This window comes from Aplidium turbinatum, chromosome 7, assembly GCF_918807975.1.
Source record: "Aplidium turbinatum chromosome 7, kaAplTurb1.1, whole genome shotgun sequence".
NCBI lineage: Eukaryota > Metazoa > Chordata > Ascidiacea > Aplousobranchia > Polyclinidae > Aplidium > Aplidium turbinatum.
Window position 1 is genome coordinate 7382902 of NC_137478.1, and position 144179 is coordinate 7527080.

At 37.9% G+C, this 144179-nt stretch overlaps 9 protein-coding genes, 1 non-coding gene and 1 pseudogene across 10 annotated transcripts in view; 3 read left to right on the forward strand and 8 right to left on the reverse strand.

The window, feature by feature from the left end:
* Window positions 1-4128: 4128 nt before the first annotated feature.
* On the reverse strand, window positions 4129-6323 carry LOC145773707 (uncharacterized). Its single transcript, XM_082584842.1, has 2 exons — window positions 5813-6323; window positions 4129-4868 (listed from the first exon to the last, which is right to left on the reverse strand). The coding sequence occupies exons 1-2, from the start codon at window positions 6321-6323 to the stop codon at window positions 4129-4131; spliced, it is 1251 nt and encodes a 416-aa protein (XP_082440968.1).
* A 12508-nt stretch (window positions 6324-18831) lies between these two features.
* On the forward strand, window positions 18832-20925 carry LOC145773708 (uncharacterized). Its single transcript, XM_082584843.1, has 2 exons — window positions 18832-19144; window positions 19563-20925. The coding sequence occupies exons 1-2, from the start codon at window positions 18832-18834 to the stop codon at window positions 20381-20383; spliced, it is 1134 nt and encodes a 377-aa protein (XP_082440969.1). The 3' UTR covers window positions 20384-20925.
* A 7817-nt stretch (window positions 20926-28742) lies between these two features.
* Window positions 28743-31626, reverse strand: LOC145774316 (choline/ethanolamine transporter flvcr2a-like). The gene has a single exon (XM_082585531.1). The coding sequence runs from the start codon at window positions 31318-31320 to the stop codon at window positions 29851-29853; it is 1470 nt and encodes a 489-aa protein (XP_082441657.1). The 5' UTR covers window positions 31321-31626; the 3' UTR covers window positions 28743-29850.
* A 10123-nt stretch (window positions 31627-41749) lies between these two features.
* Window positions 41750-44219, reverse strand: LOC145773709 (52 kDa repressor of the inhibitor of the protein kinase-like; annotated as a pseudogene).
* A 5323-nt stretch (window positions 44220-49542) lies between these two features.
* Window positions 49543-49649, reverse strand: LOC145774920 (U6 spliceosomal RNA). The gene has a single exon (XR_014290093.1). It is a non-coding gene; the product is annotated as a U6 spliceosomal RNA (small nuclear RNA).
* An 8361-nt stretch (window positions 49650-58010) lies between these two features.
* Window positions 58011-61635, forward strand: LOC145773710 (uncharacterized). The gene is made up of 2 exons (XM_082584845.1): window positions 58011-58313; window positions 59328-61635. Exons 1-2 carry the CDS (start codon window positions 58011-58013, stop codon window positions 60732-60734), a joined length of 1710 nt encoding a protein of 569 aa, XP_082440971.1. The 3' UTR covers window positions 60735-61635.
* A 6432-nt stretch (window positions 61636-68067) lies between these two features.
* Window positions 68068-92069, reverse strand: LOC145774381 (BTB/POZ domain-containing protein 8-like). Its single transcript, XM_082585619.1, has 12 exons — window positions 91742-92069; window positions 91253-91350; window positions 90909-91051; window positions 88736-88856; window positions 77021-77218; window positions 76213-76394; window positions 75554-75736; window positions 72074-72211; window positions 71582-71776; window positions 71201-71265; window positions 69578-69737; window positions 68068-68810 (listed from the first exon to the last, which is right to left on the reverse strand). Exons 1-12 carry the CDS (start codon window positions 91855-91857, stop codon window positions 68637-68639), a joined length of 1773 nt encoding a protein of 590 aa, XP_082441745.1. The 5' UTR covers window positions 91858-92069; the 3' UTR covers window positions 68068-68636.
* Window positions 92070-94066: 1997 nt separating this feature from the next.
* LOC145774102 (DNA-directed RNA polymerases I, II, and III subunit RPABC2-like) lies at window positions 94067-106679 on the reverse strand. The gene is made up of 2 exons (XM_082585252.1): window positions 106659-106679; window positions 94067-95020 (listed from the first exon to the last, which is right to left on the reverse strand). The coding sequence occupies exon 2, from the start codon at window positions 94945-94947 to the stop codon at window positions 94561-94563; it is 387 nt and encodes a 128-aa protein (XP_082441378.1). The 5' UTR covers window positions 94948-95020; window positions 106659-106679; the 3' UTR covers window positions 94067-94560.
* On the reverse strand, window positions 95019-100174 carry LOC145774101 (large ribosomal subunit protein mL40-like). The gene has a single exon (XM_082585251.1). The coding sequence runs from the start codon at window positions 98849-98851 to the stop codon at window positions 98258-98260; it is 594 nt and encodes a 197-aa protein (XP_082441377.1). The 5' UTR covers window positions 98852-100174; the 3' UTR covers window positions 95019-98257.
* On the reverse strand, window positions 103850-105334 carry LOC145773711 (peptide chain release factor 1-like). Its single transcript, XM_082584846.1, has one exon. The coding sequence runs from the start codon at window positions 105332-105334 to the stop codon at window positions 104207-104209; it is 1128 nt and encodes a 375-aa protein (XP_082440972.1). The 3' UTR covers window positions 103850-104206.
* Window positions 106680-123121: 16442 nt separating the features above from the next.
* Window positions 123122-144179, forward strand: part of LOC145774435 (uncharacterized) — a 22566-nt gene continuing 1508 nt past the window's right edge. Inside the window, exons 1-14 of the mRNA XM_082585685.1 lie at window positions 123122-123291; window positions 124125-124205; window positions 125364-125456; window positions 126210-126312; window positions 127822-127931; window positions 130700-130845; window positions 136930-137050; window positions 139777-139911; window positions 140223-140398; window positions 141442-141546; window positions 141878-142046; window positions 142719-142869; window positions 143129-143242; window positions 143910-144179. The exon at window positions 143910-144179 is cut by the window's right edge and continues 1508 nt beyond it. Coding sequence (XP_082441811.1) covers window positions 123160-123291; window positions 124125-124205; window positions 125364-125456; window positions 126210-126312; window positions 127822-127931; window positions 130700-130845; window positions 136930-137050; window positions 139777-139911; window positions 140223-140398; window positions 141442-141546; window positions 141878-142046; window positions 142719-142869; window positions 143129-143242; window positions 143910-143995 — 1722 coding nt within the window. The 5' untranslated portion in view covers window positions 123122-123159 and the 3' untranslated portion in view covers window positions 143996-144179. The remainder of the gene's footprint in view (window positions 123292-124124; window positions 124206-125363; window positions 125457-126209; window positions 126313-127821; window positions 127932-130699; window positions 130846-136929; window positions 137051-139776; window positions 139912-140222; window positions 140399-141441; window positions 141547-141877; window positions 142047-142718; window positions 142870-143128; window positions 143243-143909) is intronic.

The following is a 144179-nucleotide window of genomic DNA, read 5'->3' on the forward strand; positions in this document are numbered from 1 at the left end:
AACGATATAATTTACAATATGAGCTGTTGAGGAGGTGAGCAATTTATTAGCGGGTTGCTTTACAATTAACTTACTATAAGCGAATGTGAGATGAAGTGACTAATCTGCACAAACCAATCAAACAACTTCAGTAAATCAAAGTTGTAAAAGTTGTATTCTCTGAAGATAAAGCGATCAGGAGATTAACGATGTGACAGTTTTTATGGAAATAGCAAATATGTTGATTCTTTTTTCTTCAACAGATTAATCATGTTTGATCAGCTGTGGCCTCCCATATGCAGGGCCTTTGAGAGAAATTTTAACTAGGGGTACGAAAAGTTACTCTGGGCCCCCCCTCTCACTCCGGGCCCCCTTTGTCTTGGGCAAAACGATTGACTTTTGCTTAGGCGTACTACACATCATACAACATTTTACTGTTGATATCTGTGCGCAATAATAGTATCAGGCGGCAAAAAACTATTATTTAGTGTTTTGTGTTGTGCATATCATGTGATCTGTTCTTCGCCAACTTGTGTATCCTGCATTGAATTCGTGTGTCAGTTGTTGATGGTGCTGTGGAGAGGTGTTGCTTGTACAGCTTAAATGTAAAATTTTCAAATTCATTTATTTATTACTCTTAGATGTAGTCTAACCTATAATTATTTCTGATGAGGACACTATGTGGTGTCGAAAACGTTGGATTTAGGCTTAGCAGTTTTTTATCTTGTTTTTTTTTTGTGTGTTTGATCAAAAATGTTAAATCCGTTAACGTTACTGAGTGTTACATTTATCTGGTACAAGTCAAGCTCTCTACCAAGGCTCAAACATAACATCTTGTTAAAACATAAACAAATTAATCATCTGACCAATCAGGCCCGGATTTAGGGGGGCAGAGGGTGCAGGTGCCCCGGGCCCCTGACTTTTAAAGGGCCCCCTACGTGGAAAAAATGTGATTTTGTGTTCTTTTTTTTGTTTCAGTTTTTGAAGTTTCTGCAAAATGCTGTGCAGTGCTTGATTAATGCTACTGAAGACATAGAGGTTTATTTTCGCGCCTACGGCGCGAAAAATTTTTTTGCACGGGGGCCCCCCGATTTAAAAGTGCCCCAGGACCCCATCAGCTAAATCCAGCCCTGTGACCAATAACCTTTTTTCATTAATTTTTGCATTCACCACATGCCTAGCAGAGGTGAACGAAGTCAGTTTTTTTACTCCGCTCCGCTTTTGCTTCGAAACTATTGACTCCGGCACCTGCTTCAACTCCGAAGTTTATTTGAAATGAAATAAGTGTGAAACTACCCCCTTTCAAACAGTTTTTCAAAAAACACAAAACTCCCGGGCTTTTCTCAAAACTGCTTTTGCTACACTATACCCCCCTCCCCCCCAGACAGGAAAATAACCAACTTTTATGATTTCATTTAGGGTGCTTTTAACAGGACATTTTTGCACGTAAAGCATTGAATCACCACTTTGGGTTCATAATTTGCTCGCAATGCACTCAATTACCTTTCCGGGCCCTTTCGCTACATTACGGGCCTCCTAGGACTAAAGAATAACAACTTTTATGCTTTAATTTAGTCGTTTAGGATGGTTTTAACCAAACATTTTTGCGTGTAAACTATAAAATCACGATTTCGGGCCCCCCCAACAAACACAGGCCAGGGCCTTCAAGGGTACGCCGTACTCTCCGTACCCCCCTCTCATAGGTCTTGCCCATTTGAACTCCCTCCTTTTTGATCTGTTTTATGTTTTTGCTAGTGCTTCTGGCATATTTTTTATTCCCATCATTATTTGATATTGTCAAAAATTGTCATTGTTTATCGTCCTTCTGTTCGTTTGGCTTGCACCATCCCAATCAACATAAACTTTTCCGAGTTTTTTTTTCGAGCAACCGAGTTGCTTCTTGCTATATGTCCGAAATATCTTAATTTTCTAATTTTCTTTTCTATTTGAATAAGAACTGAAGATGCTCATTACTATGTAGCGAAATATATATTCTTTTTAAACATGAGGCTGGTTGAACCTTATTTTAATTCTTAACTTATTTTCTGAGGTTAATATTGTTAATCAGACTCCAGTCATTGTCTATTTGTTGGGTAACAAATTCATTTGTTTTTCTTTCCATCCAGCTGATACGGATACGTAACGGCCTCCTGTAGCACCACATTTCAAAACTTCTTAAATTTTTAATGTCACGTTTTTTGCACGTTGAAATCTCACATCCGTAATTGGCATTGTGTATTATCGTATTTAAAAGATGAGCGAGGAAAAAAGTAAGTTATGACCAGTAGGTGTCTAAAGATCAGGTCAGATCAGGGTAACTTCGTCCAGTGCTGCTACCATACACCTCATTTACTGTTTAGTAACTTTGGCACTTGGTGAAATCACAAAGCATCGCTTTGAGGTTGTTTATTGTAAAGAAATCAATGGAAGTTAATTTATTTGCAGAGTGTTTTATTTAAATTCAAAGAAAATGAAGGGGTGTACCAGCAAACATCTATAGGATTTGCCCATGATACCATAGAAGGATCCACAGAGGATACAAACTGATATGAATGAATCAACAAGTGAATAAAAAAATAACAGTTAACCTCTCAAGTACATGTAGCTCCACACATAGTGAAATTTACATGCCTTTTGACTCTTTTTTATTTCTTTAAAAGTAATGTCTAAAAAGACATTATTGACCCAAAAAGAATGTCTAAAAAGACATTATGAAAAGTAACTACGGACAAAGGCCAGTTTTTGATCGAAACACTTCTTGTTTGCCCTCTGGCAAGCCGAGGGCAAACAAGAAGGTGGTCCGCTGTTTGGGGCTCGGTGCCACAGATACATGCAACAGGACCCGGGTCGTAGCCCCACTCCACCATTGCAGACTTAGTGCGTCCAACACCGGTTCGGAGTCGATTTAATGTTTTCCACTTTGCCCAAGGAGCGTTTGCTCCTGGGGGGAGGGACTCTGATGGTGGGATCTTCATTTCAGTGTATGATAGGTCATTTTCGAATAGTTGTTTCCATTGCTTAAGTCTTGTTTCTTCTTTTGTTGAGGGTAGTGGCTGGACGTATGTTAGGAAGCTTTTTCTTGATTTCAACCGGGTTTGTGCAGCAGTTTTTCCATATAGAGGATGTTTTTCATCACATGTTTGTTTTAGCCTTTCAGCTTGACTGTTAACGTCTCTTCTTATGTGTGGTGGTGCAATACCAGCGAGCAGATAAAGTTTGTTGGTATTTGTGGGCTTCAGACACACAGTAATAAGACGACAAGAATGATTGAGTACCAAGTTAAGCTTCGATGAGTGACAGGACCTGTTCCAAACAAGGCATGCATATTCTGCTGTGGAGTAGCACAAAGCCAATGCGGTCATTCTGAGGGTTTGTGGATTAGTGTCCCACCCAGAATTGGTAAGCTTCCTCAGGATATTGTTTCTGGTGTTAACCTTAGCCTTTGTGTTTTCAATGTGGTTTTTGTAGCTGAGAATACGGTCCAGTGTTACTTCAAGGTAGACGGGGTTGGGGTAATGTTCTAGCTCTGCTCCCGACCAGGAGATTTTGAGGGTCCTTGTAGCTTCTTTGTTTTTTAGGTAGAAAGAACATACTTGTGTCTTTGAAGGGTTAGCTTTGAGGTGATTGTTGGTGTGATATTGTGTTAACTCCTCGAGCGACTTTGTGAGGTTTTGTTCTATAGCAACAAAGGTCTTTTCTTGTGATGTTATGCAAAATCATCGGCGTATATAAACCGCTTAGTCACTTTAGTGTGTTGATCTATCGGCTGATCATTGGTGTATATGTTATACAGTAACGGTGCTAGAACACTTCCTTGAGGAAGTCCATTCCGTTGATGATGCCAGCGGCTTGTTTTTGAATTCAGGACAACTTGGAATCGTCTGTTGTGGAGTAACGTTGCTATAAGCTTTGTTAATGCAGCATCTTTGGACATCTGCAAGATCTTTTTCAGCAGGAGACGATGGTTAACTGTGTCATAAGCCGAAGATAGGTCAACAAATGCAGCACCAGTAGTCATACCTTTCTGGAATCCGTCTTCAATATGTTGCGTTAGACACAGCAATTGACCTGTTGTTGACTTTCCAGGTCAAAAGCCAGCTTGTTGGGGAATTAGGTGTGGTTCAACAAAAGGTGATAGTCGGCCAAGAATTAACCTCTCGAACAATTTGTAAAGGTGACACAGTAAAGAAATTGGTCTGAAATTTTTGCTAGAGATAGATCTTTTCCAGGTTTCAGAAGAGCAATGATCCGTGCTTTCGACCAGATCTTTGGGATGTGTTTCTTTGCCATGCAACAATTGAACAGTTTTAGAAGCCACTTTCTAGCCAAAGGACCAAAATGTTTTAATTCTTCAGTGAAAATGCCGTCTAGTCCAATACCTTTGCCGTTTTTGAGAGTATCAATACCTGCCTTAAGTTCGTTTGGTGAGAAGGGTAATGTTAAACCAGTATTTTCAGTATATTCCACATTCTTGATTTTTGGTCTGGGGATTTTCTTTGTTGGTTTACCATTTTCTAGCAGCTGGTGAGCAACTTTATTAGCCGTGATTGGATGGTGTTGCTGTTTTGATTTTGATGGATTGTTACTTAATTTTCGTATTAGAATCCATGCCTTCTTGCTATTTCTCGACATATCCGTTGTTTCGATGGTGTTTTGCCATTTTCGTTGCCGTTCTTCAGAGATGGAGATCATCAGGAGTTCGCCGGTAAGGATGGTAGCTTCCGCAAAAGGGTCTTCTTCAAACAGTTGTTGGTACTTTTGCAACAGCTTGGCACTTTCACAGTTTAGACCGGGAATATATTTTGAGCTGCATCCGCGTGGGATGTTTCTCTTGGCTATCTGGCGCACAAGATTGGCAAAGGATTCATAATTTCCTGGCGCTGGGTCAACTGATTTTATTTTGTTTCAAGTTCTTCTGTGAAGCATGCCCAGTTTGCCTTTTGAAAGTTGAAACGTCGTTGAAAAGGAACACTTGATGGCAGTGGCGTACGCAGGATTTTCTCAAAGGGGGGGGAGCGATTGAAAGTAGCATAGCCAAGAATTTTGAAAGGGAAGGTTGACGACCGGCGGGCGAAGCCCGACGGCGTTTTCGCTTAAGACGACAACCAGCGGCGGGGGGTCTGGGGGGCCTCCCCCAGAAAATTTTGAAAAATTACTTTGAATTTGGTGCATTCTGAGAGCATTTTCAACAAAAATGTGGGTATGAATATTCCTGTAAAATGGTGCTGTCAGGTGGCATAGCAAAAGGATAAGATCATGTTTTCTTCCGCATTTTTCGAAAATAAAGCTAAGTCTCCATGTTTTCTTGTTGTTAATTTCTGGCTGAGATGTTTGGTATTGGCAAAACACGCTCTTTTAATGCAGTTTTGTTTAAAATTAGGCAAGTTTTTTTTAGACTGAAACCATCATTCTCAAGCATAAAGAAACTGAAAGCATCATTCTCAATATCGTGACGTCACACGCGTGCCAAAGTGGGGTTGTAACCCCCAAGGCCCAACCTCCCCCTTTTGGCTATGCCACTGGCCATTGATATCTCAGACGTCTTCATGATATCCAGTATGGTTTTAGTTTAGACTTTATCCATTTCTCTCTCACTAATCACTATAATAGGCTTACAGAACACTATGCTACATTGGCATACCTGGGGTGGGGTAGGTGGATTGGGCCATGTATTTCGTATTGGCTTAGCCTATAAAACAACATTGTTACAGTAATTGCTTTGACAGAGCAATGCAAAACATATTAAATGCCTTAATCTACGTCGTTAACTACTAAAACATTTTAAGGGGGGGGGGGGGGCATGGCCCAATGGCCCCCCCCCTCCCCTGCGTACGCCACTGCTTGATGGTGAGATTGCGGCAGAGATGCTTATGCTGATTGGACGGTGTTCGTGTTCTTGGGATAGCATTTAAGACTGTTTTCTTACACATTCCTGCGATTCTATGAGTTGAAAATGCAATATCGGGGTTGTAACCAGATTTCCATCTTCTGCTATTGAATGAGTGGGGCTGTTTAGCGTCATGTATTAGGCTGAGTTGGTAATTTTCAGCCCATAATTCAACAGCTTCACCATCAAGGTTTGTTTCACTGTATCCCCACTGGGTGCTATGGCTATTAAAACCACCAATCACAACTTGTGGTTTCTCTGTAGTTAAGAAAGGAGGAAGTTCAAATTGGGTAGGTGGCGGGTTGTAAATGGAGGTGATGTTGACATGAGTGAGCTCAACAGACAGCGCTTCGATGTCCTTCAGATTGAGCTTTGATGTTGATTGCACAACCAGTCCTTTTCTGACAAGCATGGCGCTGCCATGTTTTTCATGCGGCCTTTCAATGACATTTTTCATGCCATGCCAGTACTTTTGTGCTAGTGATGAAACTCATAACTACAGTATAATACCAGAGGTGCTAAGAAAGATTTACTTTTTAAACCAAGAATGCGTACAAAGCTTGGCCAACGCTCAATTAAATTTATTGGAACAAACACATTGAACAAATTACCGGAACAGCTAAGAAAAGTCCAAACCATAAGTATGTTTTCTAAAAAATTAAAACTGCACTTAATGTCTGGGTATAAGTAACTGGTATAGTACCATCAAACTGATTTTACTTATGCTCACCGTTTCTCGCAAATTCTGTATTTTCGCTTTTTCTTACCAGAATGCTGTGTTGTGTATTATAATTATGTAGGCTATATGCCATTTTGTATCACTGCATCTTTTCTTGTATTCCTGTTTTTATATTGTACTGTTAAATTTTATATGTGTATTGTTTTTTTTTATGTTGTAATATATATTTGCGTTCTTTGGCACCGTTCTATGTCAAATAGGCTATGACATCACACGGGTGTGGCAGACTTGATGACCAGATCGGTCCTTCTGCCACTCCCATCATCATCAGCAAACAACTTAGTTCACATTGTAATCTTGTGTTGTTTGTTTTTTTCACATGTGCTGATGATGCGAAATAAAAGAACTTGAACTTGATGCAAATGCAAAGATTCGGATATATCTTCTGAAGGCTGTTCTTGTAGCTTATCTGTACGTTAAAAAATTACTTGCCGTGACAAATCCTCTCCCTTTCTCGATGACATAAATAAAACGATTCAATTCCATTGTTAGTTCGTTGGCATCAATGTCCTCAGTGCTGCCGTGCTGCCGAAGTAACCCCCCAATATTTTGGCATCATCTCCCCAATAATTTAGAAGAAAAAAAATCTGAAGTTGTACTTCGATTTAGTTGTTTGTAAGCATCTCGAATTGCTGTTGTTTTTCGTTTATTGATGATTGATCACAGTTCTAAATTGTCTTGGATTTGACGCTAAACAATGAAGGACCTTCATTGAAGGTATTAAGGACGGGTTGGACCAGGCCACGCACTGCAGTAATGCATATGAGGGGACTCATTGTATTAATCTCCTGTGCAGGCCTTGTGTCTCTGGTATAGGCTACAATGGATTAATATCCTGCGTTTAATCGCAGCTCGTAACTATAGTGTCTGCTGTTCAATGCTAAAAGTGCTTACCTGGCATTGTCCGAGTTGGAAAAACCTGTCTATTCTCAAATACTCCAGCTGATTAGGTACCCGGACATTTTGCCGAAAGACATTTTTCCGAAAGGACTAATTGCCGAAAGGACTAAATGCCGATTGGACAAATTGCCGAAATTATACAAATGCATTATAATGTATTATCATAACCTAATAACACGTAAATATCATTCACAAACAGATTTCACTCACACATTATGTGCGACAGCGCGTAAGTATCTGACAGAAGGGTTATATGTATCGATATTCTCCACAATGTGTTTTAGTCTATCGTTCAAAACCTTATATTTTTTATTTGGGTGGCGCCAATTGAACGCCAGCTGATAACTGCTCCAGGATTAGTTCGTTGTGCGATTGTTCCTTTATCAACTTTACTGTCAGTCGACGTGTCGTGGGGTGTGTGATAGAGACTCGTTGATCGAAAGCATGGTGCCATCCATCGATGAAATTGTTAGTACGAGGAAGATCATCAACAACTCGATCGTGTATATTCCAAAGCGATGGAACGAAGGCAGGACGACGTCGACGACCACGCTGCAAGATACCAATCCAGGTAGTTTCAAAATATACAACAAAGTCATGAAATCAAATTGTTTCGGTAATTTGTCCTTTCGGCAATTAGTCCTTTCGGCAATTTTTCCATTCGGCAAAATGTCCTTCGGCAAAATGTCCTTTTGGAAAAATGTCTTTCGGCACAATGGGTTTCGGCAAAATGTCCGCGCACGAGCTGATTAAGATCCTCTTAATTTACCCTGTAAGCTCTGCTGCTTGTGAGAGGTTGTTTTCCAATCTTCGTAGATTGAAAACCTGGCTGAGAAATACTTTGGGACAGGAAAGGTTGAATGCTAGCATTGTTTGCAACATTCACCAAAATAATCTTAATGACATCAGCATAAATGACATTGCTAATGAGTTTTCAATGCGCACTACCGTAAGACGGAATATGTTTGGTTGTAACAAGTTCTTGTGATGTGTTTGAAAGTTAGTATTTTTGTCATAAATTTGAAGATGTTCTTCTGTAGCTTCGATTGTCTTCAGTCTCCTGACTAGTGACTTTGTCCTATAGTGCACTTAGGGTTGAATGTAGAAACTAAACTTAAGCTGTTCTTAGCCATAAGAACTACTTAAGTACTAATCATGTCTTAAAACTGTATGCAGAAACTGAACTTTTGACTAAGCAATACTTAAGTTCTTATCAAAATGTTCAAAAATGAAGACTGCTACTGACCAGTCTTAAGTTGTGATTATTTCTGGCAATGCCTAAAGTTATGGTAGCCTACACGTTAGGCTGATACGAGGGGATGGGGGGATTGCTTTTATACTGGTAGAGTTGCTCCGTTCGCTTTTGGTTGATTTTCTTTGAAATTTTTATGGTTTTGAGAAAACGAGGAAACCCTTTCCTTTTATATCAAATTGACACTGATTAGCTGGTGTGAAATAACTATTCATGGTGCTACTGAGTAGGCTACTGTTTGGTGAGTGCTTGTAAAGTTTTCAACAAAAACGTTATATACTTGCACAGTTTACAAGGTTTTACAAAGGTACCGTAGCAAGATAATTGGAAAATGGTTCTGTGAATGAGAATCAGGTGATTGTTTATTTCTGTGTGACTTCTGTTAGCTTTTGGATACATAAAACGCATTAATTGAATAGGTAATCAGTTTATAACACCATTTGTAATTTTGTTAGGAGACAGTGGGTATGCATGTAAGCATTACATAATGACGCCAGTGCTGAACCCAGCTAACAATAGGGAACTTAGATACAACAGGAGTCACATTAACACACGTGTTCGAATCGAACAGTCATTTGGTGTCCTGAAGCAACGCTTCAGGTGTCTTTGCGTTCCACTGCAGACACATTTCAGTAACTCCTTGGTACGGTAATAATAATAGCAGTATTCTGTCTGCACAATTATGCAGTTAAACCTGGACAACCACTTCCAGAAGATGTTGTTGAACAAGATGACCACAATCAAGGACCAGAAGTAGATGATGCTGCTCCTTTATCTTCCTCAGCAACAAGCTTACAAGGACATGCGGTTCGCTTGCAGTTAATAAACCAATACTTCCAATAAACCAATACTTTTAGTTAATAGACCCTTTGGCAAGAGTTTACGCGACTATGCATGCTTGAAAAAACTCAGATTCATGGTAATAAAAAACTGGTATCAGGGAATTGAAGTGGTTTATTATCATCGTTACCTTTAGTTAGAGGTTACAATGATGGTTCAGCAAAGTTGACCACATTTAATAATGAGGCATGTAAATTCACTGCAGGGGTAACTACAATTTGCAAAAATGCACAAGTATTGTAGACTTCAATTATGTAAATACAAGAGGAAAATACTTCACCGCAGTAAATTTTAGCGCGATAGTCAAATTGGTGGGGGCCTCGAAAGCGCGTAAATCAAAGTGAGAGGGGGGGCCTGAGCAACTGCCCAATTTGCCCATTCTTATATCCACCACTGCAACGAAAAGAATACTTTCTGCAACAGGAAATCGACCAGGACTTAAACAATGCTTAGCTAGGTTCTTCTTAGCGTTAAGCAGTTCTTTAGTTAAGTTTAGTTTCTACATTCAACCCTTAATCTCTTCTTAGTTAAGTTCTGTTTAAGTTTTCAGTCAATGACTTAAGTCTACGTACGTGACGCATTGCGTAAGAATTTCTTACGTCGTCGCTGATACATCACCGACACTAGACTTGCAAAGCAGCACCTGCGCATACGAAACTTCTAATTCTGGTCATTTGTATGCTGTAATAACCCTTTCTAATAACAAGAATTAAAAATAATGTATAAAGCGATCCAGTTTTGACATAGTACCGGTACTGCAAATTACATACTGGTCACTGGGAGCGACAGCCGTTTGCAGTGGTGGATATAAGAATGAGCAAATTGGGCAGTTGCTCAGCCCCCCCCCCCCCAATTTGATTATCGCGCTAAAATTTACTGCGGTGAAGTATTTTCCTCTTGTATTTACATAACTAAAGTCTACAATACTTGTGCATTTTTGCAAATTGTAGTTACCCCCTGCAGTGAATTCACATGCCTCATTATTAAATGTGGTCAACTTTGCTGAACCATCATTGTAACCTCTAAAGGTAACGATGATAATAAACCACTTCAATTCCCTGATACCAGTTTTTTATTACCATGAATCTGAGTTTTTTCAAGCATGCATATTGCATAGTCGCATAAACTCTTGCCAAAGGGTCTATTAACTAAAAGTATTGGTTTATTGGAAGTATTGGTTTATTAACTGCAAGCGAACCGCACGTCCTTGTAAGCTTGTTGCTGAAGAAGATAAAGGAGCAGCATCATCTACTTCTGGTCCTTGATTGTGGTCATCTTGCTCAACAACATCTTCTGGAAGTGGTTGTCCAGGTTTAACTGCATAATTGTGCAGACAGAATACTGCTATTATTGTTACCATACCAAGGAGTTACTGAAATGTGTCTGCAGTGGAACGCAAAGACACCTGAAGCGTTGCTTCAGGACACCAAATGACTGTTCGATTCGAACACGTGTGTTAATGTGACTCCTGAAAGGATTCCCTCGTTTTCTCAAAACCATATAAAAATCCCAAAGAAAATCAACCAAAAGCGAACGGAGCAACTCTACCAGTATAAAAGCAATCCCCCCATCACCTCGTATCGGCCTAACGTGTACCATAACTTTAGGCATTGCCAGAAATAATCACAATTTAAGACTGGTCAGTAGCAGTCTTAACTTTTGAACATTTTGATAAGAACTTAAGTATTGCTTAGTCAAAAGCTTAGTTTCTGCATACAGTTTTAAGACATGATTAGTACTTAAGTAGTTCTTATGGTTAAGGACAGCTTAAGTTTAGTTTCTACATTCAACCCTTAGGGTTGAATGTAGAAACTAAACTTAACTAAAGAACTGCTTAACGCTAAGAAGAACTTAGCTAAGCATTGTTTAAGTCCTGGTCGATTTCCTGTTGCAGAAAGTATTCTTAATCTCTTCTTAGTTAAGTTCTGTTTAAGTTTTCAGTCAATGACTTAAGTCTACGTACGTGTCGCATTGCGTAAGAATTTCTTACGTCGTCGCTGATACATCACCGACACTAGACTTGCAAAGCAGCACCTGCGCATACGAAACTTCTAATTCTGGTCATTTGTATGCTGTAATAACCCTTTCTAATAACAAGAATTAAAAATAATGTATAAAGCGATCCAGTTTTGACATAGTACTGCAAATTACATACTGGTCACTGGGAGCGACAGCCGTTTGCAGTGGTGGATATAAGAATGGGCAAATTGGGCAGTTGCTCAGGGCCCCCCCACTTTGATTTGCGCGCTTTCGAGCCCCCCCAATTTGATTAGCGCGCTAAAATTTACTGCGGTGAAGTATTTTCCTCTTGTATTTACATAACTGAAGTCTACAATACTTGTGCATTTTTGCAAATTGTAGTTACCCCTGCAGTGAATTTACATGCTTCATTATTAAATGTGGTCAACTTTGCTGAACCATCATTGTAACCTCTAAAGGTAACGATGATAATAAATCACTTCAATTCCCTGATACCAGTTTTTTATTACTATGAATCTGAGTTTTTTCAAGCATGCATAGTCGCATAAACTCTTGCCAAAGGGTCTATTAACTAAAAGTATTGGTTTATTGGAAGTATTGGTTTATTAACTGCAAGCGAACCGCACGTCCTTGTAAGCTTGTTGCTGAGGAAGATAAAGGAGCAGCATCATCTACTTCGGGTCCTTGATTGTGGTCATCTTTTTCAACAACATCTTCTGGAAGTGGTTGTCCAGGTTTAACTGCATAATTGTGCAGACAGAATACTGCTATTATTGTTACCATACCAAGGAGTTACTGAAATGTGTCTGCAGTGGAACGCAAAGACACCTGAAGCGTTGCTTCAGGACACCAAATGACTGTTCGATTCGAACACGTGTGTTAATGTGACTCCTGTCGTATCTTCGTTCCCTATCGTTAGCTGGGTTCAGCACTGGCGTCATTATGTAATGCTTACATGCATACCCACTGTCTCCTAACAAGAGACCGTTTATTTCATTGGTTTCGAGTCTGTCCCGTATGACGCTGTTTTCAAAAATTCTGGAGTCATGAGTTGACCCAGGCCATCGCGCAACAACATTCGTAAAAATGCGATCTGCTGTGCAGATTGCCTGCACATTTATAGAAAAGTAACCTTTGCGGTTTCTGAAAACTTCGGCGGTGTCTCCACCTGGTGACTTTATGGGTATGTGCGTGCAATCGATTGCACCCACAACTAAAGGAAACCCAGCAATAGCAAAAAAAGCTTGCTTGACTTCCGCCAAGTTGGTAGGAAACTTCATAAAATTAGATTTTCTTTTAGCAATACACTTTGAAATCTTGTGAACTGCTCTGCAAACTGTGCTTTGGTGCAATCCCATGAGGTCGCCGTCGGTAGTTTGGAAATTTCCTGTAGTTTTCTCAAAACCATAAAAATTCCAAAGAAAATCAACCAAAAGCGAACGGAGCAACTCTACCAGTATAAAAGCAATCCCCCCATCCCCTCGTATCAGCCTAACGTGTAGGCTACCATAACTTTAGGCACTGCCAGAAATAATCACAACTTAAGACTGGTCAGTAGCAGTCTTAACTTTTAAACATTTTGATAAGAACTTAAGTATTGCTTAGTCAAAAGTTTAGTTTCTGCATACAGTTTTAAGACATGATTAGTACTTAAGTAGTTCTTATGGCTAAGGACAGCTTAAGTTTAGTTTCTACATTCAACCCTAAGTGTAGTGATTCTAGTAAAGGAGAGACAAGAAGAAAAGTATAACTTCTGTGTTTTTGGAAAAACTAAGTATTCATTAGAAGGTCATAGGTTCGAATCCCGCTGGAGGTATCCATTTTTCTTTGCTTGTTTCTTAATCTTGCAGCAGTCATACACAAGAGCACTGGTAGCACTTTTATCTCCATGATTTCTTATCTGTATATTGTACTGTTAGCAGCTAATTTACTGAGGTCCGGTGATTGTTTAATAAACTCAATACCGGTAGCATACCACTAAAATTGTGTATAAAAATATGCATCTCCTCCAATGTTCAAAATCGTCTAAAATTTGATAAAATGTTGATCTATCCCCCCCAATACAGTTGTTGCCCAACTAACTTCGGCATCACTGAATGTCTCCCATTTTTCTTTTAAGATTTTTGCAGTGATTCTCCAGTTCATTTTCTCTGAGACACTTATTCAGGCTGCTAGCGTTGTAGGCTATGGAAATCCAACAACTTGTACCACTCGACGAGTTGGTCAAAGCGTGAATAATAATAATGTTATGGTTTTTGTTTATTGTCGCTCTACAACAGCTAAGGTCTTTTAGCGACAGGGCTCATTTTTAATTTATTTCAGGTTTACGATGTTATCACATTATCACCCGACTCATTCTCACTGCGCTATGCAGGATAGAACACAATCGGTACCGTTTTTAAAGTCTTCGGTTTGACCCGACCTGGAATCGATCTCAGATCTACCAGCACCAGAGCCGAAGGCGAAACCACTCGGCCACTGAGCTGGTTGGTCAAAGCGTGAAGAAACAGACGATATGGCCTGACCAGTGAGAACAAGACAAAATTGCGATTTGAATTTTTCTTCAGCAGAAAGACGACTCGAATCATCAACACATTCGCAATCAAACGTTTTTTTTTTTTTCTACGTCGCACCGTGTTTTTTGGAAACACTTGCTCAATACCAACAAGCTCTGCTATTTCGCGTGCATTTGTAACCACGCAGTTACATCCTGTGTTTCGATAGTCTTCCAAAAACTTAGGCAGAGGGGCCCTCATTCCTTGCGGGGGGCCCTCTGGTCGTAGGGTACGGAGGGCGGTTGCTACGCCTCTGGGTAAGGCGGGTTTGAATGTCAGACATTTTGTAAAATTCATAAAAGTTGCTGCAAATTAAAGGTTTGTTTCTTCGACTCTTTTGAAATTGTTGATGGTCCACGATTATTCGGGAGAGGTTGCATAGTGCAGAATCCTAGATTAATAGTGCACTGTAAGTTTGCAAAAGTTAGGCCTCACAGCGAAGACTAAAAACACTTACCTTATGCTAATTTCTATTTACCTTTGATGCTCACCTCGTCTGTTATTAACGTAAATCTGCGATGGTCAATTTTTTATCATTATGCATTTTTTGCTTGTGTAATTAGTAGCTGCGTTTTGATTTATTTCGCATGTTATTGCACATTTAATGCTTGAATGCAATTCATTGGGTTTACTTTATTACAAAACCGCCTTGTTATCCAGCTGTAGCAAAAAGAGGCAACAAAAATAGTTTTATCCTTAACTTCCGCTCCTCTTGCTTTTTTCGCACGGAATCTTAGACTTGGTAAAACTTGATCAGCAACCTTTTATGATCAAAGAGGACGATGTTTGATTTTGTTGCACAAAACTTTAGCATATCATCGGAGGGATGTGTGTGGACCGTAGGTTAGCATGTAGCTTTCCTATTGGAAAAAGTAGGAGGTTTTGATATCTAAATAGTTATCTTGATGTTTAAGCGAGAAATCCTTACGAATGTAAAGCGTGCATCTGCTAGGCAAGATTTCAGATTAGGAGATGCGCCTGGAGATGCGAAACAACTTTCTTTCCCACGCTTGCTTCCGCAGCACTGGGAGAATCAATTTTTCTGAGTTAAAAAATGTTATACTTTTTACAGAAATAGGAGTAGTAAAGTTACGTTTAAAGCAATTTCAATCTTTTAATGACGCATAAGATATAGGTCGAATTGAGAATTGACTCTTCAGCAGTAGCATGAGCGGTAAATCGGACTTTCAGAAAGCAAATTGCCGTAAAAGCGACTGCCGATCAAGACCGTAGTGAAAACAAGCAAACTGGTGAGTAGGCTGAAACTTACAGGCTGAAACAGCACTGCCTGCCGCTGTACATTTTCATTGTCTGTTGATAACATGTATATCAACTTTTCATATTGTCACAACTCACAAGATATTTTAGCCAACGCATCCCAGTTAAAAAATCCAATCAACGTCTGCAGAGGTTGAATTTAGGTAGAGGTTGAACAAGGGCGAATTTTCTTTATTAGATTTTAAATCATTTCATCACAGCTGACCTTTCACAAATCGTGAGACGTTTTATGGCAAAAAACAGCCATTCCAGCCAACACAATGATGTTAAAGGGTGACTTTTTGCAAGCTAAAATGCCACGCAAGCATAAAATTGCTCTGCCGTAATGCCGACGTAGCATCTGGACGTTTTATAGCTTTACATTGTGCTGACAACTGCTGGAATTGCCAACTTGATAAACTATTTCATTATTCACCTCATAAACAACAAACGTTTATTGCTGAAACAAACCAATAGATCAAATCAGTTTATTGAAAAGAATTAATGTCCGTATACGTTGAATGAATGCAATAAAAAGAAGTTTTGCTGAGGTGGAGCGCCTATCAGCTTTCCAAGTTTATTTTCGTCACAATGCAACGACTGGCAATGTTTTAAATACGTTGATAGCATTTTTTCATTTTAGGTAAATCTCATCAAAGCATGTTAGTGGGAACCTAGATGTCAGTGAACCATAGTTTTTACTACTCCAATAAACATTGATCGCACGTAAAGTTAGTTTTTATGACCAACTTGCTAAATAGCTGCAAAGCGACTTTTTCTTTTGCATAATTTTTTTTCATACCGCCGTCTTTATAAAGGATGCGACAAACTAAAAAAGAACAAGTGTTCTTTTGCTTCTTCCCCGTTGCAGCCTATACATTAAACCTGCAGGCCCATAAATCTGCTCATTGGTTTAGGTGTAGCCAAATAAAAATCTTTCTTTTGCATTGTTGCTGTGGCAATGGACTTTGATTGTTTTACTTCGGAAAAATAAAAAACGAAACACTCGGTTGCTAGCAGTTGTGCTGATCATTGTTTAAATAGAAGAGTAACGAAGCTCATGAGGTAGAAGCAACTGTCTACTTCATGCTGCTGCCTGTGGACAATGGCAAGAAGACAAAATGCTTTCAGATAATTTCCAAACTCTTTTGCTTTTCTACTCACAATGAATAACTAGAAGACCTGCAAATAGTAGCGTTAGCAAAGGGTACATTTGGATTCAAGCCAGCAATAATTTTAGATCTCTAAAACATTACAGAAATTGCGGCATATTGTTTCTATACCGCATTTGCATCAAGCTACTTTATTTCGAAGAAAAAATGCATTTTTCTCGTTGAAGATTGTTCTGACTTCAAATTGTTCAGGTATTTCTTAAAGAGTTCTTTTGGTTTGTACCTTGTCCAACTTTCTCTACCAACAGCTTTGCGTGCAGAATATTGAATGATTTAAATGGGAATCTTATGGAGCGCACGAATCACTTACTTTTTTAATATTAATCTTTTAGTTTTTTGAAAAATTTCAAACACTTTTCTGGTATACGTCATAACGTTTAACAGGTTTTGTAATAATTTCAGCTTTTTGGAACGAAAAAAAAGAGATTTAATCGACTAATAAGCCAACGGTCCCTAACCTTTTTTTTATATCACGGACCGTTTTTAAAATAAAAATAGCCTCAAAAAACAATATTTGACATCTACTTGTAGAGCTAATTTTTATAGCAGTTTAAACATCTTACTTCAAGTTATCCGTATTGCAATTTTTGAAGGGTCCTTAATAACTTCGCAGGTTGGCTACTAATCCTTCAATCAATTGCCGAAAATATACATTGTCAGTGCCACCAGTAGCGAGGTTAAACAAGTGATGGAGCTATTAAAGTGAGAAAATTTTGCAAAAATGTATTAAATTTACTTGTTTTTTATTGTTCTATGGAGCATGTGACTTAATGCCTTCTCCCTGGATCCGTCACTGCTTTGATAAACATACAGCAGGTCATGGGTAAGATTCGTTAATATTAAGTGCATGATTGCAATTGCTTTCTCTGCAAGAAATTTATTTTATGACTGAAGACATATTTTCAACCAACTCGCAATCTTGACCGTCATTTTGATCGAGTGTTCTCGCGACTCGGTAAAAACCTTTTCGCGACCCGGCACTGGGCCGCGATCCGTTGGTTCGGGACCCCTGGTATAAGCAGCTGTCAAAGCATGCGATGCCACACAGGCGTGACCGTTGAGTCATCAGAATACGAGCGTCATTAAATCATTTAACATAGAATTTTACAAATGCTGCAATCGTAATCTTTTTCAACTTACAGTAGAAAGCTGAAATTTAAAGTAAAAATGATTAACATTAATATAATTAGAAAACAAAACCAGTCAGGTCCGGAAACCTGTGTACAATTTATATCTAGAGCTGTCACTGCCCCAAAGGTGACTTTTTCAGTATTTTATTCAAATAAAATCGAATTGTTTGTATCAAATAAACTGTATTCAAATAAAATCGAATTGTTTGTATCGAAAACGTAAGTGACAAAACATAAATGTTTAGAAAAAATTTTAAAATCAAAGGGTATGACCGCCCTTGTCCGGCTACTTGTTGGATCATAAAAACGAAGAAATCGTAAAGATTGTAAGTACGTAATTCAATTTCAGAAAAAAACAAATTATGTAAGCAGTAGCCCACTTATGACCCCACAATGGAACAGTATGACATGTGAATGTGAGGTGACAAATAGCAGGTTACGGATATTTTAGTTAACGAATTCAGCAATAAGAAGATACGAAAGATTGTATTGTGAAAACAGCACAAATTTGTCAAAGAAAAAGTACAATCTTGCTCAGTTGGTGAATCGAATGTGCTTGCACACTGTCTATAAATTTCAGAACTTTTAGAGTTACGTTATTCAATATAACCGCATCTTTTCACACAACAGTCGGTTTTAAGTTTTTATTACACTCATCGCACTGAATCCTGCTGCGTGCTACCACAGCCAGCTAGAACTTAGAGTCGTGTCATTGCAGAAGGAATTGTCTTTGCAGCACTCATTGTAAAAGTGACTCTTGATAGTGGATCTCATTAATCTGGTAAATCCGGTAAATTATGAACTTATAAAGTGAGCAATGATAACGTTACAGAAAGGAAATTATGGGCAATTTTGGAGAAGTGCAGGTGGTCCCAGAAATGTTGAGACACCAGGAGTTGCGATCTAGCTACTTTTGGCTGGCCATTGTCTGCTGCTCTACATTGTTTACATACATGGTTTGTCATTTGGAGAGACACAATAAAACCGCTTTTTATTTTGGTTTCCAAATGCCATAGGCCGTAAAACTTTATGTGAAATCAAGCTCATAAAAGGATAAGAATGTTTCAACAATTTTCATGTTTACAGAATCTTAGGACCTTTTGTAGAAATTTAATTAAATTTTATTTTGTAAAATTAAAAATGTCTGATAAAACGCAAATAAGCGTTGTTCCTACAAAAACTTCTAGAAACTTAATCAAATTGGATGTCAGCTCCAAAGGAGAGGTTTCTCGTTACGCCCATATTTGCTTTTTTGCTTTGATTGGCTGTTCCTTACGATTGGGCATTGATCACGTGATGGGAAGTAACGTATCAGGAATCGAAGATCCCGGATCAGTGATATTCAAAGCATTCTTTTCCAACATGTTTGGGTGCTTCTGTTTGGGTTTCCTTGCGGCTTCTAACTTATCAAAGACAGGAAACTACGCCGCTATTTATACTGGAATCTCAACAGGTAAGTTAAATTTTTAAACGTTAAAAAAAAAACTAACAAATTTTGGGTAGCAAACAAAATTGAAATCAACTCTCAAATTATCTGTACAACAGCTGGACACAAGCTATGCTTAACTTCGACAATGGAATGTATAGGTAGGCTATTAGGATTTTTGTTTCGAATTTTTAAAGTGTTTATCAAGAAAATAGAGTACTTTACTTAAAAAAGAATAATTAACATTTATTAATTTCATTTTGATATAATATTTATAATATATTCTATGATTCTGACATCATAACTATGGTTTATTAATTCCTATTTTTTGTGAAAATGTTTTTACCTTGATCAAAAACGACATGAAGCAATAATATTTTACTTTCTTTATCCCAAAACGTAATAAAAGATTATTTCTTTTTCATCTTATGGTTTTTCTTCACAGGTTTATGCGGCTCTATCACAACTTATTCGAAATGGAACCAGCAGGTGGCGCTATTATTTATCAGTGAAACGGAAACATCAATGCTGTCGCCAGTGGTCGCCCTTGCGTCAATAGCAACCGGTTTGTGTGCAGCATTGGCTGCTTTGAGTTTTGGAAAAGATATAATAACTTTGATTAAGAATCGCCGAGTGTTGATTTGCAAAAGAAAGCCATCGCTCCAACTACAAAAAGCTGCAAACACATGTAGCAAAGATGAAGGAATTTTGGAAGAGCAAGTTTTAATGAAAGACAGCGAAAGCGGTAATCACAACCGTCCTGTAAATACCTTCCCAATCTTTCTCCTATGCTTTTTAGCGTCATTTGCTTGCATTCTAGTCGTTATATTTGCGATCGGGAAACTAAATCATACCGTGCTAGTTATTTTTACAACCATTCTTATGGCCCCGTTTGGAGCCAGCTTGCGTTACGCTTTGTCAAAGCTAAACAAAGTTTCCAAGCTGCCAGTGGGAACACTAGCTGCTAATGCTTTAGGATCCGCACTACTAGCTGGAGCCCATGTTTTAAAGACTTGGGTGCCTACAAGCTGCGGAAGTCTTGCATTAATATCTGCTTTTGGTAGCGGATTTGTAGCTTGTTTGACAACTGTCTCGACGTTCATGTCAGAAACATCTGGAAAACGTAAAAGTGGCGACATTAAAGGTGCTTATTTTTATGTTGCAATTACATTCACTGTTTGCCAAATTTTGGCTATTTCTATCAATGGCGGAAGCCATATCTTGCTAACAGATGCTCAGGCCAACAGTACTTTACTCGTTTGTTAGATTGTATCATAGATTGGATTTGCTTAACAAATTTTCTCTTTCATGTAAGTGTTTGCCTTTTGCTTCGCATCTACCGCCTCATTTGAATATGTAGTTTAAGTTTTCCTTTTATACAAACGAAAATAATCGTTTTTGCATTTACATTAAATTCTTTTGCATGGTTATATAGTTTTCTGTCTGCATTGTTGTAATCGCAAACGTTTAAGTCTCAACTAACAAACAATCATTCTGCTTTGCGCTCATTGTTCTGACATGCAATGACACATCCATAAATTGCAGCAGCAACTAAATAGACTACTACAATTAGCAAAACACTATACATGGTCGATATGGTCTCGTTTTTGACATTTATTCAACTCCACACTAGCCTACAGGGTTTAACCATATTCTAATTCAACGAAAAATCTATGGAACTTTCTCGAATAGTTGATCGTTAATCAGACAATCCAAAGATGTAACAAAGCTTAAATTATTTTTTTTATTGTTCTGTATATTTTACGTTTGTTGTGAGTACAAAAAAATAAAAAGTTTTTCCAAAGCCATGTTTGGTGTGTTTCTTACTCTGCTGTTTAGCTTGTGTGATAATGCTGCTCCGCCACTAGCCTACGTATCATTTGATAGTCTTAAAACAGCGTAGCCTACATAGAGCAGAATAAGTACCTTATGTAGTGAAGTTAAAAGCAAAAATAAATTTTGAATTTTCTTTTGCATAAGTCTTTGGGGCCGGGGGTTTATTCGTTTACATCTAATGTTGACAGTGATTTCCGGACTACCCTACAAAGGGATGTTGAAGAGCACTCAGTGTTTGGTCTTATGTTTCAAAACCTACAGATTGTCCGATCCATTAGATCAGGGGTTCCTAACCTGTGGTACGCGTACCACTAGTGGTACGCGAAGGTTTTTCAGGTGGTACGCTGGTAGCTTTCATTTTTTTCACAACTTTATATTTTTTTTATCTGGTTTTGTTTACAAATTTCCCCCCCCCCCCCGAAGCCCATTCTTATTGTTACGTAACTATTTCTGTTGTTTCGTATCTTTCTTCTTCTTTTATTGTCACACTTGATTCCAAGCATTGACTGCATCTTGTCTTGCATGAAAAGTTTCCAAGATTCTCTGTTGTTTGCTTTGTGAATTATGTGTATGTTGGTGTTATTTTTGTCTGTTTGTTGGTTTAAGTAGGTTAATCTTTGTCTGCCTGGGGCACGCTTTCCTTCAATTTTGCATGTGAGAGAGAGATGTTCTAACTTTCCTTTTCGCAGCACGTCTCCTAAAAGTTGAAGTTGATTTTCTTTGATATTTTTAGTAGATTCTTTGTTTGTTTGACTTGATTTAAAATAGTTTGGTTGCTTTTTCTGTCAGTCCAGGAAATTCTCTGCATTTTTCGGAATGCCCACATTTCAAACCCATTTATTCATTTATTCTTTTATTAATTGGTTTGGTAATTGTCCAGGTTTCTGAATTATATTTAAAAAAAAATTGGATAAATGTAACACTTCAATACTCTGTATCTGGTTGCGAAGGATATGTACTTGTTGCATAATATTGATTGAGGTTGTTTAAAGAGGTTGTTATTTTGTTTAGTGTTGTTATTTGCGGTGGCGTAGCCAAGGGGGGGGGGGGTGGTTGGAGGTTACAACCCCCTTTTGGCACGCATGTGACGTCATGATATTGAGAATGATGCTTTCAGTCTCTATGCCTCTAAAACAAAGTTTGCCTAATTTTAAACGAAACTGCATTAAAAGAGCGAGTTTTGCCAATATCAAACATTCAAATATCTCAGCCAGGAATTAGCAACAAGAAAATATAGAGACTTAGCTTTATTACCGAAAAATGCCCAAGAAAACATGATCTTATCCTTTTGCTATGCCACCGGACAGCACCATTTTACAGGAATATTTATACCCACATTTTTGTTGAAAATGCTCTCAGAATGCATCCAATTCAAATAAATTTTGCTAAATATTCTGGGGGCGGCCCCTCAGACCCCCCGCTGCTGGGTGTCGCCTTTGGCGAAGACGTCGTCGGCTTCGCCAACCCCCCCCCCTTTCAAAATTCCAGGCTACGCTACTGGTTATTTGGTTGCTATTTTGTTTAGTGTTATTCGTATCATTACGATCTTCAAAATATAGGTTATGTCAATTGTCAACAAGGCGCACAATTGCTTTGAAAAGTAGTACAACGCTGCGGGGCGGTGAGCATTAATTGTGTCAAATGATTGCTGTTGATAGATATCATCTACTGTTTTATAACTTAAGCTACAAATAGCGTTGAATAATGCTAGTTGTACGCTAAAAATAGATCGGAATAAAATGTTTCATAACGGTTTCAAGGAATGTTCTCCAATAAACTTCTGGCTCAGTATGGCCTCTTCATATTTTACGCTAGCTTTCCATGCTGTTCCACAGCTACTGATTTTCCCTTCCTCGTGGGAATGCGAGCAGGGATTTTCAGTCATGATGAACATTAAGTCAAAAAATCGAAACCGACTAGGTGCGCCTGGAAATGACTTTCGATGCACTGTTGGCAAATTTACATCGCGCATCGACTAATTAGTGGAAAGTAAACAAAAATCTCATTAAATTTAGTTGTGGTGCTTTTAGTCTGGGAGCCTACGACAGAAGATTTCACCCCATAAGGTACAAAAGGTTTGACCCCTTGAAGTTACTGGGGTCAACCATGTCACTCACAAAAAGTATGGAAGATTGACCGCACCGGGTGGATCTGGACCCTAGAGCCCCCTAAAAAGCCCAAAAAGGGGGTTAATTTCACCCCATAAGGTACATGGACCAAACTTGGTGAAAACGAAGTTCTATGTCAGGACATCACAAAAATATCAAATCTAACAATATTTTCGAGTGGAAAGGTGATGTAAGACTCCCCCCAAAGTGACCCCCCAGGGGGTTAATTTCACCCCATAAGGTACATGGACCAAAGTTGGTCAAAACGAAGTCTTATGTCAGGACATCACAAAAATATCAAATCTAACAATATTTTCGGGTGGAAAGGTGATGTAAGATGCCTTCAAAGTGACTTCCCTTAATGTGACCCCCTCGGAAGGTTTATTCCACCCCATAAGGTACATGGACCAAACTTGGTCAAAATGAAGTCTTATGTCAGGACATCACAAAAATATCAAATCTAACAATATTTTCGGGTGGAAAGGTGGTGTAAGATGACTTCAAAGTGACTTCCCTTAATGTGACCCCCTCGGAAGGTGTATTTCACCCCATAAAGTACATGGACCAAACTTGGTCAAAACGAAGTCTTATGTCAGGACATCACAAAAATATCAAATCTAACAATATTTTCGGGTGGAAAGGTGATGTAAGATGTCATCAAAGTGACCCCCAGAGGGTTTATTTCACCATAGAGTACATGGACCAAACGTGGTCAAAACGAAGTCTTCTAGGGCACCACAAAATATCAAATCTAACAATACTCTCAGTTGGAAAGGTGATAAAAGACCTACCCAAAAGTGAATCTCCTCCTATAGTTTAATTTACTTCATCCCTTTCTCGAACCAACCTTGGTGTAACGAAAGTGCTATGCCAGGACAGTACGAATGGATTAAATTTAAAAATATTTTTATATAGGTTTTGATGAAATACATTCACAAGCTGTCCCATGATGCATGAAATGGAACTATAGCCTACTTTACAAAAAGTTTTTGTATAAATCATATTAAGTCAATCGAAAAAAGGCAACAGGACATGACAATACATGGCTTTGTAACACCAAAAACAGAAAGTACACAAGAAGCATATAGGCTACAGTAGCCAGAAAATTGATCCAAGATCTTGATACCACCACTAAATGTGGACTTAATCGAACAACTGACTATCCAAATCAAAACGTTTCGAAATGAATCATTTGGAACGTTAATTTAGGCAGTAATGAACATTTTCCAGCTGCTACAATAAATAACCTAATAAACCCAATGCAGTAAATTTTTATTTAATGCCATTTGCTTCATGTCTCCAATCAGTTATCGTAACTGTTCATTCATAAACAGAGATTGTTCGTGTAAATGTAAACGGTCGTTTCTTTATTCTTCATTGTCACTGCTGTCGCTTTCACTTTCTTCATCTTATTCTTCAGATTCATACAATTCTCCTGTTATATACAGAGATAAAGCAAGCTGTCTGCGATGTACCAGCCCCAAGCAATGTGGTTATCCGCACGTCTGACACTGACTGTCTTGTAATTGGCTTAGGTTGCTATGGAACTTTTGATCCTTCATTAAAGATATGGATAGAAGCTGGCTTGCAAAGCAATAACACGCAGCGGTACATCAACATCAACCAGCTGCATAGGCCTACCGCACTTGGAGTGACGATTTGCAAGTGTTCACCTGCATATCATGCCTTTACAGATTCTGATTACACCTCGTCATTTAGCAGGAAAGGGAAAGTGCGGCCGCTGAAATTACTCCAAGGAAACCACGAAGCGCAGGCAGCTTTTAGCCAACTCGGACACGACAAAGAAATTAGTGAAGACACTATCATCGCCATAGAGAACTTTGTGTGTAACATGTACAAAAACAAGAAAATTAATTATGTCAACGAAGTCCGTTTACAAATGTTTTTAGACGGCTACAAACCCAAAAAAGAAAATGAAAGGATATCATGCATACCAGAAGCTACTGTAGATAGTAGTACTCTACCACTTTGTTTACGAGTACTTCTCCAGAAGACAAGGCGCACACATCTCATCACAAGATGGTGGTTATCTTCAACTAGAAGTGAACAAGCAGCAACGTTGCTGCTAGAGTATGGCTGGAAAGAAGAAGGAGGTTCTTATAAAGTGGTGTGGTTTGAAGGTAAAGGTATAAAGCATCTTTAGATGTCTCTGCGTGGAATCTGATCTCATCCAGGAAAGTCAAGAAGAAGGTAAACAGCATTGGATGTCGCTTGGGTTACCCTTTATAAATATAAAACTTTCTCCTGGTCTATCAGTCGTTTACTTTCTTACTGTAAACATTAGCCAATAACTGGCTGTAAAGTTTCGTTTTAGGAACCTATAACCAATAGTTTCTGCAATCTTGAGAAAAATGCCTGGGTGCACTAAATAACAAATAAATGTTGAACTTTTTCCAGTTAATAGTAAGTTGCAATGTTGCATTATTCGAAGAAAAATAGACGTCTGTAAATGATAATAAAACTACTATTGTATGTTACGCATATCTGTAGTGCATAATAGCAATTGTTTCGTACAGTCTTTATTTCTCTGTATATAACAGGAGAATTGTATGAATCTGAAGAATAAGACGAAGAAAGTAAAAGCGACACCAGTGATTGATTGATTGATTGAATCTTTATCCTCGGACTGGGAAAGCTTCTTGCAGAGCTTAATCCTGGCAGTTTCGCATACTTGTAGAGGCTTTGAATCACTGGCGCAGGCCCGGTCACCGAGATTGACAGAGTGAAGTTTCCGATTGTTGAAGGCTTGTTGTCGGGGAATTATTCCATCCATTAGATGCCGCTGAATGGAGAGCAGCCCTTAACGTGCGTTGCTCAAGCGCACACCCGAGAGTCGAACCAGCGCCGCTATTGATCTTGAAGCTTCTTCGTTCCAGAAGTGACGCGCTAACCAATTGAGTTACCGTTTACATTTACACAAACAATCTCTGTTTATGAATGAACAGTTACAATAACTGATTGGAGACATGAAGCAAATGGCATTAAACAAAAATTTACTACATTGGGTTTATTGGGTTATTTATTGTAGCAGCTGGAAAATGTTCATTACTGCCTAAATTAACGTTCCAAATGATTCATTTCGAAACGTTTTGATTTGGATAGTCAGTTGTTCGATTAAGTCCACATTTAGTGGTGGTATCAAGATCTTGGATCAATTTTCTGGCTACTGTAGCCTATATGCTTCTTACGTACTTTCTGTTTTTGGTGTTACAAAGCCATGTATTGTCATGTCCTGTTGCCTTTTTTCGATTGACTTAATATGATTTATACAAAAACTTTTTGTAAAGTAGGCTATAGTTCCATTTCATGCATCATGGGACAGCTTGTGAATGTATTTCATCAAAACCTATATAAAAATATTTTTAAATTTAATCCATTCGTACTGTCCTGGCATAGCACTTTCGTTACACCAAGGTTGGTTCGAGAAAGGGATGAAGTAAATTAAACTATAGGAGGAGATTCACTTTTGGGTAGGTCTTTTATCACCTTTCCAACTGAGAGTATTGTTAGATTTGATATTTTGTGGTGCCCTAGAAGACTTCGTTTTGACCACGTTTGGTCCATGTACTCTATGGTGAAATAAACCCTCTGGGGGTCACTTTGATGACATCTTACATCACCTTTCCACCCGAAAATATTGTTAGATTTGATATTTTTGTGATGTCCTGACATAAGACTTCGTTTTGACCAAGTTTGGTCCATGTACTTTATGGGGTGAAATACACCTTCCGAGGGGGTCACATTAAGGAAAGTCACTTTGAAGTCATCTTACACCACCTTTCCACCCGAAAATATTGTTAGATTTGATATTTTTGTGATGTCCTGACATAAGACTTCATTTTGACCAAGTTTGGTCCATGTACCTTATGGGGTGGAATAAACCTTCCGAGGGGGTCACATTAAGGGAAGTCACTTTGAAAGCATCTTACATCACCTTTCCACCCGAAAATATTGTTAGATTTGATATTTTTGTGATGTCCTGACATAAGACTTCATTTTGACCAAGTTTGGTCCATGTACCTTATGGGGTGGAATAAACCTTCCGAGGGGGTCACATTAAGGGAAGTCACTTTGAAGGCATCTTACATCACCTTTCCACCCGAAAATATTGTTAGATTTGATATTTTTGTGATGTCCTGACATAAGACTTCGTTTTGACCAAGTTTGGTCCATGTACTTTATGGGGTGAAATTAACCCCCTGGGGGTCACTTTGGGGGGAGTCTTACATCACCTTTCCACTCGAAAATATTGTTAGATTTGATATTTTTGTGATGTCCTGACATAGAACTTCGTTTTCACCAAGTTTGGTCCATGTACCTTATGGGGTGAAATTAACCCCCTTTTTGGGCTTTTTAGGGGGCTCTAGGGTCCAGATCCACCCGGTGCGGTCAATCTTCCATACTTTTTGTGAGTGACATGGTTGACCCCAGTAACTTCAAGGGCTCAAACCTTTTGTACCTTATGGGGTGAAATCTTCTGTCGTAGGCTCTCGGTCTATTTAGTGTTATTTTAATAAGCCAATAATATTCTTCTGAATAAAATATGATTCGATAAAATTATTTGTTCTGCAAGAAGTGGTACGCTTGGCAGTACAGAGCGTCCAAGTGGTACGAGATCGTAAAAAGGTTGGGAACCCTTGCATTAGTGACTGAAGATAAGACTAATGTCGATGGCATAGTCGGCAATTTAGGCACTCCCGCGTTTGTCTCGGCAAGGGCAGGCCAATAGGGAGGGTGTCGCCGTCAGAGACAAAGGAGCGGGGCATGTTTATCCTGCTTCTCCATTTTGCTTTCCATTTATTGTTCGACTTGCAAAGCTCAGTCCCAGCAAAATATGCGGATGACCTGGAAATTGTTCATAGTGTAACTTGGTGAGATAACTTAAATTCTCGATGCTACAACAGGGGTGGGCAACCTTTCAACAGTCATGGGCCCAAAAGTGTCCACAAGGATTCGAAGGGCCAGAGGCTAGTGGGTTGATTTGCTACAAATAAATTTATTAAGTTGGAATGTTCATTTTTGGACAGAGAAAACATTCTTAGACATTTTTATCGTGGTAGATTTTCATACTTGTACACGTACTGTAGCCTACAGGTTTACTTGCAAATCGTTCCCTTCACTGTTCTTATGATTTTAAACGTTTTGGTGCTGTGCATGTCATTGTGCATTTTTACTATATTATTGTAGCCTAGTATCTTTTGACTTGGCTATACTTCACATCTTCACTCCAGGGCTTCTTTTAAGGGAAGGGGGCAATTACCTCCCCACTGCAATTTTTCCCCACTTTTTAGTACTTTTTTTTACCTCAGATTGTTATATCAGTAAGAGACGCTGTAATTTTCATAAAAAGTTTCTCACAGCCACTTATTTGGTTCTGATCTTTACCAAGTCGGGTACGGATCTGACCAGATCTTTACCAGATCTGGACCAGATGAAGTGGCTGTCTCAGTGAGTACTTTATCTGTATCCTACTCTATCTTTTAGAGTTATATACGTCTTAGAATCTTCTCTCAGAGTTATATATAGTCTACAGTATTAGTTCAGCATTATTTTTGTATGGTTAAAATACTTTTGACAAGATAGACGTGATTATAGGACCTATAAAAACTATCGTATAAAATCACAATCATATCAGTTAGTTTTCTTTTATTTTTCAGAGACGCAGGCAGTCTATTTATCAACGAATCGAAACAAAGTGAGGACAAATAATTTTGCTTCAAAACAAAAGGCAAAGTTGTAGGCAAACAATCTGGTTTAGGTTCGCCTACATTAATCGTTATTAAAAAGAATAACAGGGAAGTAAAAAGTGCCGGGGTACCTGCACCCTCTGCCCCCCCTAAATCCGGGCCTGGGCTTTCTATCTAGGCTACACAATTGGGAAATGGACTGTGAGATAAATGTAAAAATCGATAGAAATTCACTGTCGTAGGCTAAGTATCTTCGGATAACACTAGTAGACAGGTCGTTAAAGTAACCACACAACTTGTTGTCATTGGGAAAAACCATAAGTCATATCGTCATATTGCGTTGAAATTCTGACTCATTTTGCAGTTTCAACTGGGGAGCAAGGGCTGACCTTATATTGTCAGCACCAGCCCTAGCTCTCATCTATTCTTCAGTAAGACACTGTGCATTTGTATAGCAAAAATGTCTTCTCATGATTTGTCTCACACAAGCAATGTCTATAGCCGATACTTTCAAAGACACAATTCACCATGTCATAAACACTCGTCATTGTTGGTGTTAAAACACATTGGTTCAAGACATGCACAAGGATTGAATCTGTAGACTACCGAGTGTTGAACATCGTCAACAATGTTGGACTTAACAAATAGTTTTGGAAATTTGGAAATCATCATTTTCAGCAACAGCATTTTGCGTTAGTTTACAACTTTCCAAAGAGTAAAAGAGGTTGTTGTAAGCAGGAAAATTAAAAACTTATCTTGAAGTGGTAGTCATCTACTCGTTACTACAAAACCAAAAATGTAAAATATTATCTTAAATTACTAAAATTATGTTTTCAAAAATTGTGCTATACTTTTTCAAGTTCATTTTTTTATATCCTGTTACCGTAAATTTGAGTTTACATCATATAAATAGATGAATTAAGAGCATGGAAACTAGAATTACTTCGCCTTCTTTATGAATTTGACAAAAATGTTCATCAAAGTAAATAACTAAATTAAAATAATACATCAACCACAAATCGAAGTAAAATACCTTCTTACATGCTTCTTAGAACTGTAAAAAGCGCAATAACAAAACATGCTATTTTGAAGTTTCAAGAAGAGGCGTCGCATGCGTTTGTCCTTTGTTCACAGAATATCGCTCGTACTTGGGGTTAAGAAATACTATAACAATTGTTGCTATACATAGAACACTTGCCTGGAACACTAATACACCGATTTCGGCAATGTAATTGTATATAAACCTTCCGAGCAAAGGAACGGTGAGAGCAGAGGCGTTTACAAAAAAAGCAATCCAAGATCCTAAAGCAATTTCGCTGCATGGATACATATGCTGTACTATGATCTCGTACAAACAGGTATAGCAAGCCCCATTAAAAAATCCATACGCACAGTTGGTAGCATAACTTGACGAAACATTATTAAAATTCACTGCAAGAAGAAAACCGATTGAAAAGAGTACCATAAAAACGCCGGAAATAATTGCCACTAGTTTGAAACGCTTCGTTTTGTCTAAAACAATCCCGCTAACTACTCCACCGAACAGGGCTCCGGCAGCATAAGCCGACAAGTAGTGGGCTGCAAGAATGTTGCTATCTGTTGATAGATGAACCTCGGCACTTGTATAACGCAAAATGTCAGCAATCATTAATACTTCCAACATGTAGCAAGTTTCCACCATTCCAAAGCACAGCACCAAAGCTAAAAACGTTCTATCATTAATTACCATTTTCAAATAGAAAACAATTCGAAGATGCAGTGGTTGCTCAGAAAATCGCTTGTCAATGATCATTTTTCGCTTGGCAGCTTCAGACAGACTAGGGGGAAAATCAGGCTGTTCTTTGATAATTAAAAACGTTGCAACAAAAGCAATCAAACTGAGTACCAACCAAACCAGAAATATACAAATGAGTCGGTTTTTCACTTTCTTAATCCAAACATCTTCTGTCATGCTGGTTTGATATTCGAGAAAATGAGCAGGAAAGTTAAAACCAAACAAGTTTCCAATTGCCATTCCGCCCAGCATGACACCAACAGCGGTCGCTACTTCCTGAGCTGAAAACCAAAGTGCTGCAACAACTGGTATCAAGGTGATACCAGTGGTGTTGACGAATCCCATGAAGATCTGGCCGGCGAGACTGAACAAGAAGAAGTCCCGAGAGAAAGCTGAAATAAAGTGGCATGTGTAACTTGCTACCACAAAGAAAGAAGTAAGTAAACACAGCAATCTGAAGCCAATTTTCTTTATTGGGAGAAGGCAAAGTAATACCAAGGCTACAATGGCACAGATTCCACTCATACTAAGGGTCAACCAATCCACATCACCAGTGCTAACATGAAAATAATGGGTATATACATTTTCCACAACCCCGAAGCACGCTCTATTGTAACCAATTGCGATGAGGTAGAATGTTGTCAAAGATAATACTGCCCAACGTCTTGGTGTAGTCTCCAAAGTTATTTCTTCATCGCTTCTTTCTTCTGAAGCTTGTTTTAAAGGACAAAGTCTGTTTGAATCAGTTTCATTGTCAAAGCTTTTGTATTTAGTCATCCTAGCCCAACAATACTAAATCAATGCAGTTCCAATTTCAATTAATAAGCAATTGGTTTCGGAAATTTTGCTTCTCAACTTTTTGTTAAAGCTCCAAAAGTGGATAGTATCGGTCTGATCCAGAAATTGAAGGTGTTAGGCAATTCGCCTTTGCTACTTTTTCAGTCCTTCGATACTATTACACGCGTCGGCCATATTGTTTGTGAAGTTGCAAATGATCAACCACTACAGAAAGCATAAAACTGTATAAGAAATGGCATAAATTTCACAGGTTTGAATTTGAACAGCTAACCAAAATATTTTAGATTTTTCTGAAATGCAAAATAAACGTTGATGGGAGTTGGCGACTTGCCAACTTCATAAACAACGAAGCGGCAAAATTAAGCAGAGCTGGTTTGAATCTTTTAAAGTGCGAGCTTGAGCAACTCGTTTCAAGGTTTGCTTTTAATTCAGCTTAGTGGATGGAATAACCTGACAACACCAGTTCAACAAGAAGGGAAAATCTTACTCTGTCAATTTCGGTTACCATGCCCGCGTTAGTGGTTCAAAGCTTCAACAAATATGGGATACTTTCAGGATTAAGTTTTCTACTCAGTCCGAGGGTAAAGATAAAGAAAGCAACCAACTAAATAACCTGCAAAGTTTTTTTCTGTACATATTACTCTACCTCACTTTTGGAGTTGTTTATTTAAATGTTTGGGTGGCAGCTGACTTTGGTGACCTTTTGGTCTTTTGCTGCCATCCTTGTTGAACAAATTATTTGTGCTTATTGTCTTTTGTATAATTTTGTGATTTCGCCAACAAAACAAACAAACTGAACTGAACTTAAAGCTGATATATCACGATCTCAACAAAATTTGCAACTTTGGTTGGAAGATAATTTTACTTTATCGCAAATAGATCATGACAACAAAGTGAATAGATTGAATGATGTTATTTTCTAAAATGAAAACAACATAACAAAACAAATTCCATCTTTTCTGCACGGCCTTTCTTGACGGGACACAATGCAGGAAACGTTTGAACAACGCTTTTATCATATGTTGATAACTTGATTTGTGATTTTTTAAGATTTAAAATCATTTTTTATTTAAATTTTATTAGCCTGGTTACCAAATTCAAACACCTCAGGATAGTGGCTAAGCAGTCACCCAATTAACCGCGGCTATGTTTGCTATTACTGCTGTAGGCTGCATTTTTGTATTTCTGCTGAACTATGCAACTTTAACCAACTCAATCGTTCATGGTTTAAAAATCTGATGATATTTTAATAAATAGAATCACCTCCAAGTCCAAAGTACACAAAGCAAAACATTTTAAAGTGACTTCACCTAAATTTAAAAGTGGTTGTTTCTGACTTTTTAAAGCTTTTAAAAAACCTCAAAACAACGACAAGGCAACGCAATAATTAAGCCACCGGCGGTTTAATTTTCTCCACGTCGATCCTTGTTTAGAAATGATTGTTTTTTCGTATTCTTTGCGTGAGAATACAAGATAGCTCCCATTTACAATCACACTTTTTTAATGTTAGATGATTCTGCGATTTACTCATGGCATAACTTTCAAATAACCAATGGCTGATAATTTTTTTTATAATCAGTTTTAACGGATGGATGCAGTGTAAATATCTGCATAGATAGTTGTGCGGATAGTAGCTAAAGATAATAAATATTTCAACTAGCCTCCGAGCTCCACGAAAACGCTTTCCTATTTCTGATATCCAGTTTCTCTACTACTGATCTAGTGATCATCATAGGTTACTGGTTATAATGTGCTGATCATTATTTCCGAACTGCGAGATATTTATACGAAACCCATAGTGCAACGTAGGCTATATGATGAGCAATGTATATAGCCTACCGAGTGGTGATTAATTTCTTTGATTGGCACTTCCCGTGCTAAGATATTCTTTAGGCGTCACATTACAGAAAGGCCTCAGTGTTATATTACATCATGCGTAATTTTCCATCACAATAGAAACCTCATACATTTTTAGCATTAAAATGACGATGAAATTGAAAATGTTGTAAACCAGTGGCCTAATCAAGGGGGTCTAATTTGCGGTAATTTACAGTTTTCCCCGTTTATTGGGGCCACTAACTTTGTATTTAAATCTGAACAACTTGGCTTAGTGGCAAGGATATTTTATTTGTAGAATTGGTTGTAGGCTATTTTAAAAATGTTTTTAAAATCAAGTTTCAAAAGCCAACGATCTATTATTGCTGAGGGGTGCTTTAACCAACTAAGACAGACTGTATTTTAAAAACGTTGTTTCGCATTATTAATAAACTTTTTCATGACATTTTTCTGAGTTAATCTTATCAGCATACTTGTATCACAATGTTTTTCTAATGCTGGTTAGTAGGTGCGACATCGATGGCTGTGGTTATGCAACACCAACGATTGGTTGCAGGTAGTTGATTTCACCATGTGCCCAGTGCCCACTTCTTTTTGCAGCAGAGTAAAATGAAACCATTGCAACCCACATTTAAAGTTTACAAACGTTATTATCTCAAACAAATCCCAATGAAAACTTTCCTGCTTCCTCTACAGGTGACATTTACGACAAGCTTGGTGCAATTGTGTGCATAGCATTTACGTATAACGTACATTGCAATACAATTTACGATGCACATTGCACAGCCAATAAATTTCAACCAAATGACGTGACGTCAGTTAAATTTACTTGACACTATTTTAAGCCTGCATTTTGTGACCCTTCGCCTACTCTCCTCTCTGCTTTGAGTAAATGTAAGTTACATGAGCTAGCGCTCAATACGGGAGCAAGAAAAAAGTAAATTTTAAACCTCCTTCTAGAACGAAAATTGTCTGCTACTGTCACTACTGCTGACAATGCACTAATTCATATTTCGACATTAATAAATGCCCTCATGTTCGTGGATTTCCACTTACTGGAAACATATGTTCACGAAACTGCACCTTGCGCAATAAGTTTAGCAAACAGCTTCCCCTCAGACAAAAAAATTCGTTATTTTTACATTGATTCAACGTCTGCAGACGTTGAATCAATGACGAATTTTGCTGTCTGGACTCTTTGTTTAAAGACTTCATTAAGCATTTGTCTTCATAAATCTCTTGTCTTAGTGAGCCTTGCAAAGATGATATCACCTTTCATTGGTAAGCGAATATGCGACTATCACTAGAGGTTTGTTCGTAACATAGCATCATCGTTTTAGTCTATCTGACATATCTATGCTTGACTACGAGCTGTGAATGCGGATGAGAACGGATACAACGTTTTACCGTGCACTTACCACAATATTTGAAATAGAAATAACCGTTGTTTTTACATTGACAGACGTTGAATTGCTGTAAAGTAATGAATTTTCTAGCTAGGATATAGCACACATAACGCATATATCTAGAGAAATTTTCAATTGTCAACTACAGTGGACTGAAAATTTAATATCGTCAGCACTGCACATTCTGCACGTATTGATACCGTAATCGCTGCATTATGATTGACAGTTAGCGGAAGAAGCAACTGCAATTAGCCCACTATGCTCTTTATCTCACAGAAGATCACCATTGTAGGCTACAATACACAGCATGATGAGTGCAGGTCCAATTTTGCTTAATATTCCAAACACCACCCACATTCTCATTGCTCAAATGTTCTTGAATGTTGACTCAGAAGGTGTTCAACTTTCATAAAACCATGGAATTTCATTCTTAGATAGTAAAATCTGTCATTTTTACATCAATTCAACGTCTGCAGACGTTGAATCGATGTAAAATGATGGTTTTTGTTTTCTGGGTTGTTTGATTGTCCAGAAACAACCACTTTTGGTTTCACCACCTGTTGATTTTCAAACACTAGAGGTGACAGAGAATCGTAGAAGGCTTACTGGCATTCAGACAGCTTTTGCAAATTTGCGCACACTCGGCATGGCAAGTCTTCTATGACTGCAGGCGCGGATTTATGGGGGGGGGGGCCCTGGGGGCCCGGGCCCCCCCCGAAATTTTGTGAAAAATTGTATGTTTAAGCATCAAATGGTTTGATATGCTTCTAAACAGCTGATATTAGTCCCTCGGCATCACAATTGATGAAAATGGTTGTTTTAATGTCTATTTTCTAGCATATCGTATATGTCGTAGTATCATTGTTCATATCTGTTTAGCTTTTTCTTTCTTTATAAGTGATTTTTAAATTTTCTGGCCCCCCCCGAAAAAAACTCTTAGATTCGCGCCTGTATGACTGTATGTTTGTTTGGACCAAAAGCTTCCAGAGACTAGGGTAATATTACAGCACAAGAACACGTTCTTTTGGTCAACAAATCAAAAACGTTTCGAGAATCGCACGTAATGCAAAATCTTCTAGTAGTAAGTTTTGCAATAGAAGATTGCTTAATTAAAGGTTACTTCAGGATAAAATTCGAAAATAACAACTCAGTAAAAGTTACACAATAAAATATTTCACCTATTCTGGGACAATAAAGCAGCCTGACGCAGGGCTACGCATATTGATTGTGACAATGCTAATAATTACCAGATCACTCCTACTAAGAAAAAGGGAAGGATTGCAAAAAAGAATAGTCATCATCAACAACAAATAGAACAAAACACCTGTTCGAAATTTTTATTTACTTACTTAATGCTTCAACTTTAATGCCCACTGTTTTTTCTCAAAGCGTAGTTTTTGGGCAACATGTTTTCCGTTGGGTCTTTAACCTGGATGTCATCAGATTTAATGGGAGGGTTGTTGAGAGATGCAGGTTCGCTCTTGTTTGTGAAAGCAACATGTCATCACTTATGCTTGAATTTAACAGTCTCATTCTACACTATTTCAGCACTTAAGATATCTTGTAAACTTTTGACTTTTTCACACCAGCAGAACATACTCCAGGCAACGCCAAATTTGTATTTACATCCTTTCAACTTTGCTATGTTGAAATAACATAAAACGGCTTCTTTCGCTCTCTGGGAAAATGTTTTAGGTTAATAACCAGCCAACAAAACTTGTCTTTTTTACATTGTTTCAACGTCGATGTTGGTAAGCAAACTCGTCCGAAGAACAATCCCATTCATTTTGATTGACAGTCAATTTCTATCTCCAACAGTATCTTTGAGGTAACTGAAAGCAAGACAAAGACTGCTTAAATTCCATAAGCAAACACTTTTGTGGAATTCGAAGAGAGATAAGACGACAAAAATGTGTTCACAAAATTTAATCACTTCACACCAAAATCGTTTTTCAATGTTTTAAAATTCAAAGGAATTTTTTTTATCCTGTAAGCTTATCTGTGATGTTGCGTCAAGCCCGCAACCAGGGGGGGGCATTGGGGGCATTTGCCCCCCCCGAAATTTTTTGAAAATTTTTTAAGCGTTCTATGCAGTATGAAATGTAGCCTACTATGAATAGACACAGCCATACTGTAGAGTGTAGACATAGGCGTAGCCAGGGGGGACGAAAGGGGCCATGCCCCCCCCCAAATTTCAAACTTTGGATTCCGAAGTTGAGCCCTTTGTTGAAAATATAATACAATTTGTAGAAATTTACAACGTTTTCCAAGACATCTGGCTATTAACACCCCCAAGGACATGTTTTAGACCAGTGGTTCTCAATCTTTTTGTTTTGGCGGACCCCTTTTGGTACTTTCGAAGCGATCGCGGAACCCCCAAAAAAATTTTATCTGAAATTTTGGTATATCGCTTTTCCTATAATTATAATGGAATCAAATGTTTCATAAGTTTCGAAACGACACACTAAATGAATTTGGTGAACTCGCGACACACTGATGACATTAGAGAAATTATGTTATGAGCTTTATGTTGGCACATCAAAAATCAGTAGACTATATAATCTATAATTATGTTGATTTGATGTTTTTCTATAAATTTTATCAAAAACCAATAGACTTTTGCCACCGTTACAAACAATTTCTTCCTTTTTTCGTTTCTAATCAATATTAATTCGTTATAATCTTTGTCATCGCAAAACTGTGAGTGGTGATAGACTGCTGACCAACGTTTGTATTTCTAAGTTAAGCATTGATCAATAGACTACTGTCTCAAAAAAATTAAGTTGAACATAGCCTTATTAAAAAATTAATTCATTTATATGATATTTTTTTAGTTAGAAACCAAACCTTTGAACTTTCAAAGGACATCGCACCGGTTCGTTGGGAAGTACAGTTTGAAAATCACGGTAGCCTAATACACAAATAAAGCACAACCAACCAATTTTTACATTTCGTAATTTATCAATCATGCTGCAAACTCGCAAGCTTTCACGGACCCCCTGAAATCGCTTCGCGGACCCCAAGGGGTCCGCGGACCCCCAGTTGAGAACCACTGTTTTAGACACACAGAAAGACACCAATAACTTTTGCAAATCGAAATTCGCGCAAAATTTACGCGATTTACGTTTCTTTTAACTAATTTGTAGAAGCAATTTCAGAATGGCTTACTTTGTTGAGTTTTTGTGTAGCTGAGTTTTTGGTGTTCTCTAATTTTAGCCGCAGTTTAGTTTTTGCCCGTTCGTATGTAAGAGCTACCTTTAATAATTTAATAGCTGTTTATCTGCAAGTAAATTTCATACAAATATTACCCTAAAAGTGTTTCCAGAAAGTGCTATAATCCATTATTTGAGTGTAATTTTTCAAAAATTTTCCGGGGGAGCAAGCCCCCGGACCCCCTAGAATACGCGTGCCTTTGGCACGCTCTAAGATACGTCACTGCACATCAGTTGGCGATGGCTTACATCAAATTGTCGTTCTCTTCAATTCATCAAATATTTGGCCCCCCTCCAAATTTTTTTTCCTGCTACGCCACTGAGTGTAGACTATCGAAACCGAAAGTAGGCTACGCTGGTTGGAAGCCATGCTAACGATTTTGTTCGATAAATTAGGCTGGCATCCTCATTATACTCAAATTCCAAGCGCGGAATTGGTGTTAAACGAACTTGCCAAATCAAGTAGAAAGTTAGACATTATGCTCTAAATTAAAATGTCCTTTTGCATTTGCAAAGTCAACTTCTTTGGGCCTACAAACATAAAAACTTGTTGAGCCAACAAAATGTTTCAGGATTGTAATGTAATTTGTAATTACCATGTTGAGTTTAGGCTATTCATATGTATCTGTTTGTTTATGTTGATGTAAATATATGTTATTGATTCCTAATTTATGACTCCAGTCCTGCCAATGCAGTTCTTAGCCTACAGATGTTGTATTTTATTTGTAATCGACTGAACACATTGCTGTATTATCGTAATTTTCTTCCTTGGGTAGTCATAGCTAAATGAGAAAAGGTTACAAAGGCTAGTTTCCTTTAATGCTGTACTAAACAAAAACGTGATTGACATAAGTCATGACCACTGAACCGTAACATGGTAGTGCCACACACTCTTGTCCCTTATCAATGGGCGTGGACATTAACATAAAAATGTCACAATGCATCATTTTAATGTTTGTTCTTTGATAAAAATTAAATGCCCCCCCCGAAAATATTTGCTGGTTGCGGGCCTGTGTTGCGTACTAAGCTTTTGTCACAAAATAGACAGTAAAATTTTTTCTTAGTTTGTTGATTCCACGTCTGAAGAGGTCAATGCAAAAAGACGAAATTTTTTGACAGAATGACACTGCTCATTCAAGACCATAAAATTAAAGAAAGCAAATATATAACGCTTTGAAAGTGGTGACTGGCTCAATTCCATGACACGTTTGTACCAAGCGACCTGGTTACCGTAGTAGACTATTTAGCTCTGGTGCACATGTTGAATGTCTAGTCTATATATTATGTAGTGAGGCTTTTATACTTTCAAAGTTTAGCTTATATTTGATTTCGATTGACTTGACAAAGAAGTTTGATAGAACACAAGGTAATAACATATTTATTGCATGTGTCGCCTTTCATTCGGCCACACGAAGTGACATAAATCATAGATAGCTTGAACATGACCAAAAGGTTGGTGGAGCATACTTAGGTCAGTTCAAAGCTTTCCAATGCTTGTTGACAGGACACAACTTTTGTTCACTCTAAATATTTTTTAAGATCAGAAAGGTTCATCATGATCATCATTCTTGTCGTGACCGAATGCAAAACAAAGCTTCGTGGTTCGTTCCGTTTGTTATCCTTCAGTTATTAAGAAAATGAATTTCTTTTGTCAGGTGAAGCATCTTTTTCTTTGTTGCCGACGTCATTGTTTGACAACAAAAACTAACTGACAGCTAACATACGGTATATTTTGCGCAAAGGTTTTAGCTTTAAAAAGTTTGTATTTAAAGATTTAATGACACAAAGGTTATCTTTTGCTTACGAGGACACAGTGTCACATGTCACATGAATTAATTCATCAACTTTTAGCTTGTTTTATTTATTTTACACGTCATGACTGCATAGATAACCCATCTCATCAATAAAGTTGTCGTTTAGCCATGAACAGCAGACACCGATTTAATTATGACATATTGGTCTGCGTCGGAAAAGGTAGTTTTTATTTAGCTGTTGTTGATGCAGTACTCTGTATAAAGAAGGTCATGGCAGTACTGCATAGCTATCAGTGTCATCATAGCCGTAGAAAGGGGGCAGGGGTCGACCGCTTCCTTCACAAAAAAAAATCGAGGGTTAGGACAAAAATAAGAAGGTGTATTTTAACAAATCATTGCTACTACTCACATTGGTTATGCATCTTAAAATCAGCAACCGTTTCTTACAAAATAAACTTGGTTTTTGTTCATTTAATATTTTTTCTAACCATAATTGTGATTGAATACTGAAAAACTTGTGCGTTCATCAGGACAATTATCGTTTCTAGCACTAGTTGCAACGTTCATCTGATGAAAGTAAAAGTAAAAGCAACAAAAACAGGTTGATTTATTGCTTCACTGACGTTTCGCACATCATGAGAATGCGCATCCTCAGAGCGAATAACATACAAAATAACATTTACAAAGTTTTATGCCGCAGTGCGGTTAAATGCAAGAAAAAATGAAACACACATTATTTTAAAGACTGGCCAAAAATGTGCGAGCGGTTACTTTCCACGTTAAATTACGTAAAAACTTCCAAGATTAAACATAAATTCGAAGCAGTGGAGACCAACAGAAATTCTAGACGAAATTAAATTACGATAACGTTTCCAACTGTGTTCAAATAGGCATGAAGCCTGCGTGTCAAGACAATAACGATTTATATGCTTTCGGTAATAGATTTCCAAGCACGCCACATGAAACTTTTAAACCAGGTACATCAAGATAAGGAACTATTAAACAACATAGCTCAAAGGCAACTCATATTTCTCGGTCACATTATCAGAAAAGAAGAATTCGAAAATCTTTGTCTAAGCGGCCGCCTTCTCGGGAGACGTGCTCGCGGTAGACAACGAACAACATTGCTTTCATTTTCACTTTCATCAGATAAACGTTCCAACTAGTGCTAGAAACGAAAGTTGCGATTAAAATGTCGTACAATGTAAAATACGTCACAACATTCATATAACATTCATATTATTATTGCCATTGTTTAAACACAGATATGAAAATATCTTTAAGTTGCATTAACCCTTTAGACGTAGATGATTTGTTGCAACGAGTAGGTATAATGTTAGTGCCAGAGAGGGCGGGTAGCAGGGGCGGATCCAGGCATTTACTTTAGGGGGGGCGATGTCATTGAGATTCAGGCAAGTGATCAGCCCGGCACAAACAACGACGGGGTCTCCCCTAGAAAATTTAGGTTGAATTTGGTGCGTTCTGAGAGCATTTCAAACACAAATTATGAGAAATTCTATAACTTAAAAAACCCTCAACAATGCTGTTGTTTAACAAAGGGAGAGATGAAGAATTGATGTGCCCTTGCCATGTCAAGTTGAAGCCTGAACAACCTAGCCGCATTTATAGTTGAGACTGAAGGTTTCAATCTTGATTGATTCACAGCAATTTAAAAATTGACCACGGAAACATAATAACAGGTAATTCTGTCTTCACAATGTCACAGCATAGCCTAATATTGATACAGACATTGAGGTTGTTACGGGCTTACTGTATAGCTTCGAGGTTTTATTCCTCTGACAAGTTTTGAATTGTTATAAAGAGCAATGAGGAAAGATTATGCATACATTCAACATAATGAGCAACAAAAGTGAGGGCCAGGTCAAAACACTGGGTTATGCTCCACCCCCGTAGAATCGCTATTATAGGCTAGGTAGCCTATCGATTGTAAATTTTTATTTTGGACCAGCGAAACACTACAATTTGTACATTAAAACTATAGAGTGGCAGTTAAACATAGTGAAATGACGACCAAAGGATATAGTCTTCCTTAAAACGTGTCATGCACGGTCGCTGCACCAGACAAAGGAAGAAACTAACAATAACAGAAACAACTATTTCTGTGCACTTCACAAATAAAACGAAAATGAAAAGGCTACTTTGCCGGTACGGGTAATACTAACAGGTGTCGTACCTTTGACTACAACACAAAGTCAAGTTTGCGGTTTCTACTGTTGGCAAATCAATTTATCACGGAGTCTGTGTCAATTAAAATGTCCCGATGCTGGTATAGTAAGGCCAATCCACTCAGTCTTTCCTCGCCGATGTTGTTCCTCAGCCAGGTTTTCAACGACCGAAGAGATGAAAAGCTTCTTTCGGCTGATGCTACGCTGACTGGCAAGGTTAATAGTATTTTTAGAAGAGAGTGTACGATTGTGTACACATCTTCATCACACTGTTGTAAAGCTTCTTCCACAGTCATTGGTAAGACTGCAGCAGTCGCCGGAACAGTTATATTTGCCCACTTCTCCTTCCATAGTTGGATCTCTGAACATAGAGCAGACTCCACTGATTCCACACTATATATATGTCGTAGCAAGCCGTTGTAGGCATTGCAAATGACTTTTGTCAATGCTGTCGGGTCGATACTTAAGCAATTTCGTGGTAGCAATGATGTTAGGTGACAAGATGCTAAAGTCTCAGCTGAAAATCTTGTTTCCAAGTCAAGTATGAAGGAATCCAACATTGGAATGTAGATCGACCTTTTGTAGTATTGCTCTGGTGATGAAGATGGAACGTTTGTCCTGTGAACTTGTCGTTGATTAATTCGAGGTAAGGTAACGGTAATGTCCAAATTTGACAAAACTTGGGATGCTTTTTGGAATAAACTACAGAATTCATCATCACAATTTTCACGCCGGGCTTTGAGAATGCTTTTTAAATCTCTGACAAGTGTTGTAGCTGCAGATAAATCCAGACTCTTCTTCTGAAACAACCTGCTAAGTGGTAGACACAGCATAAACACAGATAATTGACAAAAGAGTGTGATGATGAACTCCACATTTCGTATGGATGAAATCATACTTCTAGCTTGAGAAGCACTTTTCGTTTCATTCCAGTTCGAAATGTATTCAAGGGCTTCAATTATCTTCTGCAACTGGTCGAGAAATTGCGCCAATGATTCTGTTCTTTCAACCCACCTGGTTTCGCACATGCTCCGCAATTGAGCTTTAACCACATTTAAAAGAACATGATTTCGCTTAAGCGTTAAAGAAGGACACGACTTCTTGAATTGTTCCAATTGCATTACGGACACTGGAAACTGATGACGTCTTGGACATAGACAAATTAAGCGCATGGTTGAAGCAGAGGCACCTGGATGCATTTGATGCCTTCTTCTTAATTTCAGCCACGGCTCCTAGCTGCTCCGATACCATCAGCGCACACCCATCTGTTCCAACACCAACGCAGTTTAACAAATCTAAATGTAACTCCTTCATTTTGTTCAGGACTAACTCTCCAAGAACTTTTCCACTGACCTTTGGCTCATAAGATGATGACATGCCTTTAAAACAGGAATCATGAACATTTAAAAATCCAACAAAATCTTCATGTCTCCTGTTCTGGTAAACGTAAGACACACAAAGTGTTAATTGGGAAGAATGCGAGATATCTGTTGTTTCATCGAATATTAGAGAGTAATATTTTGCTTCTTCTATGCGCTTGAGAATGATACTTCTAATTTCTTCTCCACAGCATTCAATAAGTTCGTTTTGTGTAGTTTTGCTGATGTATGTAGCATTGGACTTTGCTGTTTCTAGATGCAGTTTCAAGGTAGAATCGCCACTGAGGACACGGTATCTCAGCAGCTCTCGGAAATTACCTTCGTTGATTAAAGGCATTGCTGTCTCTCGTTCTAACGCACCGTCATCTCGATGCCCTCGAAAGGCAATATTTTGTCTGCCTAAAAATATTATAGATTCTACAATCGGTTTCAATCGTTCCCTGTTTTCTTGGACTTGCTTTAGTCGCTGCGAGCTAAGCTGGTTCGCGATGTGTTGTCTTGGTGTGTGGAAGGTCTTCAGAAAATCTTTACCCCCTTCCACTGCATCTCTATGGTACTGCTGTCTCTCGTGAGTTGTTAGATCGCCATCTTTTCCAAGAAGCTTCGCAAAAACAGTCAAAGGCTTTGTAACAAGTTTTTGAAGGGATACGTGCTTGTGAGATCCTCCAACACGGCCAATAACAAATAAGCTGCAATACTTACAAAATAGTCCTTTTTTGGCATCAGAATACACCAACCACGGGAATTTATCCAAGTGGGACTGGTTCAAGTATCTTTTTTCATCCTTTCCTTTTTTATGATGAGTAGAAAATGGCAGATTAAAATCATGTGGAGGTCTCCAGGGTTTCTCTAGTAACTCGCATTTTGTTAAGTCATCAATATTAGAAATCGAATCAATGTGGCATCCGACGTCATTCTGTCGAATAATGGAAGTCTTATCAGTATCACTGACATTAGTGACGGAAGAAGAACATTCTCCAGTCAGTTCAGTTTCAGTGCTAACAAAACTGGCATCACAACCATGCTCTAACTGTTCTTTCGAAACACAACCTGTCACTTTTTTTAGATAAAAATCCAAGGTTCCCTGCGATCTGCGTCGTTTCATTATGCTGACAACTTTTAAAGCATCTGTAATAGCCTACTGCAATAGTTTCATAACGGTGTCGCTCTTCAGCTCCTATAAGAGAGATATCATATTAGATGCTACAAAAATAAGCTAATAAATAAATAAATTAACCTTGCATAAGGTGGTGCTGCTATTTTGCATTCATCAAATGCTGGCATTTGCTCAACAATCTAACCTCTTTGTGTAATTTATTAAGAATCGATTTCGCTATAGTAATAGCATCTTCAGCTAGCACATGTAAAAAAGAAAATTTAAAAAATACGTAAAACGAATAAATAAAGCAAACTCCGATAGTATCAACACGCATAAAAATTCCATTTTAAATAGATGGTTACATAAATTAAACTCAAAAGCTGCAAGCCTAAATCTTAAACTGGTGTTCTGCCACGATTTTCAACACTTTACTGGTACAAAATTCAAGAAATACATGAACATTATCATCCATCAAGTAAATTACAACAGTTCAACAAGACGAATACAAAGAAAAACGCAATTTAGTTTACAGTCCACTGCCATAAGTTTACATTGATATAACGCCAAAAAGAATAAAGCGTGAATGGACGTGGTTGAATAATCTACACTACAGGGGTCGGAGGTTGCTGATGACATAGGATTAACCAAAACAGACTAAGTGGTTGGTCGAATCAACTTCTGTAGCCTATGTTAATGGTGGCTTTGATATTATGTAGCCAGTAGCCATTTATCTTCAGCGATGTCTAAATATTGTTTGCTGGGTTGTTCGGCGAAAATAACGACAAAGCAGTCTGCCAGAGCTGGTTTCTTTTTCAGTTCAATGTTGTGGAATTTTGCATGATGTTTCAATAATGTTTGCAGAATTAGTATTAACTACACTTTTTCAACCCCAAAACATAAGTAAGAATTCTAGTGGTTTTAGTTCCACGTCTGACCGCCAAAGTTGCCAATAACCTGCTCTGTCAACCAACTTATCTAGGCTAAGGGATTTATCGCTATGCTCTACAGTGCGATAAAAGGTTTAGAAACGTTTTAAATTTTAGTAATTTCGTTCGGTAATTAGACTCTGTGACGAAATAATAGCCTTATGCTATGTTATTATTATAGCCTACCTTAGCCTAACCTAACCTTTGAACATGGCGAAAGACTTATTCAGCATTGCTTTCGATATGTTGTTTTCCAAATCGTATACATTATAAATGAAGAATAAAGCTATTTTCTTAGATTTTAGGGGGGGCGATCGCCCCAATCGCCCCCCCCTGGATCCGCCCCTGGCGGGTAGAGTTGAAAAGCGTCCACTTATCAGTGACGAATTCGGGGGAGATTGGGGCAATCGCTCCTCTCCTCTCCTAAAACACAGAGTAGTAACTTTATTCACTTTGTATTTGCAAGAGCGGAACATTGCAGACCAAGGGTTCTCAACCGTGGCCCTCGGCCCCCCAAGGGGGCCACAGAGCGTTCTCACGATAAAAGGCTTCATTAATGAATTATAACATGTATTAATTGACAGAAACGTAGTATTGTGGCACAAAAAGCACTCATGTAGGCGTTAGTATCGTAAAGCTAGCTAAAAGCATGTTTTTTCATCGTATGTTCTATCTCACTGCATGTTGCATCATCTTTTGTGATTGTAGCGTAACAATCAAGGATACGCTTGATTTATTGGCGTAGTGACTACGCTAAGTTTCGCACTGAGATATAAATCATGGCGACCATGGTATAAATCATTTAATCACTCGTTAACTGTTTTCATTGATTTTGTTTCGTTCGTTGTTCTTTAAACAAATACATTTTTATTTCACTCAAGGGGGCCACGGTCTTTTAGAGCCACAGTCTGAGGAGCCATGACTCAGAAAAGGTGGAGAACCACTGATGCAGACCTTACATATCATTTTGTTTTATTAAAACCGTCTCCCTTAAGCGGTGGGTTGGCGCAACGGATAAGGCCTTCGCTTTCCATCATGTAACCCAGGTGCGACTCCCGGCTTCACCTGGTGGTTGAAAAACACCACTCACCTCATCCCAAGGTGTAATAAATTGGGTAGGCATAGTTGTTGAAGGAAAGGCGGCGAGAGAAAGGAACTGGCCACCCTACTCTCGTTAGTGCCGACAGCTTGGCACAATGAGAACTTTATCTTCTCATCCCCGGATGCTTGGATCAAGCATGGAACTCACCTTTACCTCTCCTAAGGCTTCTTGATGGATCCACCTCTGCCACTCATAGACTTATCACGTATTCATATTTATGGTGAAACTGCAAAAAATTATCTTTAGCACTTTGGCAACATGATTTTGAACTTCAGACTGTCTTGGCGTGTTTGAAAGCGAAATATTATCTCTATTGATGTAACGGTAATCATAATTATCCTTCGTGCGTTATTGAGATTAATATCTTTTTCATATTTACTGAATCCTTGAAAACAGCCTAAAAAACAAATTTTGCATCTGTTAACGTTATGGCAACATCTTTTTTACAATTCCTTCACAGCACTGGTTAAATTTTGAGTTAGCTAAAATTGTCAAGATTGTGCAAACGGCGCATGGTTGCCCGCATTTTACTACTGCTACTGGTTCTGGACGAAACCAGACAATTTATTTTCCTCGATTGGTAAGCTGTTCATTTCTGAACTTTGATTTGTTGGCAAGCTGTCTTGAAAGCAATCGCTTCTGTTATGAACGTGACTGGGTGAAGCAAACTGCAGCCCAGTTGGAAATATTTCTTTTTTTTGCATTGGTTTCACGTCTGTAGACGTTAAATCAATGTAAAAAGGTACAAATTTCTTATTTTTAAAAAGCAGTAATTAAACTAACGATAGAGTTTACTAATTTTAACGTTTTTGCTCACAAGTTTACTTGCCTTCAATAACACAGAGTTGCCACTTTTTTTTCTGATAACACTAAGAACTGGATGAATTTGTTTACCAAGCCTGTCTAAGAAGCTTTAGCGTATTATGTTTTTTAATTAAATCTCTGCTAAACAGTTTTATGTAATTTTGTTTTATTGATATCGTTCATTAGGCCATTTCGAATTTGAATATGTAAGTCTTTATTTGAAGTGGTTAGCTCAAGTGGTTAGCGCGTCACTTCTGGAACGAAGAAGCTTCAAGATCAAGCGGCGCTGGTTCGACTCTCGGGGTGTGCGCTTGAGCAACGCACGTTGAGGATTGCTCTCCATTCAGCGGCATCTAATGGATGGAATAGTTCCCCGGCAACAAGACTTCAACAATCAGAAACTTCACTCTGTCAATCTCGGTATATACCGGGCCTGCGTCAGTGATTCAAAGCCTCTACAAGTATGCGGAACTGCCAAGATTAAGCTCTGCAAGAAGCTTTCCCAGTCCGAGGATAAAGATTCAACAAATCAAATCAAGTCGGTTTCAGCTAATTCTGAGCACAGAGCATTAAGCATTTAAGGTTTGAGGGATTGAGCGCCACACCGAACATGAAACCCGCCTCGTCGTATTTGACATGGTTCTGAGCTTTCAGCTGTTCTAGGAGCTTCAAGCAATCGCTTATAATGGAGAACAACATATACATTTTAACTTGGTTGCAATGCGACATTACCCCCGAAAAATCGAAAATTACCTCCCAAAAATAATTTACCCTTAGGTTGAGAACCACTGGCTTAAGGTTTCGGCCAAACTTTGATGATTTTTGCTGTCCACTTGTTCAAGGAAGAATCTCTTGTTGTATATTTTGTTACTCATTGTCTGTGACTTTTTTTTTTTATGCCATTGGATAAACGTGGGCTATACAGTGCAGCATTTGATTGATTTATTTCTGGCAAACGTTTGGATTTATAAGATCCCAGCCCATCAATCAGTCTTTTTTGCAGTCTATAGACGTTGAATCAACGTCAAAAGGACTGATTTGCGGGATGGGATTGAGCATGCAATGCAATAACGGAAAGTTCACCGGCAAGGTGAAATAGCACGAGCTTGTGCTTTTTATTGCTTTTGCTGAGCTTGCATTGTGTCAGATAATTACTTCCGGATCGTTCATTTTGTTGAACTAAGCAAGCAAAACGCAACTGGCAAAAAATTCCTTAATTTCCTTAATTCCTTAAATCCCTCAATAATAAAAGCGTAAGATAAAAACTCCGGTAATAAGCAGTTCAAAATATCAAAAACAGTGATTATGACAAGCGCTAATTGCTAATACAGCCACCGTTTCGAAACGAGCGCAGTTCTATAAACATACAAAAGAGAAAAAACGCGATTATAGACTTTATAGTCTATTCATTTTGTGCACTTGGTTTTATTGTGGACTACTATAACCTACTCGGCTACTCCGATCAACTTCAAACAGAAAAAAAATGGAAAATGTTAAAATACTGAGCAGTTTCTTTCCAAGATACTCCCAAACCGCGAAAAACAACAATAGATTCATCAAAACGATATATGTTTGTGTTGTAGTTCTAAATTGTTTTATATGTATCATTAAACTGTTGTTAGCCGCTGCAGGAATTTTAGCATTGTTGTTGTTGAAACTACAGCATAACTCAAGCTTTTGTTATAACACTTTCGGTGATTAAAATCTAAAACTGAAATAACAAATTTGTCTATCTAAACTTTAAAGCAAACATACACAAATGCATAAATCAGAAAGGATATAATTATGTTTTTTGTAATAAGTAATAAAAAACCGTAAGTTAACAAATCAATCCTGTTTTAGCCTACATTGATTTAAGGTCGTCTGTGAACATTGACATCATGTAAAAAAAAATTGGTTGCTGCCTGCAAAAAACATTGCTATCTCGATTGGTTGTCATTTGATTGATTGCAAGAATCGAACAACGGTTCTTGCCACTATGCGGTTGACAACACAAGCTCGGATTAGACTAATGCTGAAAATATCAACCCCACGGACCCAACACTGAAACAACGCACTGCATAGATCAGGGGTCACCAACTGGCGGCCCGCCACGCTGTATCGCTGCGGCCCGCGGAAGGTATCAGCGTACAAGTAGGCCATAACCAAAAATACTTTTCTTGAGGAGGTAAAGAGCACGAAGGCAAAAAATACTTTCTGGGAAGCATATTTTCGCTTTGCATACGATTCCACCGACCGACCAATCAGATTATAGTTCTAGGTGGGGGTTGCTTAAAGTTATTCCAATGCGATGTCCAGCCACATTGACCCAGTGGTTGATTAAAACGTCTGTTTTCGATTTTCTGTGAGCACAGGGTTGCTTATTTTAAGTTTGCAAATATCATGTAAACACTAGTGTGTGTTTCACCGTTATTGTGTTTCACGAGCAGTACTCTCTCTATGCAAGTTTTTGTAGACAAAATAGGTCGGTGTGCCAACTCAATTTATAATAAATTGGCAAAATATGGAACGCTTCACGATTTTGCGTGTCATCCTTGCGCAGGGACCATGTTAATCTTCTCTGTATCGTTCCAATTTTAGTATATGTACTGCCAAAGCAAGTACTGCAAAATGTTGTTAATCAACAAATTCTTGCCACGCTAATAAGCACCACATGTGACAGTTGTCTATAATAATAAAAAAAAGACGGTTTTATAGACTCTCACAAAAAGGATGAAAAACCAACTCATTGCTTTTTTTGAGGGAAGACTGTTCATGAATTACGATACAATTACAAATTTTCGCTGATTTCCACAAACGTTTGTTTCATGGTGCCTGGTGTCTTTTACCCTGTTATTCGAGCCTAATTTTCGCTGATATGTTTGCAGGTCACTATTGTTGCCTGTATTGCGATGTGTCAAACATTTCCTTGTTTGCTGAAATTGTTAATTGCAAGATATCATATGTGAAGCGAAGTGACAACACCACTCTTGCTTGGCGATGAATATTCTGATGAAACCACTCGCCTCGCTATAAGCGCGCAAAACAAGTGGCCTCGTTTATTAAACATTGTTAAAGAAGTCAAAAGTGTTGTTAAAGGAGCTTGGCCTGGTTGTTCGACTAATTGTGTTGCTGCGGTATTCTAAGACAAATATTAACAACATGTAACGCTGGATAGGCTACTGGGTACGAAATCCGTTATTTTTTAGCATAAGAGTCAACCTACCTGAAATTTTATTAGTGCGGCCCGCCACAGCTCTCCTTAGTGCCAAAGTGGCCCGCATGCAAAAAAGGTTGGTGACCCCTGGCATAGATGAATGAAACGGGGCTGTCTGGATTTCGGGTTTAAAGGTAACGCCAGATAAATAACGATAAACTAACGAAATAAAAAATCAAACTTGTTAAACTATACCTCAAAAACGTGAATGGCCATGGCCCCTTTTTCTAAAGCAAACTGTATGCCACTGCAGTTTCACCCAAAATAATTTTAAGAAAAGGAAAAAATGGCTTTATTGATCTTTTCTCAGTTTTTTAGATTAACGAAATTTGCTATGCGCCAGTTCAATTTGCCAGTGGCCTGAGAACAATCCATCCAGGCATAGCAAATAAGTTGCTTAAGCGTTCAGATCAAGGTTTTGACATTTGAAATGTCTTCAGCTTTTCAGAGTTAGGTCAGTGATGTTATTGTCGACAGGATTTTTCTAAAATGAATTTATGTTAAAATTACCAAATTTGAGCAGACTAGAAACTGAAAAACTAGAATTATAACTCCTTTCTTCTTTGTCGTTGTCGTTTGAATTTCAAACTTTCTGAGTTCGAAGTTTTATCTTTTTTACATCCCCAAGGCGTCCATGCTTCCCGGACTACAGTAGGAGGTTAGTAGAGAAAAGCTAGTTTCGGTGTTATTATCCATCAAGTGCAGACGTTCAGCTGCATTTAGTGGATAAAAATAGGTGCACCAAGTTTATTTGGTGCACGACGAAGGTTATTCAAATGATGTGTCAAAAATGAGATCAAGAAAAAATTTCATTTGCACTTTATAGTCTACCAATGCTTGTGACAAGGTCAGACTCGCTTGGAAACTAGTAGGACAGATTGAAAGTAATTATTTTAAGGTTGAAACAAAAAAAAAGGTTTTTACAAGAAAATTAAATTTGAAAAGAAACAAAATTTAATCAATCCAACAATTTTTTTTTTGAAACAAAACAACGAATTAATTTTGTTTTGGTCCTACTGCAAGCGTAGCCTGAGGAGTTTTTCATTTGTCGTCGTTGTGAAGGAAGTGAAACTTTAAACATGGGTTTAATAACAAGAGAAAAAAACATTAACGGGTGGCCATATATTTTCTATTTTGTAGTAATCATATCTTCGAAAAGATGGTAGCCAAAAGTCGCACTTTGAAGCAAGAATTTTTGACGCTTGCAGCTGTCTGAGATTCTTGCACACGTTTTGATGAGACAAAATTGCAAAGCAAAATGAAACAAAATTGTTTTCACTAAAAAATTATTTCAAAATGAAAGAAACCTGATGAGAAAAAATGTTTCATAATCGAAATTTTAAAATAGTATGGACGAGTAAAAAATTCTATTCAGTTCCTGTTGTTATATTCAAAAACTAAAACGTTATCTTGTTCTTGTTACCATACATAAACAAAGACATATACAACCAAGCAACCACACGGCATTTAACATAATCCATTAAACTTGAACATAAACTATAAGCTACAAACGTTTTCGGCCATACACACGTTAGCCCTTATCAAGTAACAAAAAAATAACTGCTTATCATATCTACAATAAAAATGAATAACTGATCTAAACACTGAATTGAAAAACGAAATGCAAAATGAAACGGCAGAGCATAGGAGAAAGGCACATCACATGGCGTTTAAATTACGCGAGGTAAAGACGCATCATATTACGCATCATCAATAAATGCCGTTTCATTTTATGCGTTTCGTCTTTCAATTCAGTGTTTAGATCAGTTATTCATTTTTATTGTAGATATGATAAGCAGTTATTTTTTGTTACTTGATAAGGGCTAACGTGTGTATGGCCGAAAACGTTTGTAGCTTATAGTTTATGTTCAATTTTAATGGATTATGTTAAATGCCGTGTGGTAGCTTGGTTGTATATGTCTGTGGTTGACGAAAGTGACCTCTTTACCTAAATTGTACGTAAACAAGATGAAGTTTAGTTTGAACACAATCAAGCAAAACCTCAGAACTTAAAATGGCAAAGTTTTTCAAGCATGAACCGCACACAGCAAACGTATAATGTTGTTTTTTTAAGAGGGTCAGACTAAGAGTTTGCAAATGCTTCATTACAACAATAAAAAACATTAAATCGTGCAACCATTCATCACTTCCCAATTGTGGAAAATGCTTTTATTCTGAAAGAAAGTCTTGAAAAAAAAGAAAGTCCCGGCAACAACACTTTAACAATCGGAAACTTTATTCTGTCAATCTCGGTATATACCGGGCCTGCGTCAGTGATTCAAAGCCTCTACAAGTATGCGAAACTGACAGGATTAAGCTCTGCAAGAAGCTTCCCCAGTCCGAGGATAAAGATTCAATCAATCAAAGTGGATTCAACTAGTTCACAAATCATTAGATTACAACAACAAATCGCTGATTAGAAGAACCTTCTTACCGAAAATACAAAAAGCCATTAATACAGTAATATGCAATCAACCGTATTCTGCTGCTTAATAGCCTAATCCTAAAAATTCAAGAAATTACCAACGTGAGATTGGCGAGTCATTCTTTGGCTTCCGTTACCTCAGATTGTTTCCCTTAACTGGAGCAATTGCTGACAATCAACCTATACCTTATCATATGCGTACTTGCATTGCGCGTTTACCTGTTAATCAAAGAGTCTGAATTAGGCTACGATGTGAAAAGGAACTATGAGAACTCGCAGGAATTTATTAGTTTTCTAAGTTTTAAGGTTTACGATGTATTATGGTTGTAAAGTTATTTTTTTCTGTTGATGAAAGCAAACTTGCTGCACGTGCTAAAATCTGCACATACGATGCTTTGTAATGATACAAAATTATATTTTCAATGACATAAAAAACTGTTTTCTTTCATCATTTACCAATTTCCTTAAAGACCAGATACTGCAGTCATTATGCGTTTGCACGAGATGTGACAGTGAGCACATTTTTATGACCTGTAATATAATTTAAAAGATTCCAGAAAAATTGCTGATGCTTCAACAGTACTAATCGACTGGCATACCAAAACATTTTTAAAAATTGAGGTTTAAAAATTTAACTTAGCCTACAGTAAGCCGTTCAGTGATTGCAAAAAGGGCCAGCTCTTAGATTGCTCCTTTAACACAATCGTCTAACTACGGCTTTAGTTCCGACTATTGTACAAAAATGGGACTGAAATGATCCAATTCCGCAAACAAAACTGTGAATTACAATGATTCAACGTTTACTTTGATTCAACGTTACCATATATCATAATTAAGCTCACAAAGAGCGCCAGTAGTATCCGGATGTCTGGTAAAATGTGCTCAATAATTGAAAGAAAAAAGAATAAAAATCCACAATGACTCATTTTTGTTCTAGTAGCCTACACAGAAGTTGTTAAATTATAGTTTTCATTGATCAGCTGAAAATAAACTGAGCGATGGCATGTTATTCGACAAAGGCTGCATTACTTTTATTGTTCAAAGTAGCTATCAAAAACTCCAGAACAAATGCTTTTGGTGGGTGGACTGCGTTTTAGTCGATGCAAGTAAGGTATCGTAAAAATAAAATGCAAAAAAGAAAATTGCGTGAAACATGTTAAAAAGCGTAGCCTATAGGCTAACAACAACGTGTAACCACCAAAATGCAAATTATCTTTCTTTGAGAACCAACGCCCAGTTCAACGTTGAGTCTGTGTTTTATACCCACTGCCATATTTATTTAATGTTTTCGTTTTCAAATCTTTAAATTGCTACAAAAGCTACCTTTATTGATACTTACGTCATTGTTAAAAAGAAAACTCAAAGAGATTTTCATTTCAACATTTTTCGCATGCTCAAGCCAGTTTTCAAACTTGATTCGAAACTTTATGTTCGAGTTTTCAGCGATTTGATAACCATTCTTTTTCATTGACAGTTAATCACATTCACATGGAGAGTTGGGCACATAACTGTTAATTAACACTTTTTTAATGTGGTTTAATAACACTTTTTACTATAACACTTAACAATAATAGTGATATCACTTTTTTAATGTGGTATTTGTGCAATTTTTGCTCTCATCCAAATTTAACTAATTTTATATCTCATGCCAAGAAAATTAGAAGTTTTTAAGCGAAAATGTCTCCATAAATCCGTGGTTAACAGAAATGCTTAATGATTCTGATTAGCTGTTATGCGATTAATCTTCGGTACCAGACATCTCTCCACCGCGAACTGTGCTTCAACTCTTCCTCGTATCTGAGCAAAATCAGTTTTAAATGTTTAGGATTGTTTGCTTACTAAACTGATACTGAGGTAATTCCGGCGGCGGAAAGCCACAAGCAAACCAAAATTCGAATCTTGCGGTCAACTTCAGCTTTTGTAGCAAATATGCGATCGTGTAAACGGGTGCTGTCGCAAGTCCGAAGGTCGCTATGTTCCTGACATTCAAGTTTATAAAAAGTCGCGCTTTGTCAGGTTCAACATGTTTTCTTGTACCGATAGTTATCTTGTGTAAGCGACAGATAACATCTACGTGGTCCCAGAATGTGAGGTCTCGTCTCATAGGTTAGGTTTCAACTATTAATGAAGCAGCCTACAATGCAAGCTTTTGTTGGACAAGTTGGCAGAAACAAAGCAAACAAGTAAAAAGCAACATTTTGCAACATTTAAAGCAATAGAATGTTTCACTTCTCAACTTTATAAGCTAGATGTTATCTGCAAATATGATCGACACGATAAAATAATATAGACAAAATACATCGGAAAATATGCAGTTGATGTTTGTTCTTTGTTGGCTTGCATTTAGCAGGTGAGATAATCCTATCAGTTTCAAAGAGAATTGATATTTTTCGTTTGACTCAAAACAAGTACAGTAGGTATACTACGTAATTGGCTCATATGTCTGAGCTTACCGGTAGTCGCAGCGACGTAGACCGCCTACCTTCTTCGTGTGCAAAAGTCGTGAAAGATCAGTGGGCTTACTGCCTGCATTGCAAGTGCAACACTTAGCTTATTGCAACAGCAGACAGCAGTTTGTCTACAGAGCTAAACTTTCTTAATGTTTGTATTGCCAGAAAGACATTGAAGCGGTTTAATTGAATTTTGCAGACTAAGTTTTTGTTAAAATTTATAGGTGTTCAGTTCAGCAAACTATAGCTCCAAGAAAGGTATTTCCCCCGAAGAGCAGCTATCTGTTTATAATAATCATGAGATAAATCAAGGGGATGTCGTCGAGAGGACGCCACTCCGCCGTCGACGGTTTGTGATCAAGGTTTCCTTCCTTTAACCCAGTAGTTCTCACCTTTTTTATCCCAGGTTCTACTTTTGTCTTCAAAAAATCTCAGGCCCCACTAAAACCACCTCATGTTTTTAAAAGCATTTGTTTTCGGCAAGTCACTGCAATGCAAACAATGTGATACGAAATATACATAGTCTACACAAGTTTATTGAAATTTATTAGCACGTTATAGGAGCTAGCTATGCACTTGGAGCATATTACAGTTACACATATGTCTGATTTGAAGTTTCTATTTAGTCAGTTTCAGTCTCAAATCACCACGCTTGGTGATTTCCTGTTGATTTCTCTTAGCATGCAACACACATTTAACTAAATGCGATGATGGAAAATGTACCAGTTTTTGCTTTACCAAAGTACAGTAGGCTACTTCAGCGAAGGTATTTTTTCGCATTCAGAGATTTCTTTCATTTTCTGTGAATCTTAATACTTATAGGCTATGTGCCGCTAGTATCCAATTTCTTGTATTTTGGATCCATCTCAGATGATTGGTATCTCCTAACTTAGTGACAAATTCCTGCCAATTCTAGTACCTCAACAGTCCCATTAATAGCCTCCAAGACAACAAAAGCCGTCATTTTTGATGACTTAAGCGGTGTCACAGACAAAATCAATGTAGAAATGACGGATTTTGCTGTCTGGGCTGTTTGTTTTGCAAAAATACGTAATTAAGTGCTAATTAACCATTGTACAGACTAGTGCTGGTAAGTCGTAAACAAAGAAAGGGAGAAGTGCAGTCTAGAAGTTTAGGCTCAAGAAAACAAATCAGAGTAGCTTTATTGTATTGAACAAGCCATTTCAACTCTGGGATTTTTACTAGTTATTCTGACAAATAGTTTCGCTCAAAAATAAAATAAGGCGATGTAGCCTACTATTTGGTCTTGCGATCTCAAATTTTATTGTTGCATTCAGGCTTACGCAAGGAGTTGAAGATTGAAGTGAATGGTGAGGAAGCCAATCTTTGTGTCCAGCTTCAGGCATGTCTTCAAGTGTCCTGCCAAAGACACAGCCGCATGCTGTTGAGCGGTGTCGAACCAGCGCCCTTTCGAGTATCGTATCAGGACTCTCAGCACACTGCTAGGCAGCCGGCCTACTGCATTTTCATTCCGTGAAAACGGTCCCAAATTAATTTTAGATTTTCCTTGTTATTTGTTTACAGTATTATCTGTGTAAATGTAAAATATTGTATTGTGTTTTTAATAAAAGTAACACATTCAATGTTTAAACAGATAAGTAACCTATCGCTTATCAAATCAACTCACTCATCTGGGCCTACTCAGCCAGACAAATTTTTATCAATCTATTGCATGATAACAAAGGGACATGATGTTAATTTGCTGCAGGTGGAATCGATCCAAGTACCTTGAAATACCTTTCCATGGGTAAAGTTTGCTACTGCACTGACATACTGATAGAATGATGCATTGGGAGTTTACACCTTTACTAACGTTATGCAAGCTGATTGGTTAGGCAAACAAAGTTTCATTTAGGCTACAACTGTAGCTATCAATGGTGAAAATATTTATATTTTAATGTGCAGGTGAACAAATTTAACTTAATTATTTTTTATTTTTAAGTAATTAACAGTAATAGTTTTACATGATTTTGCAACCAGACATGAAGACTGAAATATTGAAGACTGTTGAAAACGTTTTCATTTTTTTCTCGATATGGTCTGTTTGGAATTCTTTTTCGGAAGCTATCTTTTGGCATTTTGTAGATCCAGTCATTACAGGTGTGTCAGCTACAGCTATAGTTGCTCTTGTTCTCGCCATTTGTGTTTCACCAATTCTTCTCTTTTTAAAATGCATCAGGCGTCTACAAGTCCATCGTGGGGTAAGAATTGTTTTGGTTACAATCCTACCAACTCTGCTGCTAATTACAGCTTTGCCGAATCTTGGGAGTTCCCCTTGGGCAAGAACCTTACTGTTAGCATCCGGGACTGCTTTGGCTCCTTTCATTTTAGCTTGGGTTGTTTGCTGGACTCCAGCATCCTTAAACAAGCAAGAATATAAATGTAGTACGAAAACATGCTTAGGCAATTGTACATGTTTTTGGTCGTCCAGCTTTTCATTAATTGTTAAGCAAACTCAGACACAGCCAACAACCGAGGGCATTTCAAGAAAGGCAGTAGCTAACGCAGAGGTATTAGTAGCAATTTTTCTGAGCATGACTTTACGTTGGTGTTCAGCAACAATAAATGTATTGTACGAAACCTGGCAAGCTCCACTCGTCTTGCTACTCACAACTATATTAGTTGTCATCTTAAAGAAACTACGCATTGCTATTTTTCGAAAGCAGAAAACCAAAGAAAAGACAATATCTAAAAATTTGACAGCGTTTACTGCAATGAGCTCACAATGTGAAACACAAGAATACAATTCTGTTCACTCGCCTACACACAATGGTGTAATGTGCTCAACGAACAACAGAGATTCAACAAGAATAAATACGGAATCTCCAGGATCAGAAGTATGTATTTTAAACTCGAGAACTGAATGTAAAATCATGAACCAAGAAAACAGATACAAGAAATGTTCTACCACACCCCAAGAAATTCTAATCATGCCAAAAGGTTTTCTATTTTTTTGTGGCATAATTGAGGGCATTGCATTTGGAAGTTACATCACTCTCTTTCAGTGGATGTTCAGCACACCCAATTTGTTGTGCCGGTGGTCAGGAAAAGATCCTCACTCTTACGGTGTAGCAGTGCTGGCATGCTTTGCTTTAAGTGTAATGACGTCATCATGGGAGCCACACTTATCTGGATTAGCAAATTTAAAGCAGCGTCAATCAAACAATGCCATCCAGGTAACTAAGCTTGTTTGAATTTTCAGTAGCCTATCTTCATCTCTATTTAACTGATATTTATCTACAGATCAAAAAAGCCTTATCTCAGATTTTACTTAGTCAATTTCTCACAAACTACAGTACATGGACTTTTGTTACAGCTGTAGAGTACATGATTGTGCACAGTTGGAAGTAACCTGTGTAAGCCTATAAAAATTATTTTTCTGAAATAGCGTAATTCAAAAATCTTACCATTTGAATTAGTTGTAGGCTTATAGTTGTAGCGATAAAGGGTAATTACTCAAAACCACCTCTTCAAAAGCGTATGTGAATCATGGTATTGAGGCATTGCGAATAAATTCAACAAAACCACCAGGGTAAGAGCTACTGAACAGCTACTGGACTTGCGTAACTGTGTACGGTGTGTTGATAAAGATACAAACTTTTTCCAGTAGATGATTGTTTCGTTTTGTTGTGGTATTGATTAGATGCAAGGATTTCTATAAGTTTACTAGGGATTTCTAAAATTTCTATGCTCTTGATTTTGATGATTACAAGTTATTGGAAAGACCTTTGCCTCGATTGTTCTAGGTACGAGCATACCTACGGGAAGTCTGAATGCAAATTTGACAATGTTCATTGATCATACGTAACTATACGATATTATCATGCCATCATTTGTATGTTTATAGTAGCCCTTAGATTAAATTTTGTCCACAGCATTCATGTAACCATCATTTAGCATACATTTAATCAGTCGCAGTGATGCGAGGTTGGCTGTTATGCCAATAAACTAATTTAGTTTGAACTTTAGGTGGCACAGGCGTGTTAAATGTGATTTCATTAACTGATTGTTGTTGGTGTTGAGCTTGTATTAGATAATTAGACCCATATTATATATTTTTTTTTTATTTGTTGACCACGTACATTTGAGAATGTAGTTACTGCATTGTATTCTTACTTGCATTCCAGCAATAAAAATAGATTTCCACTAAACTTAAACTCCAACGACTAAAATTTTTCCTTGTGTTTTAGGCAGTTCATGTTCTATTGGCTGGTGCTATTTTCGTCGCTGTAGTCATTGGATTTCTGTTCCTAGCCACCGTCCTACAACTCTCAAGTTCTACTAGAAGTGTAGCTTTTGTTGGATCTTGCATCTTTTCGCTCACTTTACCTTATTGCTTGTCACTGAATCTCCAATCAATCTATCTCATAGTAACACTTTCAAACAGTTTCAAGCATCGATCATGTTTTATGAATGCTTTTCCTGGCATAATAGGTTTCGTAGCGGCTCTTACGTATATTACATTTTATACATTTTATATTAATTTTTTTATACCACAATTCATGTCCATCTTTCTCGGCAGAATAGACATTATTTTGTTTAGTCAAGTCACCATCATTCTTTTATCCTTGTTCACTCATACATTTGTGCAGTGGCATGTAACAAGCTTCCCTTCTGTTACAAAGACTCAAACGGTTTTTACTAGAGCTCCAAGTTCGCTTCGGAAAATACTGCAAGCAAAACTAACTCGTTGTTTTAAACCTGTGTTTTTAACTTTGATTAGCGTTGCTATTCTTGGGCTAGGATTGGTTATTGGGCCTTTATATCTTCCGAACCAATGCGTAAGTCAACACAACGACGATTATCAACGAGTTTTAAACTTTACAACGTCTCGAAACACTTCAATATTTTCTGTAATGTCTTGGAACTTGTTGATAGGTCATGACACTTTTGGTCGGGATAACTTGCCGTGTGTCGGGAGAATTATTGATCATATTCAGCCAGATATTGTGGCTTTACAAGAGGCCGACGCATTGCCTATGTATTGGGGTGGGAAAGACATTCTTGGCTACTTGTCGGGGTATCTTGGTGAAAACTTTAAAGTACATCCAGGCGTAAACCCTTTGGAATCCACCTTAGGGGTGGGAATGTTGACAAAATTGCAAGTTTTTAAACACAGCACTTCAAAGCTTCCAGAACCGTTGAGAGGTAATATGATGCGTTACTCTATGACTAAGAGTGATGTTCAGTTGGGGAACACTACACTGCGACTGATCACAGTTCACGCTGTCTTTAAAAACTGGACAGCAAGCGAGGAAAATCCAAGCCCGTTTGCAAATTTATCTGCAACGCAACTCAAGTTCATTGCAACTCAGGTGACTGATACAAGTTGTACACAACCAGTCATTATCATGGGCGACTTCAATCTAAATCCAAATGAACCTCAACTGGATATACTGCATGATGTTCTTGGATTTAAGAGTGCCCTACATCCAAATCGTCATCTAAATCCGCCTTCAACCATACAGAACCGGTTTGCTATTATAGATCATATTTTTTACAGAGGTCTCAATCTTTTGAAATCTAAAACACTTAAAGAAACAGGTAACATTTCAGATCACTATCCAGTTTTAGCTTATTTTGAAATGCCGACGTAGCCTCACTAAAAGACCTGAAAATCATTCATGCAACCTTGTGAGCGTGGAAGATGTGGCTGTAACAATGGTCATAGAAAGAGAGGTTTCTACTGGCTGTCCTTACTAGGATGAGTAGGCTGCTCACTGGTACAACAAATTGGTGTGACAGAATAAGTGCGACCTGGACAAGGCCAACTTGATGCTTGAAACACGGTTGTGTAGGCCCACTCGACTGCTGACATTGCACAACGATTGTTGGAAGTGGGAAAAGTTAAGCGACCAATTTTGTTTCATATGTTTTTGCAACAAACAATTTAAATGATTAAAAATTTGTTCAATCATGATGATTGAAATAAATGCATGTCTGTGATAAAATTGCTATGGTCTACGTTGGTTTAATGTTATGGGGAAAATTGATTTGCAATTTGCGAAAATGTTTTAAAACGAAAATGGCAAGAACAGTTAAAACATATCGGAGAGAACTTTTTTCGTTCAAACTTTAACAAAACAGTTTATTTCGAAACAAGTAGCGTAAGGTCATCGTAGACCACCGTAATTGTCGTGCAGCAAAACTCCCTTCGTCATCTGGAATGCTGTGTGTGAACATTGAAGTAGTGAAATTCAGCACGTTTCGATTATAGAAAAACACATCGTTTCAACGCTTAGACATAAAGCAAATTGTGTTGACCAGTTATTTTGCCTTCATCACTGCTGTTTTCATTATCTGCATTCCACAATGTTCTTTTTACCTTCATTTACATTTCGAAACAGGGAGGACAATCTTGTGTTTCAAAATGCTTTTCGTCAAAATGTCGTTTCATGATGCAAAACAGAAATCGTACAAGCCATAATCCAGCAATTTGGATTGGAAGAGAAATAGATTAGAAGTGGTCTTAACTGTTGTTTAGGTAATTGCATGGGAATAAAGAGCAAGGCGACATTGCAAATAGCAGTAAAAGTCAACTCAGCTAAAAACAAGTGAATTTTGAACCGAGTTGGGAGAATCTGAAAAATACTGCTGTAGCCTACAGTAAGACAGAGTGGGCTAATAATAATCTCCACATCGATCCAAAAATCGTTCTCGAGGTTTTGACTTTTTTTACTTCAAAAAAAAAAACAATTTTGTTTTATTGTGAACTTGAAGGAAAACAATTATTAAATTGCTAAAAAGTGTTTAGCGCAAAAATGTTTCCTTTTGCTTCAAATAAAAATAACCCTGCTGTGATTATAACAGCAAGCTCTCGGATAAAGTAAAGACTGTGCCAGCCTCAACTGGTGTTTAGAGAAGCCGACAAAGCATGTCTACGACTAATTGGGATGGGCATAGGCCTAAATGGCAAACTGAATGAAGAAGCAATAAAAATGGGCTCCGTTCTTTGTGCCTGAGACTTTGACACGTAACTTGTCCCTATCAAACCTATTGGATGGAGTAATTCCCCGGCGACAACTATCGCAAACTCCACTCTGTCAACCTCGATGACCGGGCCTGCGTCAGAGGTTTGAAGTAATCTGTAACTATGCGATACTGCCAGGATTAAACTGTCAAAGAAGTTTGCCCAGTCCGAGGATGTCAAATCAATTAAATAATTCACAGACAACAAGCTGAAACTTCACTCAGTCAATCTCGGTGACTGGGCCTGCGTCAATGGTTCAAAGCCTCCCTAACTACAAGTAGGCCTATGTAAAACTGCCAGGATTAAGCTCACGAAGAAAAATTCAATCAATTGAACCAACTACGGTAATCAATCAACCGTGCTGCACCAACGTAGAACGGCGTCTGCTTTCTGCAAGTGTGGCTCTTAGGAAGAGAGTACAGACTGTAGCCTATTATCTTCTGTTTACCAAATGGACCACAAAATATTTACGTGCCTGGGATAATGCGGTCAAAGATTGGCTGCTCATCGGTAGCCTCTCAATGTAATCCGGGAAACATTGCCAATAATGAGGTGGTAAAAGAATAGGCTTACAATTTCGGCCCTTAATACTCGCATGATGACAAAATAATTGTTTTGTCTTGCTTTTCTTTTAGAATTAAATTGTTTGTAAAAAAATTTGTTTGGACCAAAAATATCATATTTCTAGTCGTTTGGGTCAGGCGAAAAATTCTAGAATTTTTACAACAGCATTGTATGCAAATCATAAAGAATAGCCTAAATGTAGAAGCTACATTTCTTGGGTTTGAGAAGCGATTAACAGTTGTAAGTAGCCTAAGATCTGACCTCCATAACTACTATTAGGCTATAGCCTATTGTCTAATATTTACCAATTATCATAGCAATTTTCCTTGCATGTTTATAAAAACAATACTCCTCTTCAGACGAAAACACTACTTAATTCCTTTTCAAGTGATTTTCCCACCACGATTGATATTCTAACAACATTTTTTAAATTATTTTTAAATCTCAACACAAAATTTTACGACTTTAACATTATTTTCAACCTAAAAAGCTCACTGATGCTTCATTTTTGCAACACAATAACCTGCTGTAAATTGAATACCAAATGTTATTTTACACCCAAGCAATCAGAGCATGTAGATTGAAGCAGAGCCTTTGAAAATATTTCATTGCCCTTTTGTATTGCACATAGGCCTAAACAACTTTTAATGACTCCTTGTTTGTTGTCTATGCTTCCTCGAAGACAGTCTTGTCTTTTGTTTGATTTTTGTGGATATTTGCTTCCAAGAAGCGCTTGAATTTCTATCGCTCTTGGAACGAAAAAGAATAGACATGAGTTTGTGGCATCATAATAATTTAATCATGTTTTATTGTGCGCTCGTTGCGATAACAAACAGTACACTTTGACCAGGGTACGGGATGGAAGACATTTTTTTGATCTTCTACCCTGAAACTTTCTTCCATTCCATCATAGAAATCTTCCATTCAATCACAAAAATTTCTTCCATCTGCAAATTTTGTGACTAATTTTAAGCTAGAAATTTAACAGCAGTAGGCTATTTTTCTAAGGATTAGCCTATGTACAGTCTGGCAGTCTGGTTTTAGAACGCGGTAGCTTACTGGAGAAAACCCAGCCTAGTCTATATTTGTGGTCTTGTTTTGGTGCAATTTCAAAACTTGATTTTCAGCAGAGTTGGATCAATTACAAAGTTTCAGTTCAATTGCAGTATCAACATTTTTTTAATTAGCCTACATTACCATTACATTGTTCTTAAATTTTCAAATTACAATTAGCCTACTTCCAAATGTATTTAATTACACGTTTCAACTGCAAAATTAAATGTTTCATTATTTATGCTCAAAAAATATCAACAAATTTATTTTCACACGAGTCAGTTCAATCATAAATAGCTAAAAATCGATTTCGATCAGCTAGAATTCAGCGGTTCTTAAACTGGGGGGCGCGAAAGGTTCAAAAGGGGGGCGCGAGCGATGTCAAACTATGTGACTAAACGCATGTGACTAAGTGGATTTATTGCCAGGATAAAGCAAAAAAGTCCCAATGCCATTGGATCTCACTGCGTGATTCACCGTGAGGCTCTGGCCTCTAGGACTCTACCAGCTGCAATGAAAGATAAGCTTACAGTAATCATACGAGCCGTCAACTTCGTCAAAACCAGTGCCGTCAATACGAGACTGTTTACCAAGCTGTGTAAGGATATGGATTCGAACCATGAGACTCTCCTCTTCCATACATCTTTTTCGTTGGTTATCAAAAGGTAATCAGTTAGCCCGCGTGTATGAAATGAGAGATGAACTGATGCTATTTTTGAAAGCTCATGGGAAGCAAGATCTCCTTCTGCCATTTTCATCAGAGAAGTGTCAGCTGGAGTTGGCATACCTCGTGGACATTTTCGAGGCCCTCAATAACTTAAATCTGCTCTTGCAGGGCAGAAATACTAACCGGATTAATAGCTATGATTCCGTTCGAGCATTTGTGGCAAAGCTGGGGTTGTGGCACCGCCGAATACAAATAGGAAATGCAGCTTCATTTTCCAACCTAGATACTGCACTTGACAAAAAGCAACTTGAACTGAATGGTGAGCTTAAGGCTGAAGTGGAGGCTCACCTTCAGCTTTTGAAACAAGAATTCGAACGCTATTTACCAGACTTGGGTGACACCGACCTTCCAGAATGGAAGATGACAAGAAATCCCTTTCGTGTTAACGAGGACATTCTTCCCGACGGTTTGCAAGAGGAATTCTTGGAAATAAAGTGTAACTCAACTGCAAAAGACGATTATGAAGCAATGCCACTAACTGATTTTTGGGTTAAATATTTGCACATATACAAGGGAGTGGGTAGCGTGGCAATACGCACACTTCTTCCGTTTTCGTCCACTTATCTGTGCGAAAGTGGTTTTTCTACACTTTTGAACATAAAAACAAAACATCAAAACAAACTTATTGTGAAGCCGATCTAAGGTGTGCATTATCAGCTACAAAGCCTCGAATTAAACTTTTGGTTTCCGAAAAACAATTACATCCCTCACATTGATGAAAGCTAAATATAAATTCCTGTAGTCATTACACTTTAATGTTTGCTAATTTTGTAGTTTGGTGGGGCGCAAGTTTGGATGGCACGTCAAAGGGGGGCGCGGCTCAAAAAGTTTAAGAACCCCTGAGCTAGATCATCTTCAGTGCTGAAAGCAAACAAGATAAAAAATCAAATGATGAAGGTGCGAAAGAATGAAAAACGTTTCATTCTTGCTACGTTAAAGAATTGATGGAAAAGACTACCAACCAAATCAATGAAAAATGGCACGAAAGAGTATGGTATAGAGTAGCTTACCATCATAACCCTAACCACGAAACATCAGCAATACGCAAAATATGATATTGATGTCTCCTGGTTAGGCTTGTGATGGTAGGCCTACAACTTTACACCATACTCTTTCGTGCCATTTTTCATAAAAAGTTTGTGATGAAAGACTGTTTCTTTGAAGACAAATAAATCCTCCATTCCTTTCCACCCATGACATTTTCCGTCCCAAAATCTGCCTCCTATGCCCTGACTGTGACTACACAGTACACACTCAGAACAACAGATAAGACACATACAGTTATCGAGTCAGCGGCTTCTATTAATTTGGTAAAGTAACACTAAGTGTCTTGCTATGAATCGTCCAGAGCGGTGTCAAACCGGTGTCGCGCAGACGTTCTCGGCCGCGTGCATGAGTGACAGCTCATTTTGTCAAGCACCAACCCTTCGTGGATTGCAGACGTGCCTGTAGCAACCCGAAGAAGTGTTTCAAAGTGACGATGTCAACTTTCGCACATTGTTAACTGCGTTTCTCACCTGCTCCTTAACTCAGCCTGGCTAATGGCTATAGCTCAGGTTGTCACCAAGCATTACTATAAGTTCTCGCTGCTGTCCACACCTGCTATGTGTAGTTTTTATACGATAATTGTTTTTGATATATAAAACGTACGCTTGAGTTGTCACTGTGTAATACTAATAGTCTCTCTCTCTCTCGTTTGACTTGTAGTAGCTTAGATTGGCAATGCCTCATCGTGCAGCCATGATACGGTAGTTGGGTCCAGTTTGCGAATACCAATGATTCCACTTGGGGGCCGTAAGATGGGGCATTCGTGGAGTATGTGTTGCATTGTTTGTTCTACCGCTCCGCAGACACATATCGGCGTGTTATGCAACCCCCACCTAAATAGATTAGCTCCAGTGCAGCCAACGTCACATCGGATCCTGTTTAATGTGACCCATGCCTTTCTTGAGAGGTCTGCTCCAGGAGGGATGGAGAGTGCTGGTATAACTGAAAACTGGGGAGGGATATGTGGCAGCTTGTTCCATTCCTGGGCCCATGTCTCCAAGCAGCTGAAGTTCTTATCCACAAGCTGTGTAGCATATCGATGGAATGGGCGCCTTTATGACAGGCGTTGGGGTCTGACTGGTCCATATCTTTGGGAGTGACTGTGGAGAAGGTGTTGAGGATCGAGTCTTGCATGCAAAGCCAGTTTGTGAAAGGCTTCTTCCCTACGGACATGAGCAGGAGCAATGCCAGCCAAAGTTGGCAGATAAGCAGTAGGTGTGGGGCGGAGACAGCCAGTGATGATGCGCAAGGTGTCGTTAATGCATACATCCATCTTTTTTGTGTGTCTGCTACGGTTCCACACAGCTGTGGCATATTCGGCTGAGCTGTAGACCAAGGCTAGTGCACTTGTACGCAAGGTTGATGCTCGGGCTCCCCATCCTGTTCCTGCAAGGCTTCTCAAGAGGTTATTTCTCGAGGTAACTTTGGCACGGAGTGACTCGATGTGGGGTCTGTAGGTCAACTGTCGGTCAAGTTTTACTCCAAGGTAAGTTGGGTTTGGAGTATATGGTAAAGGATTTCCTTTTAGCGAAACAGACAGTTGACGCTGGGATTCCCGATTATTTAGATGGAAAGCGGAGATTGTTGTTTTCGACGCATTCAATTTGAGCCTCCACTTGTCCAGATAGTCAGCCACCAGTTTTAGGTCAATTTCAAGTTTTCTTTCCACCTCGTGCCAGTTCCTGTGAGCGTATAGAAGAGCTAGATCATCCGCATAGCCATACTGTTGCGATGTAGTGCATGGGAGGTCACTTATATAGATATTAAATAGGAGTGGCGATAGTGTTGACCCTTGGGGGACGCCATTTTTCAGGCGGCGTGGTCTGCTGGGTTTTCCCTCGTTGGTATGCAGTATGAAGGTACGGTTCGAGATGGTCTCTACCAGAAACTTAACCATGTGTCGGTCAGGAATGAGTTGTAATAGTTTCATAGTAAGACCGCGGTGCCACACAGTGTCATAGGCTGCTGTAAGATCCACTAGGACAACACCCGCCTTCTCACGGGCTTCAAAACCACTTTCGATGTCATCCGTAAGCTTGACAACCTGGTCAGTTGTACATCGGCCGCGTCGGAATCCAGCTTGTTCTTTTGGCAATTTTGGATCAACGATTGGTTCGAGTCTGCTCAATAAGAGACGCTCAAGTAACTTGTATGGTACACAGAGCAAGGAAATGGGCCTGTAACTTTTAGGGTTATCAGCTGGCTTGTTGGGCTTTCTAATGGCTATGATGTTAGCTTTCCTCCAGATCTTTGGGAGGAGCAACTTCTTTAGGCAGAATGACATGAACTGTCGCAGCCACTCTCTTGCGAGTGGTCCAATATGTTTAATTAGCTCTGGTGGGATCTTGTCTGGGCCTTGTGATTTGCTAGTTTTTAGGTGTTTGATGGCTGCGTCCAACTCAGAGATGTTAAAAGAGGTAGATAGGAAACAGCTTGAACTGGGTACCTTCCATAGTTGATTGATTTCATTTTTCACTGCTCTGGCATGCGCTTTGTAATAGTGATAAATACTGTGTAATAGTGATAGTAGTGTACAGTGACCACATGCTGGATTAGCAAGCGAAGCAAGTCAACACAACAGTTTATTGAAGTGCAACACGCAAGGCATGCAAGAAAAAGGACAGAAAAAACTAAATGTAAAAAAACCAATAAAATACGTTATATGAATATTTCTCATTTAGAAAATTGTTAGTGACGTTTAAGAAGCGTTTACTTAAATTATAAACTAGCAACTCAGATAAGATTTACTTCCAGTTGAAGTGTGTACAATCTGCGCCTGTAACTTCAATAATAGCCACAAGCTCTTTACTGATTTCAATCCAACTTCCAGGCCGCAGTGCTTGCAACTGATTTGCAATAAATGAAGAAAACGTCACAAAAAATGTCAGACTCCATCTCGGGGTCTCAGAAAAACATAGCACAACAAAGAAGCACTTCAATGCAAGCAATTTCATGAACTGATTTCTTACCACACCTGTTAAACTTCATTGAAAAAAGTAAAGCACCTTTTAGTGGGTAATCACTCTCGCACTTTAAATGTAAAGCAACTTAATGCGCAAAAATGAAATCTTCGTAAGATTTTCTGGTACGCCACTGTTTCCACAACACACAAACGTCATGCTCACAACACAATATACATCAACGAAGAATTGGAATGTTTAACACTGGATCTTCAAGACTGTAAGGTCTGAACACAGTTGGGGGGATAGTGATTGCTGGAGCGCAAAGCAAGTCGCGTGTTATAGCAGGTGATCGACGTATTATTATACCCTTGAAGACAAGATCAATTTTTTCATTGGATGAAACGTGGTCCTGAAATATGTTAAGAATCAATTAGCAACGAGCATTGACCATCAGTTGATTGGTTATTTGTTGTCTGCAACGAAAAGAAAAGCTACTATATAAGTTACATCCACTCCAGCACCTAAGACTGGTAAAATTACCGCAAATGTTCAGAATACGTTTCCCAAAGTCAGTCGTCATCAGAAACAAAATGATTTGGACAAAAGGTAACCTGCTGGTACACTGCTATATACACTGTAACCTGCTGCTGGTATTCTGAACTACATGGCCAACCAAAATAGCTTTTCTTCCAAAACTGAAGGAAAGAGATAATTGGAATCGCTTTATAGCCTACTTGGCAGAGTTTACAGACAACGTTCACAACAAAAAAATCGAAACCGCCAAAAAGTTATGGCATAACTTTCTACAGAAGATATTGATTAGAATTGATATTAATAAACGGTCGTGTATTTTATACAATTTTGAAAAAAGTCCACAAACAATAAATACCAAGATTATGGGAAAGTCCTTTGCAAATTTATAACACTTCCGCCTCTCACAAATAAATTTGATTTCATTGAAGTTCAGAAATTTACACCTTTCACCCTTGAAACTCGTATAAGGACTTTTAAGATACATGTACAATTGTACGTCTTGCTTTACTTCCTTTTTGGTTTAATGTCTTAACCCTCGCCGTGCTTAACCACATCTGTAGACGTTGAATCAATTTAATATGACGGATTTTTCCGTAAAGGAAAGTGTAAATGAAACAAATTACAATGTGCATGACTAATCACCTCTTTATTGTCACGTTCCACACTTGGAGACACAAGACCAGTCGGACTGGGTGGAATCAATACTGGACCATTGGGGGATTTCATTTGCTTTGGCACCTCATTTAACTTCTTTGGCAAGTTTGAGGGAATATTTTTTTGGGGATTTGATGTAGCAGCAGATCTGTAAATTAATCAAAATAAATACAGTTGTAATAAAAAGGTTCTTCTATCCCGAACGCTTTCTATCTGGACTAGGATTTAGTGTGGACTTCATTTGTTTGAAGAATTGATGTATTTGAAAAGACAAAGAAAACAACAAACAGTTGCTCGCCGAATTACTGCAAATTCCATGAGCAATGCAAGTTCCCCAATCACTACAAATCTCTTAAGAAGGTTTATGAACAGTAACCACTCCAGTCCATGCCAAACGTAAAAAAGACTAACTAGTAACTACAAAATGAACCTTAAAACACTCAGAAGAGCTCCACAAGGCTGTTGGAGTCAGCAGCTAGACTTGTGTCTGCCTGCATAGCTGCATCCATGACTAGAGATGATGCCAGGCGTGACACATTCTCAGACTGCTCTCAACAGGTTTGAAGGAGAGATAAACACATGTCCAACAGACTACAAACATTAAACATCCTCCAATAGGAACAAGGAAATCATCTCTTCAGCATAACCCCATGTCAATGGAGGCTATGCCAAGCTTGATTTCAACTGGCTCAACATAAGTCACTGGCGATCACAAGTCCAGCAAGGATATGCGCTTAACTCACAACAGAAATGTAGTTTCACAATAATTCCTATTCTGAAGATTCTTATTTGTTTCCCCATAAAAGGAAACATTCACTTGCATCGAGCGCTGATTGACATTGTGGTCAGACACGACACGACGCTGACGAGGTCGAACCGTGTCCTAACACTCGTGTGCCGATTTTATTCTGTCCGGAGTCGGCTGCCGAAATGCAAGATTGATAATGTTATGGAGAAGTTCTAACTTTTTCTCGACCTTTGCTATGTTGACGTGTATTGTTTTTGCTGTGATGGTCAGAAATAAAAACAAGTAAACTGAAGTTATACAATTTGGGTAGAGAGGTAACTCTTTTAAACCATAAACAGACATAACTCAGCAACAACACTACATTTAACATTATAAAAACAAAAAACAAAAAAGCGAACGTTTTCGGCTAGTCATATAGCCCTTTTCAAGCCTATAAGAAAATACATTATTAAAAGAAATGCTAAAGAATCATATAGTATCACAGCAAAAATATGGTCAAAGCTAAACATTTGAGAAACTGCCTCGCTCACACTAATTTTCAGTTATCATTTTGTGTGAGCGAGGCAGTTTCTCAAATGTTTAGCTTTGACCATATTTTTGCTGTGATACTATATGATTCTTTAGCATTTCTTTTAATAATGTATTTTCTTATAGGCTTGAAAAGGGCTATATGACTAGCCGAAAACGTTCGCTTTTTTGTTTTTTGTTTTTATAATGTTAAATGTAGTGTTGTTGCTGAGTTATGTCTGTTTATGGTTTAAACTGAAGTTTCTGCGGAAAACTCTGATGTTTCCGCTTAAAGACTCGGCTCCTCTACAATCGTGAATCAAGTTGAACAAATGAAACTAAGAAAGCTAACTTACTTTGTCCATTTCACTTTTTCCTTCTTTTTGGCTAATTTCGTAGGTTGAGATTTACACTGTGATAGCTGCAAGCAAAATATAAACCAGTTACAAATTAAAAATGCAGTCGACCTAAATGTAGTTTCTGTAATCAACTTATGTGATGACTGATGACACACCGTTAATGGAAAATGGGGCAAGATTGTTGCCAAAATAAAACCAAGAACCGACACAATAAAATGAGGCCAATGTCAGCATTCCTCTACTATTATAGCTAGTCTATATGCACCATATCAACGTCTACACTCTACATACATTAAATCAACGTAAAATATATCTTCAAATGACTTAAAAGCGCACTATTGGACCAACACAAAGTAAAAGTAATTGGCAACTACTTACCACAGAACTCGAAAGGACAGGTTTGTGACGGGGTTTGCGGTTCAAATCTCCCTGGCATAGTGTGGCGGCTTGTAGAGTTGACTTGTAGTCTGTTGATAGAAGACTCCAGTGTTCGGAATGTATGACGGCGTAGTAATTGGCAGTGAGAAAGTTAGTAACACGCTGATCTAACGATTTGAAGCAATTCGTTACCAACTGAAAATAAAAAAATAAAGTTGAAAGAAGCTGAGTAATTGCAGAGAGAATATTCAAAAATGACATCATCATTTTTTTATCCTTTGTGAAAATAACGCATGCTATAGATCTATAGAAGATTCTTTCATGGTTTTCATATTATTCATCTTCCTTGAATCCTCATACGTGTATACAAAAATAAAAGTTATTGTGACTGTGTTACGTAACACCTGGATGACAAGAATCGTGAGCAGAGGTCGGACAATTAGCGTTGTGTGACACCAAGTTGATTGGTTCATCAATGTTATTGTTACATACCGGACCCCATTGGTCTTGCTCTGCATGAGCTAATAGCTTTCGAACAGCGAGGTGTTGTGTGCATGCGTTGCTCGGGGATAAGTTGGTTGAAGTTTTCGCTGCTATATCTTCTACCAGATTACTTCGACAGCCCATCCCCTGCAACAAAAGATTTCGTTTTTTGCATATCATTTCTAGCATCTATGAATACACAGTACGATAAATTCAAGCAGGTTTGATCTGTACTTGCGCAGCGCACTTCATGGACAGATCTTCAATCAGCGCCACTTTGTGAATGAAATAATTTGAATCCAGAATCACAAACAGAAACTTTAGACCACTTCAACTTCGGTGGCCGAACCTGCGGTAGTGGTTCAAACCCTCTCAAATCAAAGTATGTAGACTTAGCTATATAGGGTCATTCTCTGCTTAATTTAGAATGAGTTCACCCATGTTCTTGGATCTCTTCCAAACTGGTCTCATTGGAAAGATCTCATTGAAAAAATATGATTGCAAAAAATTTGAGCGTTCTAGCTCAAACGGTTGCTGAGATATCGTAAATCGAAGTTTATGCATTGTCGCATAAAATTAGTCACGCTTGAGTGATTTTTGCAATCTACTACCTTCCCCTTATGCTAAAAAGACAGAAGAAAATTCTATTTCACCATTTTTGAGGGTGAGGAATTCAAAAATTTACATTAAAAAGGTCTATGAGCATGGTTTGGGGGGTGAAAACAGCCATTTAAGTTTTTTATTTCAAAAAAAAATATGGCAACGCTGCAAAAAAGTAGAGGTTGCTGCTATACGCCAAAACATTGTTTTAGCATCCATCTACAGGATTTTGATGATTTCACTCTTGGTCGATGCAAATGTTGATGTCACATGGCTTTGAACATTGACACCAGTGCATGAACCAAGCCACGGAATAAAAGTCACTGACAAAAAACTATTAGCATACAGTACACGAACCAAGCCATGGAATAAAACAGTCACTGATGAAAAGCTATCAGCATACAGTGCATGAACCAAGCCCCGGAACAAAATAGTAGCACATGACAAACTACCAGCAACAGGGCATGAACCAAGCCATGGAATAAAACAGTAGCGCACAACAAAATATCAGCAGTGCACAAGCCAAAAACGTAGTTCAAGGCAAACTAATCACCAGTAAACAGTGTATGACACCAAGCCACAAAAGAGAACAGATTTGGCAAACAGGTGGTGATACACAATCAGTTAAACATCTTTGATAGTATTTTGTTAAGGCTTCCTTCACAGACTTCATATGTGGTCCAGTATTTGTTGTGGGAGCATCAATTTTACAAATTACATCAGCATATGGCACGTAACAAACATCATCGTGTTGAGGCCAGGTAAATGATGGTGAAGGACCAGCTGGATTCATAAATTTTACCTTTGCATCCTTGTTTTCGTCATCTGTCTGGAGAACCATGCCTATCCACCAGTGAAAGTTGTAGTTGCAGGCGATGAAATCCATTGGGTTTATTTTTTCAAATGATTGCTGAGCAGAAAAGTCATGTATGGCTGCAATCTGCATATTGTCTATCAGAGCAGACATACTTGCAGCCGATTTTGTTGTTGGGTAGTGGATCATATGCATGATAAGAACGGGTTCCACGAATTGTTTTGCCCATTTCAAACCTTCTTTTCAGGAAAATCCTTGTTGTTTCTAATTTTTCCTTTGTGATGAATCGAAACTTTATTCCACTGATTTTTTCATTACAATACAGAAAGAATGAAGAAGGATCCAAAATCTGTTCTGATAATGTACGTTGCAGACTTTCACGCTTCACTAGTCGTTTGACGGTCCCACCAATGCCGTCACAGGGAGACTTCCCATGACTCATTGCGAAAAATACCCAGTTGGCGTGGATTCCAAAATCTCTCTTGTGCTCACCAAGGTTAAGAAAATTTTTGAAATTTTTATACTGTTGGGCACAGCCGTCTGAAAAGTAAGTGATTGTTTGGATGTGAGGAGTTTCATTCTGGATTATCTGGCTAACTTCACGTTGAACTTCGTAGACAAAAGGGACATCATGCTGTGTGTCATCAGATACAGTACAAATGCTCTTGTGTTCAACTTTATTTGTTTCTGTGCTCCTGTAATATATAACTGCAGGGTGCAGTGTACACTGGAGGTTGTTCCAGTGAAATCCTTGGACTTCGTCCTGAACAACAAAACTGTAATTTTCCGCGAAGTCTAGCAAAACTATAGCATGGGTCACTTCCAGTTCTTCTTTGAGCATTTTTAAGTGTGCGCTTTGTGTCTTGGCTATGAAGGAGTGTTGTTTCAATGTGTTCATTGCGTCACAAAACAGCTTGATGAATTCATCTGTTGGAGCAGATTGGTTGACTATAGTGCACCTGTCTGTTGATGTCCATTGCTGAAACGACACTTCAGAAACATCATTTTCTTCGAAAAAAATTTAACAAAAACTCTTCCATGGCTCCTATTCCAGGGCAGTTTGGGCATCTATGAAGCATACAGTTTTTGTTGGAAGCATCACAGACAATCATCCTGATGAAATCTTTGTAACCGAGATTTGTCCCACTGCCCTCAGCAAGCAAATTTGCATTCTGGTGAATCGCACATACACAAACAGCATGGGATCCTGATGCAGAAACAGTTATGCACTGTTTTGGTCGAAGTTTGTAAAATGTTGATTTTCCAATGTGGACATCAGGGTTGGTTTCCTTAAACAGAGTATACAGTTCATCGATATTGCACAATAAAAGGCGTTTTCGTTTATGAACATTTTTACGTATGCTGACAAAATCTTTTCTTCCTGCCATGATCCGTGAAAATGAATTATGATCATCCAAGTAAAACTTCCTCACAAGTTGTTTGATATCTTCAGTTAGTTTTGTTTCGTGAGCATATTTCAAAGACGTTTGCACCATATACAAACCTTAACAAGATCTCAAGCTGCGAAACTGCCATATGGCGATACAACCAAGGTGTCAATATTCAAAACCATGTGACATTAACATTTTGCATTGACCAAGACTGAAATCATGAAAAACCTGTAGATGGATGCTTAAACAATGTTTTGGCGTATAGCAGCGACCTCTACTTTTTTGCAGCGTTGCCATATTTTTCTTTGAAATAAAAAACTTAAATGGCTGTTTTCACCCCCAAAACATGATCATGGATCTTTTTAATGTAAATTTTTGAATTCCTCACCCTCAAAAATGGTGGAATAGAATTTTCTTCTGTCTTTTTAGCATAAGGGGAAGGCAGTAGCGAGCAAAAATCACTCAAGCGTGACTAATTTTATGCGACACTGCATAAACTTCGATTTACGATATCTCGGCAACTGTTTGAGGTGGAACGCTCAAAATTTTTGCAATCTTATTTTTTCAATGAGATCTTTCCAATGAGACCAGTTTGGAAGAGATCCAAGAACATGGGTGAACATTTTTGAAAAAATTCTAAATTAAGCAGAGAATGACCCTATAACCTTCAACAAAGTCGCCCACCAGAAACAAGGGAAATATTCTTGTCGTCTCGGTAAGTTCAAATAAATGTTGAGAAATAAAATCTTTGGAAGTATCCAGCAAACGAGCCGCCATTTGAATGACTGGTAGCGCCCATTTAATGACAGTGAGGCGGCCAATCACTTCATCTGCTTCCAAGGTTATATTTGTCACAGTGTGAACATTCTGAAACATACGAAAATAGCCCAGAGTACGTCATAACAATGTAATATCATCAAGCACATACCAACCGCAGTCACGTATAGTTCTCATCTGACCAACGTTCGATGCAGAGTTTTGGAAGCATCGAAACTGTTACTAGTTATACTTAACTCATTTCTTCAACGCTGAGGAATAAACTCAGTTTAGCGTCATTTTTTTAAGTAATATATGCTGATTGCTCACACGGGGTACAGAGTGCTTGTTGAAGTTTAACAGTCTCAGAGTACGACACTTGCTCAATTCAACTTGCGTCAAGATATCAAAAAAATGATACTTATTATGCTTGCACATACCCGTCCCACAGTCAGCAAAAGTGGCCATATTACATCATTTCAAAGTTGGCAAAGTTGAAGTGATATAAAAAATAGGCTTGCAATATCACCAGCTGGCTCAGAAATTCACTAAAATATAACTTATCAGTAACAGTTGCAACAAGTTACCATGGACTCTATCACAGCAGTGTAGCATCGTTCTCGGATTGTACCGGACAGGTAGCAAAACCGTTTAGTCGGCCATAAACGACTAAAATGATTGGTGTTCCATTTGAGACATTTTCGTTGCAATTTATCCAAAGAAAACTGCTCACTGATTTGAAAGACCATTGGTATACCCTCAATGCAATCTGTAAGATAAAATAAACATTCGATGCAAGTAAACAACAGCAGGTAGCCAGTCAAAGGACAATCTCCGCTTATCTACATGACTGGATAGTAAGGAAGTTTCCCGGCACCTGAAAGATCATCCATCCAGACCAGTAGGGTTTTTAGAAAAAGTTAAGATTTGCTTTTACGCCTTCCAATCCACATAACCTACTACCACCAAATCAAAAAAAATACCGTACTGATCAGTGATCATGTTACCTTCAAGAAGTTGAAATTTATTGCCTTTTATAAATATTTTCGATTCCTGATGAGGGCTTAGGTTAAGCCGAAAACGTTCGATTGTCAAAACTATTTGTAAATATGTAAAATATATTGTTGTAATGCTCAACCCTGTGGTAATGTTGCCTGTCTTTGGTACAAGAAAGCAAACTCTCTTCCGAAACTATATTATAAAACATAGTCGACCAGAATTCTTACTTGCGGTAGTGCAACAGCTTTTAAAAGAGTTTTAAGAATGTTGTGGGGATAAACAATCACAGTTAATATACCACGCATCCAAAGCTAGAAGAGGCTTGTGCCTTTTGATTTTATCTTTCTATCAATAAACTTCCTAGAAAAATCTTAAATGACTATACCTAGTACATACCTGAACAAGGTTTATGAAAAAAATGGCATTTGTCTCTTTGCATGAACAACACAAGTGCCGCTTTCATGTCGTCTGCACCAAGCATATCAGCAGTTTGCATGAGATTCATCATTTCAGCTTTCTCAGTGCAAGAGCAATCAACAAATATGCCATAGAGATGACAAAGGTACACAGCAAAAGATTTGGACGACATGCCATCTGCGTATAAGATTTAGATATTTTTAGGTATGAAAAATTAGATCTCATTATTATGTTAGCTAATGTAGCGAAATGGCCTGTATCGAAGAATCCGAATCGGAAAAGTCAATTCAGAGAAATCGGATTCCGTGATTCTTGAAAATCCGCAAACGGCTTCTGTTTATTTAGAGAATTTGTATATAAGGATCGTTTAGGTAGGCGTTTTTTGTGTTTACCTTCCCATACCCATGCAACGAGAGTTATTGTTTGTTAGGTAGATGTAAATTAGCTGATATCTTGCGGGTATAAGCTATGGTGATACCTAGCAACAATCAGGGATGGAGGAACCATTTTAAACGTAGGTGGGCCCAGAGGCGCAGCAGTCAAATTCAATCCAACTTAAGCTACGTCAACGCCTTGAAATCATGCCTCTGAATCTATTAAAACTGGTATAATAGGCTACGGTCCGCCAAGACCATGTAAAGTTTGGCTTTGGCCAGCTGTTACAAAAAGGTTGCCGACCCCTGGTTTACACATTGCATTTTCATAATTGTCTTTCGTGCCAACAGGCAAAATTTTCCATTTTTGGGCAGGATTTGGTCAAAAAATTTACAAAATTGTTGAATTGCTCTATAGCGCTGACGCGCTGTACAAAATGTGGCGATGTACACACAAATAAAAAGGCAACAATACACACACACATAGGCATCGAAATAGGGTGGGCCGCGCCCACCCTGCCGTGAAACGAGGGTGGGCAAAAGATGTTTCGCCCACCCTGTTTTCATGACACTTATGAAGTGTTCGTTACAATTATTTCCGTTTTTGTTAAACGCTGAATTATCCAACCAACTGCAGCGCAACTTCTTGTTTTACGCTATGTCTCTCGTTAGGTATCCGACAGAACAAAGCAATTTCGCAACAACGCTGCGTTGAAAAAAGGCGGTACTCACTGCATTATTGTTGCTACGGCAACTGCCACACGCTGGCAATTCCTGGTGAGAGAAAGCCACTTTTGATCTTTTCTCCGAATGGTGTCACTTTCGTTACGTCACAATCAAACTTCAGTTCCGGGTCAGCGTAAGGGAATATGAATATGACATCATAATGAACATGACAATAAAATAACCGATACAAACTAAAGACGTACTGCAACAATCGCTTTTTACAAATCTTTCCTCACAAACTTGTTGCTGGGTATAAATTGAGGCACCGCGCGATGTTGTCATTTCATTATTGAAAAGTTAAACGTGAAGCAAAGTCAAACATACGTTCACGCATTCTTAAAACCAGCTTCCAAAAGGCGTCGAGATAACGCTGGAGAAGCCACGTCCAGCGCGAATGAACGTAGAGATGACATTGATGAAGAAAGCAGTGCTTCAAGGATGGACAGTGGTGAAGTCAATGTCTCAGGCAATGCACCAGTAGTTGTAGAAGACAGCATGAGCCATGGATCTCTACCTGCTCCATTTGACGTTAGCATGCTGCCGGATCAGCTTCTGGCTCGGGAAGGTCGTGTGTTGCAAAGAAAGCTTTTTTTTCCGAATTCCAGTGGATGCATCTTAACCCTGATGGTATTTGTTACTGTAGTCACCTGTCCGAACATTTTGCGGCAAATCCGAAGGCGCCACTTTAAAGATAAAAGGTCACGAGTCACGTGCTTTTTAGGTCGAAAGGAAAACATAAAAGAAGTTGGTTTAGTGTAGCAGCGCTCATAAGATCGCAAGGCGCAAGAAAGTAAACATCAAACCTATGAAAGCTTAATTGCTGCAGCGACGCTACACGCAGTCTTCGTGAGAAAGACTAACCATTGCGAATTTGCGAACATACATATTCAATGAAATCTGTTTGAAAACTCTCACCCACCCAGAATTGAGTGACCTAAAGGTAGAGTGGCCCAAGTCGAAAATCTTCATTTTGAGTAAAGAGTAATTTTTTTATAAGACAAGAAATTGTGTGTAATGCCATCTCTCAGATTTTTACAATTTTTGAATATGTGAAATAGAATGTATATACGAGGACAACAAAAAAAAAATTATCAAAATCAGAGTTGTACTTTTCAAGATGTCGCACATTAAAAATATATGATTTTTAATTGTCACGCCTGAGCGATTTCATTGATTTTTCTTTTTTCTCAAGATCTAGTAGTAGGAATACAGTGAAAATTGGTTTTCTACCATTTTCGGGGTCAAGGAATTCAAAAATGTTGTCCTTGAAATGATTAACACAAACAAAATATCAAAAAATTTGATTTTAAATTTTTTTAAGCACGCTACCACCAGGAGGCGCCCCAGGAATGGTGACAAGTAAAATCAATTTTTTTTTTTTGAAAATCAATCTTCGTTGATGTGCCATTCCAGTAAACATAAGGAAAACAAGGCCCCAGCTTGTTTTAAGGTGCTATAATGCAGAAATAATAATGATAGTAAAAAAAAAAAAAAAAATCCAGTGCCGCATCACCACAGCAAAAAATGGTAAAACACTAATTACAGATAAACATAATAGACCATAATGTAAGATTCACACACACATAAGGACAAACACTACTACACAGTCTGATTACATACATATTTCCAATTAACATTTTTATGTAGGTAGCTTGTAAAATTGACCTCTTGTTTGTGTTCAAGCTTTATTTTTACTGCAAAAAGTTTCTTGAGCAGATAACAACCTTATAAAACAACTATATTCAAATTAATAAGTTACGAAATGCAAATATGCACTTACTGTATTTCTAAAGTACATTTCAGGTTACAAATTAGCATGAGCTGTAGGCCTAAATCAGACATAAGTGTGTTGTCCTGACTTTCTTGATTAGGAGCATGACAGTCTAACCGGTGTTCTCTTCTAACTGCTTGCCGAAACTTCATCTTGTTTTGAAGCTCAGTTTTTCCAATCCTTTGAAGTTCTTCATTTTTTACTTGAAATTATTTTCTATTATATGAATTTCAAAAACCTCATCAGTACATGTTTACCTCAGTTGATAGTCATTTATAACTTCTCTTTACATTCGAATTGCTGCCATGTAATTCATTTCATCTTGAGTGAGTTTGTACTGCCTCCCATTGATTGTTGTTGGAACTTGCAGTTTCAGCAAAGTGCTATCCAATGGAACCCAACAAGAATCCTCTGGTATTGCCATTGGCCAGTAAAACATCTGTGAAAGACCAATGGTGAAAGCTTCTTGTCCCATTGACAGTTTGTCCCTTGATATATCTATCTTGTAGTAGACTGCGTGTTTCTTCAATATCCGCTTTAAGAAGGAGACAAAAAGTTATCTTAGGCATTGTGTGAGAGCAGTGGTTGTATGCTGCTTCAGCAGATAAAATTTTGTTGGATGGAGATGCAGTAAGACTAGCGTTGGTCAGCTTTCGCTTCACACTACCCCCAATTCGGTCACAAGGTGACTTTCCGTGACTTCTGGCAAAGAAGGACCAAGATGCTTTTATGCCAAAGTCTGAGTGATGGTATGTCAGGTTCAGAAAGTTTTTGAAGTTTTTATACTGTCCACCACAGCCATCAGAGAAGTACTCAATATGTGTTAGTTGAGGATGTTGAAGTTTCAAATGTGTAATAAGATGTTTCTGTAGGTTGTACACAAATGATGTATCAGGTGTTAAATCATCAGACATGAAACACAAGGATTGCTCTCTGACTTGAAATATTGTTGAATCAATGTCACGAGTATAAACTGCAATGGGGTGAATTGTGCATTGTTCCTTGCACCAGTGATAACTTTGGATTTCATTTTGAACTACAAATTCATAATTTTCTGCAAAGTGTGTCAAAACAATTGCTTCATGTGGCTCCAATGTCAATTTTTGTCATTTCAAATAGTTAGCTTGTGACTTTGCAATATAAGAATGTGCTGTCAGCTTGTTGATTGCAGCAATAGTATCTTCAATGAGTTCCTCCTTAATATATACCATTGTTTTCAAATCTGATCGGTCAGTAGAAGTCCATTGTTCTACCAAAAAGGTCTCAGTCTCATCATATGTAGTCAAATTATCAAATAATTTACGTTTCAAAGCAGCCAAACCAGGACAACTTGGACAGCGATGATTCATGCAATTTTTGTTTGTCACTTCACATACAAGAACACTCATCATTTCTTTGCTTGGCAGACCACATGCTGAGGCCAAGAGCTCTGCGTTTTGATGCATGCGACAAACACATACATTGTGAGTTCCAGAAGCTCCTGGTGAAACACACCATTTAGGTTTTAAAGACCAAAATTTGGAAAAACTAATTTTCAGTGTTGGATTTTGCTCTCTAAAGATATTGTAAAGTTCCCAGCCTGACCCTAGTAACAACTATTTTTGATGATAAACATTTTTTTGTATGCTTACTTTGTCCTTCATGCCTGGCAACATACGAGATGTTTCATCAGTTTCAAAAAAATCCAAAAATTTTTGTTGTATCTCAGCTGGAGTACCAATTCTTTGTTTTCGATCATGCCGACCCAAAATTCCTTCTTTTTCAATATTTCTAGCTTTGTAGATTGAGTACGTGGAGCAACCAAAATAAGTTGATTCTTTTTCAGCAGACCAAGACTGAGGAATTAGGGTCAGAATTTGTAATTTGTCAGAAAACTTTTTTGTGTTGTGAAATTTAATCTTTAATTTTGCTATGAGACTGTTTAAATCCATGCTGTCATGTATATAGTTTTTTAACTTTGTCTCTTAGTTCAAGGTCTTGGGAGTTTGCTGTCTCTAGATCATTGGGATTCAAGCCAGACACTACAGCAAATTGTGACGTTAGCTTTCTCTTGCATTTTTGCAATTTTTTGGGAACATACTATTAGTTTTTGGTGCTTGGGTTTGCTGTGCAATGGCACCAGTGGAGATTCATTCAATAGTGCGAAACTGTCATTTAAGTTTGCTGTAGATGCTTCCTTTTCTGCATTGAGAACTGCACTTTGAAGTTCCTTTGTGATTGGAGATGCACTCGACTCACCTTCAAAAATGCTACTATCAAAATCAATTGCCATGTTTCCTGGTTTGGTGAAACAGCGGCTGCAAAGCTTTTGTCCTGGAACAACATTTAAGTTTCCAAAACTTCTCAGTTTTTTTGCCAATTCAAGCCCAATTGTGCGTCTACTCTGAGGAAGAGGTTTTGAAGATGCATCAACCTCATGTATTTCAAAAATGTTGCAGCATTTTTTTTAATTTATCAGAGAATTTTTTTTTAATTGCCGCATTTCATGATGTGCACAAATCACAGCATCATCAGCTCTGTCCACACCAGACCTCCACCATAGTAGCTCCTGATCTTCTTCTGACAACTCCTTTAGCTTCACTTCATTTTCTACCTCATCTATCTTATCTTCCACATTGCACCATTCTTTCCAAATATTTCAAAAATAGCACTTGTCATTTGATCTTAACATTTTAACTGTAATCTTAAATTAATATTGCAAATATATTTTTCATTAATAATTGCTTAGTTAGTGTACACTCTTTATCTTCTCAACCTCTCTCAGTTTAACAATAACTTCTTTTTTGCTGGAATCCAAACAGACATCGACAATCATTAATCATTTTTAAAGCATTTTCTAGAATGAGCTCTTTATTATCTGCTATTCAAGTTCTGCAGCTCTTCTTATCTCATAATGATCATTGTTTCCCAAAGGTGCATTCTCTGTTTGAAGCATAATGTTAATGCCAAGCAAGTCAGGTAGATACAGTCTATCTTAGAAGTCTTTCTAATTACCAAGTTACAATCTAACAGCTTATTGACTTGACTACATTGTTAACTGGGCTGAGTGAGACTCAACTCAAAGTAGGTTAAAGATGTGCATTACTAGTATATTTAAATGCTTTAGCTGTTCATGCAAATAACTTTAATTGTTGACCTTTTGCTTATCTATACTCATAGCTGAAAATTGAAAATGGTTTAACTTGCAAATATGTTGTCAGCACACAAAACAAAGGCATATATTTCCATGTATCAGTAGGCTGCACTTTAGAATTGAGTTCAAAATATACCCTGAACTCAACAGGCTTGGGGCACCTGAAAACAAGCTGGGGCCTAGTTTTCCTTATGTTTACTGGAATAGCACATCAATAAAGAATAACTTACAAAAAAAAGTTATGATTTTACTAGTCACCATTCTTAGGGCGCCCTCTGGTGGTAGCCTACTTAAAAAAATTTAAATTCAAACTTTTCGATATTTTCTTTGTTGCAATCATTTCAGAGACAACATTTTTGAATTCCTTGACTCCTAAAATGGTAGATCACCAATTTTCACTGTTCTCCTACTACTAGATCTTAAGAAATAAGAAAAAACAATGAAATCGCTCATGCGTGACAATTAAAAAACACAAATTTTTAATGAGTGACATCTCGAGAAATACAACTCGGATTTTGATAATTTTTTTTTTATTCAGCTCCCATATACATTGTCTTTTACATATGTGGAAATCATAAAAATCTGAGAGGTGGCATTACAAAATCCTCATAAAATTTCTTGTCTTATAAAAAAATGACTCTAAATCGACTTCAAAGTTGGGCACTTTTTTTACTATGAAGGTGAAGTTGAATTTATCCAGTGAAGTACAGGGAATAATTCATACGACCACAAAAATTTTTTCGGAAAATTCTGTGGTCATATGACGTCACGTTTTTTTTTTAGTAGCTTTTTTTATACTTGGGTCACTCTACTGTTTGCATTTTTAGCGAAAAAAGTGACCCAAGTTTACTTGGTTTTGCAAAAATTCATAATTTCCCAACAGTAAACTGGCCCATCTAAAAAAATTCGAATAAAAAAAAATAATAAATGCATGTTTGAATGAAATTTTATCCAGTGGATAATTGCAACGCATATTTTTGGATTGGGGCAGGATAAATCTGACTTACGCTTAATATAATGAATCGTTTGGCAGGCAACTGGTACCAAAAATTTCCGTTGAAACGTTTTTACTTCAAAGTTCAGCATTCTGATCTAACTCATGACATCATCAAAACTCAATGATAAGCAACCACAGACCATTAAATAAAACAGTACATGACATCTGGGCGAAACCCTCTTGGGCGACGGTAGCGAAAGTTTAGCCGTTTGGTGGTGACCTATATAATTTATCTAGTTGCTTTGCGGCGTCACGGTTTAAAAAGTGGTTGACGTCAGTTATGAACGCTCCCTAACCGTTATCGAAACTTGTCAGTCGCAATACTGATGCTGATGGTGCATTCTGTTGAAACATTTTTCGGTATAAGCGACAGGCAGCAGAATCATTCGGAAACCACTGCGAAGTTCTGATTCCGTGTGACTTCAAGTCTTAAAATGTAATGACTGTCAGTCACAATGTGTTCTGTAAACTGCTGATGCGCCTACGCGGCGTCTAGAGCAGCGGTTCTTAACTTTTTGCCTTGTTGGCACAACCTTGAAATTACCAACCAGTTCTCGCACCCCCTTCTAGGATTGGCTGAAAAGTAATAGTCGCTACAGTTCGAAATTTTTGTTGAAACTTGGTAAAACAACTTTGTTTCTTACGTCGTATTATAACATACCTTAATAATTCAGCATCCCCGCACAGCCTAGGCATAGGTCTCGCACCCTTCAGTGGTGCGTACACCCCTGGTTAAGAGCATTCGGATTAAAAAATATCAGTTTACGTTCAGTAGCAGAGGACACAGCTTGTATTAGCCACACGCAAAATCAGTAGCTATTAATGCAGTAAATGATGTTATTTTAAGTGCCCACGTTCATTACATTTTAAGACTTGAAGTCACACGGAATCGGAACTTTGCAGTGGTTTTCGGATGATTCTGCTGCCTGTCGCTTATACCGAAAAATGTTTCAACAGAATGCACCATCAGCATCGGTATTGCGACTGACAAGTTTCGATAATGGTTAGGGAGCGTTCATAACTGACGTCAACCACTTTTTGGCCATTCCTCTTGGGAGGTTTTCGTTTGGCTCTTTTCTGAAGGGTTTCTCTTAAGCTTCACGATAAACCATGACGCCGCAAAGCAACTAGATAAATTATATAGGTCACCACCGTTCCGAACGGCTAAACTTTCGCTACCGTCGCTCACTTTGGTCGTCGCCCAAGAGGGTTTCGCCCTGGTGTCGTGTACCGAAATAAAATGCTGTAACTTTCATTGCAAAATCACATATACAACAAGTAAATCAAGTATAGTTATTACTATCTGAATCCTTAACAGCCTGTTTCACCTATACGGATCATCAGAAGTTCTACCACAGAACCACTATAAATACGTCTCTGGTTACATTCCCGAATCACCTTCCAAATACTTGTTCCAGATTCTCATTGTGCGAAAGCTTTCTTAGCACACCACCTCACAATCCCAAATATCTGGGGAAGAGCTTGAGTAGTTGCGATCCTTAAGCCTTACAAGCCACCAGAGGACCCAAGAAGTTATCGTCCGATATCCCTCCTCTGTGTTCCTTTCAAAAAGTCTGGCTGATCTATGCCCGCGTCAACGCATTCATCAACCCGCTCCTTCCAAAAGAGCAAGCTGGATTTCGGCGCGGAAAATCCACAGTAGATCAGGTTACAAACTTGACACAAGACATCGAGGACTGCTTTGAGGCAAAAAAGAAGGCCGGTGCTATCTTTCTAGATTTCACAGCTGCCTATGACACCGTATGGCATCGCGGCCTTACTTACAAGCTGCTTTGCCTGCTTCCTGACCGACATATGGTTCGTATGATCAGGGCTGGGGAGCCACTGCAAAAAAGCATAGGCTCCGGCTCCAGAGCTATCAAGCATTCATTTACTAGCTCCAGCTCCGGAGCTATAAACTTTTAAACAGCGGCTCCAGCTCCATTAAGAGTGTTTTGTAGCATTTGTCACAGTAGGATGCAATGGTTTAGAAGTCTGCACTGCAGCGCTTAAAATTCTGTTAAAAAATATAAACACACATTTCAGATTTAAGCTGAATGAAGGGGGCGAGGGCTGACACTTTGCGTATAGCAGCCTTAGCCCTTGTCTACTCTTTAGCAGAGTATTGTGCACCTGTTAGGTGCCGCAGTGCTCACTGCCATAAACAGCGCTCTGCGCAGTGACCGGATGCCTGTGTCCCACACCATTGGACAATCTCCCCATTGTCGCTGGCATCCAACCGGCTGAGCTTCGTCGTGAAGAAGCCATTTTGTCTCTCGGTCGACAGGCACTGGAGTCTAACCATCTTCTCCACCACAATATCTCTGCTCTCCCAAACGAGCACCCCTCGACTGAAATCACCATCAACTGAAATCAAGACACCCATTTGTGCCAGCCGCTCAACTTCTGATCAACGAAGCTGATGAACAAGGCATCTCTGCGGCTACTTGGGCGGACCACAAATGGAACTCTCAATGGAAGTTAAGTGCTACCAGAATCCATTCGTTCATTTCCGACGCCGACACACGCCCCATTGGCCTGACACTACAAAGACAGGCATGGGTGTGCCTCAACTGTCTTCGTACGGGCGTCAGGATTTTCCGCTCAACCATGCACTCATGGGGAATGGCTTCTTCCCCCTGCTGTGAATGTGGTGCCGAGGAACAGACCGCAGACCACATCATCAATGACTGTATCATCTTCAAGAGTATGTGGTCTTTAATAACACTCAGCAGTTGAGATCTTTCCCTTTCCTCCATATACAGTACAACTATGCTTAGGTTCTAATTAGCAGACACTGTCTACTGTCTAGTGTCTACAGTATGCCTGTAATACTGTATAACAGCATAATTTTGGTGCGCAATGACCCTTAGTATTCCTAGCGTTTGTTCTTTGCAATTGCACGTGGAATTTCAGCGCCGCGAACACACTTGCTCATTCGTATGCATTATGACACAACAATGCAGAGACAAATCCCCATTGACTTATTGTGGAACAGTACTGCAACGCTGAGTTTCCGACAAGTGTCATTGTTACCATGCCAACTCAATTTACTAAGTTGTTGAAAAGTATAATGTTATTACAGATGTTGAGCTGTTATTGCTTTTGTAATTTTCTTCACGTATTGCAAGCCAAGTAAATGTGGTCCACTGTAATATTAGTTAATTTTGAAAACAAATACAGACCAAGTAGACTTGGGCCACTGTTGGATTTGTAATTTTTTTCAGTCATGAACCAAGTTTACATGGGTCATATTTTTTTCTAACGATAGAATTTCACAATTTTCCCAAAAAAATTTCGCATCTTTTGTTGTTCCTATGGAAGCAAAAACTCATTTTCGGTCCAAGTTGACTTGGGCCACTCTACCTTTAGGTCACTCAATTCCTCTCTTCTAAGAAAAAATCGACGCCTATGCACACACACAGTTATAACACCACCTGGAAGTAATAATATGCAGCATTATACAGTACGTGCATATGTAATGATATCACTGTTCTGACCATAGAGAGCATAGAGAATAATTATACTGATTGATAGGTTGCTCCACCAGTCACACGCAACCACACCCACACGTGCTGCACATCAATAATGGACTCAACAGAAAAGTTTGAAGATTGGATTTCATCATTGAGCTATCAAAGATAATCAAACTACTGTGTATCAAATGAGTGAAGACCTTTTTTTGGAACTCCCTCTCTGATTTGCCGTTTTTGCTACCTTTTTAAAAAAATTGGGTTTCAAAAGTGGGTGGGCTAGGCTCACCCAGAAAATAAAGTAGGTGGGCCCAGGCCCACGTGGTTCCTCCATCCCTGGCAACAATTATTATTTCAATTATAGGTTAAGCAACAAACCTAACCTATAATCGTTGATGTCACAGTGGTGGATCATGCTAGTAAGGCTAAGGAGAGGGGCAATTTCATACACCTGACAAAAAAAAATTGCTTGGCCTACAGGTTAATAAAGCTGATTTATTACTTTTTCAAGTAAAATATGACGTATTTTAACTTAGTTGACCATGATCAATTGATCATCATACGCTATTTGACTTTTTTTTTTCGTTGAGACTTTATTTGATTAACCTCTATGATAAGCTAATTCCTTTGAATAAACAGATGCCACTGTGGGATTTAAGAAATCTCTGAAAAAAGCTGTCTCCAAATTGGGATTTCTGCTAATTGGATTCCCCAAATAGTAGCAGACCGATCACACTCGTGGAGTGTTTTCTTCTTCTTCGAAGAAAAAGAGGAAGATGTAGTGCTTAGAAATACGGGTGCAAAATATGTGCAGTTTGACTGCTACCTAGATAATAAAAAGTGACTCGTTGAATAGGTTACGGAAAATAAGCATAATTAAAAGAAAAGTACTTTCCTAAATCAATTGAAAAACTAATTACAAAGAGTACATTCAAGTCACAATATCTACAATTTTGAGTTTGTTTTAAGTCTGTGTAGTTTAATGGGCAAAGCACGGCTCTGTGCAAAAGCTTCTTTGACAAACTAATTGTTGAACACAATCATTATCAATTGGACAATATCCCTTGATACATGGTGTTCTATAACTATAACTGCTTTTCTTCAAAACTTCATTTGCAACAGGTAAATCAGTAAATCACACATGACAAACATGTTTAAACTTTGCATAGAAAATCTTTAAATAAAAACAAAATTCATATGAGATAACAACACTTTCATACTGAGTGTTATTGAATCATTGTTCGCTTCTGACCATAAGCTATTCGTCTGTAACATGGCTTTAAAATAACAGGATCTGGCGCACAGGACATCTTTGTGCGAGAGAAACAGCTCGTTTTCAACCTGAATAATGTTTATAATGAAATATCCTGTCAAACATAAAAAAGTGGCTATTTTTACACACTTGTTGCCATGGTTACAACCAGGTGTTGCCAGAGTTAGGATTAAAGTTAGGAAGGGTTAAGGTAAGGGTTAGGAATAAGGTTTTGATCTTTGCCCAGGACTAAAAAAAATTTCCAAACGACAAGTTTTTGTTTTCAACAGCTTTAAACTTTTCTCAAATTAGGACAGAATTCCTTATCTGGCAACGCTATTGCCACACAGCCAACATAAAAAGCATCCATAACACAGCTTTGCTGAATAAACAATTTCATTTCAAGAGTGCTTAAAGTTTGTTTGAAGGCTATTGGTCAATTTAATACCAAAAGCCATCCACCTTTAAAGGTGCACTGCAACGAAAATACATAGCTTTTGTATTTGTAGATCTTTCTGAAATAAAACGTTTTTCAACAATTTTTTTATTTTTTGTGTTACCATTAATTAAAAAACCTAAAAAAACCTTTTTTGAATTGAATGATTCTGATTGGTCAAAATTTTTGATGACGTCATTGGCTGGCAAAGCGGCATCCAAGGTCTATTGTTTTGCGTACAAACACAAGGAACAAATCGCGTAGGCTACCGAAACAGCGAACAATTATGTGCTAAGGGAGTTTTTACACCCTTAAAATGGTGGCTACTTGTATGGCTCCCGGTTGCACTAACCGGGAAATCGTCAAATCTTTCATCGTTTACCTCTGAATAATGACGACAAGCTGAAGAAATGGATCTCAGCGATGAAACTCAAAAACCCACCTGTAAACAAGCACTGCCGTGTGTGCACCAATCATTTTCTGGCCAGCGATTACCAACGCGATCTACAGGCAGAGCTACAAGGCACCAAGTCCAAACACCTGCTCATCCCTGAAGCTGTTTCTTCTGTCTTTGATTTTTCAAGATATGTGAAAGCCACTGTCAATACAGTACAGTACCCACAAAACTCGATCGACCTAGGTACAGGTCTGTGAGTACGATCGGGCGTTTGGATCGAATAGCAAAGCGAGAAAACAACAAGACTTTGAAACAGGTCAGTAGGACAGTAAAACAGTGGCAGGGTAGGCAAAGGCATATTAGGCAACTCTGAATACATAGGCTACTTTAAGTTGATATAAACCACTTGGTTCAAGCAAATTATTTTCCTGCATTTTTTTCAATGCAAATTTTCCATCCGACTGCTGTCTGAACTGGTGTTGTCAGAGCACGAATCAGAATGATGTTCTTTGCTGTCAAGTCGCCATCTTTTTGGTTCAAAGAGAAATCCTTGTCTTGTTTCAGACATCTTGTTTATGCTCAATATACAATGACCCATGCGACGTTTCTAAGGCAAATGCATGAAGCTGTTTACTTGGTTGCCAGCCGATGACGTCACAAGACACATAGCGCCATCAGGTGGCCGATTTTCATTTAGTTATATCTCCCAAACAAAAAGGCATATCAAAAAAATTTTTTGAAAAATTTAATACTTAAACACTAAAGAATCACCAAAAAAATTTTAATTTTTCATTTCAGGTCCCCTTTAACCACCGCTATACCACAAGACTAACAAGTTACAGTACTTCCATTGTATATATAAGTGTTTCTTCAACACAAGTTCTAGGCATAAACTCTTATTTTGTCATTTTATGAAAAAAAAAAGTTTTCACATACCGGCAGTCTTAATATTTATGATACAGCATACATTGTTTTAGTATTTCTACATGATGCTCCATCAAAACATCACATACAGTATAATATAACTGCAAACAGTTCAGTTTATTTATTTTTTCTGCTGGCAAATAAACAAAAATATACACAACACAATAAACAAAAATAATTCACAAAGCAAGGATGGCAGCAAAAGACCAAAAGGTCATCAAAGTCAGCTGCCACCCCAACATATAAGCACTAAGCAGTGGCACACTGTTTCTGCATAAAAGTTTCATCAATGCAGTACATGCACTGGGATGATTGCGTGAGTATATAGAACCCCGTGTGGCCATCCCCAGTGTACACTTCTAACGTAATTATAGCATAGTATACCTTTAATACAATATCAAAACAGTTGCCATCAAGCAGTAACTTTTTCAATACTTTCTCCAAAGATGATGCATCGTGGTTTTCTGAAGTTGTTCTCACCATATTCCGAATTATGTTTGTCTGTACCATCACAGGAAATGCTGGTTCTACAATACAAATCAATACCCATTACCCACTCATGAGTTTAGTTTTCAGTTTTACAACCAATTTCAATATTTATTGATCGATTTCTTTTAAATTATTCTTTTTTACAAAAAAATTATAATACAGTATATGACTATCACTAGCTGTCAACATGCACACTCTCTCCATGTACGCAGAAATAACACAAGCATGTTAAAAATCACCTGTTATCTCCACATCATCTTGAGTAGATTTTAAAGCTGTTTCAAGAAGCTTAAAAGTGTTACTCGTCTCATTGCTATATTCTTTCTCAGAGAGATAGCTGTAATAGTAAATTCCATTTAAACAATTTTTTTACCATCATAAGTTTTTTTTTTTTTCTAAATAACTAGGCTATAGGCCTAGCCTACATATGGACTTATTTTCAAAGTACAACCATATCGTTAAAAAATTCTGAAGTCTACTGGATTTAACAATTTGAATACATAAAAAATGTTGTTTTTTAAGCAACAAAAGTTTTGAACAAGTTGTTAAAAATAAAAATAATTTGAACTACATTCCGAGTCGTAATACTTCCAAATATAGGCTACCGGTATCTTGAATCTTAATATTTTGCAACATTTGCTAACTAGACCAATTAAAACATAAGTAAGCTACGGTAACACACAAAAACAAAGTCTAGTAAACTTCTTATCTAATTGCATAAAACCTACTGTGATATATCTTTTACCAAATTTGTGGAGAACTGTGTGTACACATTTGCAAATTCTTTTTGTGATTTCAAGTAAAATCTTTCAGATAAAGATTTTAAACTTTTTCGATTACTCATGAATAATGACTAAGGTGTTAACGTGGTTTGGATTTTTGCTGTACTCTGCTATGTTACAACTAATATCTCAGCTTAACAGAAGTAAACCCACTGAACTAGAAATATTCCGAGACAAGGATGAGAGTGCAATAGGCTACGGTATATAACAGCTGTAAAAGTAGTTTGTTGATTTTCTGCATCCAAAGAAACGCAAGTGCAGTGCATGAAAATTCAGTTTTTTCTTCTCTGGAAGGGATTTAGGGCAATAGAGCATATCTGCAGACAAAACATAAAGCCTGTGTAGTGTGTATTCCAGAAGATCAATGCAGGCAGCAGGCAGAGTGTTGCCAGATTTTTAAAGTTTTTGTCATTTTTTCAAATTTAATTTCACTTAAGTTGCGATTGAAATTGAAACGGCGGATTTTTCAAAAACTGGCAAAAACAAACACTTTCATTTTCAGGCAAAGTTTAAGAGCGCAATACACAAAACAAGAAAAAAATATTTTGAAAAAAGGTTGCAAACAAAAATTTTATTGTTCATCGTTTTGTAGGCTATCAAGCGGTAACGACTAGAACATCACACAACTAAGGCGAAAGAGAACATTGAAAAAAGAAAACTAATTGGGAAATAGTTAAAACATCGCACTCTCGAGTTTTTTGTGCTAAAAGTAACGACTTTCATTTCTCTCATTTTCGCAAACCATCACTGTTCCCCATTAGTTTTGTTTTTCTCTCTTTTGCCTGAGTTGTGTGATGTTCTAGTTGTTACCCTATCAAGCAGGGACTCACGTTGCCAACCTCCTCGTGGTGAGTCCCGGTAATTCGCGTTTGTGAAGCGAATGGCAACAACCAGAGACCGCAACTTACAGATCACCCGGGGCGGTAAAAGCAGAAATAGTGGCTCTGGTAAAAGGATAAACCCTCAGCCCGGTGTCCAACGAGAGGAACTCATCCTCCTGAGCTAGTGCACTTCTCAATGCAGGCAGTACCACTTGTCGTAAAGGTCGGAGTAACACTGTTGCAGTTGAAGGCCTTACCAAAGCCAAATTATATTTACATGGCTACTTTATTTTTTAAATAAATTCCGAGCATCAGCAAATTAAACGTAACATTAGTTGATCTGTCCGCCCCGATAGCTCAGTTGGTTAGCGCATGATTTCGTGAACGAAGAAGCTTCAAGATCAGCAACTTCAGTAACGCATTCTAAGGAGTAAGGACTGCTCTCCATTCAGCGGCACCTAATGGTGGAATAATTCCCCGGCAACAAGACTTCAACAATCGGAAATTTCACTGTCAATGTTAGTAACCGGCCTTGCCTCAAAAGCTTCTACAAGTAGGCCTATGCTAGGTAATGTCCCTAGCCTATGCGAAACTACCAGGAATAACCCATCAAGGCTTTGCCAGTCCGAGGATAAAGATTCAAAAACAAACCAACCATCTAGCATAGGCTAGAATCAAAAAGGCAAGCATAACAAGTTCGGCCTATGCGCCTAATTGCCCAAGCTTGCACCATTTTGAGTTTAATAAATGTTAACGTGTGTATTTTATAATTACTTGCAAATTTATTCATTTTATTGCGTGATTCGGATATACTGTATGTTGTGTCTTCTATGTGAAACAGGTTTGTACAATGTAGCCTACATGTTCTCCCAAAACACCAAGTGAAATACCTCCAGTACGGGTAGCCTACCCAGTTTCTCAGACGCTAAGCAACAACTTGATAAATAAACTTTGACACAGTAGGCTACCGGTACTCCGAATGTGCTATAGTCTAAGTTACCAGAAAGCACATATTCTGGGGCAGCAGCCTAGTAGCAAACTGTTCCGATCGCAGATAAAAAGGGCGGTTTTATTTTCACTTTACTTAGCACAAATAGCCGAAGTTAGATATCAAAGGAGCCCCAATTTCGTGTCTACCTTCAAGCGTATCACTGAGGGTCTTTGTTGGCTGAGTAATCGAGTGGGGAGAGCGTGGAGCCCACATGAGGGGCAAAAACTTCAAAAATGACACCAACTATGCAAATTTTTGTATAAACCAGTTATAGTTAGGCTATAGATTTTGTCAGTCCAGGCAGACGCAGTTATAGTTTTGACTTGTTTGCATAATTATCGCTTTTTTAATCCTTTTGAAGTGATGAATTAATCGAATTCGACGGTACAAGTTTTAAAAACAGGTCATCCGTTAGCAACGAATAAACCACATCACCAGCCAAATAATTCGAGATAATAAAAAGGTTTACATAATTTATTAAAAAAGGCCAATACATCAACAGCGCACTGCAATTGTTTGTTTCACATTGCCAAAAAACAGCAAAGATTTCGTCGGCGCTTCAACTTAAAGTTTGCCATGGTCCAAGAAAAACAAAAAGGTAACCTACTGTGGTGGACAGTTAATGATTGGCATAAAAAGCAGCTTTCTACTATTCATTAAAATACGTGTAAAGTGTAGACCTACAACTGGCAAAAGCTGTAAAATAGTACTCGAGATTTCGGTTCAAGTTTACACATGAAGTGTGGTGTTTCTAACATGGCCAGGCAAGCTCACTTTCATAATTTAAAGTTTTTGGAAGAATACGTTTGGTCAACGATCACGTTGCTTGCCAAGCTTGAGCTGAAAAAGCGTCTGCTTTCTTTTCGAGGCAGTATTTGCAAACAAAGCATGGCAAAAAGTACAAAAACTGTGATGATAAAATAATGCTAAGTTTCACTAGGCTACTGATAGCTTTATTCTATGATTAATTCATCAATAGCCCAGTCTTCGTAGCTGCCATCAGGCATAAAACGTCGAATAATTATAGGAATTTTTTTTGCTTTTAATTCTTTCATGGCAATTTGTAGTGGGTCCGTTTCACCTTCAAGCTCCACCATGACAGGAGCATTCATAGATATCTGCAAAGCACGAGTGCCAAGAACTCTAGCTCTTTCATATTTTGTTAAATACGCCGTCGTAATTCTGTTTGCAGCAGCAGTAGGTCCTCCTTCCTCGTGAGTATCCAAGATCTCAACTCGCTGTCCTCCTTCTTCGTTCTCCAACTCGTTAACTCCCTCCAGGTCATCTATTTCTCCGCCATCCTCATGGAATCCTTCGTAATCTTCTTCGTGGTCGGACATGTCAAAAGTGAATTTCAAGACTTTGTGATGAGACAAACTGTTCAGTTTTAAGAGTTAAACACCGCAAATGATTCTGTAATAGAAAAGAGAATTTGCATCAAGCGAGTTATAGCATATAGCTGTCAGAACAAAATATTCAAGGTTAGGCCGACAATTCACATAGACAATTCACGTAGAGTTATGTTTGTTTATAATTCACATAGAAGTCCCGTTTTTCAAACATATGATAGTAGCAGGCCAACATGTTTCCTCACATAAAAATCATAAAACCCAAACAAACAGTGGACCAACATTCATGAAGCAGATAACAATCGTTTAATTATTCATAGCAATAAAAAGTTTGACAGATGAAGCATGCGAATGATCGTCCGTGAAGTACATTCATGACCAACGCTTTTTTTCCATTTCAGATACTCATCCTTAGTGGAACGAAATAAACAAGCGAACTCAAGTTACCAGCACAAAATATACAAAAAACTAACACAAAAAAATTGGAAGTAAATAAACAATCTTACACTCGTGTAACTGCAACCATGTATCCCCAAATCTGACTAATATCAGTTGACAATAAATTTAATTTTTCATTTAAGTCGAACAAGTTCGCAAATTGCAATTCAATTCAATAAAACTAGAAACTCAACAGCAACAGCTGTTCTTGCGAAAAAGCAATGTTCAAAATTCCAAACTTGTTTGTGTACAGAAATTTTTATCCTCAAACTGAGAAAGTCTCATTAGAAGCTAGCAGCGTTACATCATCGTGGAGGGTTTAAATTACTGACCCAGGCCCGGTCACCGTGATTGGCAGAGTAAAGTCTTGTCATCTAAGTTAATTCATCCACTAAGCGCCGCTGAGCAGGAATCTACTCGTACAATGAATTTCTTGAGCGCATATCCCGAACGTAGAATCGTCGCGATCCATTCCTTTTTTGTGCGTAGTCGGGTGCTTAACCGTTAACCCACTGCGCTATCAGGAAAAAAGTTTTCAATCTTAGATAAATCAGTATTGACATCTCAAAACACGACGCAAAAATTTATCTGAAAAAGTAGACATGCTTTCAAGAAAAAACAACATGTTCCATAAACTACAAGTACACTTATCGTGGGTACACACATGCAGAGCAGAAAGGTAGACGAATAATGTATTGTACTTTTCAAAATTGACTAAACTTGTCAAGCCTCAAATAGCTAATTTTTTACTGCAAGATTCAACCACCAAGCAGAATGCAAAAAAACAATAAAATGGATGTAAAATGTCTTATAAACTTTCAAGAGAAAGCTGATAGACGTTTAGACTTTCAGTAACACCAAAGTTCGAGAAAACGATTGCTGAGAAACTGCCATAAAATATGGATCCTTATTCTTTGGTAAATGTTATCACAGCGTATTAGTACAATGAACATAAGTCTTATTTTTTTATTGTACAATGGATATTTTCATTCTTCCTCATAGTTTGTAAGCAATGCTGATATAAACAAGAAATTCTAAAGTTGTAAATGCGATGAGCAAAGTTATATTGCAATAAATAAAATGTTTTAATTTGTCTTACCTACAGTAATAAAATCAGAACTTTACTGATAAGGTAGTACAGCAGTAGAAGTGACTTAGTACTAACGCTTTGCTAACCGTGATCTGGTAGGGTTTGGTTCCAATCTAACATAGTAAACATTACCTAAAAGTAGTATCGATACTAGCATCAAAGTGATCATACAACTCACAATCTGTGAGTTAGAAATGAATTCAACATATTCATCCGCGACGTTTTCAGGGATAATGAAAACAAATCTGATCGCTCATTCAGCAAAACTTGACACTTTTACATTGGGGTGTTCAATTTCGATTAAGGTGATATTCGAAATTCGTTTTTCGTATGAGACATATTTGAAATTATAGCCGCCCTTTCGGCTGAACGCGTTGAAAGTAACGCGAGTGGCGCGAAATCTGTCTTGTCGCATTTTGCAAGCGAAAAAAGACTTTGACACATGCGCATCGTCGATCACGTGACTATCACACGCTCTCGCGGGTCCAACGGCCAGTCCTGCACCAGGGATGCCAGGTTGGCATTTTTAATGCCAAATTTCACAAATTTCTCTCAAGAATGAAGATAGCTAGGTTGTGCAATGGCAGAAAGTGTAGGTTGAGCTTTGTCGCAGTTTTATTCATTTGTTACCGAATCCATAGGCGCCTAAGCCGTGGGGGCAGGGCGTAGCCAGACCGCAGAACAAGGGGGGCAACTTTTTTAGGGGGGGGGGGCCAAAAAAATTTAAATGGGCAAAATCATTATAATTGTAGCTGTTGCTCGAGAATGCTGAGATTTTGTCAAGGGGGGGGCGAATTTTTTTTCAGGGGGGCGAGGCCCTCCTGGCTACGGGCCTGCGTGGGGGCAACTTTTTATGCTGTATTGATACATAAAACAATAGATGAACTAGCGATCGGCAGCAGGAAAACACTTTTTGAATGCAAACCGCAACAGCTTCGCGATAATCACTAGAACGAGTTGCGATGCTACAATCCAACACCAGACAACAAAATCTGTCATATTTACATTGATTTAATGTCTGCAGACGTTGAATCAATATAAAAATGACTGATTTTGCTGCCTGGGACATAGCAAAAATCTACCATTTTGTGTCGATTCAATGTCATCAGATGTTGAATGCACCCAAAAACAACATAATTTGCTACGTAGACGAAGCGTGCGTTTAGCTTTATGCGCTTGCAAACATACTCGATGTCGCTTTCGAGTCGAAACCTCTGCACTCTGCAGTGAAATGTCGCGGCAGTGAATCACTAGCTGTGAAAATGAACTTGAAGTGTTTGGGAACCCAGCGACCTCGGCTCCAGCGGAGCGATCGTTTTCAAAATCTGGCCTGACCGTCACGAAGCTGAGATCCCGACTGACGGGTGACCACTGACCATGTCGATCAGCTTGTGTTCATAAACACCAACATGGGCCTGGAGCTGTAGACGTTATTTTGTGTACTTTTTTCGCAATTTTTTATCGCTTTTTTTCGCGTTTTTTAGCGAATTTTCATGTCGTTTCTTTCAATAAAATCACATTTTGCAGTGTGGTGAATAGTTGTGATATTCGAAATCGAAATTCGGAAATCGAAAATAAATTGAATTTCGAATTTCGAATATTCAAATAATCGAAATTGAACACCCCTACTTTTACATCGCGTCAACGTGTGGCTACATTGAAATGATGTAAAAATGAGAATTTTAACTAGCTGGGAGTTGATCTGATCCTCACGATCACAACGCAATGTTACTTCAGAATAATTTGTAGTGCATAAAATTGTATGCTACAATATCAATCAACATCTGGTATAACAGTTTCATCAGTGGAAAATGGCGGCTCATAATGCTTGAAACCCCCAAGTGGGGCTAAAAAGCCCTTCAGGGGCATGCTTTGGACAGGACCAGTGTAAGTCAGTGGAAGTGTTTCAGGCTGCATACACTCTATAGCTTTATCATGCAACTCTACAGATTCAAGTCGTAATTCTTTTAATGCTAGTTCTTGTTGTGTTGTGAGCTGTTTTAACTTGAGTTTTTCCTTGTCACGTTTTTGTATTATACTTCGTGACCATTCTTTTTCTAACAGAATTCTTTGTTCGGCAATTTCTTCTGATTTCTTTATATTGGCACGCCTTTTTTGTTCCGTTTTCCAAGAATAAGGAATAAAAAAGTCAGTTGTTGGGATCAACTCAAGAGGTTGTTTGGCTAGTTTTTCGACTTTCTTCTTTTTTCTATCAAGTAAACGCATTTTCATTTGTATAGGAAGCCCGGAGGAAGAACTTTGAAATCCAGCACATCGCTTTGCGCACGTGAAGATGAGTCGAGTAGCAAATATTTTAACTTCAAGTGAGGAAAATAAACCACTGCTTCTTAACACATTAATAGACATTGTGTAAGCGAACGAAATGAACACTGTAAAAAAGTAAAATCGTGTCACTGCAACATCAACACATGGATTATCAAATCACTCCCATAAAGAGTAAATGCTAAAAACAAAACGTAACTAATGGTTTGAGGGCATAGATTTCTCAGTGGAACTTGGCCTATAAGACTAGTACAATTCATGTCTGCACAAAAATTTGTTACTAAGACAAGTATAACTTACAGCAAGCATGTTATATTCATAGAAAAACTTTACATTTGTAAAACACCAGATGGAAAGTAGGCCACCCTTTTTCAGTTTAACTCGTTTTGCTTTTGGTTCTGCGAAACAGCAATTTATTTGATTGCAATGTACACTACATGTCCTACACCTACACTGTCCTACAGGATGCAATAAAATGATGTGGCAAATGAACAATTCTGCGTTCACCGTTTCTTCTCTACAAATGTATTTATGTCCCTCCAAGTAAAACAACAAAACCATGCAATCCATTAATAAAAATACAGCAATTGAAAGTTTATACTTCAAGAAATCACATTTTTGCAAATGACATTCTATGTAAACTTATGCAGTAAAATCCCAAATATTACAGCAAAACTGTGGCATCCGTTGCACAGTTCCGTTTTTAAAGTACAGGTATTGTAGAATCTCGGCAAAAGTGACTTTGACTATCTGTAGCAGCTGGGTTAGGAACCTTTTTAGGTAAAAGAGCTAAGAAAGCTACATTTTAGGAAATGCATTTTGCGAGAGCCATAATGCTTTAACACTCAATACAACCAACATGTAGCAGCAGCTGGTGAGTTGTGAAAGTAGGCACCGCGTCTTTTCCTGAAAATGAGAAAAACAGCGGGGGTCCTACTCCTAGGGGTCTTCCCCAGAAAAATTACATTTCATTTGATGCATTCTGAGCATATTTTCAGCTTTAAATTGTAATGAAAAGTTAAGAAAAAACTTTCACGTTTCAAACTTTAGGTGCCGGTGATTAGATTCATCTGCGAGCCAGATGCTGTCATCAAAAGAGCCATTTACATATGCAATCAGCGAGCAATGGGTTTGCGACCCCTGATCTATAGTGACATTTCTATATGGCAGCACTTTTTTAAGGTCCCTTCAGGTAACTAAGTGGATTCTACTGCATTACTTAGGGAACGTTCAAATATTACGTAACGCCTTCGAGGGGGAGGGGGGGTTTATGCAAAGCGTTACATTAGCGTCACATCGGGGGGGGAGGGGTTCAAGCAAAACGTTACGTAACGCTTTCGAGTACGGAATGGTAGTTTTTTGTGCTAAATTCGTAGTGAAAAAGCGTTACATGGGGGAGGGGGGGATTGAAAAAAGCGTTACGTTGGCGTTACATGGGGGAGGGGGGGGTCAAAAATTCGGAAAAAAAGCGTTACGTAATATTTGAACGTTCCCTTATAGGATCATAAAGTTGAGTCGTCTTAGAAGTGAAACCATAATTACCTAATTACATTTCTTTATAACTTTGAAAATTGAAATCTGTTTCTTTTAGGAGTAAAGATTGTTTTTTTAATACTTTTAGAAAAAATTCATTATTTTTTCAACTTCAAACAGCACACCCTTGATAATTTTGCTGATCAAGTGTTTTGAAACATGATAACTGCGGGTTAAATTAATAAAAAGATGCTAAAATCATAGAAAGGACGGTACACGACAACTGGGCGAGACAAAGTGGGCGATGCCACCTTGGGCGAGACCAGGTGGGCGACGAGTCAAGTGGGCGACGGCCAAGGTGGGCGACGAGCCAAGTGGGCGACGGCCAAACTGGGCGACGGCCAAAGTGGGCGACGTGTCAAGTGGACGACGGCCAAAGTGGGCGACGGCCAAAGTGGGCGACGGCAGCGAAAGTTTAGCCGGTCGGAACGGTGGTGACATATATAATTTATGTAGTTACTTTGTGGCGTCACGGTTTATCGTGAAGCTTAAGAGAATAAAGTCATATTTTCTGTTTTAGATCATAAAATATGACTTTTTATTTTTACTTTAAAATGCAATGATTGAACCCTAGTAACTTCCTAAATGCAGTTCAAACAGCTCCTGTAGACATTGAAACTTGATAATTTGTGGAAGAGAGGGGATGGGAGTTTCACGATGTAAATTTGCATTGTGACATCATCTTGACACATTATTTTGCAACACACAAACCAGTCTCTGAATATTATAAACACTTGCGTTAGGTCACTAGGTCAGCCAGTGCTGAGATCTTAACTACTAAGTAGCTAGTTACGTGCATTAGACATTTGAATTTTGGCAGTGATTTTCAAGCGAAACCGAAGTTTTTAGCTAGTTGTTGAGTGTGTTATTGTTCAAAATAGGCCTACATGTAAAAACTTACATACGAATCATCAACTACGGAGATTAGCATAAATTTGATGCTCTAAAAATAAAGTCATATTTTTCAATTTTTAGGTCATAAAAAAATTGCCCTAGTGAATAGTAATGACTTATTAACGTAACAATGACTGTTGACTTAACAAAGCAGACCAACAAACAATTTTTTAAAAGTTGTTTAGATTTTTCATTGCATTATTTTATATTGATTCAACGTCTTTGTTTGCAGTACAACGTTTAAACATAAGATTATGGTCTGGGATTACAGACATTTGTCTTTGTTTTGATCGCATGCGTCTGTCCCACAATCATTCGATTGGTGACCTATATATATGTAGGCCACGACATTCTGGAGAAGCGTGCTCACAAATTGAAATGACCTGAATACTTCGTATAAAACATGCAAGGCAAGTCGTAGTTGTCATCACAATCGATTAGACATTTTAATTTTTGTAGTGATTTTCAAGCGAAACCGAAGTTTTTTGTTAGTTGTTCGAGTGTGTTATTGTTCAAAATACATGTAAAAACTTACATACGATTCATTAACTACGGAGATTAGCATAAATTTGATGCTCTAAAGATAAAGTCATATTTTTCAATTTTTAGGTCATAAAAAATGGCCCTAGTAAGAACTGTCAGTCACAATGTGTTCCGTAAACTGCTGATGCGGCTACGCAGCGTCTAGACTAGAACATTCGGATTAAAAAATATCAGTTGACAGTTCGTACCGAAGTATTTTTCTGACTTGTTTGAACCGGTAGCTGAGTATCGTTCGAAACTCGAAAGACGCTTTCGATTGTGATGACAACTACGACTTGCCTTGCATGTATTATACGAAGTATTTCAATTTGTGAGCACCTTCTTCAGAATGTCGTGGCCTACATATATATAGGTCACCAATCGAATGATTGTGGGACAGACGCATGCGATCAAAACAAAGACAAATGTCTGTAATCCCAGACCATAATCTTATGTTTAAACGTTGTACTGCAAACAAAGACGTTGAATCAATATAAAATAATGCAATGAAAAATCTAAACAACTTTTGAAAAATTGTTTGTTGGTCTGCTTTGTTAAGTCAACAGTCATTGTTACGTTAATAAGTCATTACTATTCACTAGGGCAATTTTTTATGACCTAAAAATTGAAAAATATGACTTTATTGTTAGAGCATCAAATTTATGCTAATCTCAGTAGTTAATGAATCGTGTGTAAGTTTTTACATGTAGGCCTATTTTGAACAATAACACACTCGAACAACTAACTAAAAACTTCGGTTTCGCTTGAAAATCACTGCCAAAATTCAAATGTCTAATGCACGTAACCAGCTACTTAGTAGTTAAGATCTCAGCACTGGCTGGACCTAGTGACCTAACGCAAGTGATTATAATATTCAGAGACTGGTTTGTGTGTTGCAAAATAATGTGTCAAGATGATGTCACAATGCAAATTAACATCAAACAGCAAGCGCTATTACTAGGCTACAAAAAATAATGAAAATGTTGCTTCCAATGCTTCGTGAAACTCAGCTTCAGCGTGAGAACTCTCATTGCCTCCAACAAATTATCAAAGTTCAATGTCTACAGGAGCTGTTTGAACTACATTTACGAAGTTACTAGGGTTCAAAAGTGAGAAAAACTAACTGGTAAAGGTGATCAGGTACTATGACACTTCCTCAAATGGGCGATCAACCTAACACAGAAAGCAATCATTAAGAAAATAAATCAATAGTTTTTTTTCAAGTCTAAACCTTAAACCATTTGACCAAGTAAACACTCACAATAGTATTTCAAATTTTTTTTTTTTTTTTTATTAAAAAAAATTTGAAATACTATTGTGAGTGTTTACTTGGTCAAATGGTTTAAGGTTTAGACTTGAAAAAAAACTATTGATTTATTTACTAGGGTTCAATCATTGTATTTTAAAGTAAAAATGTAAAGTCATATTTTATGATCTAAAACAGAAAATATGACTTTATTTTCTTAAGCTTCACGATAAACCGTGACGCCGCAAAGCAACTAAATAAATTATAAAAGACTTTCAATTACATCTGTCCAGCTACTTAGTAGTTAAGATCTCAGCACTGGCTGACCTAGTGACCTCACGCAAGCGTTTAAAATATTCAGAAACTGGTTTGTGTGTTGCAAAATAATGTGTCAAGATGATGTCACAATGCAAATTAACATCAAACAGCAAGCGCTATTACAGCATGCTTCGTGAAACTCCCATCCCCTCTCTTCCACAAATTATCAAATTTCAATGTCTACAGGAGCTGTTTGAACTGCATTTAGGAAGTTACTAGGGTTCAATCATTGCATTTTAAAGTAAAAATAAAAAGTCATATTTTATGATCTAAAACAGAAAATATGACTTTATTCACTTAAGCTTCACGATAAACCGTGACGCCACAAAGCAACTACATAAATTATATATGTCACCACCGTTCCGACCGGCTAAACTTTCGCTGCCGTCGCCCACTTTGGCCGTCGTCCACTTGGCACGTCGCCCACTTTGGCCGTCGCCCAGTTTGGCCGTCGCCCACTTGTCTCGTCGCCCACCTTGGCCGTCGCCCACTTGACTCGTCGCCCACCTGGTCTCGCCCAAGGTGGCATCGCCCACTTTGTCTCGCCCAGTTGTCGTGTACCGTAGAAAGGATCAGGCACTAAGGCACTTCCTATATGGGCGATCACAAATCTTAAGCTTCAACGAATCATTAAATGACATCAAACTTCAAAGTTTTTGCTCGGGGTTAAATTTAAGTTTTTTTTAAAAAATGTTGATGTGAGCAAACTCTTCAAACTTCAAAACCCTATCAAAGTGTAATCACTTGTATAATCTTGTATTTAAGCTGATAATGCTTAGCATTTCACAATCGTAAAAATATTTAACAGTTAATTGAGCAACATGAAGCTATCAGATTAGCACCATTATGTGATTAAAACAGAATATCATGACATTGATAAATAATTAATATAAAATGTATTTAAAATATAGTCTACACAGAGAAATCTAGTTACTAAGTTTTATATTAGCTTCATTAAACAGTGCGTGCATTACAGCAACTTTATCATTAGTTCTGCAATGGTTGTCAAGTTCAGCTAACAGTGACACAAAGTTTGCACCACCAGTCAAAACAGAATCAATTCCTTTAACAGTTTTTCCAATACGGTGATCAACAATTCTATTGTTGGGGTAGTTATAAGTTCGAATTTTGTCTGAGCGCTCTCTGCTCTTAGTTTGCTGAGCGCGAATGGTGTTTGAATGTGACAGATTTTCATCAAGAGTTCTTTTATACAGTATTTGTCTGAGCTGTTCCATAGCACGATTTAAGTTTTCAAGCTGAACACGAGTGGCATGACATCTCACTTGAATGCCAGTTGGGATGTGTCGAACCAAGGCACAAGACATTGTTTTGTTAACATGCTGCCCGCCACTACCTGGAGAGGTTGTAAAATACTTTTTAATGTCGTTAGGATTTATGACAAAAGAAGAAACATTGTGCTTGGGAATAACCGCAACAGAAGCCGTGCTTGTATGTATTCTACCACGAGATTCTGTTTTAGGAACTCTTTGTACTCGATGAATCCCAGCTTCATGTCTTAACATTGCATAAGCAAACCCATCAGCAGATGGAATAATACAGCTTGCTTTGAGAAGGCCACTGCCTTCATCAGATTCAGAATCAACTTCAATCATTTCTAAGCCTTGCTTGTTGCAAAAATTACAATACATGTCATACAGTTCCATTGCAAAAAGCATTGCTTCCTCTCCTCCGACACCTGCACGAACTTCAAGCACTGCACCATCACATTGATGGAGTTCTTTGTCCTCAATCAATTCGTCAATGAAAGTGGATTGTAGATTCATCAATTGTTCTTTTGCTTTTATCATTTCACCTTTCAATTCTGACACAAAATCTGCATCGTCGTTACTGTTACTTTCATCAATTAATGAAGAAAATTGATCGATTTCATCTTCTTTGTCATGCAGTTCTTCTATTATACTACTTAGATTTTGAAGTTTTTTTATGGCAACAACAGTTTGACCACCAAGTTCATCAAACAATAATGGTGGCCATTTGAAGGACTTCAAAGCAGTAGGTTTAAGTGATGAGATTTCATCAGATAAATTCTTCATGTATTTTGTGAAAGCAGAAAACGTTTTCGGGTCAACGTTTGAAAGAAACGTTGAAGATTTTCTATGCAACACATTTAGTCTTTGTGCAGAAGATGATGAAACCAGCAAATTTGCATTAAATGAGTTATAGATCAAACTCGTATGCTTAAAGCTTTTCGCAGCATTGCTATCAACGATTTTCACTAGATACTTGAACATCTTGCAATGAAATATATTTACATTTTAATTCAAGAACAAAGCTTAAAAAATTATCAATACTGCTGCAGAACTCTAAAGCTTTATAAATTCGGTATGAGCGGCTGACCACATAATTATATACAAAATCAAAAAAACATTTTCCCCAGCATTATGGCAAAAAGCAAACAGTGATGTTAACTGTTTGCCACAATCGGCTTCTGAGAAATATAAAACCATACAATGCATACTGGTACCATTTTTAAATTATATATCAAGGCTTTATTTCAAAATAGTATGAAATTTCTCTTTGAAATGCTATGACAGTAAAACATTAACAAGATTTGATGAAATGGAATGACAAAGCTTGTGCTTCAAGTGGCCTTGCCAATACAAAAATTTTATTTCAGTTTTTACTTGTCTTAAGAATGTAACTGCACCAGGCATCAGTAAAAGGTGAAAATTTTCCCGATGTAAAATGGCACATTATTCACAGAAGTAAAGAATTAATGCTGATGTAGGAAAGTCAGAAATCCGATCTGGCCATTGTAGAGAATGAGCCGGTCTTAGCATCTACATTGTACAAAATAGAAATAAAGCCATATTCAAAAAGTTATAGGCTATATTGTTTTATGACGTCATAGATTCCTTTAGGTTATCCTCATTTTCTAGAATTCTTTATAGTTGTGAGTTCATGGGCAGAAGTACAGTACCGTAGGATTTTGTTTTCGACAACACAAAAACTGTTCCTTCTTTTTGTCTCAATAAATCATCTTGAATGGCTTGCTGTTACTTAACTCGGCTCTGTTGAGCAATATAGATGCCAAGATTGGATTTTCGCCTTTTTTACATGGGGATTAATTCTTTACTTCTGTGGACAATGTACCAATTTATGCTGGGAAAATTTCCACATTTTAATGGTGTCTAAGGGACCATCTGTGTGAATTAAATGCGTTGTTGATGCAAAAGTCACACTGTTCTAATTTTTGTTAAGATTTTTGTTTCAGAAATGTGTCCACAGAATAGCCATACATAAGAAACATTTTATTGTGTGACTTCCAAACAAAAAATTTTTCAAATGCGCATTTTTTTTTTAAATTGTCCAAATATAAACTTATATATTTACCGTATCGTACATCAAAACAGTTACCTGCTAAGTTAAAGAACAAATCCAGCAGCATGCAGACATATCATAATTCCAGACATGGAAACACTATGCCCTGACCACTAAAAACTCTAAACTTTACATTCAGTCCATCCTTAAAGCAGTTTCATGGCTTTTGCAGAAAGCCCATTTTCATATGCAATAGATTTAGAATAGCCTAATTCTGTTTATTTAAAAAACACATTTTCTATGACGTGCTGCTTTAAAAGACGAGAGTAACAAGGCTGACATCATTATCAATTTGGTTTGCAACAGTTTGTTCAATATCGAGGATAAAACACATCAAGCAGCGGATGCTCTTCTTTGCAATGCTGCCACAGCAAATTCGAAAAAAGCACAAGATTTTAGAAAAAAAAGCACAAGATTTGGATACAAAAGCACAAGATTGCAAAATTGAACCTTTGCGACTCATTTTGTGTCAATTTGAAGAATAACACGACTGTGAAATCAACAGTTTAGAGAAGATACATGCTTACTAATCACTGTTCTCTTTCGATTCGTGGTCTTTAATTTAGTATCACAAATCTCACAAAAAACTAACATATCGATCAGTTTTGTCTTCTTATATTGATCTTTTAAAAGCAGGATCATTCAACCATTGACAATTAAAAGGCTGTTTTACCACTTTTTTGTTTTGGGATTTGGTGAATGATTGTCATTATTTGATGCTGACGTACTCTTTTCGCTGCTCTTGTTATCTGGTATCGAGCAACACAACCTCTAAGTCTGATGACGAGCACATACGGTACCGTACTCTCTTCAGATCAAGTTTTTTAGCTAATCTTGTCATGCTTGATAACTCAATGAGTAAAATTGGTCAATATGCCTAAGTACGATACCAGAAACCTAGTTATCAAAACCTTTTAGTGCCAGTCCTTGATTCTCTTCCAAACTCAAACCATGGTAGCAATGATTAATTTGACTTTGATCAAAAAACACAAGATTTAGCCGAAAATCGATCGGAAAGCACAAGATCAAAAGTAAAAACACAAGATCTTGTGCTAAAACACAAGCCGTGGCACCACTGCTTCTTTGAGTTGGAGCTTGGAGTGTTAAAAATGGAACTTGGACTAACAGACTTGGATTTGGATTGGACATCGATTGTCCATCATTTTCTTGGGGCATGTTGCCACTTTAAAAAAATAAACCAAAACTGAAGGATATAAAATCACAAAATAGTGAACATCCTGAAACTTCTGGTTCAAGCAAACCTGTTGTAAATAGCCGCTTGATTTGATTTTTATTATTATTAGAGTTGTGTAGCCCACTATGGGAATTAAAAGTTAAATGGAAAGTATTTTGAAAACGAATGTAGAGTTCCAGCCGATATTGAATAGATTGTAAAAGTCAAAGTTATTGCCAATGGTAAAGCACTTGTTGCAAGTAGTAGTGTATATTTATATGGAAACCGACGAAGTTGTTTGCTGTTCAGAATTTGATTTCTTTATGTGTTGGAAGATGTGAACAAATCGTCAGATCAAGCATTTCATCTATCATCTCACGAGTAGGCTAGAACTATTGGATCATTTATCTGACTGCTTAGCGTGTGGTTTGACATCCCAATAAACTACGTCATCAATCTTTCCAAAGCCTCTTTACGTGTAAAAACGACAAGAAATTGTGAAAGTTACATACAAAGTGTGTATTTTGATAAAACAAACATTATTTCTTTTAAAAATGCCTAAAAAGTGACCAAAACAAGATTATATTGTCAAACGTTTCTGAAAGGCACACTGGCACACCTCAGGGATAGCCTGGTAGGCATTAACAAGCAGATTTCTAATAATCCACGCGCGTATCCAATCCAACCACGAACCAATGAGATGCTACGTTATCTGCGATTGTGACCATTCCAGCATTCAGCCAGAGAATTAATAATTACTTTGAACTTTGTTTGGTAATTACAGAAGAAAAAAGAGCTATAGCAGAGGTGGGAATCAAACCCACGTCATTGTAATGACTACTACCGCCCTAACCCAATGCGCTAAGCCAACCGATGGCAAAGCGATGATTTAATTTAGCTAGAATTTGCTTTTTTCCTTTATTCTTCCTAAACGTAATCTTGATGAAGTTTTGCATTGTTCATTTGTGTTATAAATTTTGCTTTGTTAAAAGTCTGGTCCCTCCTCAACTTTTTTCAAGATCCGCCACTGCATTGTCGGCATAACCTTTTAACGAATAGAAAATCTTAGAAGTTGTTTAATTACTCTTTGCTAAAATGATGTAGCCTATGTAAATTTTTTCCCCACATTGAAAGAGTTTACAGCAGCCCTAAACGCTTTCTGGTCCTTTTTTTTAAAAGCGATCATTAAACATAGGAGCACACTAGTGGATTTTGGGGAGGAGAGGGCGAGATAGTTATCACACGACCTTGTTCAAGGCAGTGGCGAGTTTAACTGATGGGGGAGCCTCCATACAAAAAGTTTTTGCGCCTGCGGCGCGAAACACTTTACAAGGTACCGTAACTTGAAAGTCACCCACACCGTTGCTAATGCCTTTACGCCAAGCTCAATTGCCACCCTGTCACCCAATTAACACCACTTGCCATTGAAAGAAAAAGGATGCATTTTGCAGACACTTCAAAGGCTGAGAGAAAATAATTATAATAACACAAAATCACATTTTCCACATCGGGGACACTTCGAAAAGGGGGCCCGGGGCAACTGCATCATCTGCCTCCCCTAAACCCTGGCCTGGTTCAAGGGTATTGTATTCACAGTTTTTACACACAAGTAGGTAGCCTATGCCTTCTTGAGTAGCCTACACGTATCATTCTTACAAAAGTAAAAGGTTTCAACCACCCCAACCCCCTTTGGCACGCGTGTGACGTCACGATATTGAAAATGTTGCTTTCAGTCTCTTTATGTCTCTAAAACAAAGCTTACCTAATTTTAAACTAAACTGCATTAAAAAAGCTAGTTTTGCCAATACCAAGCATTCAAATATTTCAGCCAGGTATTAGCAACAAGAAAACATAGAGACTTTGCCTTAGCCTTTCATTAGATTGATAGAAAATGGAAATAACGATCGGAGGAAATGTAATAAAAGCCGTAATAACATCCCAAAAAAACGTTTTTCGTTTCGGAAGCTTACATTGAAACAGCAAAACTAAACATAACTGGATGTCGGCATGAATCAAATTTGGTTAAATTTTGTATTAAATATGCTTTTGTTGAACGCTTTTATGGGGGGGCGCGTGACTACATTGATTGCTCTGAAGGGGTCGCGGTGGAAAAAAGATTAAAACCCCTGGTTTAGAGTGTCATTAGGTAAAGTATTACCCCTACCTACTATCCATTTCTTTCTTTCCGAAATCTTTTCCATCTGCTTCAAATTTGACAATAAAAGTTGTGTTTGTTTCCGAAGCCAATTATACGCCATCCTTAGCCATTTTTCTGTTATGTTTATTTTATTTTGCAGTAAATAATTTCAATTTTTCATGTGTGTATTTTTATTATTTTTTGTAGCTTGGTTTGCAAAATTAGGCCCTTCTTTAGTAAACAGCCTGAGGCCTACAGTCAGGGGCGTTGGAACGGTTTTTGACTGGGGGTCAAGATTATGAAAAAAGGGCACTTTTGTTGCTGAAAGGCCAATTGTTTTTCAAGTTTTAAGATAAGATATAGGCCTAGCAATAATACTCATCCATCATCGAGTAATGATACAAGTGTCCGGTATACAAAGAACAATGGCACGGGAGGGCATCATGCTATGTTATGATAATGTAGGCTATTATCTACTGTGATACAGAATTTTGTGTCGTGAATATTATTTTGAGGCAGAAATGAAAGATTATAATTAGTAGGGCTACCAAGCCTACCATACGTCCTTTTTTAAGAGGATTTGTCCTCTTTTTTCAAGAAAAGTGAATTGTCCTCCGAGGACACTAAAAAATGCTCAAATGTCCTCTTTTTTTGACAGTTTGGGTTGTCTTGCTTATATTTTCAATGGCATTATATTGCTTGATGACGTTTCATCGACGGCTTGTAGGGGGCCCGAAATTGTGGTTTTATAGTTTATGCGCAAAAATGTTTGGTTAAAACTATCCTAAACGACTGATTTCAAGTATAAAAGCTGTTATTCTTTAGTTCTGGGGGGCCCGTAACCTAGCAAAAGGGCCCAGAAAGGTAATCGAGTGATTTGCGAGCAAATTAGGGGTCCAAAGTAGTAATTTAATGCTTTACGTGCAAAAATGTTCTGTTAATAGTACCCTAAATTAAATCATAAAAGTCAGTTATTCTCCTGTCCGGGGGGGGGGGGGGGGGGGGGGTGAGGCATAGTGTAGCAAAAGCAGGTTCGAGAAAAACCCGGGCAAAAAGCCGGAGTGTTTTTTTGTGTTTTTTAAAAACTATTTGACAAAGGTAGTTTCATGCTTATTTCACTTTAAAATGAATTTCGCAGTTAGAGCAAGAGCCGGGGAATACTTTCGGAGCAGGACCGGAGCCGGAGTAAAAAAAAAGTGATTTCTCTCGTTCACCTCTGCTAGTGCTGGGCATGTGGTAAATGCAAAAGTTAATGAAGAAAGGTTAGGATTGGTCAGATGATTAACTTGATTACGGTATGTTTTAACAAGATGTTATGTTTGAGCCTTGGTAGAGAGCTTGGCTTGTAAGTTACCAGATACATATAACACTCAGTAACGTTAACGGATTTAACATGAAACACACAAAAAAAAAACATGAAAAAACTACTAAATCCAACGTTTTCGACACCACACATTGTCCTCTTCACAAATAATTATAAGCTACATTGAAGAGAAATAAAAAATGAATTTAAAAATTTTACATTTAAAGATGTACAAGCGACACCTCTCAACAACACCATCAACAACTGACACACGAATTCAATGCAGGATAAAACAAATTGGCGAGGGATAGATCACATGATATGCACAACACAAAATAATAGTTTTATTGCAGCCTGATACTATTATTGCGCACAGATGTCCAATTCTGCAGTAAAATGTTGTGTGGTGTTCAATACGCCTAAGCAAACATCACACTTTTTGCCCAAGACAAACGGGGCCCGGAGTGAGAGGGGGGCCCGGAATGACTCTTCGTACCCCTAGTGAAAATTTCTCTCAGAGGCCCTGTGTGTATAACACCAAAGCTACAGCAAAAATAAATCGTGGCATAGATAGGCCTACAGCTTTGCAAGGAAAGGAACAGCTTTTTAGTTCAGTTTGGTTCGTTTGTTATTTGAAACAAATCGAAACGAATGTCCAAAAGTGCAATGCGTATAACACCAAAAATAAATCGTGGCATGGATAGGCCTACAGCTTTGCAAGGAAAGGAACAGCTTTTTAGTTCACGCCGTTTTTAGCATCTTAGCGGTACTGTGCAGCCTACTGTTTTAGTCATATTTCTTGCAAATAATTTAACAATTTCGTTAAGGCTGACCAATCTGTTTTCTTGTTTGTTTTTTTTTGTAACTTTTGCTGCGTAGGCCAAGACTGTAATGATCTAAAAACATGTAAAAGATTCTTCAAGCGTGAAATTCTACTTGCTGGCGAAACGTGTCCTCTTTTTAGGCGATGAAAATATGGTAGGCCTAATAATTAAGCTAAAAGCTAATTGCTGAAATGGTTATATCGTATTGCAAAATATGCAGTAGCTTACATGACCTTAAAAGGGCACCATTGCCCCCCTGCCCCCCATCCACAGAAAAATTGAGGGCAGGAGGGGCATCCGCCCCCCCCTGCCCCCCCCCCCCCCCCGCTTCCGGCGCCCCTGCCTACAGTACCCTTAATCCGGCCTTGAGCCTATCAATACTGAGGCTAAGGCTGGCTTTTTTGTATAAGACAGAATTGTTCAGATCAAATTTTAGAGTAGGTGATAGAAAAAAAACAGGCAAGTGTAGCTTCGTCCAGTTCTGCTATGCCTGCATTCCATTTGGTGCCGTGTAAATGGGACATTCAAGAATGACAATGTCAACAGTTTGTTCCTCCTCGCCGCACTCGCAGGCCAAAAAAAGAGATTCGGTAAGCCTTGCTGATGAGTTAATTGAAAAAAGATTTTAAAAAAGTTGTTTTCAATAATTTTTGTGTGCTATTTGCACGTAAGCCTATCTCAAGCATCACCTTGAATTACTATAGATAGTGTTGTAGTATAAGTAGCCTACATAAAACATTTCTTAAACGTTTGCATTCGGTTTCGTCCAAATTTAAAAAAGTGTTTAAAAAAAAGTTTTCAAACGTTAAGATTCTTTTGAATTTTTTGCATGTGCTATTAACGTTATATAAACGAAAAAATGTAGGTTTACATCCCATTTTTGTTTCGAAACTTACACCGACTAAACTTCTTTTGAAATATTTAAACAAGTTATTATGCTGTCTATACTCGGAAATTACAACACCTACGTTTCGTACCATGCAAAAAAAGCAAAAAAAAAAGCAGTGGAACTAATTATGTGTTTAAATTCACATGTAGCCTATATATTAGGGTGGGCCGTTTTTGACTTTTTTTTGAAATTCAAAAACGGCTAGTCATAAAAAGTGGCACATGCATGAAAAAATTACGTGTGTAAAATTTTGTCAGTTTGGAGGTGCATCTTCTGCCCCCGCAGGGGGGTCAAACTTTCAATTTTTTGAATAAAAATGAGAAATTTCACTTTTCGTTTTAACATAATTTTTTTTATAATTTTTCTACTGGCTAGTTATAAATTGTAAGTGGGAGGTACCCAGAACTTTCCTATGCAAAGGCATGTTCGAAGCTTAAGGTTTACTGCCCCCGCATCGACGACAAAAATGTTGAATTTTCACCAATTTGAGATGCTATTTTGTCATTGCTCAATAAACAAACTTGTCGCAAAAGGGCGAGATGGTGTTAACGCTGTACGCTCATTTATGTTCTGTCCATTAACTTTGCAGGATGATACGAATGAGGTACGAACATCAGTACATATTTATGATAAAGAGTTACAAAAAAAAATGAATAACCTTTTGAAGTCAAATTCTAGAGGTGGGCCTAAATTTCAGCAAAATTTGGACCAAATGAAAAAATCTGCAAAGTAAAAATATTTGAAATCGGTTGTTGTAGCCTAAGTGTTCCAATTTTCTGCAACGTACTTGCCCGCAGGAAAATCGTGTCCCTGTTACAGAACAACAGTTCCTTCTTGATCAAAGAACAACTCGCATAATGGTGATTGATAAACATGATAAATCGGCCACAAAATCTAATTTTAAACGTTTTCCGAGGAGAGTCGCAAGATCAGAACAGTTTCGTTCTTTACGTGAAGACCCAGGAGCAGGCACAAGTAGCGCTTTGGTTAAAACATTCAAGCTCAGAAACTTTGTCATCCAATGAAGAACGCTGCGAAGATTTTGATTATCAACCCAGTTTTGCCTCGGAAAACCCCAGAAAAAAGCAAGGTTACTTCCAGTTTAGTAGTATTTGCTGAATCATGCGATCGTACTGGTATTTCAGATAGGTCTGCAGCACTTATTGCTTCATCATTTCTACAAGATGCGGGAGTTGTAACGGATAGCGAATCTCAATCAGTCATAGATAAAAGCAAAGTGAGAAGAGCGAGAAAAAAAAATGAGGTTTACAACTCAAATGGAAAATAGACCTATCATGTGCATAAATTTGCAAAGCATATATTTTGATGGCCGAAAAGATTAAACCATCAAACAAAATGAAATTGCTGGGCGACTTCGAAAACATTTCGCAGTTAATGAACACATTACTTTACTTGAGGAGCCAAGTTATCATTTCATTGGTCATTTTACTGCAGCCAACTGATCTAATGTGTCAATAGTTACCGGGATTCTTGAATTTCTTGGATCCAATAAAATTAGCTACGATAATGTAATGGCAATTGGATGCGATGGAACCGCAATAAACACAGGTCAAAAAGGCGTCGCGATAAAGCTCCTGGAAGATCATTTCCAAAAGCCACTTCAATGGTTAATATACCTACTCCATAGTAATGAATTGCCTCTTAGGCATCTTATAAAAGATATGGCAATACTAGCAGACCTGATAGCTTCACTGGGCTCATTATAAAGCAGCTAGCCACTGTCACACAACTAGATGTTGTAAAATATAAAGCAGTTCCTGCACCAGAGATTGAAATTGATGAAAATGACCTCAGCACTGACCAAAAATATCTTCTACACATGCACAGAGCAGTGAAAATTGGAGATATATCAATTCATTTTGCATATGGAGTCCAGCTATGATGAACCACTCAAGATGGTTGAACACAGCCAATAGAATTCTAAGTCTATATGTTGCATCTAACGCGTCAGCTGTATTGTTGGAACGTGTGGACTATATTTTGAATGTTTATATTCCAGTATGGTTTGCCATTAAAGGAAAGCAATTTCACTAATGGCCAAAAACATTTCTTTAAAATTCTACACTCTGCTCAGAAGCTATCGAATAAACCCCCAATATCCTCAACAAAGTAGGCTAATATAGAGGAATGCGTTTTATGCCCATCCTGAAAACATTTGTAAATGTTTGTAAATGACAAATTTGTGTAAACAAAATCATGATAACAATTCACGTGGAACGGTACAGTACATTCCATTTAAGGAACCTGCAGATCATATTGCTTTTATTCTGAAATAAATTATAGGTTGTGTTTTATAGCTGCAACTGATCAAACGTAGGCTATTGCTTTTAATTTAAGCAAGACTACGTCTTATAGTTTGTCAGTTCGTATCATCCTGCAAAGTTAATGGACAGAACATAAATGAGCGTACAGCGTTAACACCATCTCGCCCTTTTGCGACAAGTTTGTTTATAGAGCAATGACAAAATAGCATCTCAAATTGGTGAAAATTCAGCATTTTGGTCGTCGATGCGGGGGCAGTAAACCTTAAGCTTCGAACATGCCTTTACATAGGAAAGTTCTGGGTACATCCCACTTACAATTTATAACTAGCCAGTAGAAAAATTATAAAAAAATTATGTTAAAACGGAAAGTGAAATTTCCCATTTTTTTTCAAAAAATTGAAAGTTTGACCCCCCTGCGGGGGCAGAAGATGCACCCCCAAACTGACAAAATTTTACACACGTAATTTTTTCATGCATGTGCCACTTTTTATGACTAGCCGTTTTTGAATTTCAAAAAAAAGTCAAAAACGGCCCACCCTACTATATATTTGATAATGCGTTTTTAAAACCGCGAAAGTATTTTGTTGCACAGTTGTAGTTTCGAACTTCAAATTGGCTTATTCCAACTGTTAAAAATCTCACGGAAAAAAATTCTCATTAAGCCAGTAAGCTTGCCATGCAATCCAGTCTAATATCTTAGGTTGTCTAACCGCTCTAAAGGTAGCCTCAGGCTACAACCAGTTCTCAAGCAGTTTGTGTACATATTTGAGTTGGTATAGTGCCTTGCCAGGTGTAGACCTATTGCAAGGTTGAGGATAGTTATCAACTGTGCTTATATTGCTTTGACCTAGAAAGGGCAACTTGAGGAAAGCAAATTTTTAATCTTGTAGCCCAGATCAAATTATAAAAATATTGTATAGTGACATAAAAAAGTCAAACTTAGCTTAAGCTAAATCATTTTTGTTGGAAAAGTTGATTATATCACACAGTTTACAAAACATCTTGTAAATTATGCAAATTACAATGAAGCAGCAGCAGCAGCAGCAGGCTTAGATTAGCCTACTGTAAAGCGCAAGTTTCAATTTCATGCGTCCTATTTTTACTGATGTCTTTGTAGACTAACACTATTTCAAGTTTTTCCTCCATCAAACCTGCTCAGAAAGAGCTCTACCAAACGGCTCGTATTGAATGTGAAGACCCATACAATCCCTGCCTTCCTAATGTCGTTCTAACGAAGTATTTTTTGAAATTTACTTTACAGACTCGTACTGATTTCAAAGCAACTCAAGCACCCATTGCAGAGCAGAAAAATAGCCATTTTGATTTCTACCGTTAAAAAGTTGTGATAACATTTCCAGTTACAGACACGTTGAAGCAAGGCCGTTACCAATGAGATCCTTGAACCTCAAATTAAGACAGTTCTGAGAAAAACCCACTAGGCTATTTCCAAAGAATACCAGGTGGTTTTTTTCAAGTTCCCGGACCCTTTGGAAAGGTTCTGAGACTTTAAATCATCTCTGGCCTGAGCCCAAAGGTACCCCTTGGACCCCTGTTAACGCTACTGCATTGAAAATGAAGACTGTGGTCCATATTCCGCCAGTTAGCCTATCATAAAATAAGGTAGCCTATCTATTGATTTATCCAAACACAAGCTTACGCCTGGTAGCATATTTCCATCACAACAATGTGCATGTCCTAACGCTTTGAGTTACAATAAGACGTATATTAAGTCTCAAACTTAAACAAAAATATAATTGGTCGATAAAAATGCAAGAAGTGTCACATTGCTCATAGCCGAAGATACTTCCCTCGCAACCCCACTGCAGCCTAGGCTACAACTTGTTGACGTGTGAATCTGATTTAAGCTAAATGACCAGCACCTTGATTGGCAATAAGTGTTCACGATGTGAGCTTATCTTCACATTAGCAAAAGTAGGCTACTTCTGGTCAGTTTTTGCAATTTTTCGAAGCATATCACATGGACCTATAGACGACTGCATTTGAACAAAATAAGATGCAAATGGGATATATTTTGATAGTGACCAGAGTGAGTCACTGCTTATTTCAATAATCAGTTTTATGAAAGATTATGCATAGAATTTTGTATGGTTTATGATACTCAAAGTTTATAGGCTACAGACGTTTACGCTTTACTTTACCCTATGCTCATCAGAGTTAGACTGTTCAGCATTTTGTCCCATGCTGCTTGTTCGTTCATTATTATTAACTATCAAGCTTAGAAAATGATCGCTCTTCCTGCGCAAAGCATTTTTTACATTTAAAAAAGAACATGTCGAAAATATAGTCCGTTAGCCTATCGGTAGGCCTATTTACACGTCAACTCTTCAAGCATTTTTTACATTTAAAAAAGAACATGTCGAAAATATAGTCGGTTAGCCTATCGGTAGGCCTATTTACACGTCAACTCTTCAAGGTCTTTTAAGATCCATTAAAAGCAAGTTTAGTTTTCAGGAGCTTATGAAACTACACATTCACCACAAAGACTTTGTTCTACTCATTTTTGAAAATTAAGCCACCTGACCAGGTTTGCTCACTTACCCGCAATATGCACTGATGTCAACAATCTAAGAAGTCATGACTTAGCAACTACTATTGCAACGTAGACTGACAACGAGCATGACGTCAACGCTTATTTTGTGATCCTCATGTTGACGATTGCAAGTGATAAAGAAATCTAAATATTGAGATCACGTTTTTACAAAGCTGTTTACGCTTCTAGATGGCAGAGAGCAAATTGTCAATGATGACAAAGAATTGGTGCTCTTAAACTTTTGAGTCTCAATAATTCGAGTGCTGAAGTCATTGATATGATTGATTGATTGAATCTTTATCCTCGGACTGGGAAAGCTTCTTGCAGAGCTTAATCCTGGAAGTTTCGCATACTTGTAGAGGTTTTGAATCACTGACGCAGGCCCGGTCACCGAGATCGACAGAGTGAAGTCTCCGATTGTTGAAGTCTTGTTCAGGGGCGCCGGAACGCTTTTTGACTGGGGGGGGGGCAAGATTACGAAAAAAAGGGCACTTTTGTTTACTAAAAGGCCAATTTTTTTTCAAGTTTTAAGATAAGATATAGCGATAATGCTAATCTATCAGCTCACTATGTATTGAGTAATGATAGCCTACAAGTGTCCGGTATACAAAGAAGGGCATCATGCTATGTTATAATGATGTAACCTACTGTCAAGCCTTAAAGCAGTCTGCGGCCATGGCCGCTAAGTAGTGCTTGAATGACCGCCGGTGCTACCTCCTCAATCGGCCAAGTTTGGCCGCCGGTCTCTTCTAGCCAATTATATAATTTCGCAATAGAATGATCGTGGATTAACTGTCGAAATTATGTAGTATCAAAGAGTGACGCAAAATTAGGTCAGCGCGTCATAATCGCCACTGTTGCATTGCAGGGTTGCCAGATCCAAAATAGCTTTGCCTGCCAAATGTTTCATAAAAACCGCCAAAAAACTGCCAAATTTTTCAGGGTTTCAAAAAAACTGCCAAAAAAATGCCAAACTGTTAGTGCGGCTTGTCCTGTCAACCAGCAAGGCCATACACCATAATATATGGTGCTCAATATAGCTCTGATGGTATATTATCTTAATTTAACTTGATAGACCACTTAGCATGAATAATGAAACACAAACTGCATGTATCAAGCTAAATTAAAACAAACTTTCAAAGGTTGTAGGGGCAGCCACATAGTTGGAGCTGTCAAGTATCAACCAAGCGCAATCAGAGGAAGGCGATAAAGACCAATTGGCCTGGGGGGAATCTATGGGGGAGGGTTGCTTTTCTAGCAGGTGTTATAAGTTTAGCCTGCATGCAATAGCATTCCTCATTATCAGAATCACTGGTAGTGGTATGTTAATTCAGGTTTGTTTTCCTTGCTAGGCGACACAAACATTCTGTCCCACATATCTACTTTTTACAGTAGGCCATTCATTTAATGCATGCTTTATTGCTATATAACCAATCTAGCCAAAGTCTGAAAAACAAAAAACTCAGTGTTAAACTTCAACAGGAAAAAAGAGGACTATGTGAAGAAACATCATTGGCAAATATCACAATCACTTTTAAGGTTTAAGGATTTTCACAATGTTAATGGCATGAAGGAAATACACCTATACCTGATAACTTTACATGTCAAGAGGCTCCAGTTATTAGCATAAATGCATGGCATCTGCATTGACGCCCTCAACTTCTAGGACGATTGGTGTAGAAAACACAAAATATCGAAAAATTTTGTGATCCATTACAAACGTGTTTTATATCTGGCATCAGGTCTTGTTTTGATTAAGCATTTTCTGCTGCAGGAAAGTATGCGGTAAGCTCGTTACAATTGGTTGATACGGTATAAGTTGTAAAAAACTTCCCCTTTCTCAAGCCATCTTGTTGTGCATGTTTTTACAAATGGATGTGGAGCTACTCTGGCATCCGATGGGTTTTCACATGCATTCATAATATTTATTTATTTATTTATTTGCAATCAGACTCAAAGTCCATAGAACTTAAATTTTTAACAGTCATCACACAAAATATCAGACTAACACAACATCAAGCAGGCTACATCAAACAACGTATAAAATACTGTTGTATTAAACAACTGTTTGAAACTTTTGCGGAGCAATCCGCAAATATTCTATTTGAGTAAGCTTAACTGAAGATGATCTAGCTACTAACTGATCAAAATCAATTTTATCTGTTCATGATTGAACTGACTCATGTGAAAAAAGATTTGTTTGTTTTACTTAGGCTACACAGCAATATTCATGAATCAGAGATCTGAAATGGGCTTAAAAAAGGCAAAAAAATTTTGCGTCCTTATGGTAGACTGTGGGCTATGTACGGTACTGGTGAGGAACTCACTTACTAACTAAGGAACTTCCGGTACCAATTCAGCAGCTCAAGTCAATGAAATACCTGGTAGGCTGCACAGTGCCCGTGAGCTCTTCGAGCCAGTAGCCTATAGCCTATATGCATGTTCGGCCCAGCCAGCCATTCATACACAGTAGGTAGGCTACCGGTGTTACCCAGAGTTCTTTCAACTCAAACGGTGCGACATCGCACCATTAACCATAACCTGTTAACACTTACTAGTCCATTGGCAAGAAAATAAATGTCAAAAACGCATCCCTCCAGCTGTCCAGTCCAACTCCAACTTTGGTTGGTGACTGGCCCGTGGCCTCCATATGAATAAATTAGGAATTTCGGAGTTTCCAGACCATAAATTAAAGTTTTTTTGATGGACTTTCATTGATAAAAGTTTTTGAAAAACTGCAGTGGTGAGTTGTACCGGCAATGATTACAAAAAAACGCCAAAAGATGCCAAAAAAAACACTAAAGTAAAAAACGCCAAAAAAATGCCAAACTGCCAAACGTAATTTTCTCCTGCCAAACGCTTTCAAAAAATGCCAAATTTGTGGAATTTGGCAGGAAAAACGCCAATATGGCAACCCTGTTGCATTGTGCGGGAATGTTTGTTATTGATGGAATATATCCATCTGCGATCACCAGTGCTGTAAGTTTTGTTTGTAATTCCCAAAGTTTATTTTAACAAAGTTTTTATCCGAAGTGCTAATTTACATCGGCTGGCAATATTGTCGTTTTTTTGTCGATTCGATGTTGTCGGACATTGAATCGTTGTTAAAAAGGAGAACTAGGTTAGTTGACATCCGAGGGGAAAACATTTTTTGATCATATTTTGCAAAAATCATGCTTCTTTTAGTAATGTCCTTCACATCATTGAAATACTTATTTTATTACCTTGCCGTCATCGTCAACACGTCGAACGTTGTTTTTCGTTGCTAAAAGGAATTCTAGGGGAGTGGCGAACTTCTTTAAAATCAGCCACATTGGAGACACTCGTGCGAGTGTCGTTAAATGGTCCCGCCGTACTGGATTACAATCCCGATAAAGCAGTTATTGCGTGGTGCAACGATTCTATTGTAGGACGTCGCCCAGGCCCAGACTTCAACTACGCCAAGTGATCATTTTAGCATTGTTGCAAGTTTAATTCTATTTGCTTGTGCTATCGTTATTTTTATTTTGGCCTCCAAGCACGCAGATTCGGCCGCCGAGAAGGAGCTCCCGGTAGGCCACGATGGCTGCCGAAAAAAAAACGAGTTTTAAGGCCTGAAACTGTGTTGCAAAATTTTGTACCGTAAATATTATTTTGAGGCAAAAATGAAAGATTATAATTAGGCTAAAAGCGAATAGCAGAAATTGTTATATTGCAAAATGTGCAGTAGCTTACATGACTTTAAAAGGGCACCATTGCCCCCCTGCCCCTCCATCTGCAGAAAAATTGAGGGAAGGGGGGGCATTCTCCCCCCTTCCCCCCCCCCCCCGCTTCCGGCGCCCCTGGTCTTGTTGCCGGGGAATTATTCCATCCATTAGATGCCGCTGAATGGAGAGCAGTCCTTAACGTGCGTTGCTCAAGCGCACACCCCGAGAGTCGAACCAGCGCCGCTTGATATTGAAGCTTCTTCGTTCCAGAAGTGACGAGACGAAAGTTCCAGAATGTTTTATACAAATTCGTTGTCGATAATTAAGTTTTGTTCTAAGTAAAACCCTTTTATTTTAGCTTAATATTTGAAAAGGTTGACCGCATAGCTTAAAACAAATTTGATTGTTTGAACGAGATGTAGGCTAACACTCTTTCACATAAATTCCTAACATGACCCCTTTTTATTTTCACTGACACTAGATCATGGATTAATAAAGTCTGCGAGCCCTCTGTCAATACGCTTTTCTTCTTCCGTTCATGTTATGTAAAATATTTAGTAGGGTTCACACATTAATTAATTCTTAATTGTAAAACGTTAATTGTAAAGAGCTTATGCAAAAGTGCGCTATTTGTGCTGCATCTGCACAAGTCGAGGGTCTCCAAAACGGTGCACGGTCGATTGGTCGACAGACATTTGGTCGACAGGACAATTGGTCGACAAGACAGTTGGTCGACAGGACGTTAGGTCGACAGGTTAGGGTTAAGTGCGTAGGGTTAGGGTTAGAGTTAGAGTTAGGTTAGAGTTAAGGTTAGTTAACTAACCCTAACCCTAAAATGAATCGTTCTGTCGACCTAACGTCCTGTCGACCAACTGTCTTGTCGACCAATTGTCTGTCGACCAATTGTCCTGTCGACCAACTGACCGGGTACCTCCAAAACCACAGGGCCTTTGGCAATTGTTACGTTTTCCATTCTGGCATTAATTAAAGCTGTATGTTTGGATTTCTGACACGACATTTTGTTTTGACGCACTGGACAAGTTGTTGTAACACCAAAGCTCTGACGCTTGCTTCAGTTGAATCTGGCTAGCTTGTGTTATCCATTAACCATAAAAGGTGAAATAAAGATTAACAGGAACACAAAATTGTTTTGCCTCATTTTCTGCATTGTGACATATCAATACAAGGCGTGACACGCGTTTAATTAGAATTTTAAGACAGTAAAGGTCAAAGAAATTTAATTGTTTTCAGCAATGCATTGTTGATCATAAGCTGCTAGCTTTCTAGTAGGGTACAGTAGCTTAGGCTTCCTCAAAAAAAAAACACACAAGTCATTTAGAAGCGATGGGAACTACAAACTTTTTGATGAATTAATATGTGTTTTTTTTTGCTAGATAAATTACATTTGGCCTACTTCCGTTTTGTGTTTTATTGTTGTGTTACGCCTAATTTTTTCATAAAATAGCTATTGCCGCATTACTTATTAGCATGAGTGAGTGAATTGATTCAAGCAAAAAGTTTGCTTGAATGAGGTTTTCAGTACCGGTACCAAAAAGCATTTTTATAAAACTTTTCATCAGTATTTTCGACATATCACGTACGCTAAAAATTAACGCTGCTTGTTTTGGTCTATATTTTTTTAGCGTTACATTAGATTTTGTTCAATTCAGTTTTACAAAATTTTGTCAATGGTCAAAGCAATGCAAAAACGCCTCATCAAAAGGATCCTGGAGCTGATAGGAGCGGTTGCGGTGGTTTATCTGATGTTGGAGATACTGGAATCACACACCGTCGATAGTGGGAATGAAAGAAGAGCAAGGGTATAAGAAATTTGATTTACTAAAGCTTTGTGATTAAAACCTGCTGTTAATGCATTGCTTTTGACCATACTAGTCAAAACAATAATTAACTCAACTAACAGTTCAAGTATTATTAAAGAAATTTTCATGCTAATTTCCAAAATAACTTTATTTTGTTTTTGCTCATTTGTATTTTTATTTCATCTGAAAGTCCTGCAAGTAGGCTCAAATCTATCGCAAATAAGACATCAATGGTTTTGTTGTCTTGCAAAAGCATTTTGAGGTAGGCCAACGATCTGAAATGTTACTTATAAGTGAGCCCAGTGATTATCAACTAGTGTTCTGCGGAGCACTGGTGTTCTGTGAAAGCTCATCAAGTGTTCTGCAAAAAAGTTATTAGTTTGACTGGTGTTCTATGAAACACCGATCGAAAATCGAATTCACAAGAGCTTCGCGTTTGTCATGCAATTTCTGACCGAATATCAACTTTGTGAACATCAACTTTGTAAATATCCAAACAGGCCCAGATATCGCACTGACAAAAACTAAACGTGAATGAATTGTTGTTGTGTTGTTTATTTTATTGCATCATTATAAAATTTCGTTTGGTGTTTTAATGATTTTATGATGATTTTAATGCATAAAGTGTTCCGTGACTCAAAAAAGGTTGAAAAACACTGAGCTAGCCAAATAAGGTAAGACCAGATTGACTTAAAAGTTATTGAGTATGCGTCAATGTGAATAGACACTGCCAATGCGGTTTTTGTTGTTTTAGCTTGATCATGATGGAATTAGCTGCTAGCACAGAGTCTTGGAAAATATCTGAAAAAACTATTTCAAAATTTTCGTTACAGAACGTGCAATATGACTTAAATGAAGGCGAGAAGGAAGACATTGCTGCTCCAGCACAAGAACTACAGAAGCTAAAAGAGCAAGTAAGACCAACTTTGTTTTATATCCAGTAAATTTTCTTTACAGTAATCAATGTAAAAAGAATCTTTTTTTAGTCTCACTTTAAGCACGTCATTGAATGTTTTGTCATCACACAGCCGCTTACTTTTGGCAGATGCCAAACCTAAGTTCCTCGAGGGGTTGATCAGACACATTTGTCCGCGGCCACGCAAGTTGTCATGGAGAAAAAAAGGGCTTGATTTTTTAGATTAATCGGCGCATTTTCAGCAGAGCGTGACCTCATTGAATACGATTGCTCCCTTGCAACATTTTTTTTTCTTTCCATCGAGAAAACACTGCGTCAAAATTTGTCAAAACCAATTGAATTGCGTCAAAATTTGATGTAATTTGGAAGCTTCATGTTTCTTGCTCATGAAGAAAGCGTTTACTTTACTTACCTCAGTTTTCAAGTTTTTATTTGGGACATTGTTTGAAGAAACGAATAAAATGTTTGTCGGATGAACTTATTTCTACAAGACGAGCTACAAAGTGCGTTTAATCAAATTTTGACACTTGCCGATTACTTTACCAAACTCGCTGTTCATACAGTGTGTGGGCTAAATTTGAATAAAAGCTTTTTCGAGATGATTTTTTTTGTCCTGTTTTGATTGGCGTGCTGATTTGGATCAGTTGATCCATTAACATCAGTTTACATTATCATTACCCATGGCTGGTCATTTTTTAGTATTTCAAGAATAATCGTATTTTTCAATTTACGCCGTTAATTGTGTCTATATTTGCGTATCAGAAAATCTTTTTTTTTGTATTATCTAATAACAAACCTTGCTTATTCTTGTAGTGCTGCTATCATATAACAATGTGCAGTAAACATCTTTTTTAATGGTTTTCTCTGAAAAGATAATGGTTATACTTTTTGCACATATTTGACATAGGTTGCCGCCTGCGCCATTTTCGTTATCTTGTTGATTAATTTTTTCAATCAATGAAATTAAATTTTATTTATAAACGTTAACTTTACTAAAAAATACATTTTGAAAAGTGGCTTAAGCATGAAATGCATCATGTAGTTGCTAATAAGTGCAAGTGCATTTCAACATCTGTTTCCACATAAAAAAAAAAGCAACGAGCGTGAAACTGTCCATTCCGTTTACTCTATTCTAACTAGAGGTATGCTTCTACAGATGCGATTAGTTCAAGAAGAACAAGAAAAAAGTAAGAATCTACAACAAAATGTGCAACAACCAATCATGGCTGACCAGAAAAAGGAGCAAAAAGTAAGTGAAAAGATACTATACGACTGTGAGCCAAGTGAACCAGTAAAGTTACCATGATCGCCAAACGGTAATATCTTTAAGTCATCAGGAAAACTAAATGGTACATCCAGTTGACCAACTGAAAATGTGCCGTGTGGGTGTGCATAGTTGAAATGAGTTGATATGTCAATATTTGGTGCTAAAAACTCGTTTAAACTTAATTAAAAAAGGGGATAATTTTTACATAAAGTGTTTCAATTTACGATATATGCTTGCGCAGAATATACACATACACTTACACATATATACACAGAACAGACAGGCCCGGATTTAGGGGGGGCAGAGGGGGCAGTTGCCCCGGGCCCCCCGACTTTTGAAGGGCCCCCCTATGTGGAAAAAATGTGATTTTGTGTTATTTTTTCTTTTTGGTCTTTAAAGTTTCTGCAAAATGCTGTGCAGTACTGGACTGATGCTACTGTAGACGTAGAGGTGGTTTTTCTCGCCGTAGGCGCGAAAAAAATTTTTGCACGGAGGCCCCTCGATCTAAAAGTGCCCCGGGCCCCCCATCAGCTAAATCCGGCCCTGAGAACAGATAGTTGTTTTTCAATGTTTGGCACGTCTACATGTAGGCTAATATTAATGACATATTCATTTCATGCTGATTCCTAATGCTGTTGCTCTAAACCTCACAAAAAGACTTTAAAACGACTGAACACCTGACTTGACTCGTAAGCAAACCATTATTTGACAATGCAATCTATTATTTTGCTTTAGGGTGGTGCTGAAGGCCAAGGTGATCGACCTAAACCGCCTGAAAAGTTTCAAGGGAAACCCAATAATCAAAATGTAAAGAAAGGTCCTATGGCAAATAAAGGAGGTAAGGTGTAAAGCCATCAAATATCTTTGCATAATGTGAAACAAACTGACGTTAAATGTCTCAAGTCTTGTTGTGAAATCGTTTGTTGCTTACGTCAGTTGTTTGCAAACTCTCCAAGATGTGGAATTGTCAGGGTTCAACTTTCTAAGCGGTTTTCTCAGACAGAAATTAACAAACTTGCTCTCAATCAATAAAATCGAAAAAGTAAGAGCTAAGGTGGCTTCTAGAAATAATATTTTACAGAAACTCGGAAACTCTGATTGGGGTGCCCTCCCTGACACAATACGGTCAACTGCTTTAGCCTTATGCTATTCGGTTGCAGAATATGTTTGCCCGGTGTGGGAACGCTCAGCACATGCCAAGAAAATTGACCCCATATTGAACCAAAGCTGCCGTCTAATTACAGGTTGTCTCAAACCAACCAACATCACGTCGCTGCATATTCTGTTTGGAATTGCTCCCCCCAACATCAGAAAACGCGTGACCAGCAGAAAGGAAAGATCTTGTCAGGACATAGATTTGAGACACCCACAGTATGGCCAAACTCCAGCACACAGGCGTCTGAAGTCAAGAAAAAGTTTTCTTGCTTCAGTTGTCCCATTAGATCAAGACGATGTCGCCGCCAATGTGCGGGTTCAACTATGGCAGGAGGGACTGGCAGCCGGACCGACATTGGCCAATATGGAGCTCACACCCATGGAGATCCTTCCTCCCGGAAAACGTGAACCGTGGAAGTATTGGCGATGCCTCAACCGCTTAAGAACTGGTATTGGCAGGTGTAAAACCTTGATGAGACACTGGGGGTATTCCATGGGGAACACAAGTTGCAAATGCGGACAGGAGCAAACGATGCAACATCTACTCGAATGCCCTGACCTAAAACCAAGGTGCTCTGCACAGGATTTGGCCGAGTTCAACGATAGAGCAAGAGCCTGCGTGATGCTCTGGGCTACGGCCGTGTGACACACGATGAAGAAGAAGAAGAATCAATAAAATCCTTTTAAAGCTATTTCTGCGCATTTTAATCTATCTGTCAAAACCGTGAAATCCAAAGTGCTGTTTGTTGAAACACGAGAACAGAAGACCGACAGTTTAACAAATTTACAAAGATTAATCTAAAGTAGACTACAGTTACATCTGATAATAACTTAGATTTGTGTGAATGGTAACAAAGTGTTTCAAGTGTGATGCTAAAATCACTTTCAGCAACAGAAAAATATCACACAATTTATGTCAACTTTGCCGTTACATGCACTACAATTTGACACCACATAAGCATATTCAGCTACTGTCCATGACAGCTGTAGCTTTATTGCAAAGCAAGCACTGATATTTTATCCAGTAAAAATATTCAATGATGCAAAGGAAGGTTAGTAGGATATTTGAAATGTATCGAAAGGAAATCTTTATACAACACAGACTGTAAACTAATGGTAAGCAACGCATTAATACTTGTAACCTACAGTGTGAAATAAATTCAAGTAATATTATAACACTAAGTTCTTGCAGGTGATGAGAACGATAAAATTAACATGGTTCCAGAAGTGAACATTCCTGGTCTGTCAGGAAAAAAATCACCCGATCTTGGAGTAAACACAGACTTTGGGAAGTTGGACATTGTGAGTAATAAGTTTTGTAGAAAAACTAACAAACGGTTTACCAGACTCTGTTCTTCCAACGACTGATATTTTGGATGGCACTTACCAAAACATAGGGAGCTTTTGGCTCGATGACCATACATGTCCTTTTGCTGGCTCACGTTGTCTGTTGTATTGCATGTATAGTAGCAGTGTGTGCAGTGCAGTGCAGTTTGTAATATGGGATCAAAATAAAACCTGCTGTTTTTACCGTCAGCACTGGGTAAAATCGAAATGTTGGTTTCGGCAGCGCTTTCTTAGCAGTGGGTCACTGCCCACTAGAGCAGGGGTCCGCAAATAGTGGGTCGCGACCCAAATTTGAGTCGCGAGACCACCCACAGTGGGTCGCAAAACGGTTTAAACTTACCATAAATATAACTTGTATTGCAAAAATAAATACAATCATATAGTCTTTGATGTGCTGAGTTTCGTACGATGTGGTAGGCTACAAGAAAATTTATACTTTCGATTGCAGTACAGTAGTTAAGCCCACGGTTTTATAGCCACCTTGAGGCAGGGCATGAAAACTCTCTCAGCTTATCTCCAGAACTGGCGACTGAAACTCAGCGAAACCAAAACATTGGCGGCAACTTTCCACCTACACAATCGGGGAGCTGATCGTGAGCTACAATGGAAAACTTCTGTCCTTCTGCCCCGAACCAAAATATCTTGGGGTGGTAGTATGACAGATCGTACACATACCGCCACCATTTGGTGTCACTGCGCAAGAAAATAACATCCCGCGCTGCACTACTCAAACGCCTGGCAGGCTCCAGCTGGGGAGCGAGGGCTGACACTTTGCGTATAGCAGCCTTAGCTCTTGTCTACTCTTCAGCAGAGTACTGTGCACCTGTTTGGTGCCGCAGTGCTCACTGCCATAACATCGACACTGCCATAAACAGCGCCCTGCGCACAATGACCGGATGCCTGCGTCCACACCATTGGACAATTTTTCCATTCTCGCTGGCATCCAACCTGCTGAGCTTCGTCGCAAAGAAGCCACTGTTTCTTGACCGACGGGCACTAGAGCCTAACCATCTTCTCCATCACAAGATCTCTGCTCTCCCAAACCAGCACCCCGTCGACTGAAATCAAGACACCCATTCGTGCCAGTCGCTCAACTTCTGATCAACGAAGCAGATGAACTTCATCTCTGCGGCTACTTGGGCGGACTATAAATGGAATTCTGAAGGGAAGTCAAGTACCACCAGACTCCATTCGTTCATCCCCAACGCCGACACATGCCCCATCGGCCTGACACTACAAAGACAAGCATGAGTGCGCCTCAACTGTCTTCGTACGGGCGTCGGGCTTTTCCGCTCAACCATATGCACCAATGGAGAATCGGCCTCTTCCTCCTCCTGTGATTGTGGTGCCGATGAGGAACAGACTGCAGACCACATCATCAATGATTGTACCATCTTCAAACCACCTAACGGAGTGGAAGGTCTGCGTGTCATGGATGATGAAACTAAAGACTGGCTGCTCTCTAGTAGCCTTCCAGTGTAGTCCGGGAACATCTTGAATCTGGGGCGGTAAAAGGATAGAGTAGACCCTCGGCCCAAGAGGCTTGCACGACGACGACGACAAAGCACACGGTTAATAGGTCCACCCGCTTATTAAGCCCAATTTGGTCCATTACGGAATTACTGAAGGTATAGGAGTGGTAGAAAATTATTTCCCGCTTAATAAGCCAAATTCGTCCTGTCCCGATGTGGCCTTAATAAGCGGGGACGACCGTATTGGAATTGATATTAATTTGCAAAGTGTTTTGGCATTCCGAAACGTTTGGGTCGCGAAGATTTCGAACGCTTGCTTTTTGGGTCGCACCAAAAAGTATTTGCGGACCCCTGCACTAGACGGCCACAAACGATCTAAAAATCATAATTTCTTATAATTGACCAATAACCTACAACCCATTTTTTCAAAATTAACTAATATTTTATAAAAGAGGTATTCCAACGTGGAGGAATTATCCTCTGGGGCAAAACTTTGAGTTTGGAAAGTTTGTATTCATGTAAGCAATCGTAGCCTAATTGAGTGAATTGTTTATCGTCAGTTTTTAGTGATGGCAGAGAAATTAGTTGTTATGGTTGGTCAAATTTCGGTTCTATTGAATACATTAATGTAAGCTCCATATTGCTTTCCCAAGCACTTTGCGGGCGCTCCACATCCGGCACTGAAGCAATAAACGACGAGGACTAAGTTGTTAAGTGAGGGGATTAGATGCGCTGCAATTTCTTCATGTTTTCTTGCTAATGAAGAAAAAACAAAGAAATATACTGGATATGGAAGACAGCATAGCCTACTTTGTGCCTATTTTAATATTCTTCCACGCGTCTATGATTTGTCATGGGAAAAAGATTTATAAGTTTTCCACTGACCGTTAAGTACCACTAAGGTTTTGTGGTTTCAGTAAATTCTTTTCATCATTCAAAAAAAGTAATCACCAATTATAAATAGTCTAAAAATGTTGTCAATTGTGAAGACGTTGGATTTTCCTCTTAATGTACTGTTTATAAATATTTCAGTAACTTAGCAGGCTATAAGATATTAAAGTGTTATTCTGTCAAAAAATGTCAAATGTAATCGAATGCGCTCTCCTCCCTCTGTTACAAAATCCTGCGTCCGACGCTGGAACGCACTTGACTTAACCTGCTAAAAATGTAGATTTTTTTCATATCGCACAGTAGCTTATTGGTATTATTTCGAAGAAAACAAATTTGTTTTATTAAAATTCTTTATTTCAGCCAATACCTTCGTTAAAATCAAATGGGTATGTCCTTCCCATGCTATACTTTGATATGGGGCCGAACAACCTTTTCCGGCTTTTCAGACAAGGTGCTGTTACAGCGTACGAGATGGGCAGAACAGCTGTGGTGCCTGTATTTCACAGGTAGGTGCATCTTTGCGCAGAAGAAGCGATCTATCTAATTGCTATCACAAGATTGAGTAGCCTGCTTGAGTAGCCTATACTTAGGCTACTATAGAATAGCAAGCATTGTGTTTCGCTAACTAACCATACCGGTGTAGCCTCCACGCTAGCCATTAAGACTATCCAATCAACAAACTGTTTTTTGAAAATCTGCTACGTACAAATAATATGCCATATCAAGTTTAATATGAACCAGGGCGAGCATCCGTTGAACAAAAAAAGTATCGTCGACAGAGAAATGTTTACCTGATGATGTAAAATTGTAAGGAATGTTTTGTTTTTTTTTTAAATTTCCTGGGCGGCTGTTTTGACTCTGGACCACACCATAAAAGAACTTATTTAAACTTAAGGCAAAGTTTCCTGCTGTCTTACTGGCTACGAAGCAGTTCATATCAAAATTTATATCAAGGTTCGGCATTTCTTGCTTGCCAAAGCAAAGGAACGAAGTTATTCGCCCAATTGTTTTACCCCAGCAATCAAAACCACTATTTTTACGTCACTAGACGTTGAAACCATATAAATTGACCACTTTTGTTTTCTGGATGAGGACATTTGATTGTCAATCGATTACTTCGAAGCTCGTGACAAAAGTCGGCGTGTATTTTGCAGTAATCAAAATTGGACTATCATTTCGATTTTGTTCTTGAAATCAATTTTTCCTTATGACTTCAAACAGATCATTCTCGATATCATCTGTATTTTTCTTTAAAATGCTTTGTAATAGTTTTAAAAATAGATCGGAAAGCTTGATAACCTATAGTTACTACTGATACAATCGAAGTTAACTTGAGATGAGCTCGTGTGGGTAGCTTTGTCGTGTAATAATATAAGGTCATCTTCTTGTTCGTTGTGAGATTTTTTGAATATTTCTGAACTGTAAGTCTTTTGTTTATTTACGTTTGGCTATAATTTTCACTGCCTTTTAACTTTATAAAAAAACGACTTTTTTAAATACTGTAGCCATTTTTTGTACATTGGCCTATTTGGCGCAATAGTCAAATGTCAAAGCACCATGGGGTAAAAACTTCTATGGGCATTCTGTGAAATACGAGGTGAGAGTATATTGAATGAAATAAAACGTTTCATGAACAAAAAATTTACCATTGAAAGGAAAGTATCTTCTACTAAACTTTTGCTTTCGCTCATTGTCGTTTATGCAGTTTGTAATGTTTAAAGCTTGGGATAATTTGTAATTTGTACGATGTTGTCATTCAACACATGAAACCGTTGATGTTGAATTGACGACATGCCAACCAGGGGCGGATCCAGAGGGGGGCGATTGGGGCGATCGCCCCCCCTAAAACCTAAGAAAGTAGCTTTATTCTTCATTTATATGTATACGATTTGGAAAACGACATATCGAAAGCAATGCTGAATAAGTCTTTCGCCATGTTCAAAGATTAGGTCAGGCTGGGGTAGGCTATAATAATAATAACATAGTCCTAGATAAGTTGATTGACAGAGCAGGTTATTGGCAACTTTGGCGGTCAGATGTGGAACTAAAACCATTCGAATTCTACCTTGAAATTGCATCTAGAAACAGCAAAGTTCAATTTTTTTCAATGAGATTTTAGCATCTTGTCACCTAACATCATTGCTACCGGTACCACGAAATTGCTCAAGTATCGACCCAATAGCATTGACAAAAGTCATTTGCAATGCCTACAACGGCTTGTTACGCCATATATAGTGTGGAATCAGCTCTATGTTCAGAGATCCAACTATGGAAGGAGAAGTGGGCAAATACAACTGTTCCAGCGACTGCTGCAGTCTTATCGATGACTGCGGAAGAAGCTTTACAACAGTGTGATGAAGATGTGTACACAATCGTACACTCTCTTCCAAAAATACTATTAACCTTGCCAGTCAGCGTAGCATCAGCCGAAAAAAGCTTTTCATCTCTTCGGTCGTTAAAAACGTGGCTGAGGAACAACATCGGCGAGGAAAGACTCAATGGATTGGCCTTACTATACCAGCATCGGGACATTTTAATTGACACGCAGACTCCGTGATAAATCGATTTGCCAACAGCAGAAACCGCAAACTTGACTTTGTGTTGTAGTCAAAGGTACGACACCTATCAGTATAACCCGTACCGGCAAAGTGGCTTTTTTATTTTCGTTTTATTTGTGAAGTCCACAGAAATGGTTGTTTCTATTATTGTTAGTTTCTTTCTTTGTCTGGTGCAGCGACCGTGCATGACACATTTTTAAGGAGGACTATATCCTTTGATCGTCATTTAACTATGTTTCACTGCCATTCTATAGTTTTAATGTACAAATTGTAGTGTTTTGCTGGTCCAAAATAAAAATTTACAATCGAAAGCTAGCCTATAATGGCTATAAAGCTAGCCTATTCTACGGGGGTGGAGGATCGACTCAGTGTTTTGACCTGGCCCCCACTTTTGTTGGTCATTAGGCTATGTTGAATGCATGCATAACCTTGCCTCATTGCTCTTTATAACAATTCAAAACTTGTCAGAGGAATAAAACCTCGAAGTTATGCAGTAAGTCTATAACAACCTCAATGCAGGCGCGGATTTATGGGGGGGGAGGCAGGGGGCCCGGCCTCTCCCCGAAATTTTGTGAAAAATTGTATGTTTCCGCATCAAATGGTTTGATATGCTTCTAAACAGCTGATATTAGTCCCTCGGCATCACAATTGATGAAAATGGTTGTTTTAATGTCTATTTTCTAGCATATCGTATATGTCGTAGTATCATTGTTCATATCTGTTTAGCTTTTTCTTTCTTTTTAATTGATTTTCAAATTTTCTGCCCCCCCCCCGAAAAAAACTCTTAGATTCGCGCCTGCCTCAATGTCTGTATCAATATTATCAGTGTTACACGTTGACGGCGTCAACTTTTTGTTGACGCTGAGGCTATAGCGCCGTCAATTTATTTTTTAGTTGACGGAAGTGATAGCGCCGTCAAACATATTGCCGATTTTAAGCGTCAAGCGCTATGCGTCATTTTTTGTTTTCATGGAAAATCTCGTTTCACAATAAGAGTTTCACAGTGTATTCTTGCCAGCGCGATTCATTCGAATTACCCAATTTCGTGTTGGTTGGAATAGCTACCTGGAATGCAAGCGGAAGAAGTTCGCCAAATGGTGATCACTCATATCGTGATCAGTATCGAGAACGAGGGATCAGAGAGAGAAAGAGAAAAATCAATGAATGTCATCGCGGTGGTTGATGATACGTTATTTCAAGAGCTCTATGCCCCTGAAAAGAGCGATGTTGGTGCAGTGGACCTCGTTAAAAGATTTATATATGCTAAGCCATCACAGCACGCTTGGAACAGTGATACCTTTCCGAGTAAACGTTTTCAAGACTTGTTTTTGAAATACAACACACCTATAGGCTACCATTCAGCGCTGCTGTGGAACGCATGTTTTCACTTGGAAAGGTCATTATGCGTCCCAAACGCAGCGGATTGTCAGACAAACGTTTTGAAATGCTTGTGTTTCTACAAGGAAATAACTAATAAGCTAAAGCAGGTAGTTACAATACAGTCTCAAAACATAAAACCTACTCTTTATTTATATAGCTATTGTTAGCCTAAACTTGGTTGAAATACTTCCGTTTTGTGAGACCCTGGCTAAAATAGCGTTAGAAATTAGCGCTGACGCCGTCAATTTTTTAGGCGATTCGTGCTGACGCCGTCAATTTATTTTATTGACGCGTACAACACTGAGTAGGCCTATATTATGCTGTGACATTGGGAAGACAGAATTACCTGTTATTATCTTTCCGTGGTCAATTTTTAAATTGCTATGAAACAATCAAGGTGAAACCTTCAGTCTCAACAATAAATGCGGCTAAATTGTTCAGGGTTCAAGTTCAACTTGACTTGGCAAGGGCACATCAGCTCTTCATCTCTCCCTTTGTTAAACAACAACATTGTTGAGGGTTTTTTAAATTATAGAATTTCTCATAATTTGTGTTCGAAATGCTCTCAGAACGCACTAAATTCAACCTAAATTTTCTAGGGGAGACCTCCGTCGTTGTTTGTGCCGGGCTGATCACTTACCTGAATGTCAACGACATCGCCCCCCCTAACGTTAATACCTGGATCCGCCCCTGATGCCAACAAGAACGATTGCCCAATGAAAAGATAATCACTACAGATGTCATTACCTATCATTTGTTTTGCTTCCTTGTGCCACCAATAAACAGAAATAAGTCTATTGCAAGACAACAGAATTATGTTGACGCTTTTAGGTTCAACATTGCAATGTTGTTGTTTCGCATGACGCTATAAGTCCAAGCAGTTTTCATTTAGCCAATCCATGAGGACGTTGATGCATTGGTGGGGTGTGAGGTATCCTCTTTGAAGCTTGGTTACTGGGCACTCCAATATCAGATGGTCTGTGGACTGAATTGAGTCGTTGCATTTTGGGCAGTTTGGTTGAATTGGCCCATAGGTAAAGGCAGGTAAATAAACAACGTACAGGAAACAAAAGATCACCAACGATGAAGTATTATCCAAATTTAATTCAAACAAAATTCCCTTACAAATAGTCAAAAGAAGAAAATTAAAGTATTTTGGACACACAATAAGGCAAAACTCGTTACAAAGATCATTAATAGAAGGGAAGATAAACGGTAAAAGAAGCAAAGGTAGACCAAGAATGATTTGGACATCAAACATCACTAAATGGACAAAATTAAGTTATGAAAATGCAGTACGAACAGCTCATGGTCGAGAGCAATGGCGCATTGTATCCAACCCTCAATACGAGGAAGGAACGTAATGATGATGATGACAGGGAAGCACAACTTACGCCATCTTGGTTCTGAGAGTAGGGTTTGTTAAGCAAAAGTGCTGCCACATCTTTTTTTGAAATTTTTATTTTTCAGGTTGCAGTCTAAGTGCTTTGAATAGCTTCCATTCTCAAATGCTGTTGCTGTGAGGAGTTGATGAATTGTAGTTGTGGAATTTTGTAATTTATCTATCAAACAAACATCGGTTTATATCTGAGAAAGTCATGAAAAGCATTATTCGTTGAAAACAACACCTGGTAACTCTTATATTTAACTCACCATACCCTGAGAAGGTAGCTTCGCATCGCATCCAGTACTTCTAGAAATCTTTGGGTAAAGGTTATCATTTGTTTGAGTTTGTTTTATTCTTATGCGGTTTGCGATGGACTATAATTTTCTGGTGGCTGTGTCAAAGCCTGGGAGAGCTTTTTTTATTCTTATGCGGTTTGCGATGGACTATAATTTTCTGGTGGCTGTGTCAAAGCCTGGGAGAGCTTTTTTTGGATCCGTGATTAAGTCTCCACCACGAGAAATTTTATTATTTCAGAAGTTCTGCTACTCCGTTGTAATATTAATTGAGGATGGGTTGGTTTTGTAGAAAGGGTGTCTTGATTTAAGTCGCATGGTTTTTCGTGCTTGGCTTATTTGTTGAACTAATGGACGATTTTCTCCTGAGTTGAGAATTTGTTGATGCGAGTGTAAAATTGCTGCCAGTCTTTGGATGTGTGGTGGAGGAATATTGCGCATTGTTGGTAACCATTTGTGTGGTACATTTCAATGTTCCAGCGCTCAGACGCATTGTGGTTCGTAACTGTGAGAAATGAGAAACACATGGCAGTCGTAAAGTATTAATATCGGACAAGTTTATTCACTGTACAAGCAAATGCATCAAGTTTGGAAAAAGTTTTGGAAAAACTTTTGGACAAGTTTTAAACGACAAACTTTTGAACAAGTTTTAAAACAAAATTGACTGGAACCCTTAACCGTCATGATAGTGTCTCATGACCAAGGGTCTTCATTCAGTTCTTCTAGCTTCGGTTTGGTTCTTCCCATTGAGTTCTTACAGCTTCAGTGTTCGCTAAAAAAGTGGATACCACATCAACATGGTCACTGCCTAGGATTTGTGCTGAAACGAGTCTAAAAGACTTTTTTTTTACGCAAATTATTGAATTAGAAAACGACAAATTCTATTCATTTTACATTGAGTTTAAGGCTGATTTCTATTTTTTTTATTAGTTTGAGTAAGCAGCCCAACTAAATCATCTTCGGCATCTACAGACATCCCAGAATGGGAGACAACGCAGAGAATCCATTCGTTCTCCCAATCTTTGATACAAACTACACTGTGGATTTAGTTTGGAAGCCAAGCGACACCATAGATTTGGGAATGCTAAAAAAAGTAAGTTGGTCATTATTACAACTTACAATCAGCAAAAATACTTAGCAATTTACCACTGGGTAAAATTAAAACTTTTTCGTTTATTTTAGCTTGGAAAGTCAGTGTTGATGACGTCACTAGTTTAAATTTAAAGTTTGTAAATAAGGTACAGTAGATCTCATTTATCAGGTAAACGCCTAAAAATCAGAAATCTTCATTTGCATTTTTTTTTTGTAGAGTGTAAAAAGCATTTTTAATGTCATTGTACAATAATTACATTAGGATTGACTGAAGAAACTTTCTACCGCTTCCACGTGATCTAAATCGTACCAATTTATATTTCACAGAATAAAATGTCAAGTAATTAATTTTCGAACGACTGTTTGCCTATTGTGGCCGGCCAGATGCTAAAGTTAATTGCATTGCCTTCCAAATATGCCTAACATCTACAAAATTACAAAGTATGCAAAGAGACTTTTTTGAAACACTAGACCAACGGTGGGCAAACTGCGGCTCGCGAGCCACATGCGGCTCGTCAACATAAATTTTGTGGCTCTTGTATTGAATCGTAATAGGTCTATTACAAAAAAATTAAGATTATACTTTATAAATATGTTATTTCGCGCTGTCAACTAAGCAAGCAAAATCGGTTGGTAAAAATTAAAATTTGTTACTAACACTTTCCTCAAAATCTAATTTGCACCCAATACAATACAAAGATCAAAAAGGAGTTTCTCTATTACTGTAGCCCATTGTTAAACAATGGAATTGTGACGATTGCGCCTCTCCTGGCACATTTTGCGTTCAGTCTGCAAAAATTGAAAGTTTCATAAAGTCGCTAAGCAGCGATTTGTTGAAGCTTAGAAATAGCACCAGAATTTATTTATTCATTTTTATAAGAATTTATAACTTTATAAAATCAAAATATCCTGCAACCTTGACAAACGAACGCTTGAAAGAATTAATTCGAACAGCATTAACAACTTATCGTCCAAATTTTCAGAGATTAGCGAGTCAAGTACAAAACTGATATGGATAAACAATCATTGTGTTTTATTGCTGTTTTGTTATTTTGTGTCAACCATGGCCACCTAAAGATACGGCCTGATTTGTCACATTTTGCAGAAATTTCCAGGTTTTTCTAACTTTGGGCGAACGCTTAAATAATTTTTTCTAAAAATTAGATTTTTACGCTTTCTTTAGTCTTTTCCCCAGATGACACAATAGGTTTTAACATCCTCACATGTTGAAAAACAAAGAAAAATTGATTTTGTAAATTTTAGTCAAACTGTTAATTTTCAATAACAGTCTGATTTTGCGTTTTTTAACTTACTTTTTCTCATTTGCTTCTGCTTCCCCAAGGCAACAAAAAAGATTTTTGTCATTAGGAAACCGCAAAAAGTAAAAACATCTCAAAAAATGTCAGTCAAGCACTAGCAGTAGCTGTAATCAAAATCTGCAAAATGTGACAAATCAGGCCGCATCTCCAGGTGGCCATGTGTCAACTGATTTTGCGGCTCGCCGGTGTTTATGGTTTATCCGCAAGCGGCTCTTTCTTTGAACAACTTTGCCCACCCCTGCACTAAACTTATATAAATGTTAAAGCCACATTACATCTTAATTTTGCCAATTGCTCAAGGGTGTACTTCCAGCAGGTCACAACTGAGTTATGCTAATATGTAAACTTACCAATCAAGTGCAAAACAATCTCAAGGAGTAAGCTTACCCGACATATGCTGACCGGCTAGGAAGTTTGCGTATTGTAATCGGATTATGAAGTTTGAACATTACCATCATTTGTGATCATTGTTCTCCTAAGACTTAAGACTATAAATTTAGCCTCCTGTTGTGATGAGAAGCATAGACTAAAAGTTTGTGAATAAAAAAGGTTTAAACTTGGATTAATTCTGTAAATTAACAGTTTCAGTCACTTCCTTTGATTCGAAAGTTAACAAGCTTTTTTCTTCATCTTTTTTACTCTAAAATGAGTTGAGTAAGCTGCAGCAGTTTTGACAAAATTGATAGTTTGTTGCTGCATCAAAGAATGATAAAAATTTTACACCACTTTATATCGTCAAATTTGTCAAAACAACTAACTCGTTTTCTAACCTCCAAGCTCTCATTCTTCTTTAATATAACCCATCAAATACTTTTAAGCAGAGCCGTTGAGAGGATAATTTGGGCCAGGTACCAATAAGATTTTCTACTCTCCAATCAAGACATTTCTTGTAAAAACTCACTATATTTAAAAAATATAGTGATTTTTTCAAGTTCTCAAACCTTTTGGAAAGGCTCCTGGCTCCTAAAATCATCTTGGATCCGGGTTCAAAAGTACCCCTGGGCCCCCCTGACAACGCTACTGCTTCTAAGTTTATGGAGAACTTCCAGTTAAAATCTGGTTTGAATAAAAAAAATGTTTTTACAAGAAAACAATAGAAGTTTAAGAATCGAAATTAGTTGTAAAACATTACAAGCTGCATTCAGAAATAGATTAGCCCACGATTCGCCCAAGTATTTCTATTCAAAAATTAAGCTGCTGGAAAACAAAAGAAACCCAAACAACTCATTCATATCAACAAAGTATTTGTTTAGAAAGGCTCAAAAACTTAAAAAAGCTTTGCAACTTTTACAAAAAAAAAGCGGCTACACCTTAACACTCAAAAGCTGTAGCCTATCCGCTTTTCTGCTTTTATTTAAAGCAACGAAAACTCAAACAAAAAAATACTTTAGTCTTGTTCTTATTTTAGGTTTTAAACGTTCTTTCGATGAAAGATTTTAAGAAAGATTGTTCCGGAAAATTGGATGCTGTTGTACAGTGCGGAGATGTTGATGTTAAGAGAATGGAGGGTATCAAACATTTCCAAAGAGCGGCAGGAATGAAGGTGAAATGTGGCGATAAATTAAAATTAAGCAGGATGACCTGGAAAACGCTGTGATTACCTGAACAAGAGATCTTTTAGATATTCTTGTGACTTTTATTGTGGCAATTCTTTTTTATGCAGTAGAACTTTGTTCTAAAATCTAAATGGTCTGCTACGTCCAGCAGAAAATTTCTGTGGTTTTTTTGCATTTTTTGTTTGTAGACTTTTCAACTTCCAATATATTATTAACTTATTTTTAACTTGCATTTTAATTTATTTTCTCTTTCATCCAATATATTAAAGTTGTTTATTTTTTTTAATTCGACTTTTAGGTGATGAAAGAGTTCAAAGTGTCTTCATATGAAGAGCTGGTTCCGAATAATCTAAAGTCTGGTATCATCGGTCCTCAAGAATATAAATGCCTTGGAATAATTTATGGAAAAAAATGCCTTCCAGACCAGGACAGATGGCTTGCAACGTTTTCCCGTATTTCCAAAAACTTTTGGAGGTAAGCAATTTTATTTTGCTTGGAGTGTATGTTATGGAATTCTAGGTGGGTTTTCTTTTTCGAAAGCGACAACAATAGAATTTAAACTGTGTAGCTTCAGAAGAGGTATCATTTTCTTCACATTTTTTTAAGACGCGGCTACTTTAATAATATTTGTGAAAATGATAATATATGCATGAAGAATAGTCTGAACTTTTAGATAACTGAAAGTGTAAAAATTTCAAAATAAATGTTATTGACTTTTGGTGTTGTTCTGAAATTCAAGTTTTGCTGATAATATAATATATGCATATATATGCAATATATAATATAATATACCCAATATACCCTGTTTGTTCTGGTGAAAAATTAAAGGTACAAACTTTTAATGTGTTAGATCAGTGTGAAATTAGTGTTAGAATCAAAAACACAAGGAAATAAAGACGTCACTTCAACTTCGTAAAATCCAGTCAGAATCACTGTAAAACTGTAGTTGAATCAATGTAAAACTTTCATGAAATCCAGACGTTGAATCAATGTAAAAAAGGACTAATTTGCTGGCTGGAAATAAATAGATTAACAGCCCATTCAATAAGGTCACGTTGACACCACGTGGGAACAAAATTTTAAATGTTGTCACGCTAGATCGCACGTGTTTTGTCAAAGCACGTGATAGAGAAGTAACTATGCCACGTTTGTTTTGAACGTGGCATTTAAGCAATAAAAAATCCGTTTCAACCTTGGAGTTCTGGTGACGTAGCAGGAACACGTTTGTGACGATATGAAGTTGAGCAAACAGTTTTTGTACTGTAATACTGCGCAGTAGGATTTTGCCATCGAATAAGTAGGATTTTGGTCAGGATGGAGTCTTGATTGATGAAAACAGTAACAAAACACTGCAAAGTTGTAAAGTACGTAGTATATACGATGTTCATTTGATGTTAAAAGACAGCAATTTTATTATTTGATAACATACAATTTTCTAACTTGTATGTACAATTGCTAATATTCTAAGTTGTATTTCATATGTTTGAATTTTGAAGATGGCTCTTTTTCTGTTTCAGACCTCTACCGATACGAAAGTTTGCCTTCAAATTTCTCACTGAAGTGATGGGAAGCAAGCCATTCATGGCTGTCCACTGGAGATATGAATCCGATTGGTTGGATATGTAGGTTGAAATTTTTGTAGACTGTGATGCAAACTATTGAGTTATCAATATTTTTAAAGTTTTGCTGGTATGCTACCGACAGTATTTAATGTTTAAAATGGAATGAGGTTCTTTCCCAAGCAAGCGTCTTTATACATTTAATTCAATACCTACAGTATTTAAATTCAACTTCTTGCGTCGATAACAGATTTAATAATAAATCTAACATCCACTGAAAAGCATTTGACCCTTTTTTTCAAAAGCTTTGTGTGAAATTAAGTTCATTTGAAAATCAGAACTAGACTACTCTGTAAGCAAGATAAGTTTCCATGATTTTTCAACTGCATCCCAGGTGTAAGCCAAGCAGACCAAAAGGAGCACGAGAACGAAACAAAGAAATTTGTCGCATCACTATGGGACTGTCATATGATGAAGAAGTCAGAAGATCGTTCATACAAAATATCAAAGATAAAATGGCGGATTACAGTCTAAAACAGATATATCTAGCTAGTCCTCCAAATGTAAGATAATTAATCTAATCAGGTTTATAGTTAGGTAAATAAATGGGGGCTGAAATTGCAGAGTTGTTTGATAGAATTAGAAATCGTATTTGAGCAAGTCAAAATTCTTCACTACTAATTTTAATTTAAAATAAAGCCAAACGAAAGCAAGGTGAAGTTTGCATCGTGAGAACAAAATTGAATTTAAAAAATTTGAGCTTTTTAAAGATTTGCTTCCCACAAGAAGTCAGTACTTCTTCGACCGTTTAAACATGGCGCAATGCTTTAGTTTATACTTTAGATTTTATTGCACTGTTAGAAATGGATAGAAACCAGGACAAACAAATTTTCAATAAAACAAAACTTTGTTTTTTTTCAGACGATTTTTTAAAAATATTTTGACCTTCTTTGAAAACCTTTGAAATTTTTTTTCATTTTAAAACTTAGATAATAACATAGAATCATATAAGAAAATTAATGCATTGCATAAAATACAGGCTGCTCACTTATTGTCGCCATGTAATATTTATTTTAAATACATGATATTGAAATGCTTCTAATTTCAACCCAAAATTCGGCCGTATCTGCACGAGACTTAATTGTGGTCTTCTGGGCTGTTATTCGTCTTCGTTTGTGCCGAGATTACGATAACGACCCACAGTGCATGTGCAATTAATATTTTTTTTCTCCCAGAACATCGACTTGATTCGGCTACTCAACGAAAGTTTTCCTGGGAACTTTTTCTACCTCGATGACGTCACAAAGTATGCAGAAAAAACTGAAGGAAAGGACTTTTTGACGAATAACTACAAAGCATCATTCGTGGAGCAAGAAATCTGTTTCAGTAAGATTGAAATTAGACGTTGCGTTTCCTTTTCACAAAGTCTTTTCTACATAGATTTAACGTCGTCAGGCGTTAAATCGATGCAAAAGGACTGAGTTGTTCACCTTTGTAGAAATTGTTATTTTGTCCTAGTTATTTCAATCAGTAAAAATTAATTAATTGAAAGCAGGGTAAAGCTATGAATTTTGTTTTTGTATGTCATGTTTTGTTTTTAAACAAGTATCAAATTTGTAGCAATTAAACTGCTTTCTGTTTTTAGGGTCAACCCTATTCTTGGGAGCAGCTTTGTCTTCATGGACTCAAACGGTGTTGACAGATCGTTTGTCTCGGGGCATAAAAAGGCATGATAGTGTATTGGAAGTTGTAGGAAAAGGTATGTCTTTATCTTGAAAAAATATGTCTTTAAAAAAAAATTAAATTAAGTTACCAGTATATCCTAAGTTTAATAACACAAAGTATGTTATGACATAATTTGTGTGTAGTCTGTAACCAAAACTTATATTTTAATTGTGTTAAACAATTGATGAACAACGGCAAATCCATAGTCGTATGTGATCTTAAAATCCCCCTTCGTGATAGCTCCAATGATTAAACATCTGACTCGGTAAGTAAAGAAAATGCAAGATGAAGCAACGGTGGTTCAGCTCTCGACGTGGAGTTTTGCAGAGCAATTGTTGACAACTTCCTTTTTAGCATCATCGAGTGGTGCAATAATTTGCAACAAAAACTTCAACTACGAATAGAAACAAAGTGATCCGTAAAGTTGTATCATGGGCCAATCCTATAGATGTTTGCTGGTACACCCCTTCATTTTCTTTGAATACGAATAGAAACTCTTGATTTCGAACAACCTGGCTCAGTGTTTAAAGTAAGAGAAACTACCAGAGTAGGTTCAAGCTCTGAAAGAAGAATTTTTTCGATGCAAAAAATATGTTAAGTCACCATAAACTATGAAAGCTTGAAACGTTTCAATAAGTAATATGCTTTGCACTTACTTAAAAGCTTGCAATTTAAAATGCATATTAATTCGATTTGTTTAGGTGCTCCCGGATTTCCCAAACTGGTTTTTCAATTTCCTGAAGGAAACTTTAATTTTGGTGGAATGATAAAAGGGAAGAAAGTATAGCGGAAGACGCGACGATTTGAAAATCCATTCTAAAGTGACATGATCTGAACAGAAAGCAGTTTTCCTTTATTTTTCAAATCCATCAATTTGTTGTCTTATGTTCTACTTGCAATAATGTTTACATTTTGCTCACATTCGTCTGTCCTTTCAGCTGATGAAATTCCGTTAACAATTCTTTTTATGA

Coding starts and splice junctions, on each gene's coding strand:
- LOC145773708 (XM_082584843.1), top strand. CDS start 18,832: ATGTCTGATAAAACGCAAATAAGCGTTGTTCCTACAAAAACTTCTAGA. Junction 19,145..19,562: donor TTATACTGGAATCTCAACAG/GTAAGTTAAATT, acceptor TTTTCTTCACAG/GTTTATGCGGCTCTATCACA.
- LOC145774102 (XM_082585252.1), bottom strand. CDS start 94,947: ATGTCCGACCACGAAGAAGATTACGAAGGATTCCATGAGGATGGCGGA.
- LOC145773710 (XM_082584845.1), top strand. CDS start 58,011: ATGAACCAAGAAAACAGATACAAGAAATGTTCTACCACACCCCAAGAA. Junction 58,314..59,327: donor AATCAAACAATGCCATCCAG/GTAACTAAGCTT, acceptor CTTGTGTTTTAG/GCAGTTCATGTTCTATTGGC.
- LOC145773707 (XM_082584842.1), bottom strand. CDS start 6,323: ATGAAAAATGTCATTGAAAGGCCGCATGAAAAACATGGCAGCGCCATG. Junction 4,869..5,812: donor TCTCACCATCAAGCAGTGGC/GTACGCAGGGGA, acceptor AAATAAAATCAG/TTGACCCAGCGCCAGGAAAT.
- LOC145773711 (XM_082584846.1), bottom strand. CDS start 105,334: ATGAAGAATTTATCTGATGAAATCTCATCACTTAAACCTACTGCTTTG.
- LOC145774381 (XM_082585619.1), bottom strand. CDS start 91,857: ATGAGTAATCGAAAAAGTTTAAAATCTTTATCTGAAAGATTTTACTTG. Junction 77,219..88,735: donor CAATGATTCAATAACACTCA/GTATGAAAGTGT, acceptor TCTTATACGCAG/ATGGCATGTCGTCCAAATCT. Junction 76,395..77,020: donor TTTTCATAAACCTTGTTCAG/GTATGTACTAGG, acceptor TTTATCTTACAG/ATTGCATTGAGGGTATACCA.
- LOC145774316 (XM_082585531.1), bottom strand. CDS start 31,320: ATGACTAAATACAAAAGCTTTGACAATGAAACTGATTCAAACAGACTT.
- LOC145774101 (XM_082585251.1), bottom strand. CDS start 98,851: ATGTCTATTAATGTGTTAAGAAGCAGTGGTTTATTTTCCTCACTTGAA.